The sequence below is a fragment of the Amblyraja radiata genome, chromosome 3, assembly GCF_010909765.2.
Source record: "Amblyraja radiata isolate CabotCenter1 chromosome 3, sAmbRad1.1.pri, whole genome shotgun sequence".
NCBI classification, from domain to species: domain Eukaryota; kingdom Metazoa; phylum Chordata; class Chondrichthyes; order Rajiformes; family Rajidae; genus Amblyraja; species Amblyraja radiata.
Window position 1 is genome coordinate 79,841,539 of NC_045958.1, and position 121,896 is coordinate 79,963,434.

General features: G+C 43.6%; 1 protein-coding gene across 9 annotated transcripts; it reads left to right on the forward strand.

Annotated features, from left to right (window-relative positions):
• The first annotated feature begins 41,309 nt into the window (after window positions 1-41,309).
• plppr1 (phospholipid phosphatase related 1) lies at window positions 41,310-120,736 on the forward strand. Of its 9 annotated transcripts, none has more exons than XM_033018199.1 (9): window positions 41,321-41,597; window positions 46,593-46,710; window positions 88,726-88,914; window positions 98,573-98,705; window positions 100,289-100,539; window positions 105,758-105,934; window positions 106,820-106,951; window positions 114,746-114,833; window positions 120,427-120,736. In XM_033018199.1, exons 2-9 carry the CDS (start codon window positions 46,645-46,647, stop codon window positions 120,513-120,515), a joined length of 1,125 nt encoding a protein of 374 aa, XP_032874090.1. In that variant the 5' UTR covers window positions 41,321-41,597; window positions 46,593-46,644; the 3' UTR covers window positions 120,516-120,736. The 9 variants fall into 9 exon arrangements, with proteins under 9 accessions (XP_032874099.1, XP_032874090.1, XP_032874094.1 ...); XM_033018203.1 differs by lacking the exon at window positions 120,427-120,736 and adding an exon at window positions 117,750-117,766 and having other exon boundaries at window positions 41,323-41,597; XM_033018200.1 differs by having other exon boundaries at window positions 41,324-41,597; window positions 114,742-114,833.
• The last annotated feature ends 1,160 nt before the right edge of the window (window positions 120,737-121,896 follow it).

Here is a 121,896-nt window from a genome sequence, read left to right on the forward strand (position 1 = left end):
CTTCTATACCTTTTGCCCAATGGGAGTGGGGAGAAGAGGGAGTGGCCAGGGTGTGACTCATCCTTGATTATGCTGCTGGCCTTGCCGAGGCAGCCTAAGGTGTAAATGGAGTAAATGGATGTTGGTATGTGTGTCGTTCTGAGCTACTTCCACAATTTGTTACAATTTATTGCAATCTTGTATGGAGCTGTTCCCAGACCAAGCTGTGATGCATCTGTAGAAGTTGGTGAGAGTTGCTGGGGACATGCCAAACTTCCTAAGCCTTGAAAGGAAGTAGTGTGCCTTCTTGGCCAATATGGGTGGTCCCAGACAAGTTGTTGGTGATATTTACTCTTAGGAATTTGAACCTTTCAACCTTTCCTACTTTGGCACCATCAATGCAAACCAGGGTATGTGTACAACTTTGACAACTGAAGTCGATAACTATCTCCTTTGCCTTGCTGACATTGGGAGAAAGGCTGTCATCTCAACACTAGGTCATGAGGTTCTCAATCTCCTTCCTGTACGCCGTCTCATCATTATTTGATATCTGGTCCACAATGGTGGTGTCACCTGCAACGAAGAGGATGTTGGTCTTGGAAAGGATGCTGAAGTTCATTTATGTGTCCGGCCAATTGATTAGTGTATGCTGTGGGGGGTGTGCTTGCGGTACCCCTCAACTACTTTGTGAGGTTAACATGTTACTCAGAAGTGTACAGGAGCTGGTAGTCATTGGTGTCCAGCAGATCATTTACCAAGTTTATGGTCCTCAAATACTAGTTCCCTCAAATTGGCAAAGGTTGTGCTGAGATATTAGAGGAAATGGTGAATGTCTGCCTTCATTGACGGGTGGTTTCTGAGTTATGGGGAAACTGTCCCCATTTTGCAGCCCTGTTGTGGATCATTAAAACAACTTCTGGCTCTAATAGTCAAGAGGAACTGCGGGCATCACTTCTCAAATTTGGCCGCCGGTGAAAATCTGACCATCGTATGTACAGACATCCTAATTAGAAGCAAGAGTAGGCGATACAGCCCCTTGATCATGCACCATCATTAGAACGGTCATGGCTCATGTCTGCATGACAGTCTATCTGAGATAAACTTTCACCCCCTATATATTCAAGAATCTATCTACATCCACCTTATAAATATTCAAAGATTATTTCCATTGATCCTCGAGGAAGAAAAAAGAAAGAAAAAAATTGCCCCATTCCTTGTTTAAATGAGCCTGAATTTTTAAACAACAACATATGTTCTAGATTTTTCCATAAGCAAACATCCTCTCGGTCACAATCCCCCAGGATCTTATATATTTAGTTAAGTTCCCCTTTAATCTTCTAAACTCCATCAGCTACAACCTTGTCTGTTTTGAATCCTTATTGTCACTGGATGATCAAAGCTTTTTTTACTATTGTGAAAACTATAGTAGATGGTATCATGGTCACACCTTGACCAGGCCTCCAACATTGATTCGGTTATATCATTGGTTGAGTAAGAAACATTGGCACAGGAAAGACAATGTTGAGAGTCTTGCAAAGACTACTCTGCTACAGCCACAGTCACTCAAGGCGTTCCCCAAGGCTCCGTACTCGGCCCCCTCCTCTTCATCATCTACATCCTCCCCCTTGGTCAGATACTCCGCCACTTCAACCTGGACTTCCACTGTTACGCCGATGGCACCCAGATCTACCTCAGCACCAAATCCCCCCACAACCCCCCCCTCTCCCATATCAACTCCTGTTTGTCAGCTATAAAAACCTGGATGCAACATAACTTCCTCAAACTCAACAGCGATAAGACAGAATTCCTCCTCATAGGCTCCAAAGCCACACTCAGCAAAATCAATAACCCCACTCTCACCATCGACGGCACCACTGTCTCCCCATCTCCCCAGGCCCGCAACCTTGGCGTGATCTTTGATTCCACCCTCTCCCTTGAGCCTCACATCCGCCATGTCATTAAAACCTCCTTCTTTCATCTCCGCAACATCGCCAAACTCAGACCCTCTCTCACACCTCCCGCTGCTGAAAGACTCATCCATGCCTTCATCTCCTCCCGACTGGACCATTGCAACTCACTTCTCCTTGGCATCAGCTCCACCTACATCAACCGACTCCAACTGGTCCAGAACGCAGCCGCCCGACTCATCACCCACACCAAATCCTGGCATCACATCACTCCAGTCCTAAAAAACTTCACTGGCTTCCCATCTCCCACCGTATCACCTACAAAATCCTTATCCTCACCTACAAAGCCCTCCACCATCTGGCCCCCCCATATCTCACTGACCTCCTCTCCCCCTACCAACCCTCACGGTCCCTCAGATCCACATCAGCCGGTCTCCTCTCCATCCACAAGTCCAACCTCCGCAGTTTTGCCTTCTCCAGGGCAGCTCCCAGGCTCTGGAACTCCCTCCCCCAACTGATCTGCAATTCCGTGTCCCTCACCATCTTCCAGTCCCGCCTCAAGACCCATCTCTTCACCTCTGCCTATCCTTAGCCCCACGTCCCCCTCCCTTTTCATCTGTGCATTAATTGCCTCATATTGTGTTTTGAATTGAATTCTGTCTTTACTTTGTGTACTAGTCATGTCTCTACTATTTATTTCATTCCCCTTACATGTTTTTCCTCTACCTGCTAAATTTTTGTAAGGTGTCCTTGAGACTCTTGAAAGGCGCCCATAAATAAAATGTATTATTATTATTATTACTCCTTTCAGGCTGTGTCTCAAAGGCAACCATACAATCTCCAATCAAATGCAATGCCTATGATGGCTGCACCACCATGAAACGCAAAAAGCACCTGTGAGGAGATTCTTGCCTTCTCTTCCACGACTGGCTTGATAAGAGTGACCAAAAGATTTAGGAGGTAATTATCCTCAAACAGGTGCTCTTGAATTGCAAATGCTACCACACCACAAGGAAAAGGAAACAGCTCAATAGACACCTAAAGACTCACAAAAAAACAGATAGCATGTGGGAAGAGCTGGGGAGCTCCAATAACAATGATGACCCGGGTATCACTGCCAAAGGCATCTACAGCACAATACCGAAGACCATTCCCCAGTGTCAAACGAGAATGGCCATGAAACATGACAAGAACAAAGATGTCGACAGAGGTGCTGGAAGGAACACCTTTCAAGACCTCCTCATCTGTGACTCTTAATGTGACTATTCTTTGTAATGATGGCGCAGCTCCAGGTAGAGCTGCTGCCTTACAGCGCCAGTCATCCGCGTTCGATCCTGTCTATGGATGCTGTCTGTATGGAGTTTGTTCCCGGTGCTCTGGGTTTCCTCTCACATCCCAAAGACTGGTTTGTAGGTTAATTAGCTTTGGTAAAGATTGGAAATGTCTCTAGTGTGTTGGATCGTGCTAGTGTAGGGGGATCACTGGTCGGCGCGGACTCGGGCGGCCAAAGGGCCTGTTTCCATGGTGTATCTCTAAACTAAACTAAAGTAAACTCCATTTCATAACAAACTATCTTGTCCAGGCTTGCTGCCATTCTTAGATAGACACAAACTGCTGGAGTCACTCAGGCAGCATCTCTGGAGAAAATGGATAGGTGGCATTTCATGTCGGGACTCTTCTTCAGACCATCCATTTTCTCCAGAGATGCTATCTGACCTGTTGAGTTACTACAACATTTTGTATCTATCTTTGAATAAACCAACATCAGCAGTTCCATTTTTATCACATATTGCTGCCGCTCTTGATTGTCAAGGAGCCAAAAAGATCAAAGAGGCCTTTAGTATCTGCTGAAGTACTAAAATGGTGGTAAGCTATTTCAGCACTGATTTGCAACCTCATATCTCATTTATGGAAAGAGGAGGGTGTGCCAGAGAACCTCAGGAATTGGGATCATCATCAAAAAAGATGATGGATCCCGTGACAGTAACTACACGGGGTTATCCTGCTGTTGGCCCCAGGGTAACTCAGCTCCAGGATCCTCCGCAACTTCCTCCTCTCAATGGCCAAAGAGCTGCTCCTCCAATTATATTGTGATTTGCACATCTACGGGCACAATGGGCATGTTCTTCATTGGTGAGAAATGCAAAGCAAAGCATCAATCACTAGAAAGAAAAAAAAAATATGCTGGAGTAACTCGGATCAGGCTGCATCTCTGCAGAATGCAGATAGGTGATGTTACAAATTGCAATCCATGTTCAAACTGAAGAAACATTGCCTATCTCTATCCTCCAGAGAATCGACCTGACCAGTTGAGTTACTCCAGTACTTTCTGTTTATTTTTGTAAACCACCAACTGCAGTTCCTTGTGTCTATCAATCACCAGTGATGGGCTTTTCAATTCTAAAAAAACTTCTGGTTCCAATAGTTGAAAAGAACTGCAGGCAACCGTTCTCAAATTTGGCTACCTGTGGAAATTTGTCACCATCATATGATCACGTAAATTAGGACCAGGGGTGGGTAACACAGCCCCTTGAAACTGACTTTAATAGGGTCATAGCTGATTCAAAATCTTCAAATCCATCTATCTGAGATAAACAGTCAGTATCTGAGATAAACAGTTAATAATCAGGAATTTTTCTAAATCTGCCTTATAAATCTTTAGACCCTGCTTCCACTGTTCCTCGAGAAGCAAACAATTGACCCATCCTCTGCTTAAATGAGCCTATATTTTTAATCATCAACCCCATGTTCTAGATTTTCCCACAAGAAGAAACATTCTCTCCACACCCACCCTGACCCAATCCCTCAGGATCCTACATATATCAGTTAATCTCATTACCCCGACTCGAGGTAAATCGCTTGGCGTGGGGAGCTGAGATCCCCCCCCCCCCCCCCGATGCAGAAGCTTGATCGCCCCGACGAGGAGGCCCGCAGCCAGCTACGGGAGTAAGATCGTCCCGTCAACGGAAGGTTAGAGGCCCCTGAACGCTGGAGGACAAAGAAGGGAAGAGATTTACCGTTTTTTGCCTTCCATCACAGTGAGGAATGCGGAGGAGTCACTGTGGTGGATGTTTATGTTAAAATGTATTTTGTGTGTTCTGTTGCTTTTTATTAGTATGATTGTATGGCAAATCAAATTCCTCGTATGTTGCAAAACATACTTGGCTAATAAAGTATTATCATTATGATTATAATGATTTAAAGACTAGTTTATTCAATCTTTCCTCAAAAGATAAACTGCCCAATTCAGGTATCACCCTGAGAGAAATGAGCTCTTTGGGAATCAATAGGGCAAGCACATCCATATCATCTCTCACCATTTAGACAAATGGTTTCTTTTGTATTTTCCAGACGAAATAGACAACTTCCCATTTTTGCATATTAAATTTTATTTGACAGTCACGTAATCACCTATATCATTTTGTGATCTCCTTGCATCTTATTTATAAATTATTTTCCTGCCTTTATGCACTTCATCAACTAACTTAGCAATCATGCCTTTGGTGTCTACATCCAAGTCATCCATATAAATTATAAAATGATGTGACCTCAGCAATAACCTTTGTGACACGTCTTGCCAACCAGAAAATAACCTGCCTGTACTTACCTATTGATTGCTGTTAGGTGACAAAACTGGTAGCTTAATCAATACATTACTCCCTGCACCAATGGCTTTTATTTTCTGTAATAGTCTGTGGAATTCTCTGCCTCAGAGGGTAGTGGAGGCCGGTTCTCTGGATACTTTCAAGAGAGAGCTAGATAGGGCTCTTAAAGATGGCGGTCAGGGGATATGGGGTGAAGGCAGGAACGGGATACTGATTGGGGATGATCAGCCATGATCACATTGAATGGATGTGCTGGCTCGAAGGGCTGAATAGCCTACTCCTGCATCTATTGTCTATTGTCTATCTGGAATTTTATCAAACGACTTGTAGAAATCTATATCTAGTACATTGGCTGGCTCCTCTTTATCCACAGTGCATGTTATTTCTTCAGAGATTGCCAATAAATTGATCTAATATAATTTCCCTTTCACAAAGCAGCACCACAATCTGGAGCTAATTACATTGATTTTTTCGAAGAGCCCTGTGCAAAAATGTCTTGAATAATAGTTTTCAACATTTCCCCTAAGCTATCATTCAGGTAACTGGCTAGCGGTTTCCTGCTTTCTGCCTCCTATGCTTTTTGAAGAAAGGAGTTGTACTAGCTATTTTCCCTAAAAATTGAATTTTCCCTGAATCTATCAAATTTTAAAAAATGAAAACCAATGCATCAACTATCTCACCAGCCATTTGTTTTGAGATCCTAGACTGAAGTTCATCAGGATCCTGAGACATGTCAGCCCACAGTTCCAACAATTTGTTCAATACCACTTCCCTGAGTTCTTCCTTCCCTTCTCATTCCCAATTGAAAGCTACATGGGATCTTATATTCCGCACGGTGAACACTAATACAAAATTATCTTTAATTGACCATCGCCTTATTTTCCATTATTAATTCCCCAGAATCACATTCTGTAGGATCAACACAAACTTGGTTAGTGCCTTTGTTTTTTGAATGTCTATAGAATTTTCATTTTTAATGTTTTAGTTGCACTAGTTTCGTTTTCTATTTGTATCTTCTAACCTGCAACCATTTGGTGTAATTATGTGCATGTCCTTTAACTTTTACAATTGACCACAGATGTTAGGTCTGCCTTTGGAATTCTTCTTTCTCTTTGGAAAGTATCTGTTCCATATGTTCTGAAATACTCCCTTAAATGCTTGCCTGTGTCATTTCACTTTAGTTAGCTTTGATTTCATGCCCTTTTAGTTATCCTTATTTAAGTTTGAAATAATAATCTTGGACCTGTTTCTTTCATCTTCAAAATAAAGATACATTTCATTCATATTATGATTGTTACTACCTGGGAGTGCCTTCATAATGAGGTCCTTAATTCATCCCATTGATTGCAGGGATTTGTTGGTTATTATCCTTCTTTCATTGTCCAGCAAGAAGGTTGTTTAATGCTGCATCCTCTTGAACAATATATTTTTGACAAAGCTAATGCAGACTATTATTTCAACAAATGCATTCAGGCCAGGCTGGAATAGATAAGCAAATCATTTGTTCCTACCTATCCTGACCATTTGTGAACCATAGCCATGTAGCTGATTCCTAACTGTCCATTAAAAATGTCCAACAAACCATTCTGGTCAATGGTTTTATTAGAGATGTCTAATAAATGGTTACCTTGCCGATCACACCTACATCATATAAATGAAATTAAAGTCTGGATTAAGTTCAGAAAAAAAAATCTGTCTTTTCATTTCTTAAATTTGTGACATTCAGTTCCATTGGGACTTTCCAGAAAAGCCTCCAGGTATAAGGTACATTGCACTTTGACAACAATGCAGAAGATTAATCAACCTTCATCCATCAAGTTTTAATCACCCTCAAGGGATCTCTTGCTACCTCAGCTATACCCAAATTATGTTTTCAGCACCATTGAAAAAAATTGATAAATTCGTTGTTTCTCAAAGAGAAGTTGGATGCAAAAACAAAGGGAACAATGTATAGCCATTTAAAGTATTTTGAGCACAGGTAAATGGTTTCAAAACTTCTGCACAAACCATTCTAATCGATGTCTGTAAGCAAATATTTCTTCCCGTATAATTTCTGTAGTTGAGATTTGGACGTATTCCTGGCAAAACTTTCAAGAATTTATTTCAATATGTTTTTTTGTGTGCTTGTTAACATGTAGGCAGCTGATTATTGCATGTGGAGTTAGTTATTGCCTTTAGCATAAGTTTGTATAATCAGTTTAGATAGTATGGCTTTGGGCTTGGGTTTCTTGGTTGAACTCTTACCCTGGTCTTACATCACAAGTACTTTGTGTTTTAATTGTAATTTATATGTGATAAAACATGTTCAAATCCTCTTCCATTGAGATTGTAACTAATCTGTATCATTCACAGACATCGATCCATGACTCTAACCTCCATCACTTCTGGAAACGCAGTTGGAGCCGATCCTGTCTGTCCTTGTAACTCAAGCTCTCCAGACCCAAGAAACATTCTTGCAAATCGTTTCTGCGCCCTCTCTAGATTAATCACACCTCTCCTTCATTGTATGGTCACCAGAATTCCACACAGATATGGTTTTATCAATGTCCTGTTCAGATCTAATGTCCCAACTCTTGCACAATTCCCATCAGATGAAGACAAGTATGCCATAAACCTTTTTCATCGCCTTATTTAGTTTAGTTTAGTTTACTTTAATTTAGAGATATCGCATGGAAACAGGCCCTTAGGCCAACTCAACCCACGGCAACTATCCATTACTCATTCACACTGGTTCTGTGTTATCCCACTTCCTAGTCACTGGTAACAATTTATAGAGGCCAATTAACCTACAAACCTGCATGTCTTTTGGATGTGGGATGATACCTAAGCACTTTGGGTCATCACTTTCAAGGAACTCTGTACTCTTAGTCCCTTAGTCTCTGAAGATAGGCACAAATAGCTGGAGTAGCTCAGCAGGTCAGGCAGTATCTCTGGAGAAAAGGTATAGGTAACGTTTCTGGTCGAGACCCTTTTTCAGACACACCTTAGTCTCTCTGTTCTACAACACTCTCCATAGTCCTGTCATTTACTGCATAAACCCTGCCCTGGTTTAATTTATCAAAATGCATCACTTCACACTTGTGTGAATAAAAAGCACCTGCCATTCCTTTGCCACTTTCCCAGATCATTAGACAACCTTCTTCACTGTCCACCACATCCTCACTCATAATCGTAATCGTACTTTATTAGCCAAGTATATTTTGCAATATTCGAGGAACTTCATTTGCCATACAGTCATACCAACAAAAAGCAACAGAACACACAAAATACATTTAAACATAAACATCCACCACAGCGACTCCTCCACATTCCTTACTGTGATGGAAGGCGAAAAGAAAGTTAAATTTCTTCCCTTCTTTGTTCTCGTGGGCCTCGAGCCTTCGTTCAAGGGACGATCTTGGCTTCCATAGCCGGCAGTCGGGCCCTCCACATCGGGGCGATCAAACTCCTGCATCTGGGGGGGAGGGGGGGGGGGAATCTCAACTCCCCCGCGTCGTTCGAACTGACCCCGGATCGCGACTGGTCAAAATCTTCTGCGTCATTTGGAGCTTCCCGACATCAGTCTCTACCCGAGGCTGCGAGCTCCTCGATGATGAAATCCACATGCAAGTCAATCCCAGGCTCCAAGGCAAGGGATCGGCTCTGATGGTAAGTCCACGCCCCGCGGTGGGGCTCAAAGTCAGTCCCGAGCAAGGCCTCCAGCTCCATGATGTTAGGCCGCAGAGCGACCGAAGATACGATCCGCAAAACAATCGCATCTCCGGCAAGTTAAGAGATTGAATAAAAGTTTTCCCCGACCCCCTCCCCCACCCCCCACATAAAACAAACCAGAGAACATTAACACAAACTTTAAAAAAAAACTAAAAATAACAAAAAAGATGAAAAGACTGTTGGCGAGGCTCTTGATGTAATCCTGATGTAATCTGCCAATTTACTAATCTCACCTCCTACATTATCATCCATTAAATATATAACAAAAAACAGGACCCAGCACAGTTCCCAGCACAGTTCCCTGCATCGCACCAATGGTTTCAGGCCTCCAGACTGCGAAACAATTCTCCACCACCAGCCTATGACACCTTCCACAGCTAATTTTGTCTCCGGTTAGCTATCTCACCCGATATTCTCACCTCCCAAACCAATCCACCTTACAGGATCTCATCAAAAGCCGTGATAAAGTCCATGTACCGAGGGTTGCGCGCGCGGGAGTGACGACCGATGAACGGAATGCGCCCGGTAGGCCTGACTCACTCCACAGACCTCCCAGGGAACTGCGGAGAAGCCAGGTGGCGAAGCCTATCTGAGCCGAAGGAGCCTCAGCAGCAGCAGTGATGGGAGCCTCGGCGGCGGCAGCGGGAGCCTCGACGGCGGCTTGTGCCTCGATGGCAACGGGATCCTCGGCAGTGGTGGGGCCTCGGCGGGAACAGGTGCAAAGGGGGCCTTGGCGGCAAAGGAGCCCAGGCGTCAACGGAGCATCGGTGCCGGCAGCGGGAACCTCGGTGGCAGTGGAGCATGAGGGGGGGGGAGGGAAAGACAATGAGGACCCGGCATAGGGGGACGGTGGGAGAACAAAGGGGGACCCGAGGGGGAGTGGTGGGGGTTGCACTCTAATTTTAGAAACCTCTGCCCATGGGATAAGTCTGTGTTCGTTTGTTTGTTCCGGTTTAGACGCTGTGCACACGGCAGACAGACAACAGTCGCTTGTCCTTTTCTTTTTTTTTACTATTAATTTCAAGTTTTTGAGTACCTTGTTGTGTGTTGTGACTGATGGCAGGCCAATTGGATTTATCCACCTCTGGGCCTCAAGACTTCTAACCCATCTCTTTCATAATATCGATATATTTTAGGACATCACTGCTCTCTTCCGAATGCTGAATTTTCTGGTTTCCATGAATTTCCCCATGGTAAATACTTACAGTAATGTGTTTGGACATGTTCAAGGGTTGTGAAAGGTGTAATAGAAATTGTTAACTTTCTTTTATCTTTACTCTTGACTTTTATTTCACTTAGATCAGTAGAGCAAAACTTATGTTTGAGATAAAACCAGTTATTGGTTTTCTACAAACCTACATTAGGGCAGATTACTATAATTTCCTTGCTTTCTGTTACTGTGGCAGCTCACCAGAACAATGACTCAATTATATTCCCTCGACTTTTTGACATTTGTTACTAATTATGTCAAAAGAGGGGCTTCAAACTATGTTGTGCCTTTGTGAACTTCCTAAGTGCAGTGCAGATAACTAAATACTCAGCTGTAGTCACTACTCATAAAGGACCTGTCCCACTTGGACAACCTAATCCACGAGTTTAGAAGACCCTAGACGTCTTTGAATATATTGGCACAAAGATACGTGGGTTGGTGGGTTAATTGGCTAATATAAATTTGCTCCTTATCTCTAGGTGAGTGGTAGAACTTGTGAGGGATTAAAGGGAATGATGGGAGAATGCAAAAAGAGAATAATGTTGGATTTGTGCAAATGGGGTTGGCACAGACTTAATGGGCCAAAAGGTTAGTCTATGCTAAATCTCTTTGATTCCATTTTTGAAAGCCATGGACAGTGGGAGGTTTCTCTCTTTCCCAGGTGAAGAGACATATTGCTCCACTGATTGAAAGTACTGGGATGCAGAGTGAGCAGGGCCACAGGGGGCCATGGCCTCAGGCCTTTGTTCAGAGGAAACACATGTGCATCACAAATAATTACATGCATTGGATTCTGCCCCTTGCCCAGCTCTATTACCCTGGTCTTTAACTTGGAAGAGATGCTCAATCTCAACTACTCAGTTCCTCACCAGTTAACCCCAAACCGACGATGGAGATGCAAGGAACTGCAGATGCTTGAATCTTGTGGCGCCGACCTGTAGGGGGTATGGCTGCCTAGCCTGCAGCTGTCTGTTTTTTCATCTTTTTTCTTATTTTTAGTTAGTTTAGTGTTTTGTTTTTGAGGAGTTCTAGCTTTTTTAGGTGTGGGGAGGGGGGGGGGAAGGGGGAAACTAATTTTCAGGGTCCCTACCTGGTCGGAGATGCAGCTTTTCTCCGGGCTGCACTTTCGACCCGTCCTCGCGGCCTACCAGCGGGCCTGGAGCGGTATTTCCTGAGGGGACCGCCCGGAGCATCGGCGGCGGCGGCTGCGGAGCTGCGGGTCCGAGGAGCGTGGGGACCGCCCTGAGCCTCGGCATCGGCATCGGCGGCACCGGCATCGGCGGCGGCGGAGCTGCGGGTGTGAGGACGGCGGTGCAGCGCTGGAGCGCCATTGCGGGGCGGGCGGTGCCTTGCCTGGGTCGCCGCGCTGGAACTCCGGTGAGCTGGGACCGGCGTTAAAAACATCGCGGAGCTGCGGGCGGCGGCGCTGAACTTTACATCGGGAGCCTGGGATCTCTCGACGAGATCGCCAGTTGAGCTCCATTCGGCGCGGCCTTGTCGGCTCCGGAAGCCACGGTCTCGAGTAGGGAGGCGGCCGTTCCAGGGTTCCCAAGCCGCTGAGAGGACTCTCCCGACGCCGGAACATCATCACCCGGCGAGAACGGCCTGGAACATCGGGCCTCTGTGAAGGCAACTGTGGAGGCCTCAATAGGCCCGACTATGGGTGAACATTGGGGATGGGACTGGACTTTGTGCCTTCCCCCATAATGGGAACCATTGTGGGGGGATGTTTTTATGTTGAAGCTATTTATTATTGCTATGTTTGTATTCTTTTTTATGTGCTGCATTGGCAAAAAGAATTTCACTACACCTAGGTGTATGTGACAATAAATGAACCTTTGAACCTTTGAACCTTTGTGCAGAGCACAAAGCACTGGAATGATTCAACAGGTCAGGCAGCATCTCTGGAGAACATGGATCGGTGACGCTTCAATTCAGGGCCCTTCAAAACTGATGATCCTGCATACAAATCAATAGTAAGACATTAGTTCTGGGATATATGTCATAGAATGGTAAAGCATGGAAGGAGGCTATTTAGCTCATCCTGTTTGTTGGAAGAGTTGCCCAATTAATCACACTGGCTTGCTTTATCTCATATCCTTGTAGCCTTCTCTTGAACAATCCATCCAATTCTAATTTGAAAGTTATTATAGAATCTGGTACTATTTCTAGATTTAGGACCATGTGTTCACAAGATTAATGTACAGGCAGAACAATGGTGCAGGTTGTACAAATGCTGCCTTACAGCGCCAGAGACGCAGGTTCGATCCTGACTACGGTTGTTGTCTGTATGAAGTTGGTACATCCTCCCTGCAACCACGTGGACTTTCTCTGAGTGCTTTGCTTTCCTCTAACATTCCAACGGCGTGCAGGTTTGTAGGTTAATTGGTTTCTGTAAATTGCCCCTTAGTGTGTAGGATGCAAAAGTGAGATAAAATAGACCCAGTGTATGGGTGATTGATGGTCGGTGCGGATTTGATGGGCGGAAAGACTTGTTTCCACACTGTATCTCTAAATTAAAGTGAAGATCAAGTCGGATACTCACCATACCACAGCAGGTTAATCACCTCTTGAGCATCCAAGCCTTTCCATTATGTAAAAGCCATGAATCAGGAACGTAATTTCATTTTCTCCACCTGCTTGGACATGTGTAGCACCAATAATACTCAAACAAGTTATCCACTCACGAGGAAGCAGCCCACTTGCAGTCAGTTAACCATTGGAGACATTCATACTTACAAATGGAGCACAGTGACTGAAAAGTGTGTCATCTACAAGACAAACCGTGGTATAAATCACCAAAACTATTTTAACTGTGTATTCCAACCTCATGACCTCCACCGCTAGGAAGGGGCGGGGTTTCAGACACAGGGGAACACTACCCCCTGTGGGTTCCTTTTCAAGTCGCATACCATTTTGTTTTGGAAATGTATAATAGGCAATGGAACAATATCATTGATCTCCATGCCAGTTGGGGGAACCACAAATTTGATGGTGAATCAAGAAGATAGCTCACCACTACCTCATGAATAAAAATTAGTGATGGGAACTGAATGTTGGCCATGCCAGTGATATTCAGATCCTCGTAAGTGAACAAAAAAAGATGGGATCAATGCTTGCATAGATAATGTTAGGTGTACAATTAAAAATAAACGAATTAAAAAGATAACAAGTAAAACTCATGTGAATCCTTCAAACAATTTTGGGAAAGAATATCTGGCTTGAACTCTGTAAGTATTCAAGAGGCTGAACATTGAAGCAAATAACAAACAGATGCTTTTGAAGATTGTTGAGCAGCAGATGGACCCCTTAGGATCCGTTAATCAAGAAGGACTGTTAAAAGCCATTGTTAATTAATATGATTGGCTTCATTTAAATGCATCCTTTGTTCAACCCCAGATGTTGATAAAAAAAACATCTCCCTGGGAATGGTTGCAACTGTGTCTTTTGTTCAAAAAAATGTTCACTGTTCAGAGCTCCAAAATAGCTCTGATAAAGAAAGACATTGTAATCTATGGTCACTGAGAATGGCGAGGAAATAAATTAGATATGAATGCATCCACATTAGCAGCAAGACTAGGCCTGTCAATCCTTCATTACTATTCATAAGATCATGGTTTGTCTATCACTTCAACTTTGCATTCTTGCCTATCCCTGATAACTTTTCACCCACCAGGTTATGAGGAATCTATCTATCTGTCTTAAGGGCCTGTCCCACTTTCACGACCTAATTCACGACCTCTGCCGAGTTTGCCTTTGACTCATCCTCGCAGCATGGCCGTCACAAGGTCGTAGGAGGTCGTAGGAGGTTGTAGGTAGATCGTAGGTAGGTCGTGATGCTAGTCGTAGGTACTCGTGACATCAAGTAGGTCGGGGTGTTTTTCTAACACGATGAAAAATGTCCACGAGTAAAAAAGGTCGTGAATTAGGTCGACAAAATGGTTGGCAGTGCGACTCACCCGTTGCAGCGGCCCCTACAGCCTGTCTGTCTTTTTTTTATTTTTTGTCTAGTTAAATGTAGTGTTTGGTGTTTTTTAATACTGGTTTTAAATGTGTATATGTGGGGGGCGGGGGGGGGGGGGGGACAGGGGGAAACTGTTTAAATCTCTTCCCTGTCTGGGCGACCCGACATTTTCCCTGTCGGGTCTCCGTTGTCGTTGGGGCCTAGCACCGTGGAGCGGCCTCCAACCTGAATGACCCGGGGGCTCAGGAGACTGCGGAGCTGCGGACTACTCACCATCGTGGGGCTGGCCGGCCTCGGAGCGTGGGAGCGGTGGTGACTCGCTGCTGCGACTCGACTCCTGGGGCTCGGAGGCTCCAGCAACGCAGCCGCAGGTCCGGTGGACTGGGACATCGGGAGCTCACGGGTCCGGGGGGAGAGAGAGACCGCTTCCCGGAGCTCCCGCAATGCGACTTCTCCATCCCGTGTCGCGGGGTTGGAACGACCTGGAGCGGGGTCATACATCGCCCGGCACAGCTTTATGGCTGGGGGACATTCAAGCACCCGCCGGGGGCTCCAACTTCGAGACTTCTAGACCGGGAGCGGGGCCGTAAATTGCCCGGCACGGCCTAAAATGGCCGTGGGACATCATCGCCCGCCTGGGGCTTCGACATCGGGAGAGACATGGAGAACAGGGGAGAGAAAAGACTTTGCCTTCCATCACAGTGGGTCCACTGTGATGGATGTTTGTGTGAACTAAATTGTGTGTATGTCTAGGAATTGTCTTTGTTTGTATGGCTGTGGAAACAGAATTTCGTTTGAGCCTCACTGAGGCTCAAATGACAATAAAAATTGTATTGTATGAAAGTGGGACAGGCCCTTTAGCCTTAAAAATACTCAAAGGCTATCCTCACACTGGTCTTTGAGGAGATGAGTTCCAATATTTCACAACCCTCAGAATGATACACTGTCACAATCATTATCTTAAATGGCCCACTACTTATTTTTAAACAGCAATCCCTAGTTCTAGATTCTCCAATAAAAGGATTATCTTTTCTACATCCGTCTTATCAAGACTTCTCAGGATCTTATTTGTTTCGATTGCCTCCCAGTGCTTTTTAAAATCCAGCAGGTACAAGCCCAGCCTGTCCAATCTCACCCCATAATAAGGCAACTTGACTATTCCAAGTATCGGGCTAACAAACTTCTCTGAACCATTCTCACACAACCAAGACTTCCCAGATAACTGTATATTTCCCCTTTTTATCATTGTGGTCTGGGTTAAGATTTAAAATTAAAACAAACATTGTCCCTGAAGCAACATATCTGTTGCACCTGTTAACATGGAGTTAAGAGATTGATTGATCAGACGACCATTGCCATGCAAATTGTAGTAATGTGCCCAGAACCATTGAAAGACATTGCAGGATGGACAATCATTTGTGATGATGAACATTTATTTTTTTAAATGTAATATACTAGCAATGACATATCCATCAACTAACCTGTGGCAGGAATCACGTTGCCTTGATGGAAAGCATCCTTGTCTCTGGGGCAGCTTGTTGTGTATTTACTGTAGATACTTGAGCATAAAATCTGGCTTTGTAGTGCTGCAGGAGGGTTGCACTGGAAAAGGTATTCCCCTTTCTGATTGGAGGTTGATTGGAGGCCTTATTGCTCTCAATAAATATAAAAATCTTACAGCATTATTTTGAAGGAGCCCATGAAACTTCTTTACAGATATCTCAACCAACATTAGTTAAGAAAATGATCTGGCCGTTGGTATATCACGATTTGTGAGCTTTGATAGGCTGCTGGTTTCCTGCACAGCACCCGAGGCTACACTTCAGAAGAGTTTTGTTGGTCATAATGCACTTGGGAGATTCTGAACTATTGAAGACTTCCACTTTCCGTTTTCAGAGCTTTCTCATTACCTGCTTTGCTGTTGCTGAAGGCAGTTCAGCATCAAAGGAAATCCTCTTGCAAAGCTGGGAGCAATTACAAAGCGTTTCCTCACAGATCACATGGTTGCTGAGGAGAAAGTAGCTCTGATACACGATGATTTAGTTTTTGAATCTACTGTGAGTGTGTTTTGAGATTCAGAATATAGCTATAATCAGCAAATTGTGGTGTTTCCAAGCAATCTGATACATCTTAATCATCTTAATGTGGGAATATGTAGGTGGATTCAAATGGTGAGCCCACTAGTTCAAGACAAGAGCTCACAATTCATCAGGACACCAGGAGAGGCTGAGAATAAAAACATTACTGGTGGCCACTAATATCCTTATAGGAGGGAATTCCATCTTCCTTATTCTGCTCTGTGCTTTATCATGCACTAAATGTTGTACCCTTTATCCTTTATCTGTGCACTGTGTTCAGCTTGATTCTAGTCATGTGTAGTCTTTCTTTTGGCTGGATAGCATTCAAACAGAAACTATTCACTGCATCTCAGTACACGTAACTATAATAAACTATTGGCCTTCATAACAAGAGGAGTTGAGTATTGGAGCAAAGAGGTCCTTTTGCAGTTGTACAGGGCCCTAGTGAGACCACACCTGGAATATTGTGCGCAGTTTTGGTCTCCAAATTTGAGAAAGGACATTCTTGCCATTGGGGGTGTGCAGCGTATGTTCACAAGGTTAATTCCCGGAATGGCGGGATTGTCATATGCTGAGGGAATGGAGCGGCTGGGCTTGTAAACTATAGAATTTAGAAGGATAAGAGGGGATCCTATTGAAACATATAAGATTATTGAGGGTTTGGACACACCAGAGGCAGGACACATGTTCCCGATGTTGGGGGTGTCCAGACCAGGGGCCACAGTTTAAGAATAAGGGGTAAGCCATTTAGAACGGAGATGAGGAAACACTTTTTCACACCGAGTTGTGAGTCTGTGGAATTCTCTGCCTCAGAGGGCGGGTGGAGGCCGGTTCTCTGGATACTTTCAAGAGAGAGCTAGATAGGGCTCTTAAAGATAGCCGAGTCAGGGGATATGGGGAGAAGGCAGGAACGGGGTAATGATTGTGGATGATCAACCATGATCACATTGAATGGCGGTGCTGGCTTGAAGGGCCGAATGGCACTGCTGCACCTATTGTCTATTGTCTACATTCCATTGCCTAAAATAAACTAAACTAAGCTAAACTCTCCAATGCAACCATAGCTGTCATCTAAAGTGATCTAGCAAGTCAATAGCTCCACACTCTGAGAGTCTTGCATCATCACTGGCTACAAATCCCAGGATACCACACCCAATTCCCCGTAGGAATGCTGTTACGAGGGACAGCCATGAATATGTTGCACTTACTGTACATACAACATTAGATCCCTTGAAAGAATAAAGCACTGAGAGGCAGAAGAGATACAATTCTGGCAGTCAAAATGTCTGCAAGTTTCCACTGATATTCAGGATTAATGCCCGAGGCAAAACATTTGTTGCAGTTTAATGATGTTGTTTCTATTAACCTGAAACATTCCCTCTACTGGTAAATCTGATTGCATGCTGTTAAATCAAGTAATTGAAATGTCCTCACATCCCTTTGTCAATATTTGGAATTTCTAACCAGAGGGTGAAGTGTGTTGAGAGAGCTTGCAAGATGCACATGGGGTGGAATGATAAGGTGGACATAAATGGAGACTATGAAATAATGTCTGCATATGACTATGAAATAAACCAAACCGATCTCTTCAAGACTTCTGCTTTTGCTGTGGGATCACGGCAGGATAGCCAGAGTTGGGCAGAGGTTAATTATACAAAGCACATGAAATGTGCCCTCAAACATACACCTGTTAACATTTTAATGGTGAGGTGTTCTGTCCACATAACATGTAGACAGAACATAACATGTGGACAGAACATAACCAACAGGTGGACACAAAATGCTGGAGTAACTCAGCGGGTGAGGCAGCATCTCTGGAGAGAAGGAATGGGGGACGTTTCGCGTTGAGACCCTTCTTCGGATCTACCTTTGATTTAAACCAGCATCTGCAGTTCTTTCTTACATAACCAACAGGCAAGTCACTTCATGACAGCAAGTGCACTGCAGCAATGGACGTGGGAGCCTGCCATGATTGGGCCATTTGTCAGGCCAGGTTTCCAGGACTTGGAAAATGCAGCAGCACTGTGGAGACAGGAATAGCCTGGTTTATTTGAGAAAGTAGTTGCAGCAGTGACTGTGGGCTGCCGAGAGCTGGAGAGCTCCCCAGCAACAACCTCCTACTGGTGGAAACATCTCATTGTGCCTATTGGTTAACCTTCCGCTTCCACAGCCCTAAAACAGGAAAAAAGGGCAAAACTTGTTCAAACCTCTCTGACCCACACCAATCATGGCTTAACTTTTACCACAGTGCCACTTTCCCACAATCCCCACAGCCCATTATTCTTTTTAGAGTCCCCAAAAATGAATAAAATCAATGACTGAACATCTCAATGTGTTTGGGGTAGAAGATTCCAAAGATATGCAACCTCCTCAGCTTAATCAAAAATGATTCCCCTCTTATATTGAATATATTCCCCTAGTTCTGGACTCATCAGACTGACGAAGCCGCTTTTCAATATCTGCTAGTCAATCTCTTTCAGAATTTTGCAAGCTGCAATCAGTTCCCCTCTCATTCTTCCAAGTGCTAATAAACAAACCCTCACTCTACACCTCTCAACCCTCTCATGGCAGAAATCAGTCTAACATGCGGAAGATTCGGAGGAGCATAGTGGCACAGCGATAGAGTTGCAGCCTCACAGTGCCAGAGACCCGGGTTCGATCCTGACCTCAGATCCTGAGCTCCTGTCTGTTTGTGGAGTTTGCACATTCTCCCTGTGAACATGTGGGTTTCATCTGGGTGCTAAGGTTTCCTCCCACACTCCAAAGACATGCAGGTTTGTTGGTTAATTGGTCTCTGTAAATTGCCCCTAATGTGTAGGATAGAACTAGTGTACAGGTAATCGGTGATTGGCGTGAATTCGGTGGGCCAAAGGGCCTGATTCTCTGTGGTTATCTCTAAATTCTAAACAAAGCTAAACTAAACTAACTGTGCTTTCTTTGCTCTCATTTAGGGAAGGAGAGGTATGGTGCTCTCAAAACTCCAGGCACAAACCCAACAGAAGCTCATGTACTGCAGCAAGCTGATTATACTCCAAACTCTTCAAACAACGGTGTCTCCTTTCCCAACATCTCAAGTTCAAGTTCAAGCTCAAGTCCACATTTATTGTCACATGCAACAATTGGTACAGTGGAAGATGAGTTACTATACAGCCATACGAATAAAAAGAACACAATACACAATAGAATTTAATATAAACATCCACCACAGTGGAATCAATGTTTCTCACTGTGATGGAAGGCAATAAAGTTCAGTCATCTTCCTCTTTGTTCACCAGTGGTTGGGGCGTAGAACCCTCCGCAGTCGCTGCTACAGATGTCCCGATGTTCAGGCCCTCTCGCCGGGATGATCAAATCTCTGACAGCAGCATTTGCCCATTAACTTTCTGTATTTCATGAATCAGTGCTTCCAGCACAGCAACTTTTGTTATCCCCTCACCTTTGAATAAATACCGCTTTTAAAAAATGATTCCCCCTGTTAGGAATAACCTGACCTATTTAATAGAGTAACCACGCTTCAGAGACTGTAAAGCATCATTTCACCATGAAAGATGCTACATCATATAAGGTGCTTTAGAACTGTTTCTAGTTATGAAGTTACGAAGGATCTCGACCCAAAACGTCACCTCTCCATGGAGTCCAGAGATGCTACCTGACCTGTTGAGTTACTCCAGAGGCTTCTGGCTTTTCTTTGTAGTTACAGTAAATATAAGTGCAATGTACAATACCATACTGTGCAAATGAATGTGGAAAACCAAGCTGGGATTTCTACACGATCACAATCCAGCTTCTAAGCATTGGATAATTGTGTTGCTAATGGGAGAGAATATTGGTGGCGTCTCTACTCAGATCTGATGACATGATGACTGGGCAATGAATCATGCTCTCTATTGTTCCACAGGTGGTAGCCATACCCTTGTTTTAAGCCAAGCAGGAATCTGTCATACTGTATCCTACACAGCGAATGCCTGCAGCTTATCTGACAAAAGAAGACATCTAAAGTGCAGCAAACCTGACTGTATTTCCTATGCTCTTTGATCATGTGCACTGCCCCAACAATATTACGATCATCTCAGAATGAGATGCGCTGACTCAGCACACTTCACAACCTCTTGACTTCTTTACCACCTGCCTGCAGGTTTGTATCCAAATCGCACACCATCTGCACTTGGAAATATGTCAGTGTGGCCACATAACCTCGCTGTCCGGAGCTTCCTCTCCAATGTCACAGTCACCAGGAGCTCCAGAGCCTATTATCAAGGCCTATTAGAGATGGTAACATAGCCATTGGTCTTCACATCCTGTAGAAGAAGAAATGAAAGGGCTGTTTAAACTCCAGAGAAAACCAGTGGTATATTCAGCCACTATCAGGAGAAGACACATAACTTACAATATTATTGACAAATATGACGAAAATTGGTCTTTAACTTCATTCAGTGTGCACGCTGTTTAACCCTGGTGCTTAACTGAAAAAAAAAACTAAATTGGTGAAAGTCCTGTAAGAAAGTTGTTTTTAATATTAATTCATTTATTGAAGTGCCACTTGCTCATTTCCCAAGAGGAGCTCTCTGCAGAGCTGATGATCGTCACGTCATAGACATAATTACTGTTGGGAAGTGAGAGAGATTGGGAAAGTGCAATCTCCTTGGCAGCTGCAGTGAGAGTAAATCGGGGAACGGTGAGCAAGGGCAGGAGGAGGAACAAGACAGGGGATACTTTGTGAAAAAACCAGTTCCTGTGCAAATGTCCAACTCGAGAACCTACGTGCGGTGCAGCGGTAGAGTTGCTGCCTTACAGCGCTTTCAGCACCAGAGACCAGGGTTAGATCCTATCAATGAGTGCTGGCTGTACAGAGTTGTATGTTCTCCTGTGACCATGTAGGTTTTGTCTCCAGGTTGATCAGTTTCCCCCCACAATCCAAAAACATACAAGTTAATTGACTTGGCATAAATGTAAATGGGTAGGATAGTATTATTGTGCGGGGATCACTGGGCCGAAGGGTCTGTTTCCGTGCTGTATCTTTAAACTAAATTAAGCTAAACTAAACCCTCATGCCTAGTGGCCCCAAGCCACAGTCAGAATTAGGGGACAATGAAACAGTGGTGTGGATGGGGAGGAGGCTAAAATATGCAATCGAAAGATACACCATGAACCCTTTCATTCACATGTTGATGCCTGCCCACTTTGGTGCTTGCTTCCATTTTATTTACTGGGAGTTAAAAACAAAGTCACATGTTGCATATTATTGCTCCAACCTCTGATCAAAAGGCAGAGATGAGTATCACATGTGTTAATAACAACATCACGTCATCAAACAAAATCAGGCATGCCGAGGAAAAACCAAGGTCAAGGATCTGGAAGTGCCCAAGATGATTGCCCGAGGGATTCTTGAACATCCATGAATTTAATTGCTGTGTCATGTCTTCAGCTGCCAAGTCCCTTTGCTCTGCTATTTATTTCTTAATTTCTGCAGTTTCTATATTCAGCTCTGAATAGAATTCCTTAAGACGATCTCCCTTAGCCAGTCAATGGGGCAGTAGCCCCAAAATCTAACGTCGCCCAATGTCAGTTTTCTTTGATAATGCACCCGTACTGTGCCTTGGGATAATTAATACATTGAAGCCACTCTAGATAAGAACGTCATTATTATTGAAATCTCAGGTTGTCGATCATTTGTAAGTCTCATAGGTCTCATTTCAAGTCAATTTAATGATTTGTTTGATTCAACATCCAGCAACATTGTGGTGCAGCAGTTTGTGCCGCTGCTCACAGCTCCAGCAACCTGGGTTCAATCCTGAACTCGGGCACTGTTTGGGTACGTTCTCCTTGTGACTGGGTGGGTTTCACCTGGTGCTCCAGTTTCATGCGACATCTAAAGATGTGCTGGTGGGATAATTGGCTACCATAATTGAGTGTTGGTAAGTGTAAAATGAATCAAGGGGGATTTGATGAGCTACAGTGAAATACAGGTGAAATTGATCTGCTGGGAGATGGCGTGAAGCTATTGGACAAAATGGCCTCTTTCTGTTAAGTACAGTAAGTAAGTAGGTAACAACTTGAATTGAAATACCATTCCAAACAAGTGAAGCATAACACACCCCTTCACAGAAGGAAAATCAAAAATAAGACTAATTCTGAGTCATATAAGAAGATAGTCCAAGGGTCAAGTGTGTTTAATTGTCATATGTACCAACAATGGAACAGTTACATTCTTACTTGCAGTACCATAACAGGCTGAGATGTGCAAAATCTTGGTGGAATAGGTTTTGTTAAAACTTTATTAAGCATCAGATGTATTTGTGAATTAAGAAGTGTTTGCCAACTGCAGGGGTATAAAGTAATTGTGCTGGAAATGTAACCATTGAACTGGTGATCGGTGACTATACCACACAGCCCATCTGCTCTCCATTAGTGTGATACATCTGTTGTAATTTGCACACTGGTGGCAAGCAAACAAAGGCATGTGGGTACTTTGTAATTGTAATACAGCAGATTTTACTCAAAACTTTCCTGCTCTCTGCTGCCTTCAATAAATGCCCATGATCTGGTGTAATTTAAGATCTGTGAAAGCTTAAGGTGTGGAAAATGCCCTTTGGCAACAATAGTAATTAGGTAGGTGTGGATCAGTCAAGAAGAAATAGAAATGAGAAGTTGTACTGGAGAAGTGTTACTGGAGGCAGCTCTGAGTGGGACCTTTGGATGACAATGTGTCTCCACTACGCACTGTAGATCAACACTGATATATAAAAAGCAAACCACAAAGGTTCTGTGATAACATTTAATTTTGAATTAATTTTTGTGCTCCAAATTGTACAACAAAAGATTTACGAGGTTATCCTGGTTGTAAACACTGAATAAGACAAAGGACACTGAGAAATCCATGATTCTGTGCACAAGCCTTTATTCAAACTAGGACAAAGTACTAAAATTGTTGCAGAAAAAATGATGGGGAACTTTTTAAAAATCTATTTCCCTACATTACCGAAGGCTGCTCCTTCCATCATTTTAATATGGCTGTAATAATGCAGACAGCTTATTAACAGAATATTGCTGGGTATCTGAGTCAGCTATCTCACCAGCATTTCACTTTGACTTTATGCTGCAGCTTTTAATGTAACCATTGGCAGAACAAACAGAAAGAAACATGGTAGTTCAATCAGTGGCGGACTGGGTCTAAAAATATCGGTTGCCAGGAAACAAAGGGGGCCCACTTCATCAGGGGCCCACTTGCCATCGGGCAAGCTGACACCCTGGCCAGTCCCCCACTGAGTTCAATAACCTACAGAGTACTGGGTTTTAAGCTTATGCCAGGATTGTGGATCTTTGCCACATGATCTATTCCCATTTGTACAAAAACTGTTGTGACCAAATAGGTAGAATTGTTGCCTCTGGTTCAAGAAACGATGAGCATACAACCTCGGTTGATGCCTCAGAGCAGCACTGACGTTTGCACACAACTGCAGATGCTGCTTTCCTCATGAGAATTTAACCCCAGATCTCATCTACCTTCCCAGGTGAACATTTAAGCCCCTGTCCCACTTATGTGTCCTTGGCACGCTAATTACGCGACCTCGTGGTCGCGTTGAGCCGCGACGGTTCCGCGAAGGTCGCGCACGACTTCATTTGACCGCACAGCCGTCTGGAGCACGTGACGTCATTTGAAGATGGACACAAAAAGCAGGAGTAACTCAGCGGGACCGGCAGCATCTCTGGAGAGAAGCAATGTTTCGTGTCGAGACTCTTCTTCAGTCTGAAAAGAAGGGTCTTGACCCGAAACGTCATCCATTCCTTCTCTTCAGAGATGCTGCTGGTTCCGCTGAGTTACTCCTGCATTTTGTGTCTGTCTTCAATTTTCTTGGCCCCGCTCTGGGAGTAGAAGTGGGGGCGGATCCGGACCGCAACGGCCGTGAGCCCCAGGCCGAGTTCGGCGATCGTTTGCCTGCTTCTGCTGCTGTTGGAGGTGAGACGTTGCGTCGCGCCAGGGTCTTGGGCCTGTCCCACTTTGGCCGTCAGTTCCGCGACAGGCCGTTGGTGCGCAAAGATTTAGTTCGCTAAAAAAATTTCGGAGCCCCGCGCGATGTCGTGCACAACTATATACCCCTCCGCGCTTCTGAGTGGGACCGGCCCCGCGCAGCCACACGATGCCCATGCGCCTCAACGCGATGACAAGGTCGCGTAATTTGCGTGTCAAGGACACGTAAGTGAGACAGGCCCTTTAGGATCCCACAGCAGTACTTTGCCATTATAAAATTTATTATCAGGTAAGTCCATGGTTTTTAAAGCCTACCATCTCTTGTCCCATCCTACCTCTGCAATATACTCATCATCCTGTGGACATCCATTTTGCCTGTCAGTCCCATACTGACTCCGAGCAGAGCAAGCCATTGAATACCTTCCATCTCTTATTTTCCTGCAATGTATTCTCTCCCATCAATTCCCCTTTGACTTTTTGTGCCATTCCCTAGTCTAAGAGGTATGTAACAGTATCCATTTAGCTACCACCATGACTTTGGAAACCCACACATTCACAGGGAGCATGTACAACCTCTGCACAGCTAGCACCAGAGGTCACAATTGAATCTCGTCCCCTACAACTGTAAGGCAGTGTCACCCCACACTGTGGCCTCAAACTGATTTGAACTTCCCCACATACAGCCCTGCACCAACTCTGCACTCCTCCTCCTCTGACACTTTGTTTCACTGTGAATCCCAGCACTCCATCACTGGGAGACTATGCTTTCAGCTTCAGTGCTTTGAAAGTTCTTCTCTTAACTCTCTGCCTGTCCACTTATCTTTCTGAGCTAATGGCTGAGAAAATTCCGCATGTCCATGGGGATTTTTTTCAAACTGCCACGATTGGGTGATGGAAAGTATTTGGATGGGATGCATCTGAACCTGCAGTGGTGAATAGAACACAATCCATCACAGGCTCATCACTTCCTTCCATCGAATTCATCTTTATCGTGCTCTGCCACAGGAAACTGGCAGTATCACTAAGTATGCCTGCCACCCTGGACTTTCCATTTTCTCTCTTCAGGTGCTTGAAAGCCTGGGTTCCCAATATAGTGCCCACTGCTATAAGACTCCTGAACCAATCACTTCTTTCACGCCTCCTCCCCAGAGATGCTGACGTACTCTCACTCTTAACTCCACGTAGCTGAGCCGATAGAGCCGCTGCCTCACAGTGCCAGAGACCTGGGTTTGACCCTGACTTCAAATCTGTCTGTGTGGAGTTTGCTTGTTCTCTCTATGAATGCATTAGTTTCCTTCAGGTGCTTTGTTTTCCCCCCACATCCCAAAGACGTGTGGTTTTTGTAGGTTAATTGGTTTTCAATAACTTGTTTCTAGAGTGTGGGGAGGGGATGAGGAAGTGGGATAACAAAAATACTGTGCGAATGGGTGATCAATGATCAGCATGAACTCGATGGGCCAAAGGGCCTATTTCCAAGCTGCATCTATAAACTAAACCTCATTTGGTTATTCTGTTATTGCACTTTAGAATTTTTTTTGTACTACAATCTTTGTACCTTCCTGCTGTTTTGTATTAATCGCTGTATATTTTGTCGCATTTATCATTATCATGTATACTGTGCATAAGCTTCATGCGAACAAGGAATTTCATTGCACCTTGGTGTGTGTGATAGCAGACGAATCTGAATCTGAATCTGAAACAATGTCTGATAACACCACTGTTCTGCGGTGGTGTCTCTCCATTTGTGGCACTGAGTGTGAACATTTTGTTTTACTGATGACTTTCCATGTTTGCTGATTTGGTCCCAATGCAATCCTGTGAACAGCACTCTGCTCAGAAATCCCCAATCCCAGAGAACAGCATTTCTGAACAGTTCCAAACCACTAACCCCCTTCAGCAGACGAAACATAAAATATTTGAATATTAGATCCCTCCTATAGAACGACATAGTAAGGAGTATTAGTGCTGCAGCTTCATACATCACAGAGGTCTTTTATCTCATAAATTGAAAATTAAAGGACAGATTTTGCTGCTATTATGTGGTGTTGGTTCTGAAATGTTTTGGTCTAATTTGATGCATATAATAACTCCCTATGCTGTTATTTCATATAACATAGAACAGTATTGCACAGTAACAGCCTCTTTGGCCCTGGATGTCCACACTGAACATGATGTCAAGTTACACTAATCTCCTCTGCCTGTTCATGATCCATTCCCCTCCATTCCCAGCATATCCTTGTGCCCATCCAAGAGCCTCTTAAATGCCACTATCATATCTGCCTCTGGCAGCGAGTTCCACGCATCCATCATCCTCTGTGTAAAAAAACCTTGCCCTGCGCATCTCCTTTAAACTTTGCCCCTCTCACCTTCAAGTTACGTCCTCAAGTCTTTGACACGCCAACCCTGGGAAAAAGGTTTTGACTGACATGAAGCTTCATTACCATATGAGAGTGACAACAATTTTGTTTATTTAAAAAAAAAGAAAATGCTGGAATTGCCCAGCAATTCTAACAGCATCTGTGGACGGAGAAACAGAATGAATGTTTTAGCTTGAAGACCCTCTGAGGGTGTCAATTCTGTTTCCCTTCCCACTGACCGTGTGGAGTGGTTCCCGCATTTCTGATTCATTTCAGATTTCCAGCATCCATGGCATTATTGATATTCATCAACTTTTAGTTTTCACTGGCACAGTTAAATGTGGAGCTACAATGTAAAGCAGTGCAGAACGAACAGGAGCTATTGAAAATGAAAGAGGAAAAGAAGGCACAGATGTAAGGTGTTTAAGAAGGAACTGCAGATGCTGGAAAATCGAAGGTACACAAAAAAGCTGGAGAAACTCAGCGGGTGCAGCAGCATCTATGGAGCGAAGGAAATAGGCAACGTTTTGGGCCGAAACGTTGCCTATTTCCTTTGCTCCATAGATGCTGCTGCACCCGCTGAGTTTCTCCAGCTTTTTTGTGCACAGATGTAAGGTGTCGTTTTGGCTGAAATTTGGTCCTAACAACTAATAACACTTTCCTTACATCTATCTGCCCAAGAGGCAACTGGGAAACTCAGTTAATGTCCTGTCAGAATAAATAGTAATTCTGGGAGTGCAGCGTTACCTCAGTTCATTCCTGACCTCAACAGCATTCACCTTAGTTCGCTCCAGACCTGCTGTGGAAAAGAACGCTGTACTTCACATTCGCTGACAGTTCTCTGTCAAACCAGTTGAACCCAGACTCATTTCCCCCATGACTCTCACCATTCAAAATCACAACACTTTAATCCAGTCAATCTTGGTTAGGTCTGAATCAGGCCACAAAGGTTAACTGCTAAATCAACTGATCCTCTGTGCACTCATTTAGTTTTACAAACATGTAATATTACTCATTTCCAGCATTATAATTACCAATCCATTGTGAAGCTCCTCAATCATGCTCATAAGTGGCCAGTAATGTAACTCGAACCCACCTATGAATTATAATGCCTGGGACGCAGAATAACGTGAAATTGGCTGATATTATCCCCAGGCTTCTTCCTTGACTAAACTTGTTAAAAAAAAATCCTTAGCTTTGAATGGTAGCTGCCTTTTAATTGACAATTTGTAATTAATAATTTGAATGATTTGCATAACCGAGATTGCCCTTCTGAAGTTGTTAATGCCACTTCTATCTTTGCGACTCTATATCGGCCCACTTCTGAGAAATGGCAGTATGGTGGGCAGTACAACTGGCCAAGTATCCTGGACATGTAAATCAGAAACCTGGACTAATGATTTTAAAAGAAGAATTCAAATTCAAGCTGGCGATATTAACTAATCCACACTAATAATAAAATAACAGTATCAGTAATGCTGACCACAGAATTATTGGATTGCTGCTTTAGGAGTGGACACCTCTGTTTTTAGATGGGCTGGCTTATGAGGAACTCCAGATATTTAGCAATAGATCTGTTTCTTAATTATCTTCTGAAATAGCCCAGCATGTGCCTCCATTCAAAGGGAATTAGGGAAGAGTATTCTACATTGCTCTTGGGGCAATGCTCCAATTCCATGAATTCCCTAAATTAATTTGATAAAGCAATTAGCTTGCAATAGTTTCAAGTTGGCATGTCAGCAGTTTGATATCATTTTTATCTTTATGGCTTTATAAACTGTAATCTGGAGAAATTTAACAAAAATTGGAATCGTTCTCCTCAAGAAAAAAATACATGAAGGCATGTGTTCTGTGGATAAGGCTTCAATTTCCTTCTCTGATAGGCATGAGTACTGCCATCCTTACCCAGTCAGCTCTATGACTTCAAACCCACCAATCTGATTGTCACTCTGGATTAGCACCGCAAGCCACTTGGTTCATGGGCCAGTTCGGGAACCAGGACAATTCCCTGAAAGTGGTGATCAGGAAAGCTTTTGGTATAGTGGCCTTCCTCAGCCGAGATATTGAGTGTAGACATTGAGACGTTATATTGCAGTTGTACAAGATGTTAGTGAGGCCACACTTGGAGTATTGTGTACAGTTTTGGTAACCCTGCTATAGTAAGGATGTCATTAGTGTGACATGGAAAGTGTGCAGAGAAAATTTACGTGGATGTTGCTGGGCCTTCAGGGGCTGAGCTATAGAGAGAGGTTGTGCAGGCTTGGACTTTATTCCTTGGAGTGCAAAAGGCTGGGGGTGATCTTATAGAGCTGTATAAAATCATGAGGGGAATAGACAGGGTGAATACAGAATCTTTTCACCAGGTTAGGGGAATCGAAAACAAGAGGACATTTGCTTACAGATTCAAATTGCAGGAGTAACTTAGCGAGTCAGGCAGCATCGCTGGTGAACATGGATAGTTGATGTTTCGGGTCGAGACCTTTCTTCAGATTGAATCATTCTGAACTACTGAGTTAATCCAGCAGTTTGTGTCTTTGTTTGTAAACCAGCATCTGCAGTTCCTTGTTTCTACATTTTGAAGTGAAAGGGACGAGATTTAATACAAACTTGAGGGGCAGTTTTTTCAGTTAGAGGGTGGTGGGTATGTGGAGCAAGCTGCTAGAGGAAGTAAATAAGGCAGATATGATAATAGCACTTAAAAGATACTTGGACAGGTACATGGGTGGGAAAGGTTTAAATGGATATACGAAGCCCAGATGCAGGCAAATGGGAGTAGCTCACATGGGGCATCTTGGTTGGCATGGACAAGTTGAGCCAAAGAGCCTGTATTTGTGCTATATGATTCTACAACACTAAAAAAGCATAGACCTTACACTGGCTGCTACATCCATGTGGGAACTAAATAAAAGAGGCATGAACCCTGATTGGGGATTGAACCCAAAACCCCAAACTCATTGCAATGAGCGTGACATTTTTGCAGTGATAGAGATAAACTATTTTTTTCACGTGATTCTGTGAAGTCAGAGAATGATAGGGTTGGATAAAGTAAAGGAGGAAGGGAGGAGGGAGGAAGCAGAGATTTTCAACACAGGGATGAAGAGTTTGCTGATGAAGGAGCTAAAGTAGGTCATTGAGCACAGGGGTGCTGTTATAGAACTGTCAGTTGTGACTAACAGTTATTTCTGCATAGCGTGCAGTCCTTTGTAACAGTTTATACTCCTCCACAACCGTCTTAGTTCAATGCAACATAAAACTAACGCACCAGGTAGTCTATATTTTGGCCTATTTTTGGATGAAGTATGGTTGGAAGCCACAGAGCCCAGATGTGAAACTCAAGCTTTGGTCCCAGTCCTCATTTAGTTGTGGTGATGACTCCTGATACCCTGTGTACCTCTGGAGCTGCTTTGCTCCACTTTAACATTCCGGAAGTGGCGGCGCTGGTAAACGGCTGCGGCTCGCCTGCAGTCCGTTTGTCTTTACTTTTTTATGTTGTTTTTTTTCGTTTTGTCTAGTTAGTTTTTATTTTTTAGGTTGTGTTTATGTGGGGGGGGGGGGGGGGGTGTGGGGGGTTTAAAAGGGGCTTGCTGTCTCTCTTCGGGGGAATACGACTTTTTTATCGTATCCCCCTTCTCTGCCTCCGTCTGCGCTGAGGCCTGATGGCGGAGCAGGCGGCCTTGAGACTCCGGAGGCAGAGCCAGTCAGGACTTGCACTGGGCTCGCTCCCGTGAGGGCGGCCCAGCCCGAGGGTGGAACGGCGCTTCCGTCGGAGTGGCCCAATCCGAGGGTGGAACGGCGCTCCCGTCGGAGTGGCCCTGCCCGAGGGTGGAACGGCGCTCCCGTCGGAGTGGCCCAGCCTGAGGGTGGAACGGCGCTCCCGTCGGAGTGGCCCTGGCCGAGGGTGGAACGGCGCTCCCGTCGGAGTGGCCCAGCCCGAGGGAGGAACGGAACTCCCGTCGGAGTGGCCCAGCCCGAGGGAGGAACGGCGCTCCCGTCGGAGTGGCCCAGCCCGAGGGAGGAACGGCGCTCACGTGAGGGCGATCCGGCTCGGGGCTGGAACGGTGCTCTGGCGGCTATGACCTGAGTCCGGGGTTGAGCCGCGGGCCAGCGGCTGCGTCCGTTGGACTGGAGGGCGGCAGCTTCGACCACCCCGGGCCGCGGTGTTTGAGCCGGCCCGTTGCGGGGTTCGGTGAGCCACGGGACTGTTTGTACCATCGCCCGGTGGGGTATCGCCTCAGCGCAGAGGGAGAAGAGGAGGGAAGAGACTGCAGCCCTAAGATTTTTGCCTCCACCACAGTGAGGAGGTGCTTGGAGGACTCACTGTGGTGGTGTTAATTTGTGTTTATTGTTGTTATTATTGTATGATTGTATGTATGACTGCAGGCACGAAATTTCGTTCAGACCGTAAGGTCTGAATGACAATAAAGGCATTCAATTCAATTCAATTCAACACAGGCATGGGCACCTTGTTGAGAACCAGTCCTGTCAACACTTCAAATCTCCTCCTGCAAAAGAGGCCCCTCCACTTGGTGACATCTCCACCAGGTGCCAGAGGAAATGCAAAAGGACTAAAAGATGAGCTGAGGGTGGTGTGCAGCAAGGTGTCATCCCCACAAGGTCAGAATACCAACTTAGCCATATAACCATATAACAATTACAGCACGGAAACAGGCCATCTCGGCCCTACAAGTCCGTGCCGGACAACTTTTTTCCCTTAGTCCCACCTGCCTGCACTCATACCATAACCCTCCATTCCCTTCTCATCCATATGCCTATCCAATTTATTTTTAAATGATACCAACGAACCTGCCGCCACCACTTCCACTGGAAGCTCATTCCACACCGCTACAACACTCTGAGTAAAGAAGTTCCCCCTCATGTTACCCCTAAACTTCTGTCCCTTAATTCTGAAGTCATGTCCTCTTGTTTGAATCTTCCCTATTCTCAAAGGGAAAAGCTTGATCACGTCAACTCTGTCTATCCCTCTCATCATTTTAAAGACCTCTATCAAGTCCCCCCTTAACCTTCTGCGCTCCAGAGAATAAAGACCTAACTTATTCAACCTATCTCTGTAACTTAGTTGTTGAAACCCAGGCAACATTCTAGTAAATCTCCTCTGTACTCTCTCTATTTTGTTGACATCCTTCCTATAATTGGGCGACCAAAATTGTACACCATACTCCAGATTTGGTCTCACCAATGCCTTGTACAATTTTAACATTACATCCCAGCTTCTATACTCAATGCTCTGATTTATAAAGGCTAGCATACCAAAAGCTTTCTTTACCACCCTATCTATATGAGATTCCACCTTCAAGGAACTATGCACGGTTATTCCCAGATCCCTCTGTTCAACTGTATTCTTCAATTCCCTACCATTTATCATGTATGTCCTATTTTGATTTGTCCTGCCAAGGTGTAACACCTCACATTTATCAGCATTAAACTCCATCTGCCATCTTTCAGCCCATTTTTCCAAATGGCCTAAATCACTCTGTAGACTTTGGAAATCCTCTTCATTATCCACAACACCCCCTATCTTGGTATCATCTGCATACTTACTAATCCAATTTATCACCCCTTCATCCAGATCATTGATGTACATGACAAACAACAAAGGACCCAACACAGATCCCTGAGGCACCCCACTAGTCACCTGCCTCCAACCCGACAAACAGCCATCCACCATTACCCTCTGGCTTCTCCCATTCAGCCACTGCTGAATCCATCTTGCTATTCCTGCATTTATACCCAACAGTTTAACCTTCTTAACCAACCTTCCATGAGGAACCTTGTCAAAGGCCTTACTAAAGTCCATATAGACAACATCCACTGCTTTACCCTCGTCAATTTCCCTAGTAACCTCTTCAAAAAATTCAAGAAGGTTAGTCAAACATGACCTTCCAGGCACAAATCCATGTTGACTGTTCCTAATCAGCCCCTGTTTATCCAAATGCTTATATATATTATCTCTAAGTATCTTTTCCATTAATTTGCCCACCACTGAAGTCAAACTAACAGGTCTATAATTGCTAGGTTTACTCTTAGAACCCTTTTTAAACAATGGAACAACATGCGCAGTACGCCAATCCTCGGGGACTATTCCTGTTTCTAATGACATTTGAAATATTTCTGTCATAGCCCCGGCTATTTCTACACTAACTTCCCTCAATGTCCTAGGGAATATCCTGTCAGGACCTGGAGACTTATCCACTTTTATATTTTTCAAAAGTGTCAGTACTTCTTTTACTTTGAAACTCATAGTATCCATAACTACTCTACTCGTTTCCCTTACCTCACATAATTCAATATCCTTCTCCTTGGTGAATACCGAAGAAAATAAATTGTTCAATATCTCCCCATCTCTTTTGGGTCTGCAGATAGCTGCCCACTCTGTTTCTCCAATGGACCAATTTTATCCCTCGTTATCCTTTTGCTATTAATATAGCTGTAGAAACCCTTTGGATTTACTTTCCCCTTACTTGCCAAAGCAACCTCATATCTTCTTTTAGCTTTTCTAATTTCTTTCTTAAGATTCTTTTTACATTCCTTATACTCCACAAGCACCTCATTTACTTCATGCTGCCTATAATTATTGTAGATCTCCCTCTTTTTCCGAACAAGATGTCCAATTTGCCTTGAAAACCAGGGCTCTTTCCAATTTTTACTGTTTCCTTTCAACTGAACAGGAACATAAAGATTCTGTACTCTTAAAATTTCCCCTTTAAATGTCCACCATTTCTCTTCTACATCTTTCCCATAAAACAAAATGTCCCAGTCCACTCCTTTTAAATCATCTCGCATCTCATCAAAGTTAGCCTTTCTCCAATCAAAAATCTCAACCCTAGGTCCAGTTCTGACCTTCTCCATAATTATATTGAAACTAATGGTATTGTGATCACTGGACCCGAAGTGCTCCCCAACGCATACCTCCGCCACCTGTCCCGTCTCATTTCCTAACAGGAGGTCCAGCACTGCCCCTCCTCTAGTAGGTACCTCTATGTATTGCTGCAAAAAACTATCCTGCACACATTTTACAAACTCCAAACCATCCAGCCCATTTACAGAATGTGTTTCCCTCTAATCAGTTTAGTTCAGAGATATAGCATGGAAATAGACCCTTCGGCCCACCAAGTGGGGTACCGCAAGGCTCAGTTCTGGGACCCCAGCTATTTACGATATATATTAATGATTTGGACGAGGGAATTGAATGCAACATCTCCAAGTTTGCGGATGACACGAAGCTGGGGGGCAGTGTTAGCTGTGAGGAGGATGCTAGGAAGCTGCAAGGTGACTTGGATAGGCTGAGTGAGTGGGCAAATGCATGGCAGATGCAGTATAATGTGGATAAATGTGAGGTTATCCACTTTGGTGGCAAAAACAGGAAAGTAGATTATTATCTGAATGGTGGCCGATTAGGAAAGGGGGAGATGCAACGAGACCTGGGTGTCTTGGTACACCAGTCATTAAAAGTAGGCATGCAGGTGCAGCAGGCAGTGAAGAAGGCGAATGGTATGTTAGCATTCATAGCAAAAGGATTTGAGTATAGGAGCAGGGAGGTTCTACTGCAGTTGTACAGGGTCTTGGTGAGACCACACCTGGAGTATTGCGTACAGTTTTGGTCTCCTAATCTGAGGAAAGACATTCTTGCCATAGAGGGAGTACAGAGAAGGTTCACCAGACTGATTCCTGGGATGTCAGGACTTTCATATGAAGAAAGACTGGATAGACTCGGTTTGTACTCGCTAGAATTTAGAAGATTGAGGGGGGATCCTATAGAAACTTACAAAATTCTTAAGGGGTTGGACAGGCTAGATGCAGGAAGATTGTTCCCGATGTTGGGGAAGTCCAGGACAAGGGGTCACAGTTTAAGGATAAGGGGGAAATCTTTTAGGACCGAGATGAGGAAAACTTTTTCACACAGAGAGTGGTGAATCTCTGGAATTCTCTGCCGCAGAAGGTAGTTGAGGCCAGTTCATTGGCTATATTTAAGAGGGAGTTAGATGTGGCCCCTGTGGCTAAAGGGATCAGGGGGTATGGAGAGAAGGCAGGTACAGGATACTGAGTTGGATGATCAGCCATGATCATATTGAATGGCGGTGCAGGCTCGAGGGGCCGAATGGCCTACTCCTGCACCTAATTTCTATGTTTTCTATGTTTCTAAGTCCACACTGACTATCGATCACCCGTTCACATTAGTTCAATGTTATCGCACTTTCACATCGACAAGGTTAATTTGTGGCGATGACAACGAGGGTTATGGTTGATGGGGGTGGATGTGTGGTTGGAGATATAAGGCCTACAGTAGGGCAACATTAAAGGTCAGACTAGCCCAGTGGCACCGTTGGAAAAGTGCCAGACCTAGGTTCAATCCTGACCTTGCGGGCTGAACCCGTGTTGCATTTTCACATTCTTCCTGTGTGGGCTTCCTTCGAATGCTGCGGTTTCCTCCCACATCCCAAAGACATATGGGTTGGTAGGTTAATCGGCCACCGTACGTTGCCACGAGTGTCCAGGTGAGTGGTAACATTTAGGTGGGGGCGGGAAGTAGTAGAGAATGTGGGAAAAATAAAAATGGATTAATGGAGGATTAGTGCAAATGAGTTATTGGTGGTTAGCATGGGTTTGGTGGGACAAAGGGCGTGGCTTTGAGTGGCCGCGGACTTGCTAGCGCCCGCCGGGGGCTTTGAACCTCGACTTCGGGAGGGGGATGGAGAGCAGGGGAGAGACAAGTTTTGCCTTCCATCACAGTGAGGAGGAGACTCACTGTGATGGATGTTTATGTGAATTGAATTGTGTTGGTGTGTGTCTTGGTTCTTTTTTTTTTTTTTTTTTTTTTTTTTTTTTTTTTGGCTGCATAAACCAAATTTCGTTTGAACCTCATGTGAGGTTCAAATGATAAATAAAAGGTATTGTATTGTATTATTGTATTGTATTATTGTATTGTATTGTATTGTTTCCTTGCACTATCTATCCATGACTTTATGTTCTATTGTTACAATGGTGTGGACAGGTGGTAACATCCTGCATCCTTTATTTGTTTTGTGAGCAACCTGTCACAATGCAGGTAACTTACTAGGCATCATTCATTCAGATTCAAAGATTCAGATTCAGATTCAAACGTTATTGTCATTGTGCAGTGTACAGTACAGAGACAACAAAATGCAGTTAGCATCTCCCTAGAAGAGCGACATAGAATATGAGCAATAAATAAATAGAATAAAAGAACGCCAGCGGAGCCGCGGAGCGGCAGAACACCAGCGCGCACCAAGCCAGCTCGGCCGACTGGAAGCACCAATAGACGGCAACGCGAACGAAAGCACCGCCGAGGACGCAGAGGTCATTGTGCAGTGTACAAGTACAGAGACAACAAAATGCAGTTAGCATCTCACCAAAAGTGTGAACACAGAATAATGGAACAGTAATATATATATATGTACATACAGTAGCAGTAGTGCAATTTTCGGTGGGGGGAGATCAGTCACTGGGGAAGGAGTGTCCGGGGGGGGGGGGGGGGGGGGGGGGGGATGACTGGCAATCGCTAAGGTGCAGAGTTAAGTAGGGTAACAGCCGCAGGGAAGAAGCTGTTCCTGAACCTGCTACTCCGGGAATGGAGAGACCTGTAGCGCCTCCCAGATGGGAGGAGGGTAAACAGTCTATGGTTGGGGTGAGAGCAGTCCTTGACGATGCGGCGCGCCCTTCACAGACATCGTTTGCTTTGGACAGACTCAATGGAGGGGAGTGAGGAACCGGTGATGCGTTGGGCAGTTTTCACCACCCTCTGCAATGCTTTCCGGTCGGAGACAGAGCAGTTGCCATACCATACTGTGATACAGTTGGTAAGGATGCTCTCGATGGTGCAGCGGTAGAAGTTCACCAGAATCTGAGGAGACAGATGGACCTTCTTCAGTCTCCTCAGGAAGAAGAGACGCTGGTGAGCCTTCATGATCAGTGTTGAGGTATTGTGGGTCCAAGAGAGGTCATCAGAGATGTTGACCCCCAGAAACCTGAAGCTGGAAACAGGCTCCACCTCCGTCCTGTTAATATGGATGGGGGTGTGTGTGCCACCCCTAGACCTTCTGTAATCCACAATGAGCTCCTTGGTCTTCTTGGTGTTAAGGGCCAGGTTGTTGTCAGCGCACCATGCTGCTAGGAGCTGGACCTCCTCCCTATAGGTCGACTCATCGTTGTCGCTGATGAGGCCAATCACCGTTGTATCATCTGCATACTTGATGATGGTGTTAGTACCATGTACAGGTGTGCAGTCATAGGTGAAGAGGGAGTAGTGGGACACAGAATAACGTTACAGGCTTGACTTTGTTTGCTTGCTGAAGCTGCCTTAAACATGAGGAAAGACTAAGATATAAACAAAGCTAAACAAAGCTGTATTTCTACAATTGCTTCCTGTTTATTATTACTGAAAGAGTTCCATTATAGCAGCAGTCCACTGTACTCGACTCTGAAATTCGATTCCATCGGGTCCAATGAAATTAATTTCAGAGGCAGTCTATACAGCCGTGCCAATACAACACAGCACTTCCAAAAGGGAATAAATTTTACAATGTACTATGTTTTCTAATTATGGCACAAGTTCTTCGCCATCACATCATGCACCTACAGTAATGTTCCCTCCCCAGAGACACATGCTGCAAATCCATTCTCGACCATTAGATGGAGCTTCATGAATTCCAATGTCTATGGATCCACCTGGCCCACCCCCCAAAATACAATGAGGTGTGTTAACGATGAGAGGCAGCGTACATCTGTCTATACTCCAGGCTGGTAGAAAGTGGAACCTCACACCAACCATTGTTTGGGTGGCACAGTGGCGCTGTTGGTAGAGTTGCTGCCTCACAGTGCCAGAGATCCAGGTTCAATCCTGACCTCGGGCACTCTCAGTGTGGAGTGCGCACGTTGTCCCTGTGATCACATGGGTTTCCTCTATCGCTTCGGTTTCCACCCACATCTCAAAGACGTACGTTCTGGACTCCCCCAACATCGGGAACATGTTTCCTGCCTCTAGCGTGACCAAACCCTTAATAATCTATATGTTTCAATAACCTCTCATCCTTTAAAATTACAGAGTATACAAGCACAGCCGCTCCATTTTTTCAACGTATGACAGTCCCGCCATCCCGGGAATTAACCTCGTGAACCTATGCCACACCCCATCAATTGCAAGAATATCCTTCCTCAAATTTGGAGACCACAACTGCACACAATACTCCAGGTGTGGTCTCACTAGGCCCCTGTACAACTGCAGAAGGGCCTATTGGCTCCTATACTTAACTCCTCTTGTTATGAAGGCCAACATGGCATTAGTTTTCTTCACTGACTGCTGTACCTGCATGCTTACTTTTAGTGACTGATGAACAAGGACCCCTAGGTCTCATTGTGCTTCCCCTTTTCCCAACTTGACACCATACAGATAATAATCTGCCTTCCTGTTTTTGCCACCAAAGTGGATAACCTTACATTTATCCACATTAAACTGCATCTGCCATGCATCTGCCCATTCATCCAACCTGTCCAAGTCACCCTGCATCCTCATAGCATCCTCCTCACAGTTCACACTGCCACCCAGTGTCATCTGCATATTTGCTAATATTACTTTTAATCCCTTCATCTAAATCATTCATGTACATTGTAAATAGCTGCAGTCCCAGCACCGAGTCTTGTGGTACTCCACTAGTCATTGCCTGCCATTCTGAAAGGGACCCGTTAATCCCTACTCTTTGTTTCCTGTCTGCCAACCAATTTTCTATCCATGTCAGTACCCTACCCCCAATATCATGTGCATTCTGATGACTGTTGGAGATAAACACCATTAGGGGAATCATACATTATAAGGGAATTTGTGACTGTGCTCTCTACTTATCTGGACTGAAAATCTACTATGTCTTTCTAACTTTAGAAAGACATAGTAGATCGGCCAACATTTCTAAAAAGACACAAATTTCCATCGTGTCTTTCAAATCCTCAACTAGCGTAAAGTGTTCCACAATTCAGCTCTTTGTAAAGTGTAGGCATTCTTGAAACACAACAGCCTGCAAAGTTGAAATGAGCAGTAATGAGATAAGGGAAATGGACAATACCGCAGATGATGGAAATCTGAAATTAAGGAAACAGTGCTGGGTTAGCCAGCAGGTCGGGCAGCATTTGTGGAGAGAGGTGCAGAGTCAACATTTCACGTTGATGGCCTTTCAGTGGTAACTAGGCAATGATCAAGTTATTTGTTTTAGCTTTGTTCATTAAAGGGTGATTGTTGGCCAGGACACAGGAGAGAGAGAACAGGAGAGCAAACAGGGCCTCACTTGAACATGTCCTGTAAAAGGCTGCACCTTAGATTGTTGCGCACCTCCTCTGTATTGTCTTGCAATGCTCTCAAACCCACGGCCTCCTAGTCACTGGCCTGCAATGCCATGCAGTGAGTTGAAAGTTAATGCCGGATAAACTGTTGTACTTTAACAGTGAGATCACAGCACCTGCTGTTACTACTGGCTAAAGGTCAGGGGGAAGTGATGTCTTGTGAATTGCAACTATTGCTCTGTCTTGGCCTCACAAAAACAAAGTTACTCCAGCATACACACAAAATGCTGGAGTAACTCAGTGGATTAGGCAGCATCTCTGCTGAATAGGAATAGGTACCGTAGCGGGTCGAGTCAACTTCTTCAAGTCAAGTCGTCAAGTGAGTTTATTGTCATGTGTCCCTGATAGGACAATTACATTCTTGCTTTGCTTCAGCACACAGAACATAGTAGGCATTTACTACAAAACAGATCAGTGTGTCCATATACCATAATATAAATATATACACACATGAATAAATTCCTTCAGACTATATTGGGTCTGAAGAAGGGTCTCGACCCGAACCGCCACCTATTCCTTTTCCACAGAGATGCTGCCTGACCCACTGAGTTACTCCAGCATTTTTGTGCTTATCTTCAGTGTAAACCAGCACCTGCAGTTCCTTCCTACACAAAGTTTAACGAGCGTTTGAAGGTGAAAGGTGTTGAATTGAATTGAATTGATTTTATTAGGGACAGTGCATATTAATAAACATTTACATGTAATACGCAAGATTGTAGCTTAGGGTTATATAATAATTGATGAAAGAGGGCTCAGATAGACAATGGGCTATTTGGGTTTATTATTCTGACCATGTGCGGATCATTCTACATATAAAGTGTTTCGCCCTCACTCTTCATAGGAATGGCATGAATTTGCCAGATTCGGATTGTAATCATGGATTAAACTCAGTGCCAACAATTCTGGTTGGACTTCGATGAGGGAAGAAGCCTATCGATGCCAAGGTTGCTCCATCGCTGAAACGTTCAGCTTTGCGAAGGAAACAGTAGCAGAATCTCCATCCTAAATGTGGAGGAAATTTTCATTTCAACGTTTATATTAAAAAAAAACAAGGGAGGAGAAAAGGGGAGCGAGGCAGCGGAAACAAAGGAGGGAGAAGAGAGAGAGGAGAGAGAGAGAGAGAGAGGAGAGAGAGAGGAGAAGAGAGAAGAGAGAGCGAGCAGAGAGAAGAGAGAGAGTAGAGAGAGAACAGACGAGAGCGAAGCTAGAGATAGAGACTCTCCTATCTCTCTCTCGCTATCTCTCTATCTCTCTCTCTCTCTCTACTCTCTCTCTCTCTCTCTCTCTCTCTCTCTCTCTCTCTCTCTCTCTCTCTCTCTCTCTCTCTCTCTCTCTCTAAAGTGTCTCATGGATTCACCCCGCTCCCAATCATGTTTCATCCAGTAAGTCCTCACATCTCAGTGGTTGACTGGTGGCAACTCTCTCCAGGTCCAGCTGTCCCAGAGCTCGGACCCTGCTGTCTCCAGCCCCCACTCCTTGCTATTTACAACACAAGGACAGTACGACTTATACGAGGGGCACGATAACTCCAACGCGCGGTGAGATTAACAAAACCTAGCGAAATTCTTCCCTTACTTTGACAGTATATTTTCCCATTGGTAAAGTCTGCACAATGGATCCAACTTCTCCAGTATAATACGAGATACTGTATATGACCGCAGTGTGGAGGATAACGTTGAGACATAGATGGCATGGATATTATTAGAAGGGCAGAATGGCATATGCTGTTCTAAGCAACTGTGTCTAAATTGAGTTAAGTCGCAGATCAGTCAGGATTTAATTAAACCGCAGAACTGATCGAGAAGTCTATGTCCATTTTTTCTCCAACCTACATGAATTACTCACCATCCAGATGAATGCATTTTTCATGTGGTTGTGTGACCATAATTCTTCTGAATAGATTGCAGAAAAATCAGAGCCACCAACATGATTGATTTCCCCAAAGCGTTGAGGAAGAAATATCAAGGTCCTTTTTCAAAGGAAAGGGATAGATACAATTTCCAGCTGACGCCACGGGAGCAATGAGTACAGCACTCTGCTAATTGACTACAGGGATGAGCAAGGGCCATTTCATGGACCAGACTCCCGACTGTCTCCGAACTCGTGTTTGTAAGCGTAGGAGAGAGAGGGAGGGAGAGAGAGATATAGGGAGAGAGCAGGTTCTGTTTTAAGCAACTTCTTTGAGTTGGCTGCTGATCCCGCCTCCTTCAAGCCTCCCCACAGGAAGTGAGACGTGAATGGCAAGGAGGGGCAGTGAGAGGGGCAGTTCTGTCGGATGGTGCCTTTGCTGAGAGGGAGGGTGATGAGAAAGCGAGGATGTGTTACTGAGGGGCAGTAAACAGCGACCTCCTCCCCGCTCCTGCCGTCGCTGTGGCTCCGGGTATTCTCTTTGCCCCGATGGTACTCTTGGTAGCGCTGGGCACGGCACCAGCTTGGCGGAGTGTGGCACAGGTAAGAAATAAGCTGAGCGCAGCTCGCTGCCTCTCTCCGCCCGTCGCTCCTTTTGTTTAGAAACGACCGGGGATTCTAAAAACGCGACCAGATTTCCCAACAGAAACACTCTCCGCTCCCCGAACCTCAAGTGTCTGATGTGATGTGATGAGCGGTCAAAACGTTTGCAGCTTTGCTTTGACTAATCCAAGAATGTGCTGTCAGCATGTTTAATATTTGCACCGGGTTTGTCACTACTATTGTTCTGGATCGCAACAGCGAGAGCGTGTACCTTCTGTTCTGCCTTTTAACATCGTTTTAACATACAAAAAAAACACCACAAATTTTGAGATATACCATTTTATTTCCTCGATTAAGGACAGCTTGGTGATGTTGATGATATTGTATGGGTTTCAGGCGATATTGAGAATGGTTGTGATTTGTGCAGACATCTATCTAGCTACAACCCCCCTCCCCCCCCCCCACCCCACACACACACTCTCGCCCCTGGCCGATGCATTGTTTGCCATGGACCATTCCCGTAAAACGCCGAGCTTTAGTTCAATGTCAAGCTATGGTTTGCAAGGCACACTACACCCCCCCCCCCCTTCAAGGGTCGCATTGGAAAAGCTGTGAGGGAAACTTAATTTATTTTTTATTTGAAATGTATCTGAATGCGTTATTTATCGCCCGATCACACAGCAGTAGAAGGGGAATGCTGAGCAGATCGGATCTGCAGTGGAATAGTAGGTAGCTAACAACTCTCTTGTGCAGCAACGTGCGCGCACGTTGGGATAACCTCGGCACTACCCACTCCTTCTGAATGAGAATAGGAATGGACAAGGGCGATATCACAAGGGTCTCGACCCGAAACGTCACCCATTCCTTCGCTCCAGAAATGCTGCCTGTCCCACTGAATTATTCCAGTTTGTTTGTGTCTATCTTCGGTTTAAACCAGCATCTGCAGTTCCTTCCTACACATATCACAACTGTGTGCAGTTTGACTTGGCCGAAGACATCAAACTCTGAACTCTACACGCAGATGTAGTTACCAAGAACAGAGCTAACCCTTCCATGCATTGACTCATCCTTAAGTGAGCCGGGTTCCTTTAATTCAAAGATGCTGTGTGTGCCACCAGAGAGGTTTTATATTCAATTCCCCCCTTAGGCTATATTAAGGGAAAATGAAACTCTCTCCATTAAATACTTACCTCTCTGTGACCCCTCCGTTGAAAGAAGAAATGTAAGGATTAATTAATGTATTCATCATGGAATTGTATGTGAGTTACTCCAGCACTTTGTGTCTGGATGTGATCGATTTGCTTTGCCATCACCTTTGTTAGTTCCATGCACGTTAATAAGACCCCCCCCCCCCCCCCCACCCCCCGCTCATGTGGGCGTTCCGGTGACTTTCTCAACCGGTATATAAGGGGGCCGTTAGACAGCAAGTAAAATGTCACAAAAGGACACGAAATGCTGGAGTAACTCGGCAGGTCAGGCCGCATCTCTGGAGAACAAGGATAGGTGAAGTTTGGTCTCCATCCGAGACATTACCTACCCATGTTCTTCAGGGATGCCGCCTGACCTGCTGAGTTACTCTAGCAATTTGTGTCCTTTTGTATATTAACCAGCATCTGCAGTTCTTTGTTTCGAAATAAAAACGTGCATTTTAGAGAAACTAATTTTTAAACTTTACAACATATGCGACGGTTTATTTACTGAAGCTATGATATCCAGAAGTTTGTTCTATTAAAGGGCACGCTGCTGTCTGGTTGGAGCCTGTAGTTTTAACACCAGTATTAGTATCAGGAAACAATAGTTGAGCCACCATTGTCTGCCGAGAGTCCGCTCAAATGTATCACGTGTTGTGAAATCCCATCTCACGCTAAATCATGTTTTATTTTGTTCTAACTGTTTGCGATTTACTTTGTCGATGCTCGCTGGGCTCACGGTGTCTGTATCAGCGGAGCACAACATTTGAAGAAAGACACAAAAAGCTGGAGTAAGTCAGCGGGCCAGGCAGCATCTCTGGAGAGAAAGAGTGGGTGGCGTTTCGAGTCGAGACCCTTCTTCAGACTGGTTAGGGATAAGGGAAACGAGAAAAATAGACGATGATGTGGAGAGATAGAGAACAATGAATAAAATACATGCAAAAAAGTAACGATGATAACGGAAACAGGCTATCGTTAGCTGTTTGTAGGGTGAAAACGAGAAGCTAATTCATTCCCCGTTGTGCAAATTCAGTTGACTCGCAGACCTGATTACAAAATAGCTGATTTTATGATCTTTAATCCAACGTTAATTTTAAGCTTTGTGAGGTTTCTGGAAATGTGTGGGATAATTCGCATTGCCGGAGTAACTGAGAGAATGTCTGTGTTTCCTATAATAAATGCATTGCTAATGGAAAGTCAAGGACACAGCTTGTAAAACATATGCGAGCTGTCTATGAGCTTTCATTAGAGGATCGCATTTATGGGGAAAAATATAGTCAATCACCTGCTTTTCATTAATGAAGCAATCTTGCTCTCCCATTTGATGCATAATGCATTAAAAAGCAGCACACTGATAATATACCTTCTTCACTCCAGTCCCTTTTTTCTCTAAAAGAACAAAAAAAATATGGTATTTATTCATGTACTGGGATTTCCAATTAGATCCTGACACCGTAAAAAGCTGGAAACAAAGAGGTGCAGATGCTGGTTAATACACAGGACACAGAGTGCTCGAGTAATTCAGCAGGACAGTCAGCCATCATCTCCGGAGAACATGGACAGGTGACTTTTCAGTTTTGTGACCCTTCTGATTCTGAAGAAGGGTCTCGACCTGAAACATAGCCTATCCATGTTCTCCAGAGATTCTGCCTGACCTGCTGAGTTACTCCAAACACTTTGTCTTTTTTTCACCTAAAAAATGAATGCCCTGGTATTATTCCCATACAAGTATGTAACAGCCGATTCATGAGCAACTTTTAAAAATCTTATTTTATAGATTAATTCTTATCAAAGACAACTATTTGCAAATATGCCTATTAGGTTTTAATTTCAAAGATATTTCTATTATGCTCAAGAGGTATTTAGACAGGTACTTGATGTGGCAAACCATAGAAAAATATGTGTAATGCAGGCAAATGGGATTTGTGTAGATGGGCTTAAAGGCTGGACATTGTAGGCAGAAATACCCAATTATGTGCTGTACAGGATCTCACAGTTCTTTTGCAGTTTTAAACTATTTGCAAGAAGTGAAAACCAAAGTAACATTAAATAAAACATATTTGCTTATAAATGAAGTCCCTGCTTGCAATCTTGGTTCTATTTGACCTCATGACTAAATTTTGACCATCTGTTGGCACCATTTGCACCTCTGCAACATCCCAAACTATGGTCCTGTATCAGCTCAGCTCCTGCTGGAAACCTTTTTCCTTCTAGACTTGGTGATTCCAGAGCTCCCCTGACTGCCCCCTTACCTCTATACTTGGACCATTCAAAACTCTCTGGCCTTCACCCTGACTTACACTAAATCCCGTCAGTCCATGTACTTGGTCTGGCTTCTTATTCAGAAAATCCTTGACTTAAAAATTTTCACCAACATTTTGAAATCCTTTCATGGTTTCCCATTCTCTGTCTCCGTAAAACATTTCATGATCAGTCTGAAGAAGGGTCTCGACCCGAAACGTCACCTGTTTCTTCGCTCCATAGACGCTGCCTCACCTGCTGAGTTTCTCCAGCATTTTTGTCTACCTTTATGACCCTTTAAGATCTGTGCACTTCTCCAGCTCTGAGCTCTTACACCTCTCTGTTTAGGAAGGAACTGCTGATGCTGGTTTATACCGAAGAAAGACCCAAAATACTGGAGTAACTCACCAGGTAGACAAAAATGCTGGAGAAACTCAGCAGGCGAGGCAGCATCTATGGAGCGAAGAAATGAGCATGGATGACCAAAAACTTGGCACCCGAAGGCAGAGATACCAAGGATAGAATGATTAAAATCAGAGAGGCATAGACACAAAATACTGGAGTAACTCACCAGGTCAGGCAGCATCTCTGGAGAAAGGGAAGAGGTGATGTTTCAGATTGGAACCCTTCATCAGACAAGGATTCTGACCCGAACCATCACCTATTCCTTTTCTCCTGAGATGCTACCTGACCCTCAGAGTTACTCCAGTATTTAGTGTCTATCTTTATGCCTCTCTGATTTTAATCATTCTATCCTTGGTATCTCTGCCTTCAGGTGCCAAGTTTTTGGTCATCCACGCTCATTGATTAATTGTAACCCTTGTTCCTCAGCTCATTTGCTCCAATAATAACTTTGTTATTTGTCAAAGCGGTATCCTAATGCAAGACCAGTAAACATTTGAGAGAGAATGGATTTGAAACTTATGTTAATGAGATTAGATGATAAGAGATAGTGTGTGTGTGTGTGTGAGGGGGGGGGGCGGGGGCGGTGTGTACATGGAGTATAAGCGTGGGATAGAATAGCAGAGGGATGTGGCTGGTTTCTGTCCTGGAGACTTGATGTCAAAGAAAGTTGCAGGTTCCTTACACTGCATGGCATGGATTTTTCATGAAGGGAAGAGGCTGAGGATAAAATATGAACGAGACATAGAAATTGTAACAGGCATAGAAAGGGTAGATAGTAAGAAGCATTTCCCCCTAAAGTTAGAGGACATAGAGCAGGACGATGAGAGGATTTAAGGAATAACTCTTTTACTCAGATGGTTGGAACCTGAATTGCACTCACTGGGCAAACGGTAAAGACAGAGGCTCCCACAACATTGAAGAAACACCTTCATGAGCACTTGAACTGCTAAACCACATAAGCCAAAGGATCAAGAGATTATCACAGACGGGGCTTGGTGATGGGCATGGGCATGGTGGCCCATTCTCATACTGTATGACTCAATGTCTCCGCAACAGCAGAATATTTTCTCTTTGGTTTACTACAGGGAGCACTAACCTGGAGTAAACTTAGTAAAATTGAAGGATGTCTGTGATTAAAGTGGAATTATTTCATTTCCAGGTGTGAAACACTGAACTTTATTCCTCTTCTAAAAACGACCCGATGCATCAGAATGGCTACGGAAGTGAGCAATATTCAGAGGAGTTACTCTATCATTCCTTGCTTCATATTTGTGGAGGTAAGTGGTTGAAACTGTGCAGGCTGAATCATATTTAAACTATTGCTTCTTGATTGATACAACAACAGAAAGCACGGAGAAGAAAGTCTCACATTTATAGGGCCACCTCACTCAAAGTGTGTTATTCCTCAAGGGGTATTTTTTGATGAGTAGGCAATGGAAACAGGGCACTAATTTGGATGGAGGAAGCGCACTTTGACAGCAAAATGTTAGCGAACATAAAATCTTGTGTTTTGATGCTGAGTGTAAGGTAAATAATGACAAGGGTCCTTGGGGATAACTCCAGTCTTCTTCAAAACATTGCCATACAATGTGTAACAGTGACACGTGGTATCAATCAGTCTCAGCTTAACACCTCACCTTGAAAGGCAGCACTTCCATGCAACTAAAAAAGACAAAGAGCTGCTCAGCGGGTCAGGCAACATATCTGGAGAACATGGATCGGTGACACGACCCTTTTCCAGACTGATTATGACTGATCAGACTGAGGTAGAATGCTGGAAGAGAGGAAGGGCAGGGCAAAGCCTGGCGAGTAATAGGTAGATACAGGTGATGGAAGATTTTGATACGCAGATGGTTAGGCAAATGTCAAAGATTAAAAGAAAACAAAGGATGAGATAAGGATAGAAGTGCAAATTGTGAATCCAAATGTAATTGGAAGAGGAAGGGGAGCAATGGATAAAAGTCCAGGTGGGCACAGGGAGGGGGGGGGGGGGGTCGAGGTGGGGGCAGCTGGTGGTGGATTGGAGGGTGGGGGGGGGGGGGGGGGGGGGGGGGGGGGGAGGCAGTTTTAGGTTAGTTACCTAATTGGATAATTTTATGTTCATACCATTAGGTTGTAAGCTACACAAGCAGAATATGAGGTGCTGTTCATCCAATTTGCATGTGGCATTACTCTTGCAATAAAATGTATTAGGACAGAAAGGAATGGGAATAGAAGTTAAAATGGGTCACAGCCAGGAGATCCACTAGGCCTTGGTGGAACGAATATGAGTGCTTGGCGATGGAGGCTAAGCAATTGTTCATTGCTATTGGACCGGTCTTCATACCTTGTGTCATGAAGGCAGGAATACCCCCACACTAAAACACAACCTCCCCTCAACAGTAATCTCTTAAAAGAGCACTTCAAGCAAAATATGTATAATGGAGTGTGGGTGGTTTAAGAGCAAACAGTTCATGTGATTTTGATAATGGAATTTTTTTATTGAGACATTGATGAAACTTGTAGGATAGCAGCAAGGTGATAACTGTTGGTAGGATAAATCGAGTGTCTTCCAAGTCCGAAGCCCATCTGAGTCAGGCTAGCACAGGGTTAAATAGACATAAGTGAAGTGTGTGAAGTGCGTCTGTATACAATAGAGTGGGGCTGTGTGTATATTATAGTGGGAGTAAAGTATAAAACTGTTCAAGCATGTTGCCATCCACCATTAGATGCCAACTTTATACAGGAGCACTAGTTAACCCCGTACCTGTACACTGTGAATTGTAATCATGTGTTGTCTTTCCGCTGACTGGTTAGCAGCAAGAAAAGCTTTTCACTGTACCTCGGTGCACATGACAATAAAGTAAACTGAACTATTTTATCGTTGTTTTAACAGACGGGTGAATATGGGGAAAATAAATTAGGGTTAGTGGTGCCAGTGCCTGATATGGTCAGGGGGTTGAACCATGCTATAAGGTACAATGACTTTAGACTTTAGAGATACAGCACAGAAACAAGCACTTCAGCCGACTGAGTCCGCAGCGATCAGCGATCACCATGTCCACTAACCTACACACACTAGGGACAATTTTACAACTTACCGAAGACAATTAACATACATTAACATTAACACTATGTCTTTGGAGTGTGGGAGGAAACCGGAGCACCCGGAGAAAACCTACTCAGTCACAAGGAGAATGTACAAACTCTGCACAGATGGCACCTGTGGACAGGATCGAAACTGGGTCTCTGGCGCTGTGAGGCAGCAACTCTACCGCTGCACCACTGTGCTGACCTTTCGTAGCTTGGCTGCTTCTGAACAAAATATAACAATAGGGAACAATTCTGTGGGTCTTTGACTTGGGTGGTATGGGTGCGAACAGAGATAGCAATGCTGATTTATATTTGCTGATGTAACAGTCATAAATCATATTAACGCTGCATGGTCATTCTTCCACCTTAGAACATTCCACAAAACGTCATACAGCACAGAAGCAGGCTCTTTGGCCCAACTTGTCCATGCCGAGCAAGATTCTTTATCTAACCTAGTCCCATTTGTCCGTGCTTGGCCCATATCCCTCTAAACTTTTCCAACCCATATAACTGTCCACATGATACAGAAATCTAGAGAGAAAGAGAGACCAGGATGATATTGAGAGTCCATGGGTAAAGGTTGAGCAAAAGGATTACATTATCAGGAAGTTTGCACAGATTTGGTTTATGGAACTGTTGCAGCCGGCAAACATACCTCTGGCAGCTTTTTTGAGGCTCCTCCCCAGAATGTATTGGCAGCCTTCGAACGCTCGCTCCGCCAAAGGCTTTTTGCCAACTTCTAAATATCTTTGATAGAAACATTTAATATCTATTCAAGTAGATTTAATTAACTTTTACAAATAAAACAAATAACACTCCTAAGTGCCCCAAAACTTCAACAAGGTATTAAGAGCATTAAAGTAATTTTAAATAATGAAAGCATTTTATCCGCACTCATCTTTTGCCATAAGTTAGTTGTTCCCAATCAAATGCTCATTGAACACCAGACCTGGCACCTTCTGTAATGCTGAGAGCTGTCCATGAGATGAATCTGATCCCTCTCCTTAGCGCATCAGTCTCCCTGAAAGCTGTGTGGTGATGTAGTGGATGGCGCTGACTCTCAGATGCATTAGCATCTGATCTTTAGGATGCCTCCCAACTTCCGAGAATGACTGCAAATGCATGAAAGTCACCCAAGAGATTTCCCTGAGTTGTGCAGCTGACAGTTCGATCAATGCGACCCATTGCTCTAAGGAGATCAGGCTCAACGTACCAAGTTGTTCCGAATGCAGGAATTGTGTGAGAAGGTCTTCTTGCCAAATTGCATTCATTTCTCATTCTTTTTGAAAAGTCACAAGTTGTTCCCAGTTGTCAGAAGCATAGACTTTATTTTTACAGTGGACAATAATGGGTAAAAGCAATGTATTGTGCAAAGCATGGCCGACGCATTGAAAATAATAAGCTCTAACAAGCAGTGCCAAGCCAGTCCGGTGGTCGGCTTCGATATTGGTTGAAGGCTAAGTATTGCCAGCGATCTGTAGATCATTGAAATAGTGTCGCAGAACCATTTCCCTCTATACAGGATAGTCCAAGTCTCAGTTTTATGCTCAACCACAGACAGTACCCAAGGTCACGATTGAACCTGGGTCTCAGACACTGAGGCAGCAGCTTTACCAGCTGCGTCATTGTGCCACCTCTTAGCAATATCGAGGGGATGAGCCTACATTATTGGCACCAGGGGATGCTTGGTGACTCCAATGGAAGAGGTTTTAAGAGCAAGTGTCCGTGGGTTGAGGGATTACAGAGCAACACAGTGGTGTAGCTGTTTCACAGTCATGATGACCTGGATTCAATCCCAATCTCCAGTGTTGTCTGTGTGGAGTTTGCATATTTTCCCTGCGAAAAATAGGTGAGAAGTAGATTTTTAAGGGGTTGTGAACATGGGATGGATAGATCATAGGGAAATTAGTGGGGAAAGTGGACTATCTGAAAATCAACAAAGACAGAATGGACTGAACAGCCTCCTTTATTGTCGCAGGCCCGCAAAGGTAGACCAGGTTAGGCTTCCACCCCATTCTTGCACGATATTGTCCCAGGTTTTCCTACCAGCACGAGTATGGCTCGATGATTTCCCCATGCTCCCTACAATATTTAGCTCCTCTGTTTTGTTTCCGAGAGTTAGAAATAACACCTTCGTCCCCGCCTCCAAATGTTACTGAGAGTTTGTGAATGTCTGGCACTCAGGGTCTTGATAACATTAGCAGCTTTGACAGCTCATGAGACTGGAAGTGGTGAGTCAGCTGTTGCCAGAGCTGTCTTGTGAGTGCATCCAGCTGCCTGCACTGTGATAGCCCCTGTGTGCTGCCATGGTATTTCACTCAGACTCCCAACAGCAGACTAAGACTGGGGATCACACTGCAGTTGCCGTCTGGCAGTGTGGGTTAAAGAAGGCAGGTGGGCAGTTATTTCAGGAGAACGATAGATCCTCATCACATTTGTTGAATAAAGATGCCCTTGTTTCTGCTCTGGACCTGTTGCCAGTTGTCATAACCTTGTCATGTGGAGTTCTCCATTCCTGACAGTGGAGGTAACAGCTCCCTGCTTCTCAATAAGAGCTCGTGGTTTTGAATCTCCTCTACTCCAACGATGGAAAGGAAGAAGCAGAGTACAACAAACCACTGCTGTTTTGCGAGTTTATCACCTATGATTACAGGCTGTATTTCCCAACTAATCAACAACCAGAAAGGAAAGAATTCTTGACCAGAAATAAAGTTAAGGCAAACTTTATTTGTTTTGCGGGTGTGTGTATATCTGTGGTTGTGTGCATGTGTGCGTTGGCATGTGCGTGCACATGTGTGTGCATGTTGCATGTGCGTGCGTGTTTGCATGTGTGCAAATGTGTGCATGTGAAATGTATAGGTGCTTGGTCGGTTTATTTGCTTCCAGCCATTGCAATGAGAGTTTGTCAGATCCATGCCTTTCTAGGGCAGACAGGGTCATTACTAGGCTTTGATTTGATATTTATCCACCCTCCACCTGGGATCCTCCAGCAGTGGCTCCAATGTTGGTCTGTCCCTGCTGCGTAACCTGCCTTAAACATGGAACAGTTTACTGAGCCCTGCCCAAGATGTAGTAACATGCCTGGCCAAGCTGGCCATCGCAAGTCATGGCGCCAGAGGGAAGAGGGCTCTGCCCGAGCCGGCTGCCTGCCCCTTTTCCGGGGTTAGAGCGTGACTACGCGCTGTCCACGGGCATCCTGGTGGATTTCCGGGACCGCTGGGCACTGCGGGGGGTTGAATGCATCCTTGACAAGGAGTGTAAGATAGTTGTATAATAGTTTATCGTTTGTCGTGTATTATGGTGGTGGGTTCTGTTTTGTTTTTGACTGTACTGTATATATTATTTTACTATATGAATAAATATTTTTGATTAACATAAAAGCTGTAGTATCATGGTGTGGGTGCATTGCCCCACGCATCCTACACGTACTGCCCTGGAAAGGTCACTTTCTGGTGACAACCAGCTCATTTGGTCTCCGCCTGTACTGAGTAGCTTCATGGAAGAGCCTGCAAGGAGGAGAGGTGTCACCATCGATTACACGGCCTCTTGTGCATCTGTCTCGGAGGCATGAAGTTGTCGGATCAAGTCCCACTCGAGCTGTAACAACATCAACAGCGCAGACTGACATTTTGTGCTGAAAAGAGGGAGGGCATCACTGTCAGAACCCGCTATCACTTCAGATGAAATCTCGATTTAGAACGCATCCAGACAGATTATGCAGATATGATTTCCAGTGGCTTTGATTTCTTCCATCCACAAAGAAAATACCCAGAATTAGGCTGCTTACTTTTGTTGATTTTGGCTCAATACAGTTGGAGGTTTATTGATGAAATGGGATAATGACCATTTCAGGGAAGCATCATCCTGATGTACATCTGTCATGACACTACTTTAAAGAAAGGTAGACACAAAATGCTGGAGTAACTCAGCGGGGCAGGCAACATCTCTGGGGAGAAGGAACAGGAAACTCCAGCATTTTGTGCCTACCTTCTATTTAAACCAGCATCTGCAGTTCTTTCCTACACATGACTCTACTTTAGTTGCTCAACATATTACAGAATTCCTGGAGCAATGTGAGGGAGATAAGACCTGGCTGGTCCAGGAGGTAGCATGTTGGATTAACCCAGTAGTGGCCATCGCAACCAGGGTAGGCTGGTGCCAACTATTTGACAGTGGATGAGATGGTACCATGCACTGATCTCATCCTACAATGCTGTTCTCCCCTCACCTTCTGATCTCCACCCAAACTCTCTGATATGCTCCATTGGCCACCTATGGTAGACTCCTATTTAATGATTATAGATTGGTGTTCAATGCCATATTTCCAACCAAACTCATCTCCAAACTCCTGAACATAGGACTCAGCAGCCCCTTTGCAACTGGATCCCTGACTTCGTGACTCATTGATGGAATCAGTAAGATTAGTTGACAAAACATTGCCTATGGTAATTCTCAACCCAAGTGCCGCCGCATTCTCAGCCCTTTACTACCCATACATTCATGACTTTGCCGTTGACACCACTGTAGTGGGCTGCATATCAAACAATAATGAGACAGAGGGAGTTTTGTACTATGGTGTCAAGACAACAAGCTCTCCCACAATGTCAGCAAAATGAAGAAGTTGGTCAAAATGAGGAAGTGGGTGGAGTACATGTCCCAGTCTAAACCAATGGTGCTGCAGTGGAGATGGTCGAGTGTTCCCAGGTGTAAATATCACCAACAATTTATCCTGGTTTAACCGCATGAATGCTGTGGCCAGCAAATGACATCAACACCTATACCTCCTGAAGGCTGAGGAAATTGGACAAGTCTCTATGACTCTTACCAATTTCTACATAAGCAGCATAGAAAGCATTCAATTGGAATCTACCTCAGCATGATACCTCATCAGCTCTGTCACGACCGAAAGAAATGGCAGAGAGTCATGGATACAGCCTAGTCCATCGTGCAAGTCAACTCCACCTCTACTTCACACCACCTTGGGAAAGCAGCCAACACAATCAAGGATCACTCACACTCTGGTCATTCACTCTTCTCCCCTCTCCCATCAGGCAGATCCAATAACAGCTTCTTCCCCGCTGATATCAGACTCTTTAGTGGACCTCAAATGCTAAATGTGTATTCTTGATCTTTTAATTACCTTGTTTTTGCACATTTTTATATCTGCAATATGTTGTAACGCTATGTATTGTGTACTGCCTATTTTCTCTTTTGCACTGCCTGATATACCCATGTATGGCCTGGATAATATGCAAGACAACGTTTTTTTTACTTTATTTCGGTGAAATGATAAACCAACACCAATTACCTTCTAACCTCTGCCCATTCCCCTAATTGGTCTATCCAAGCTTGGGGCCAGCACCAGCACTCCCTCACCTTCTCAGCTCTGCTTCCTCAAAGCCCTGCAATGCCTTTTCAGGAGCACCCTATGCCAGCACAGCTGGATGTGCGAATGGGCTCATTACAAAAACCACCATTGACCATCTTACCACCTCACTGAGGCACGTTAGAATCTCCAAGCCTCTGTGGCATCTGTAGCTTTGACTGTGCCTAGAGTAGAATAATACATTCAATCCTAAGTATCAAAGCATTTGATCAACAAGTCAGGCACCATTGATTGAGAGTCAACACCTGGACACCCAGTGGACCAGCTCTCTCCCAGAGCACCTCATGGCAGAGCCTTCGGGGGCTTTTTTGTTCACCTTCTTCAGTCTCCTCCTTGTTCTCTGCTCTTTCAGAGTTTGGCCACATCACTGGAGCTGCACAGAGGACTCTTTGACAACACGGCCTCTGAGCTTCCAAAAGTCCGATGATGTCAGCCAAGCGCTGTGGAAATGTTATGACTTGTGCAGAGGCTCGGCTCGGCTCACATAGTACAGTAAACCCTCGCTGTAATGGACCAAGAAGGGGGGGGGGGGGGGTGGGGTGCGTCCGTTAATGCCGATTGTCTGCTATAACCGAGTTAGGGGGCAAAGTTTAACCCACGGCCGGGAGGGAAGTAACGCAGCGTTAGGGTAGGGGTGGTTCAACAAGTGGGAACTCACAGGCCGGGCGGGGAGCCACAGAGTCTCCGGTCCCACACGCGGTCTGGTACTCACGCCGACTTCATGCTGCTCACTCTTCCCGCTCCCGTAATCGGTGGGAGCGGGGTGGGGTGGTGTAACGGGAGTCTCAGTCTGCTACAACCACAATCCATAATAAAGAGGTCTGTTAATGCGAAGGGTTACTGTACATGGAATCAGTTCTGGTTTGTATCATTTACCATTATTTGTATGTGCTGACATATAAAGCTTTTCAATACAATGTACCTTTGTTGAATTTTGCAGGTTGGTATCTGGTAGTTAATATTTACCAAGGGCGTAAACCAAAGATAGGCACAAAATACTGGAGTAACTCAGTGGGTCAGGCAACATCTCTGGAGAAAATGGATAGCTGTTGTTTTGAGTCTGGACCCTTCTTCAGACTTACATTACATTTCACCAATGGTGTGTTTTTTTAACATGACACTATCTACTTATATTTTCAATTCCAGGTTGATGATGTTTGATCATAGTTTGTTGATTTTAGACTGTTGTTATGTTGCTACAAGGCTGACATATCAGCAAAGCCACGTATCAAACATGTTTACATTAAAGTATTCCTTATGTTCAAAAAATCATGCATTATGGAGAAGATAATATCAGGCTCTCAGCCTTTTGCTGTAGCAGGAGATAAAAGCCTGGAGGTACCTTGACGCTCAGAGTGACAGTAGTTCAAATATTCCACTGTTTATGTGTGAAAGCGGAAAAGTTCGGGTAATGTTTGAGGACAAATATAATTTGCAGCAAATCCTATACAAATATTGACCAGGGTGGGAAAAGTGGGGTTCTGCTGCCATCTGCCGGTAGCACACTGGTAGTACGTGAAGAAGCAAAAGGTAGATCGATGAAGAATTGGATGTTTACTTTAGTTTAGTTTAGAGATACAGCACGGAAGCAGGCCCTTCGGCCCACTGAGTCCACACTGATCTCCGCTCATTAACACTTTCCCACACACACTAGGGACAATTTTACATTTACACCAAGCCAATTAACCTACAAACCTGTATGTCATTGGAGTGTGGTAGGAAAACCGAAGATCTCGACAAAAACCTACGCAAGTCACGGAGAGAACGTACAAACTCCATAAAGACAAGCACCCGTAGTCAGGATCAAACCCGGGTCTCTGGCGCTGTAAGGCAGTAGCTCTACCGCTACGCCACCGTGCCGCCCTATGGAGTGAGGTGAGTTGATTTTAGCATGTAGATTTAATTTTGAAGAAGTTTCTTGATACGAAATATCAGCTTACCATGTCTTCCAGAGATGCTGCATGACCCACTGAGTTTCTCCAGCACTTTGTGTCTTTATTTTTAACCCAGCATTCGCAGTTCATTGTGCCTTTATGTAGATGTAATCACAGCTTCTGATTAGAAAGCCTATTTAACATAGGAAAGCACAGTGTTAGCAAACAAAACAAATCACATGTAATCAAAGGATTTGTCAGTGAAGTAGCTTTAATGGAAGGATTGATAGCTGGAGAGTTTGAGGCATTTAAGAGGGAATCACAGTATTGGGTCTTTTTAGCTGCAAGCTATAGGCAATGTTGCCAACAGTGTGGTAAGTACATCCAGAGATGCTTAGGATGCCTCAATTGGAAGGGAGCCTAGAAGCTGGAAATTTATACGGGTGAGAATAGGGAGGGAAAGAAGGATGGGATATTACAAAGCAAGAGATGAAGATCTAAAATCAAGGTATTTCTTTGATGGGAGAAAGAGTGGTCAAGATTAAACATCACTTGGTGCATGTAGGATTATGGACAGCGGAGTAGTGGGTGAGTTGACCACAAGAGGTTGTCAGAATAGCCAAGCCTGGAAGTAACCAAAGAGTTCTTGAAGAGGGATGAATAGTTAATCTCTTCCTTGGAAAAGTGTGATATTCCAAACGTCTGGAGAATGTGCTCTTGGAACCTTTTCTCTCCATTGCCTCGTTGCTAAAGCATGAGAACTGAGATCTTACTGTCTCTGTAATCACCTCCACCCACAGGCCTCCAGGATCTTGGATCTCTTTCTTTTGGGCCTCTTGAATTTAATCATCACAACATTAGCATCTATACCTACAAGCTGTGAAGTCCCTAAACTCTGGGATTTCTTCCCTAAACCTCTCTGACTCCCCAGCTCCTTCTTCCTCTTGAAAGTATGCCTCTGACCAGACTTTCAGTCAAAGGTTGTTATTTAATTGATAAAGCTTGGCACATTTTGCCAGGGAAGGAAGCAACATCACAGTTAAGATTATGTCTGGCTTTTGAGGACAATCGGCTGTGCAGATCTTTTCTGGATACAAAACACAAAGTGTTGTGGTTAGGCTAATGCCAACCTAACTACAGAAGGGTTGAGGGGTGGTCTATTTGAGGTGGTTAAGAAGCGTGAACTATTTCATGAGAGCTGATCTGTTCCAGTTGAGTCGAGTTTATTGTCATATAAGCAAGTAAACTGAGATACAGGTACAATTAAAATCCTGCTTGCAGCAGCAGCACAGGTACATAGACTCAAGCAAACATATGAAAACAAATTATATGTGATTTGTGTACAACTTACACATTAATTCTGCAAGACAGTAGAAAGAAAAAAGACTGCAAAAAAACAAGACATTCAGGCAAAGCACAAATGGAACTATAACCATGTTCACGGTAGTGCAAGAGGTGGTCCATGGAGTTCCATTGTCGAGGTAGGATTTGGGTTATGTGAGTTGGTTCAAGAACCTGACAGATGTTGGAAATTGTCTTAGTTTAGTTTAGAGATACAGCGCGGAAACAGGCCCTTCGGCCCACCGAGTCTGGGCTGACCCGTGATCCCCATACACTAACACTATCCTACAAACTAGGGACAATTTACAATGTTTACCGAAGCCAATCAACCTATGAACTTGTATGTCTATGGAGTGTGGGAGAAAACGGAGCACCCAGGAAAACCTGCGTGGTCACGGGGAGAATGTACAAACTCCGTACAGATAGCACCCGTAGTCAGGATCGAACCCAAGTCTCTGACACTGTAAGATAGCAACTCTACCACTACACCCCAAACGCAATGGTAATTGATTGATGTATTTTAGGAAAAAGGCTTTTAAGGCTGAGAGTGGCTGGATGGATGGACTGAATGCAGATACAAATCAGCCGATTAAATGGGAAAGCAGGCATGAAGGGCTGAATGGCACCTAGCTCATCCTATCCCACTCGAACCTGAAAAGCTGCAATCCCTTTGAATAAGCTCACTAAGCTGGAGATCCTTACGGTATTTATAGGAAATGGAAAGGGTGTGTTGCAGTCACTGGAGTGGAAATTTCATTTATTTGCCGGATTTGGACTAAATAAAACTTGAGTGGAATACATGGATTAGCACGTGTGTGTGTGAGAAATAGAGTTCAATAATTTTCCAAGCAATTGAATCCCAGAAGCTGCATTGAATGGAGATGTTATTACATTGTGCATTTAGTTTAGACTGAATTTTGAAGTTTTGTCAAATACTCAACATTCAGGCTCCGGTTAGCAAGTGAATCAGTGAGGCAGTCTCACTGCGGAGAGTCCTTAGTTACTCAGGGTGGGTCCTGGGTAAGGGTAGCTGAAGTGGTTTAATCAAAGCTCAGGCTGTGTGAAACATGAGGACAAGACCCACCATCCATGGATAGACACAAAATGCTGGAGTAACTCAGCAGGACAGGCAGCATCTCTGGAGAGAAGGAATTAGTGCCCTTCGTCCGTCTCCCACCTCATTCTGAAGATGAAGGGTCTCAACCCGAAACATCATCCATTCCTTCTCTCTAGATCTGCTGCCTGTCCCGCTGAGTTACTCCAGCATTTTGTGTCTATCTATGGTTTAAACCAGCATCTGCAGTTCCTTCCTACACATTCCATGGGACAGCTGGAACATTTGCTTGTGTTGGCCCTGTCTTCCCCTTCCCCCACTAAGATAAATAAATCCCTCCTTTGTGAACGCCACCTGCCAACGAGCTTTCCTGCCTAGTTTCAGTCTGTGGATGGCCACTGCCTTTTGTCATTATGTCTGAAGTGACAAGAGGTGTAAAAGCTGGGAAAACCCTCAGACCGACCGATCTAATTAGATTCTCCCGCCCCCTCTTCCCCCTCATCGCAGGGAGGGGTAATACTTGCGCACTGGACTGCAGTAGACCCTTCCCCCAACTCATTCTCCCTTCCCAGCACAATCTGGCACTCCCTCCTGCTCTGTCGAACCGTGGTGCTTAAGACGATTAAAAGGAATTGATGGGGTGGATTTAGGCCAACATGAGCATCAGCACAATCCGATACATCGTAGCACAGAAAGTGGTCGATGCAGTCAGTGCCAATGGGTTAAATCAAGAGTGTTAGCAGCATGACGGCTTCAGAAAGCAAATGACGTCCCAAATGAGGGAAACTGTTGGGGAGACTTGCAGACAAAGGGGCAGCGCTTTAACAACAGAGGCAGGCCTGAGGGTTGATGTTAGGAAGCTCTTGCTCGCATGGAAATCTGGAAGCCTCATCCCCTAATCTTGGGAAATCTGGGAGCAAATTGCTCAGAAGGTGGTGAGTCAGAGGGTGGTGAATCTGTGGAATTCTTTTCCACAGAAGGCTGTAAAGTGCCATGTCAGTGGATATTTTAAAGCAGAGATAGATAGATTCTTGATTAGTACAGGTGTCAGAGGATATGGGGAAAAGGCAGGAGAATGGGCTTAGGATGGAGAGATAGATCAACCATGATTGAATGGTGGAGTAGACTTGATGGGCCGAAGGCCTAATTCGACTCCTATCACTTATGACCTTATAACTGAGATTGTTCTATTTCTATTGGCATGGGATATGGAGCTGAGTGAGGAATTAAGTTGCAGAAAAATAGCATGACCAGTGGAGCAACTAATTGTAGATTTTATGTCGAAGTCACGTGAGTGACTACGTGAAGAGCCCGCCAGTCCGCATGCGCATCAATACACGGACGCATGGCGCGTGAGTCGGAGCAGTTCGAAACTGCTCTGGCAGGTAAGTCAATTTTATTTCCAGCGGGCCCGGAGTAGCTGATGGAGGCGGCCGGTTTTGGGCAGCCGTGGAGGCTCCATAAGGAGCTGGGATGAGATATTGCGGCTGCCGGCATTAGCGCTCCGAACGGGAGCAGGCAGCCAGATTTGGAGGCCGCCGTGGGGCTCCGTAAGGAGCTAGGATTTCATAACTGCGGCTGCCGGCGCAGCCAGGTCAACGATTGCTGCAGGAGGTTTAGCAGCAGCCGGTGAGTTAAAAATAGCCACGGCCAGGAGCTACTGCACAGGTAAGCTCAGCTGCCGTAGCACCGAGCAATTTTAAACATAGTTACTGCTAGCTGAGGGGCTCAGCTATGCTGCAGCAGCATATAGTGTATGTTTATTTTTGGGCGGCTATAAATAGAGTTGGCAGGTTTTTTAATAGCGGTTGCCACTCGGTCACGTTTGTGACTATCGTAGTAGATATGATTCAAAGGTCATGTTTAATTCTTTGGCAATATAACGATGTATCTTATCATGCCAATAAAGTTTATATTGAAAATGATAATTACATTTATTATCACATACACCAAATGGTGTAGTGAAATTGGATTTGCCATTGCAATCCAGAGCTCCTGGCTTTGGAAGCCTTTTTTGAGCTGTGTCTATCAGACACCTGTGGGAGCTACACCTGGTGGCGTCATGGTAATTTCCGCTCACTAGAGGGGACTGTTGGAGATTCTTTTATAAGAGACTCCAACTATGTGGATATCGATAGAGCAGTCGAATCTCTGATTTAATGGGGATATGCTTCTTTTAATCATATGTTCACAAGGTAGCAATTCCTTGTGCAGGAATACTCCGTTGAGGCTCCAGAAGGGAGCAGGGACTCAGAGTCACTAGCAGGTGCAACCTGTCTGGTAAGTATAATCAATAATGATTTAAACCGACAGAGCGCAGATCTGCACAGCTAGTTCCAATTCAGCTCCTAGAGGGAGCAGCTTGGCACCCCGAGTCAGGGCAAAGTCAAAGCCAAGTCTGTGAGACAAGTCCTGTCGGACGATTTGGGTCAAGAGGATTCTGTCCCCACATCTATGGCAGATGAGATTGGCTGTTTGTCTCAATTGGAACATCTGATGAATCAGATGGTGGCACGAAATATGCTCCGTGTTACGGAGGCATGCACAGGCAGTTCAAGTCATACGCCTGTGGCAACTCCTGGTTCAGGGTTGCAATATTCCTCCCACTCAGAAGAATATCGGAGATGGTGCCAAATAATATGCTCCATGTTACGGAGGCATGCACAAGCAGTTCAAGTCATACGCCTGTGGCAACGCCTGGTTCAGGGTTGCATTTTTTCTCCCACTCTATGGGAGTGTCAGGGATCAGTATGGAGCTGACTCCGAACATGAGTATGTGCCTGAATCCCATGCTTTATTGCGTGATGTACGAGAGTCACATAAGGAAGAGCTGCCTGCTCTTGCCTTTAAATTTGCTGTTCCCTCGGGGACGAGCAAGCCACTACAAGAGGAGTTGGCCAGCGGCATCAGCTATCTAACATCACACCAGCTGAAGAAATGGCAAGCATGACAGACAGGGTCCGCAAATGGAACTTCGCTGATGCTCCAACAAGCAGATGGACCCGGGTTCAGAGACGCTGGCAGGTAAGGTCTCTTTATTAATCTATGTAAAACTCCGAGATGGAGCAGTCTGTCGGCCCAGGTTTGGGTTTACTGGCAGCATGGGCTGTCTAGTATTTTTTCACTGTCTCTGGGATAGATCAGGTTGATGCGGAGACATTGGCAGGGTGCCTTGCATAGTAACCTCTGTAAGTTCCAAGTAGGAACAGTTTGGTTACCCTGGTTCAGGGTAGACCATCATGGAACTGGCTGGCTATATGGGTCATATTGACCAGGGACGCACTGCCTCATCATCTGTGATTGAGGTTATCAGGCTGCTCAGTAGAATAAAGTAGTTGAAGTCTCCCTCAACACATGTTTACATTTCTGCTCAGTTAGTAGAGTTGCCGGTTCATTGGAAACATCTTTGCCATCCTCTCTTCCTACCAGCAGGAAGCTGGTCTGGCATATAATATTTTTTATCTGACCTACACGTTCATGTTGTGAATCAACAATGTATTTATAATAATCCGTAGGCTCTCAATACCAGTATTCCTGATTGAGTGGCGGGTCGAAGAGATTGTGTTGTGCACTCTGGCGACTCAGACAAGTGGTTTCAGTCAGAGGACTGCGAAGCATTTCCTGATTCAGGTTTGCATTATGCTAAATTGGCAGGGAACTCGTATTCCCACATCAAGGGGAGATTGTGTTTTCAGCTCTAGTCATAAGGTTCCGTCCGTATGGTCAATAGAGGAACGGTGGTTCTGAGTGGAATCAGTGACATCTCATCGGAGGATGAGAGGTCTGGCCAAGAACGAGAGGGGTATATTTCTGATACTTCTCAAGATTACAGAAACAAGGAGCATGCTGAATCAGGTTAGGATTTGGCTAATCTGACCATGTTTTTAGTTACCCAGTTTAAGATGGATGATTGGCTTTCAGCAACAACTGATTCAGAGAATCGATCTTGAAAATGCATACTTTGCCATATGAGGCACAGTTTATCTGGTGTTTTGATAACATAGCCAGTGTTGAAAGTGAATGCTGCCCTACACAGATCAAAGGGCATTGTGTCATTGAGTTTTAGATAATATGCAAAATTTGCAGCTGATAATTCTTGGGGGTTATCAGCAGATACCTCTTGCGATATTAAGGATGAGGCAACATGAAATTTAATAGTGCCAATTTTGCCTATTCATTTAGGCCATGGTAAGGCGGCTGAAGCAACTCCTATTTACTCGGTCACGAGTGATGGCTGGGGCAGCCTGTCTTCTCGGGCAGCTAGCTCTGCACGATTGTATGGGAAGTTTGTGAACAAAATATGTGAGTTACTTTTAAATGGAAGTAACAGAGGTTGTGTGTGGCTTTCAGTTTGAGCCTAGAGAAGCATTTATTGACACTGCTTGTGCTGTTTAGTCATTCTCGATAGTACCATAAGTGGGACAATAAATGATTGGTTATTCACCCGCTGTTCACTTTTATATGACCACTCTAATAGCCTACACTCATTGTAGTGTGCGATCTATATCAGTAAATTGTTATGCAAATATTCTTCTACTGTATTCCTAATGGGACCAGTATTTTTAAGATGATTATGCATTCAGCAACTGATCTCAGCACAAAGAACACAGTCTTTACTCAATCTCTGGCTCGTTCTCTGGGTCATAACTGACATTAGGGTAGTTGGTTATGGGAATGATCTCATAAGCAAACTGGGCATGATTGCGTACATTTGAAGTTGACAGCATACCCACCAGAGCAGAGATTGGGGGTGTCATTAGGTATACAAGTGCACTGAGCTTGCTAGTACCTATGAGATGAAAGATAGTTTCTTTATTGTTATTCAATAGTCTCAAGATATTGCGGATGGCTCATTAGCAGCCAATAGAATGGATAGTTCCCTTTCATCATACAGCAAGAGGCTTACATAGTGCGTGTTAATAAATTATAAAATTTGGTTGAATATGTCTGGATATTTGCAGATAGAATTCTGCATAGTGTTGCATGAGTTATTGTCTAACTCAAAGTCTTTGGGACTATGTGTCCGGTTAAGAACAATGGCCATGTATGCAAGTTAGCATCATGGTATTAATAACCCATGTTTTTTCTACCATTAATGGTTTATCTGTTTAAGTGTTTCACACACAGATTGGCTTACTGCATGAAACCACAGAGCTTTGTAGACTTCACGTAGTCACTCATGTGACTTCGATATAAAATAGAAAGATTAAACGAGAACTTACCGTTTGAAGTTTGATCTTTATTTTATGAGAAGTTGAAGTGAGGGTATACGTGCCCTCCACTCCCAACCCTACTTCTCATAAAGTTCATTCGGTAGTTCTAAGGTCGTAAATCTTTCTATAGCTTAGGTCAGCAACTATTCTGTGGTTTCATACAGCTGCTCTAAAGATTGATGCGCATGCGGACTGGCGGGCTCTTCACGTATTCCCTCACTTCAACTTCTCATAAAATAAAGATCAAACCTCAAATGGTAAGTTCTCGTTTAATCTTTCTGTTAACCTGGAATTTCTTCCTTCATCTGCTTTTCCTTTCCATCTGCCTTCAAGACAATCCTTAAAACTAATTTCTTTAAACTCCTTAAAACTGACTTCCAAAATACGTGATCGAAGATGAAAATGTAAACAAAATGTTGCAGATACTAGAAATCCAAAATAAAAACAGAAAATGTTGAAATATTAACACTATATATTGGCACGGTGGCGCAGTGGTAGAATTGCTGCCTTACAAGGCTTGCAGCGCCAAAGACACGGGTTCGATCCCGACTATGGGTGCTGTCTGTACGGATTTTGTATGTTCTCCCCATGACCTGTGTGGGTTTTCTCCGAGATGTTTGGTTTTGTCCCACACTCCAAAGACGTACAGGTTTGTAGGTTTGTGTGAATCGTCCCTAGTGTGTGTAGAGTATTGTTAATGTGCGGGGATCGCAGGTCGGTGTGGACTCTGTGGGCCGAAGAGCCTGTTTCCGCGCAGTATCTCTAAACTAAACTATACCTCTTCATAGATGCTACCTTGCCTGCTAAGTGTTTCTGGCATCATCCATTTTTATTCCATGCCACAAAGATTCACCAGACTAGTTTCTGGGATGGCAGCTCTAACTTACGAGGAAAGATTGAGTAAAATAGGGGTTTGCTCATAATGTTTAGATGAACGAGAGGGGATCTCATTGACTTGTGTAGGTTAGATGCAAGGGAAACGTTTTCCCTGGCTGAGAATACGAGAACTAGGGGTCACAGTCACAAAATATGTAGTAAGCAATTTAGGGTTAAAATGATGAAAAATGTCTGCACTGAGGGTGATGAATCTTTGGAGTTCTGTACCTAGACGTCTGTAGAGGCTCAGGCATTGAATGAAGTTGGAACTGAATCAAAGGATAGGACTGGCCTTGTTCTATGTTCAATGTTGTAGGACATGAAAGTGGTGTTGAGCCTTGAATTCATTGAATAGGAGAGCAGTCTTGAGAAGCTGGAAACATAGAAAATAGGTGCAGGAGTAGGCCATTCGGCCCTTCGAGCCTGCACCGCCAGTCAATATGATCATGGCTGATCATCCAACTCAGTATCCTGTACCTGCTTTCTCTCCATACCCCCTGATCCTTTTAGCCACAAGGGCCACATCTAACTCCCTCTTAAACATAGCCAATGAACTGGTCTCAACTACATGCTGTGGCGGAGAATTCCAGAGATTCACCACTCTCTGTGTAAAAAATGTTTTTCTCATCTCAGTCCTAAAAGATTTCCCCTTTATCCTTAAACTGTGACCCCTTGTTCTGGACTTCCCCAACATCGGGAACAATCTTCCTGCATCTAGCCTGTCCAACCCCTTAAGAATTTTGTAAGTTTCTATAAGATCCCCCCTCAATCTTCTAAATTCTAGCCTTCTCCTGTTCCTATTCTTTATGTTTTTACATGACTGCTTTTGATTTTTTCCTCTGCTTCATTTACACATTTTGTCTTTGAGCCATCTCATTACTCCAAGGCGCTATACAAATGGAGGTTGCCGTTGCTCTATTTCATTCTCTATGGTTTATTCCTCAGTTTGTAGATTTTAGTGACCAGAGGGGCAGGGCAGACACTCGGCCTTGACTGAGATACGCCTTTGGCCTCATCCTTACCATTTCACCAGTCCAGTAAATTGATAGGAGCTGCCTCTGCCTCTGACCCTGGAACCTTGCCGGTATCTCCTGGAGCTCATATGATCAGGCCACGTGTTATTTGCCGGTCAGAATCACGATTCACCCACTGGAGCCCCAGTTGTTTTCCATCACCAGAGACCTGAAGCGTTTTCTGCCACATGCCTTTCACTTGTGCAGCAGGGATCGCAGTTGGGACACGCTTGCTGCCTGGTGGGCTAAATCTCTTGACATGTTAGGAGTTTGGGGTACAGCTTCCTCATGTCATCCAAATTGCCTTGGAGCCCCTTAGAAATGAAAGTTGCACACTGGCAAATGTTGAACCTTAGGAAAATTCAAAGGGCCATTTAATGATAAAGAGAGATTAGTATTAGATTGTTTTCCAGTTAAAGCCACAGGAATGCATGTTCGTTTGGCCCACCATACCTATGGTCTTTTAGCCCATCTATACTTATCCTGTTTGACTGAGTTAGGACCATTTCCTTCTATGCCTTGCCTATTTAGATGTCCTGTATAAAACCATCTTAAATGCAGTAATTGTATCTGATCCCGCCACCTCCTCTGGCAGCACGTTCTGTATAAAAATCAACTACCCCTCAATAAGCCATTAAAAACTTCTTCCTTTCACTTTAAAGCTGTGCCATCTTGCATTTTCATAAGAGAGTGCACTGGAGGACTGGGCAATCAATCAACCAACGGTGGATATATAGAGGCAGAGCTACAGAAAGGGGGACCACGATGGTGAAGGGGTTTGCCCATGCAGTACGGCTGGGCTGACTTTGGCTGAACATTTCAGCCATCACTTAGGCCTCTGGCCTTCATGCCCAATAAGCCTGCCAGAAGCCATGAACCTACTGAAGGAAATAGATTGTTACCGCCAGGATAGGTAGCATAAAATGTGGTAACTTGCAATATTGTTGCTAATATAGATTGTTTTTGCCTAGAAAAAGATAGGAACTAAGTTTGGAAAACCTCAGATTTACTTACGGTTCATTCTTTGGACATGTGAGGCGCTGGCAGGGACATTATAGTCGGGCCCCATCTCTCGTTCCTCCTGAACCGATGGCTTGCTGGATCAATGCAGGAGGCAGTTCAGAAACAACCACATAACTGTGGGTCTGGGTAAGAGTGAGTGACAGATTTTCCTTTCTAAAATATATCAGTGAAATAGCTAGACATGCAGCAACAAGCCAGAATTTTATGGACCGCATAATTATTTTAAAGATTCAAAGCTATACCTATCCTTAATTGTTAATGAATGTCCATAAATTTTGGTTTGTATCTGTTTTGCCATTTCTGTAATGCAGAGGTTGGAATTGAGCCATCCACAGTGTATTGATACATGATAAAGGGAATAACATGAATAATGTTTACTGCAAGATAAAGTCCAGTAAAGTCCGATCACAAATAGTCCAAGGATCTCCAATGAGGTAGATAATAGCTCAGCATTGCTCTCTAGTTGTTGGTAGGATGGTTCAGTTGCCTAATAACAGCTGGGAAGCAACTGTCCCTAAATCTGCATTTTTACACTTCTATACCTTTTGACTGATAGGAAAGGGGAGAAGAGGGAGTGGCTCTGGTGCAACTCGTCCTTGACTATGCTGCTGGCATTGCTGAGGCAGCATGAGATATAAATGGAGTCAATAGAAGGGAGGATGGTTTGTGTGATGGTCTGGGCTGCTTCCACAATTCTGTGCAATTACTTGTGGTCTTGGGTGGAGCTGTTCCCAAACCATGCTGTGATGAATCCCGATAAAACGCTTTTTACTGCGCATCTGTAGAAGTTGGTGAGAGTTGTTGGGTTAGAGATTAGAATTGTGTATTGTGTTTGCTCCCAGTTGTAAATTCCATATGAAACAGAGCTGATGTCTCCCTGCTTTTTTAATGACTTTCACCTATTAACCCCGGAGGAAGCCTGCATTCAATTTAGGAGTCCAGCCACAAGTCTTGAACTACCTACCTCTTACATGTACTTCTGGCTCCTGCTCAGTCACAAAGATAAGATACCTCAGTTGTTTATGTGAAATATGTGCTTTCAAGGATCATTAAAAAATAGATAGAAACACTTGTTCATGTTACTGTAAACACAGTCATCAATTACCATCAGTTCAGTGATAGTAAACAAATCATGGCCTATGTCTCTCTACAGCGTACATCAGTAAACATATACAGCACAAAGTACAGATTCATACACTTTTTAACTTTTAAAGATCCATTATATAAAATTTCAATTTAGCTTTTTTTAACTAATCATGTCCAAGGCCTCAGCATCTATTTTCTAATTAGATAACTTTGCTCGCCTTTGCTAAGATCACACTTGTCTTGGTTTCGTAAATAAAGCATGTTTTCATTCCCAGTTTGAGTGCACAAGATTAATATTTTGCGAAAGCACAAAGTTTAAATTAACATTGGGACAATGTCCTTAGGTATATTTTTTTGTGCAAATTGGGCAGCCATATCGCAGTCTGTGCAAACCGCCAAGAAAATGCTGTTGTCTTATACAAAGCCGCAAACTGTGAAGAAGCTCCATCATTCTTCACAAGCTACACAAAGTTACTTGAGTAGTTAATGAGGTGTTACTTCAGGCAAAGGTTTTGGATCAAGCTGTTGTAACAGCATGATCATGCCGGAACCCAGCAGAGTTACAAAGCCCCTTTAATCCAGCCAGTGAAGAGGTTCCTAAGTTCAGGAACTTGCTTGTCGCAATAATGTTAATAAGGCATTCTTCCCGTGACTTTTGGCAGCTGGTACATCCATCATCCTTCCGTCCTTTGGTTTGAAAACTGAATTCAGAGGCATGAGACAAGAACAGAGAAATTGCACAATGGTCTGGCCTGACCTTCCAGCCCCTGACCTCCCATCCCATTCTGGATGGGGGCTGGTTGAGATAGACCTGAACTACGCGACTGAGAAAGGAAACCGTTCTTGTGTGAAAGCCAGCTATTGTTCAGGCCGCTTCAAAGTCCAGCACGTGGTCTGGGAGTGCTTACAGACAGCTGCGTAACAGCTTCCATTGTTCATCCGCAGGGCCTTCTGAACTAACTGTGTGCCCCTCTTCTGAGGTCTCATATGTCGACTGTTGCTGCTGGTTCACTGATGACCTTTCCCACAGGGATGCCAAGGGCAAGAATTGTTTTAGAAATACAGCGTGGAAACAGGCCCATTGGCCCACCGAGTCCATGCTGACCAGCGATCACCCATACACTGGTTTTATCCTACACATTAGGGATAATTTTACAGAAGCCAATTAACCTACGAACTTGCACATCTTTGGAATGTGGGAGGAAACCGGAGAACCCGGAGGAAACCCATGCGGTCACAGGGGGGATATGCAAATCGGTAATGACAGCACTCGTCGACACGATTGAATCAGGGTCTCTGGCGCTATAAGGCAGAAAATCAACTGCTGCACCATTGTGTCGCCCCAGGACTTAGCTTCAAGCAGAAAATATAGGAAACACTCAGTAGGTCAGGCAGTATCCATTCAAAGAGAAACAGAGTTAACATTCCGGGTCAGAGAACTTTCTTCAGAACTGAGAAAGAATTAAGGATTTTTATTGAATATAGTCATAAAGACATGGGAACAGGTATTTCGGCCCACCAAATCCATGCTGCCATCAACCACCAATTTATAACAATTCTATGTTAATCTTGTTTTATTGCCCAAGATTCAAATCCCTCCTGATTCTATCACTCACCTACACACTAGGGGCGATTTACATGGCCAATTAACAGAGCAATTCACATGTCTTTGGGATGTGGGAATAAACCAGAGCAGCTCTGAGGCAAACTCCACAAAGACAGCACAAATGATCAGAATTGAACCGAGGTGTCTGGCGCTGTAAGGTGACAATCTATCGCTGCACCACTGTGCCCCTATTCTAACAGAGGAGGGTGAGCAGCCAGAGGTCATGGTACCTCCATATTGGTACAAATGACATAGGTAGGAAGGGAGACAAGGGCATGCAGAAGGTTTTAGCGAGTTACGTAGTATCTTAAAAAACAGGACTTCCAGAGCCATAATCTCAGGGTTACTCCCTGTGCCACAATGCAGTGAGGCAAGAAGTAGAAACATAGCACAATTCAATATGTAGCTAAGGAACTGGTGCAGTCTACAGATATATGGATCACTGTGCTCACTTCCAGTGCAGGTGGGACCTGTACAAAAGGGGTGGGTTGCACTTGAAATGACGGGGAACTAATATCCTCGCAGGGAGATTTGCGTGTTTTTTACTCAGGAGGGTGTGTGAACGGTAACATGCATGGCATTTGCATGTTCCTTCTGTGACCGTGTGGATTTCCTTCCACATCCCAGGGAAGTGTGTGTTGCAGGACTGATTGGACACTGTTGGCTGTGGGTGAGGAGTGGAATCTAGGGGGAGTTGATGGGAATGTAAAGGGAATAAAAAGTTGATGGGCTTCGTGGGCTGAAGGGCCTGTTTCTGTACTTTATCTCTCCAGGACTCCATGAGCTGGAGATCAATTGGAGACGCATCTGACGTCCCACTTCAGTGGAATCATCATTGTACCTGTCAGTGGGAACTAGGAGAAAGATTAGGTGAACTTTAGACCCTCAGGCCCTCAATTTCACACCAGGCAGGCCTGAGCTACAGGCAGTGACCCATCTTTTGGATCCTGCTGATAAAATTAAATGCAAGTTAGTCTTCCTTTATTTTAAGTTTAGTTTAGTTTAGAGATACAGCATGAAAACAGGCCCTTCGGCCCACTGAATCTGTGCTAACCAACCATCACCCGTACACTAGGTCAAACCTATACTCTATGGACAATTTACAGACCCCAATTAACCTACAAATGTCTCTTGAATGTGGGAGAAAACCAGAGCACCTGGAGAAAACCCACATGGTCACAGACAGAATGTGCAAAATCCACCAGACAGTACCCATGGTCAGGGTCAAACCTGGGTCTCTGGCACCGTAAGGCAGCAACTCTACTGATGTGTCATTGTGCCACCCTGCTTTTGATCTTTGAAAATTTGATCTTTTTTGCATTTTGATCTACTTCTAATTAAATTCATTTAAAAAATATTTTAATCATGTTTATTTTTTAATTAGTTAAAAAAAATCTGCTCTTGGAGATATTTAAAAGAGTTCACTGGGCTTTGCTGTACAGTGAGGTGCCAAAGGCTATGAGAGTTTCCTAGGGATGAGTATTGTCACTATATGATGCCAAAGGTTAGTGTTTGATCGTAGATATAGAGGGGCATTACAGTCCACTTAAATGTTGGGGTGCAGGCATTGCAGGCAGTGAGTCTGGGTACTGAGGTAAGTCTAGCTGGATCTAGATGAATAGTTCCTTCAAAATATGTTCAAGATATAAGGTGCAGGGAAATCTTATGGAAGGTTAGGGTGGACCAAATTTTTCATCAGATCTACTGTGCAATAGGCCATTGAAACAATCCTTTCCATCTGCACGTGAAGCTTCTCTCACCCCCATTATATTTATGCCAATAGACATGTGCTTGCATTCATTCTTCCACTATCTATGGTTGTACCTTGCTCCTAAATGCAGCAATGATAATTTCATGAAATGTCAGCAATGGATTTGTGCCTGGTAATCACATATGCGATAGAAAGTTGTGGATTCAAGTCCTACTTCAGAGTTCAAAGGACAGAAATCCAAACTGCCACTTCAATGCCATGTGCTCAGCTGTCGGAAATGACATCTCGTATATAAGATGTCAAACCTCATCCTTGTTTATCTTGTGTGGTGAATGCAATCGATATCCCAATGTTATGCTGGAGAAGAATGAGGAAGTAATCTCACCTCTCTCCCTGGTGCCTTTCCCAAAATGTATGCCTCAATCAATATTGCTTGAAGATAATGTAGATTACCTGTGCATATACTGTCCAAGAGAGCTACTGTGCACAAACTGCGAGCCAAGTTTCCAACAATGACCAAAGAGCATCTTGCACTTCCATTGCAGGATGTCCCAAGACAAATTGCAGTTCATAAAGTGTTTTGTCACACTTATACTTATCAAGTAGAAACTGGTTAAAACCTTGTGGTGGAAATATTGTGTGTGGAGAAAGAACATGTGGAATGAAAGTTATTTCAATAAAGCAGCACACTCAATATTAACCTCATGTGCCACTTCCTCATTGAGTGATTCCATAACCTATTATTACTTCTTATGACTTCATGGCATTGTAGCTAGATCAGAGATTGAACAGCATGCCTTCACCGTAGAGACAGGTAATTGGAATACACCTATTTCATTCAATTAGGATTCAGTCAGACTGCTCCCTGTTGGACTTATCTCAAACTTTAATAGAAACTTGCATAAACTGCAGAACGCAAGAAGTAACCCCTTGGGTTAATTATCTTATGATGTGAGGCTTTCATCATAAATGGGTCAATGATTGAGGCTCAGCGCTCTTGGAAACACAGCTGGAGAGTAATTTTAATGCAGTTGTGGATATCAGTTCATTAATGGATGATGCAATATCCAAATTCTAGTAATGGTGCCGGTAGGCTGATGGGATGACAACCCCGATCCGGACAGTGAAGCCCAGACACAGAAGGTGCGCGGCCATGCCGGTGGCTTTGTGCAGGATGCGGTATAGCCAGAACTCGGTGCTCAGCCACACTCAGCGCTCGCCGGCTCCGCCATTTCGACAGCCAGCACATGCGTTCTTGCGTCACCGTGCCTGGGCGCTGCGGCCTCCATCCCGGGAGGTACCGGAGATGAAGGAGGTCTGCGGGCCGGACGATTAAAAAAAAAAACCCCGTCTGCGGGCCGGATGATTTCGGGTTGCCAGCCCGGGTAGGTTGCCGACAACTGGTCAATCTCTCTAATGCTGCTTTAGGCAGCACTTGAGGGAAATACGGGCATGAAATAAAAGCTGCATATAGTGGCAATGATACAGATGGCCAGGTTGGAGATGGTGGTGTACATTTCCTATCATTTAGCTGAAGACTGAGACACAAGGAACTGCAGAAGCTGGTTTGCAAAAACAGGTGTAACTGACTGGGATTAAATTAATCCTCCACCCGCTCTTGAAACCACATTTGATAGCTATAAATTCCCATTTATTGCATTGCTGCTCTTCACAGTGGATAAACTGCCATCCCCACCTGCTATGGCCCATACATGACATCAGAAGCACTGATATGATCCGTTCTTAACTATCATTTGGTTCCTCCCAACCTGAGATATTCCCTTTGTCCCACCCATCCCTCACCCACTTTCTCTGCTGCTGAAAACAAATATATTTTCATCCCCATCTCTGATGAAGGGTCCCAGAACTAAAACCTTAACCCTCTTTCTCTTTTTACACAAACTGCTCCAGCTGCTGAGTGTTTGCAGCACTTACTGTTTTTGTTTCTGATTTTCATCTTCGGTAGTTTCTTGATTTACTTTTACTGGAGCCAATTTGCTCACAGCTGACTCCCACAATCCGATGCAGAGCAGATAATTTATTTTTAGAGTTTGTTGGGGCATTAATGTTGAGCAGGATATTGGGAGTGACACCCATCATCCATTTCTATAAAATGTTCTGCAGGTACCCCAGTTCAAAATCACATCCAAGGGACCGAATGTAGCAATCCATCTAACCGTAGACTATTTTCTAAATGGGGAGAGGATTCAGAAGGTGGAGGTGCAAAGTGTTGGTGCAGGATTCCCGAAAGTAAGTTTGCAGGTTGAGTCAGTAATAAGGATGGCAAAGGCTATGTTAGCATTCATTTTGAGAAGTCTAGAATATAAAAGCACAAATGTATTGCTGAGACTTTATAAGGTGCTAGTCAGACCACATTTATAATACTGTGAGTAGTTTTGAGCCCCATATCAGAGGAAGGATGTGCTGGCCTTGGAGAGGATCCAGGCGAGGTCTATGAGAATGATCCCAGGGATGATTGGGTTAATGTGAAAGGATGTGTGTGTGTGTGTGTGGGAAGGGCGGTCTCATTGAAACCTATTGAATAATGAAAGGTCTAGATAGATTTGGCATGGAGAGGATATTTCCAGTAGTGGTAGTGTCTAGGACCAAAGGGCACAGCCACAGAATAAAAAGGCTTACTTTAGAATGGAGATGAGGAGGAATTTATTTAGCCAGAGGGTGGTGAAATTGTGTAATTAATTGTGACAGATGGCTGTGGCGGCCAGGTCATTGGGTATTTTTAAAGCAGAGATTGAGAGGTTTTTGATTAGTAAGTGTCAGAGGTTACGGGGAGATGGCAGGAGAATGGGATTGAGAGGGAAAAGTAGATCAGCCATGATTGAATGGCAGAGCAGACTCGATGGGTGGAATGGCCTAATTCTACTCATATGTCTCTTGGTCTTATGATCTTATAAATACCATACTTTGACAGTCAGCCCAGATTACTACATTCAGGTTTTCAGAGTGGAACTTGAATTTGAAAAGCGAGAGCAGTACTATCTATATGAGCCACAAGCTGACACATACTCTGTAGAACAGAGGCAGCAAGTCACGGAATTGACCAAATGTTAATCTATTTTGATGAAATTTGGACAGGCTTTTGTGAACCTGGATGAACATGTGTTACAATGGTAATCTTTCTTAGAACTACTGACCCTCACCTTGCAAATGTAATGTTGCAGTGGTCACTTTAGCTTCACCCATTCACCTCTTTGCCGTTTCCTGAGCAATATGATTGGATGGCAGAGTGCCACAGCTTGTGGAATTATTGCCTCACAGCTCCCCCGTCCCGTGTTCAAACCTCATCCCTGGTCCTGACTGTGCTTTCAGAAGGCCGAGCATTGAAAGACATTGGTCGCTGTAGTCAGGGGGAGTTCCACAAAACTGATGATTGAAGCGGGAAAGTTGTAATAAACGTAAGGGAATAATTAGTTCCTACCTGCTGGTATTAAATGTGCAATGCAATAGCTGCTGGCTGTTAACTCCTGCCGTTCATAAGGTCAAAAGCTCATAAGTGATAGGAGCAGAATTAGGCCATCAAATCTACTTCGCCATTCACTCATGGCTGATCTATCTCTCCATCCTAACCCCATTCTCCTGCATTCTCCCCATAACCTCTGACACCTGTACTAATCAAGAATCTATCTATCTCTGTTTAAAAATATTCATTGACTTGGCCTCTGCAGCCTTCTGTGGCAAAGAATTCCACAGATTCACCACCACTGTTGAAGTTCAGTTCCATGGAACTTCATTTTCAGCACCCAATGCATGACAGCCACCATTCTGTGAGTCCAGCTTGGCCAACCAAGGGCAGCTTGGCCAAATTTTCAGCTTGGCCAACAAAGGTTGAACTTCCAGCCCCAGCTCCTTGCTGGCTTGGTGATTTAGTCATAGAGTCATAGAGTGATCCTTCGGCCCAACTTGCCCACACCAGCCAACATGTCCCAGCTACACTAGTCCCACCTGCCCGCGTATGGTCCATCTCCCTCCAAACCTGTCCTATCCATCTACCTGTCTAACTGTTTCTTAAACGTTGGGATAGTCCCTGCCTCAACTACCTCCACTGGCAGCTTGTTGCATACACCCACCACCCTTTGTGTGAAAATGTTAGCCTTCGGACTTCTTTTAAATCTTTTCAGCTTTACCTTAAACCCATGTCCTCTAGTCGGCATCTCAACAGAATTATTGAAACAGATTTTAACGCCTGAATAAAGTGAGGCTGCAATTCTTCCGCAGAAACATGCTGGGAGCTTCCTGCAATTCTGCGTCAGATGAAAGACTTACTGCGGAGAATGGCTGTCAGAGTGAAGGCACAGATTTGCTTTGACACAGATTTGCCTTGACACAACAAAGGGAGATGAGCTTTGCCTCGTCTGTGAGGCAGAGGAACTGACAAATCTAGCACTCTGTCTATCAGCCTAGATTTCTGCATTCAAGTCTTGCAGTGGGATTTGAACCCACAACCTTCAGACAGGGAGGTAAATGCACAATTTAGTAAGCCATCGCTGACCCTGAACTAGCTGTTAACCATGTCAAATTAACAAGGCCTTCGCCTGAAGCTTGCTTTTGACCACCAGAAGAATGTAGGTAACACGTGAATTGACTTATTACAAAGGGATCTTTCTCTTATCAATCTGTAGCTGACTAAAGTGATCATTCTCTTATCAATCTGTAGCAGTATTGATTTCATCTGAAGCAGATCATGTAGGAAAGGGCAAAGTAATAACAGCAGGCATGAGAATATTGTTGGGACAGGAAACGGTCAAAGGGTCCTATCCTGATTTTCAACATCACTAGCGTCATCCTTGCTCAATCCTTTAGCACTCTTACTCAGTCTATCTGTTTATCTGCCTCCTTCTCGCTGTTACACACGCGCACTGCACAATCTCTGCCATTTGCCATCTCACACTCTGGCCCACAGACAGACTCACCCGCATACTCCCTCTTTTTTCTTTCGGTTTCTTTCACTTTCTCTCTTTTTTGCCCACATAGACATGTTCTTCTCTAGTTCTCTCTCCCTCTCATTATTGTTTCCAGTCTTATTTCCTCTCCCTTTCTCTTGCACTATTACTTTCACTCTCTCTGCCACTCCCTTGTCTTTTTAGCTTCTCCTTGCTTCCTCCCCCATTGCACTCTCTTTCCATTTATCTCTCTGTCTCCCCTGTTCTCTTTTTCATTCTTCTGTTTTCTCTCTCTAACTTTCTGCAGAAACTCATCGATTGCCTCTGAAATCCAATTAATCTGTTCACCTCGTCTGCCTCCCTTGTAAGTTATTTAAAAGCTTTATTAAATTTTGGAAGAAGAAAGGTTATGCTTGACACCACTCTTTCCTCCCTAACTCTCTCATTAGCAACAACCTTTGAAAATGTTTCTCAGACTTGGACAAACAAGGTATTAAAGCCCGATTTATGCTATGACCATCTGCAGCCAATTGCCTTAAAATATGCCACTGGAGAGAAGCCTAAACTCCCTGAGCTGTCTGTCTAGCTTTTATCCTGTGTTCGAAACTAATAACCACACTAGGTTCGTTTAAGTGACAATGCTGCTGTGTGCTCCAGACATCCCCTGTTATTCATTTCAGTACTAATTCTTGGAAAGGAGAGTAACAGTGTGTATTGGGTGTCACATAAGTGCAACAAGCTGCACCTGTAGGGGTTGCATTCATGTACAGGTGCAGTGAAAGGTTTGACTTAAATTAATTTTGGCAAGTCAGTGGTTTTAAGAGCAAACAGCCAATAGAGGAAATAATACTTTGAAAAGGAACATAATTGCCATGTCTCTCATTATTTTAATAATCACTAGACCAAGGGGGGGCCGTTGGTGGGAGGGGTGAGAGGGGTGAGAGGGTGAGAAAGTATGCATGCAGGTGCAGCAGGCAGTGAAGAAAGCTAAAGGCATGTTGGCCTTCACAGCAAGATGATTTGAGTTTAGGAGCAAGGAGGACCTACTGCAGTTGCCTGGTGAGACCACACCTGGAGTATTGTGTGCAGTTTTGGTCTCCTAATTTGAGGAAGGACATTCTTGCTATTGAGTGTGTGCAGCGTAGATTCACCAGGTTAATTCCCGGGATGGCAGGACTGACATATAATGAAAGAATGGGTTGACTGGACTTGTATTCACTGGAATTTAGACTGAGAGGGGATCTTATAGTGACATATAAAATTCTTAAAGGATTGGACAGGCTAGACGCAGGAAAAATGTTCCCGATGCTGGGGGAGTCCAGAACCAGGGGTCAGTTTAAGAATAATGGGTAAGCCATTTTGGACTGAGATGAGGAAAAACTTTTCCACCTGAGAGTTGTGAATCTGTGGAATTCTCTGCCAAAGAAGGCAGTGGAGGCCAATTCACTGGATGTTTTCAAGAGAGAGTTAGCTCTTAGGGCTAAAGGAATCAAGAGATATGGGGGGAAAGCAAGAACGGGGTACTGATTTTAGATGATCAACCATGATCATATTGAATGGCGGTGCTGGCTTGAAGGGCCGACTGGCCTACCCCGCACGTATTTTCCATGTTTTCAATGTTTCTATCTAGCTAGTTGGAGCTGGCATAGCATAAAGTCTGAGTGCTGTAAGGACACTATCATCATGGCACCATTTTAGAGGTTGAAAACAAATTTAATTTTTCTGGGCTAATGTGATGCAGCCAAGCCTCATTTGTTAAGCTAAAAGAAATCCCCTTAACTATTTTTTCTCAAGTGGTTTTTAAACAGCCGGCTTTCACATTGAGAATTAAAAATTTTGCTTCCTCTGCATAATTATTGCTGTCACTTCAATATTTATTTAGAGTCAATGAAATTACATTTACTCAATTGCCTTTGTGGTAAACTTACATGAAAGTATGTATTCTTCCTCAAAAGCTTAGCATCCATGACAATACTATGGATTGTTCAGTGGTGGTACAGCTGGTGTTGTCTGTTCATTCTTATCCCTGAGAGAGGGATCTAAGCATTTAGCTGGAGTCTTGATCAAATATGATCAAGCCTGATGATTCAGTACAGTGCTTAAGAAAGCTTTTGGAGGTGATATTAATCCGAGGCACTGTTTTTGTTCTCACTTGTACATGTGCAATCCTGTGGCATTATTTTGAAGAAGAGTCGAATTCTCCCAGGCATTCTGACAAATATGTGTCTGTCCTCAACTGTATTCAATCATATTTACTGGCTTTCAGTGTACTACGTCTTCTGAGACCTTGCTATGCATTCCTCCACAACCACTTTTCTCTACTTTACAATAATGACTGCACTTCAAAGGTGCTTCATTGCCTTTGGCCATCCTGAGGTCATGGAATCTGCTTTAGAAAATGTTCAATCTTTTCATTTGTGTTTCGGCTTTAGGATTTTAGACAGTATGTATTTATTTATTTATCCATTGTTCATTGCCCTTGTCAGTGGTAGGAATGTTGACAGACAGTCCTTGACAACCATTACCGATTTATCATTTAATAATGGAATAATCATTAATACTTCAGTGAAGAAATCATCATGCATTAACCAGGTGAACTTTTCAAATCAATTAAACTTGACATGTAACATTCCATGCAGAATAATGCATAAGCATTTGTTCTTGGTTACTTGTGCCAATATACTATGGCTGCTTATTGTGTAGGAAAGAACAGCCGATGCTTGTTTAAATCAAAGATAGACACAAAATGCTGGAGTAACTCAGTGGGACGAGCAGCATCTCTGGAGAGAAGAAATGGGTGACGTTTCGGATCGAGACCCTTCTTCAAACTGATCTGCTTACTGTTATTCACTTCCGAATTAAATTACTGTATCTTTAGTGGGACTGAATTTTGAAACGTTGGCAACCAGCAATGTTATAATACACACAGGGCATGATGCTTGCACCCAGGATGAAGTTAGTATTTTTTTGACTTATTTTGCAACCACTGTACCTTCCATTGAAATACTCCTGAATTGTACTGTTGTAGTGTTTGAAACACAGCTGCCAATTTGCACACACGAACACCATACATCTGGAATGACTTCATGACCTGGTAATCTGCTTTAGAGATGTTGCCTGAATAATCATATTAACCAGGGCACCAGACCACTTTAAGGGCACCAGACCACTTCTCCTACTCCTCACCGGCATCGGCTGAACAGTTCATCTGAACGGCACTCCTCGGGGAGAGTGACTGAGTTCTGTCCTTCCATCTCTGGGATGGGATCCCACGGTCCACATGTCTCCGGATGTAAGAGTGCTATTACTGAGTCATGACTCTCTAAATACTGGAACTACCACTGAACAATGTTTTGATATAAAACGGGACCATCGTGAACAAACTTAAAGATTAATTAAACTGCAGGGCTGCTGCCTCTGCATGTCAGTTAGATAAGGATGCATAGGACAGTCATGGACCACTGTTCTTTTGGTTTAGCGTGCCATCTGTGTTTCCTGGAAGATCGCAATTAGTCTGGTGCGATCATTATTCTCATCAAATGCATTCCTTGGCAAACAGCTGCCTCCCTGTTGCTGATCAATGAGTGTACTTGCAGGAACAGCCCTGGGTGAGTAGCATATGGGGATGGTTCTCCAACCTCCATTTTGTGGATCGTGCACTTGGTCAAAGAAATGTGGACATCCTCAGAGACTGACGCCTACTTAGTTTTGTGCTTTCAACCCCCTCCAACCCCAGGCACTTACCTTATACCCATTCCATTCTTACAGTGCATTCCAAATGCAATCCAAATGATACAAGAGCAAAGAGCTATATTCACTCATTGCCATCAACCTTGTAACGGTCTCCTGGTCTTAGAGATGGGAGCATTGTCACCATGTTTGATACCAGGGCACTAAAGGACAACCTGAACGAGAAGACCATGGAGGTAGAGAGGCTTAGAGTTATAAAATCGTACAATCATACCACATGGAAATAGGCCCTTCAGCCCAACTTGTCCATGTTCACCAAGATGCCCCATTAACATTGGCCTATATCCTTCTAAATCTTTCCTATACATGTATTATCCAAATATATATAATAGATATAAAGAAATAAACAAGAAGGTTAATGAGGGAAGGGTCATAGATGTAATCTAGATGGATTTCAGCAAGACATTTGATAAAGTTCTGCATGATAAGGAGGTTTTGGAAGGTTAGATTGCATGGGAACATTTGACGGTGATGTTCTGAGAGTTGGCATAGACAAGACCTGGCCTCCCAAATTCTGATGAAATATTAGAAAGTGGAAGCAATGAGGTGAAGAATAAAGTGAGGGATAAATAGATGGGGACAGATGTCTACAATGATAGGAAAATTCACAAGGCTGTATGATGAAAAATTCTTGATGCCGCCAGGGATTATATTCTGGAGCTAATTGCTGTTAATAGTGGTGGAAATTGAATTTTTCAAGGTTTCCAAAAAGATTTGGATAGGTGCTTGAGGAAAAATCATTTGCAGAACCATGGAAAATAAACCGAGGAATGGGTATGATGGGATTGCACCATCAGGGGCAACCATTTGCAGAAAGAGTAACAAGAAGAAATGTTCAAAGAGCATTTCACTGGGTAAAAGGTGAATAGAATGTTACTGTCAACTCAAGAGGTGCAATGAATGGAAGTGGAAGTGCCTTGGTGTCAGGGATGTTGGCAGGGCTTGGTTGTTCACTAATAAAAGTAGCTTGAAGTAGGTCATGACCTCTGAAGAGGGAGCCCTTCAGTTTTTGCAAAGTAACGTGGATTCACTGCTGAGATAACTATTGGTGTAATGTTGTGAGAGTGGTCGGTTAGAAAGCCTAAATATTACTTTGTGCTGTTTAATTTTTAAAAAATGCATCAAACATGAAATCTGAGGATGATATTAAATGCACTCCTTTTCATGTAAAAACCCATACATTTCTCTGCAATATTTGGCCTGAGGTCTTTGTGAAAGGGGACTGGAAAATAACACAGATGGAACGTGAGGTGTCAGTGTTCGGAGGCAACATTTTGATGAAGTGCATTCAGTGAATTGGAAAGATCCTCCCATTGGATTTCATTCCCAAGATTAGGTTCAAGTTCATTTGCATAGCTAGAAGGCATTTTTTTTCAACAATTACAATTAATTACTTATTTATTCTCCTAATAAGAATCTATATGCAATCCCTGGGAGAAGATGAAAGATTTAAGGAATGAAGAAGTGGAACCGATTCTCAATTGCAAGACAGAAACTAGTTTAAATTACTTTATAATTTGGTGATCTTGGGCCAAATTTTTCACTAATTTTTCATTGCTGGAAAATGCACTAAATAATTCAAAAAACCCATGTGACATCCAAGTTGCTTGTAAATGGTTCCATTCTATTCTTACAAATAGTCTATTTTTTCCACAGGAATTCCTGATTTATGGCCCATTTTTTCCAAAGAAGTGTGAGTGAATTATGAACCTCTGGGCTTTTTTTTTAATAGGTTACGGGTTTTAGTTGGAACTTTATTTGGCTTTGTTGGTCAGCTTGTGATAAGTCTTCTGTGTTGTGATATCTTTGGGTTAGTAAATGGATGTACAGATTAATGAACATAAATTAGGAGCATGAGTAGGCCATTCAACCCTCAATGTTGCTCTGCTATTTAATAAGATCATGGCTGATCTGATGTAGACAAAAATGCTGGAGAAACTCAGCGGGTGAGGCAGCATCTATGGACAGAAGGAGTAGGTGACATTTTGGGTCGAGACCCTTCTTCAGACTGATGTCGGGAGGGGGCGGAAAAAAGAAAGGTAGAGCCGGTGACAGTAGGCTTTGGGAGAGCTGGGAAGGGGAAGGGAAGGAGGGAGAAAGGAAGAACTATCTGAAATTGGAGTAATCAATGTTCATTCCACTGGGGTATAAACTACCCAAGCGAAATATGAGGTGCTGAACCTCCAATTTAGGTTGAGGCCTTGGCATTGTTCTCTGTGACACACAACGCATTACATCTTGCCAACCTGGAAAAAACTCATCTATCCTTATTCTCAGTTTTCTGCCAGTCCACCAGCTTCCTATCGATGTCAACATATTACCACCTACATGTGATTGGTGACATGACAGTGTTCGAAAGGATGAGCAATGATTAGATGAAGTACGTTCAATGAATTGGAAAGATCCTTCCATGAATAAGATTAGGTTCAAGTACATTTGCATACAGTAGCTAGAGGGTACTTTTGTCCAACGATTACTATTAATTACTTCTCTATTCTCCTAATAAGAAAATATCTGCAATCACTGGGAGAAGATGAAAGATTTAAGGAATGAAGAAGTCGAACTGATTCTCAATTGCAAGACAGAAACTAGTTTAAATTACAAGTGTCCCTTATAATTTTAGTGATCTCGGTTCAAGTTTTCCACTGATTTAATCGCAAACAAATTTACCAAGTAATTTTAAAAATCCATGCGACATCCATTTTGCTTTTAAATGGTTCCATGTGATTAATTTTACTTTCTGCAATGGCACCTCATCAAAAGCCTGCATATAAATGCACTCCATCGACTTCATGTCAATTCTGGCCTTTTCTTACCTCCAGTTCCCTCCCCTATACTTTCAGTCTAAAGAAGGGGTGTGACCTGAAACGTCACCCATCGTTTTTCTCCAGAGATGCTGACTGACCCACTGAGTTACTGTAGTACTTTGTGTCTATCTTCGACTTCATGTCACATGTCACATCTTCAAAGAACTATTATTTGGTCGGATATGTTTTCCTTTCACAAACCATGTTGAATTTGCCTATTTAACATTATTTGTTTTCAACATCCCCTACTACAACGCCTTGTGATAGCATCCAACATTTTCCTTCTGACAGATGTTAGGCCAATTGCTTTAAGTCTCTCTCCCTTTTTGAATAAAAGAGTTACATCTGCTATTTTTCACTCTAACTGAATTATATGAAACTCAAAAACAATGCATCCACTATCTCATAGAATCATAGAGTGATACAGTGTGGAAACAGGCCCTTCGGCCCAACTTGCCCACACCGGCCAACATGTCCCAGCTACACTAGTCCCACCTGCCCGCATTTGGTCCATATCCCTTCAAACCTGTCCTATCCATGTACCTGTCTAACTGTTTCTTAAATCTTGGGATAGTTCCAGCCTCAACAACCTCCCCTGGCAGCTTGTTCCATACACACACCACCCTTTGTGTGAAGGGTGTGTAATGATGTCAATTGTCATTTATTTTAACACCATTGGATAAAGTCCAGCAGGACCTAAAACTATATCACCCTACAGCTCCTTTACTTTGCTTGGCGCTACTGCCTTCAATATTTCAATTTTCCTGATTCTTTTCCCCTTCCGATTACAGATTTTCAACGATTTCTGGGTGGTTATTTGTATCCTCTGTAGTGAAGGCTGATGCAAAAAACATCTTTAATTCATCAACCATCTCCTTGTTTTCAATTATTAATTTCCTAAACTTGGTGAATAACTATCAAAACTCCTGCCATCTGCTTTGATATTTCAGCCAAGCTTTATCACGTAATCCAATCTTTCCTTCTTTTTTAATCTATTAGTCATGTTTAGCTGTTTCTGTTATTTTTCTGGTCTATCTTCTAACCTGCTCCCAGGATTTGCACAATTATGTTTTTTTTCTTATGTCCACGTTATCTTTATCTTATCCAGTACAATGGAAGGCTCACCCCTTGTAAAATATTATTTCTTGCTGGATGCATTCATTCTCTGTTTTCTAAAAAAAAATACCCTTAAAAGTCTGCCTCTCATCTTGACTGACTGATCCCTTAAACTAATCTGCCAGTTCATTTTAGCGAGCTCCACTTACATTCCTTCATGGCCACCCTTATATGAATTAAATCATTTTATGATGCTGCTATCGAGGGTACCTTCACAATGAGGTTGTTAATCCTATCACTGTGCACGATACTAGAGGATTTTATATCGAAGTCACGTGAGTGACTACGTGAAGAGCCCACCAGCCCGCATGCGCGTCTATACGTCTAACGCATGGCGCACGGACAGGCTGGGAGGAGCGTCGGCTCCTCCAGCGGTAAGTTTAAAAAGCCTCACAGGTAAGTGTAAACTTGCTCTGAGGTATTTTGGTGTATGGTATTTTTCAACAGGGGTCTCTAGGTGTAATTATGGAGAAACCTAGGACCAAACCTAGACGGGCCGTGGTAAAACCGGCTGCAGAAGACCACGGGAGTGCGGGAAGCCGGTGGCCGTCTAGTTCATCCTCAGAGTCGCTGGCAGTTTGCTCAGCCACCTCGGAATTAGTTCCTGCAAGAAGCAGCTTGGCAAGTCCTCTCAGATGATTCAGGCCAGGAGGATACTGCTCCCACATCAATGACTGATGTGTTAGGCCGTTTCTCACAAATGGAGCATCTTATGGAGAGGATGCTGGCACACAATATGCTCCGTGCTACGGAGGCATATTCAGGCAGTTCTATGCTAACGCCTGCTACAGCTCCTGGTACAGGGCTGCTTATTTCCTCCCACTCGGATGAGGGGAGTTTCCGAGATCGGCATACGGCTGACTCCGAATATGGATGTGTGCTGGAGGCTCATGCTATAATGCATGATATGCGTGAGTCACATATACAAGAGTTGCCTGCTCTTGCCTCCAAACTTCTAGGGGAGTTGGCCTCAAGCATCAGCTACCTTCCCACCAACTAAAGGAGGAAACTATAGTGGAAACGACTGCAAAATACCCCACTCCAGAAAATTGTGCAACTTTAAATGTGCCCTTAGTCAACGCTTCTATTTGGGGTTATATTTGGCCCAACATCAAAGCCAAAGAAATGAAGCTTCAATGCATCCTGAGGTTATTGTCTGCAGGCATCACACCTTTTGTCAGGTCGATCGATGGTGGTCCATTATGTGATGTTCAGCAAGATGTTATGGCACTGATGTGCAACGCCCATTTTGAAATAAACTGTTTCCGGAAAGACGCCATCAGGCCAGTACTGAGCCCAAAGTTCACACATCTGTGCAGGGCCAGTAATATTCAGCCTCCAAATATCCTTTTCGAGATTTGGAGGCTGAATATTACTGGCCCTGCACAGATGAGAAAACTGGTCAAGGACTTGCACGAGGAATCTAAAGCAGCAGGCATGATTAAAGCATTTCCTATGAGCAAGTCTCCGCTCTTCCGGCGTCAGCACCCCTATGCCTCTACTAGCAAGAAGCGGTTTTCTGAAGGCTGTGGGAACTCCAGATTTGTCCTACCCGGTCACAGGTGTTTTTTAGGCCTAGGCCCGTCCCGCCCATCATGGAAGATGCGGCAGCCTCACATCCCAGCAGCTCAACCTCTCAGAGCGAGGGTGAAAAAACAAAACCAGAATTAGGGTCTGCTGGGCCTGCTATCAAACCACCTGTAACCTTTGAGGTAGGTGGGTCTGGTTCCATCAGTCACACGGGGTGTGAGGAGCAATTACAAGTTGGTGGTAGGTTAAGTTTGTTTTTGCATGAATATAAGATAACCTCAGATCCATTTATATTGCACAGTATAAAGGGTTTCAAAATTGAGTTTTTGCCTAACTTATTTCCACCCACACAAGATACGCCAAGTCGGTCGTATACTTGCGGCAAACAAGAGACTTTGGATATGCAAGCGGAAATACACGCATTGTACAAAAAAGGAGTAATTGAAAAAGATCAATACATCTCTAATATATTCTCCAGGGAATATATTATCATCCTGTATCATCCTGGATTTGGCAAAATTCAACTCACATGTGCTGTATAGACATTTCAAAATGGAGAATTTCTTTACTGTTAAGCAACTGATTTCTGAGGGCTGCTTTATGGCATGCATCGATCTCAAGGATGCATATTATTTGGTTCCGATTCACAAGGATCACCGGAGATATCTGAAGTTTAGCTGGATGGGGCAGCTGTGGCAATTTAAAGTGTTACCTAATGGTTTAAGATCAGCTCCTCGGTTATTTACCAAACTGCTTTGGCCAGTGCTCGGCCTGCTCAGAGCTAAAAAGCATATTGTTATGGGCTATATAGAAGATATTCTGATCATCGGGAGAACACTACATTTGGCAAAACTAGCTGTTTCGGCTACAAAGCTCATTTTTGAGTAATTGGGGTTTATCATCCATCCAGGTTTATTTAGGGTTTACTATTAACTCAGTGGAAATGTCTGTGACCCTGCCCGGGGGGGAAAGACTAGATTTGATGGAAGCCTGTAATAACCTTCTGATTGCAGAAGAGCCATCTATTCGCCAGGTGGCTAGAGTAATTGGCAAAATAGTGGCTGTCTTTCCAGACACTCGATTTGGGCCTTAGCATTATCGAAATCTGAAGCATGCAAAGGATCAGGCACTTAAATTCCACTTAGGTCATTTCGACAGACTTATGCAGTTGTCGTCTAACTCTAAAGCGGAGTTACAATGGTGGACGACCAATATTCAACATTGCTCCGGCGGCATTTTGTCTAGTAAACCTTTAATTACACTGCAGAGTGATGCAAATGCACTGGGATGGGGAGCTACTAACACCATCTCTAGTTGCGGCGGCAGATGGAACATGCACGAGTTACCATTTATCTGTTAATATGGTATCAATTATCTGGAAATGCTGGGGGCATTCTATGGTTTAAAGGCTTACTGTGGGAAGCTACATGATGTGCATGTTAGACTTCAAATCGATAACACGACGGCAGTGGCATATATTAATCACATGGGTGGAAACAAATCAGTATCCTGTGATACTTTAGCTAATCTCATTTGGAATTGGTGTATAGACAGGAGGATTTGGATCTCAGCTGCTTACTTGCCGGGTAGATTTAACATCTCGTAGATCTCGTAAATTTAATGATCACATGGAGTGGATATTAGATCACAAAGTGTTTAATGACATTATTGCTCATTATGGAACACCTGATATTGATTTGTTTGCTTCCAGGCTTAATCACCAATTACCAAGATATGTAGTATGGGAGCCAGACCCAGGGGCGGAGGCTATAGATGCATTCTCTTTAGACTGGGGGGGGGGGGGGCCTTCCCTCCATTTTGCCTCATTGGTTGATGCTTGCAAAAAATCATGCAAGACTCCGCTTCGGGTATTATAGTAGTGCCTAACTGGCCTACACAACCATGGTTTCCTTTACTGTTAGGAATGCTAACGGAACCACCTATGGTCATGGAAGTTCCGCTGGACCACATCCTAGCGCCAGCGGGATGGGCGAATGAGCGAACCTTTCAAACGTTTTATAATCAGCCTATTACCAGGCCTGGTTTGTTTGCTAGTAAAATTTTAAGTTCTGTTAATTAATCTATTGTTTATCCCTGATGTAAGGGACCATTATTATTATTTCCATTAAAAGCATGGACGTGTTTAAGTCAATATCATGTTTTAATGCAGTATGTTTCTTCAGCCATGTCTGATCAACTGGAGCAGTATGTTTGCATGGACTCTGGTTCACTGCATGAAACCACAGTGCTTTGAAGTCTACACGTAGTCACTCACGTGACTTTGATATAAAATAGAAAGATTAAACGAGAACTTACCATTTGAAGTTTGATCTTTATTTTATGAGGTTGAAGTGAGGGATTACGTGCCCTCCGCTCCCAACCCTATTCTCATAAAAATTAATCGGTAGTTCTTGCTCGTTAATCTTCCTATAACTTAGGTCAGCAACTATTCTGTGGTTTCCCATACTACATATCTTGGTAATTGGTGATTAAGCCTGGAAGCAAACAAATCAATATCAGGTGTTCCATAATGAGCAATAATGACCTATAACTTAGGTCAGCAACTATTCTGTGGTTTCATATAGCTGCTTTAAAGTTTGACGCGCATGCGGGCTGGCAGGCTCTTCACGTAATCCCTCCCTCAGCATTGAGGGACTGGAGGATGGAAGATGAGAGGGCAAAGAAGCAGGGTGACTGGGAGTGTTGGGAGACAGTGGAATAAATGGAGGCGCATTGCAATTCAACACAAATCTGTGCAATATTGTTCTATTTTTGTGTAAATAATTCTCATAGAAGTTGTAAAATTAGGGATAACCCTCAGAAAATGCTGGAAACAGCACGCAAACACCATTGATCAAAGAGAAGCCGAATTCAGTTCTTCAGTCTGAAGAAGGGTCTCGACCCGAAACGTCACCCATTCCTTCTCTCCAGAGATGCTGCCTGTCCAGCTGAGTTACTCCAGCTTTTAGTGTCTATCTTTAGCAGAATTAACATTTTGACTCTTTGCTGGAACTGACCTGGAACATTACCTCTGTTTCTCCTTCCACAGATGCTGCCTGACCTGCTGACTATCTCCAGCATTTATCTATTTTTATTTCAGATTTCCACTAATCCAAAAGTATTTTTCTGATTTTCATTTGCAAAATTAGGTTGGGTATTGCCCCTTTAAACCTCCTAAGAAGCTAGTGAAATTTTACTCAGCCATGAAATTTTACTCAGCCATTCTCGATTTGTTTTGACGATAATTATTGCAGTGTACTTCTTTAATATTCAGGAGCCTCCTCCCCGTGACTCCCAAGACTCCACCAGGCTCACGGGATAGATCAAGTTGCCTGTTTGTATGTTCAGTCTGAAGAAGGGTCTCAATCCAAAACGTCACCCATTCCTTCTCTCCAGAGATGCTGCCTGTCCCGCTGAGTTACTCCAGCATTTTATCTGTAACAGGGGTTGATTTCCCTCCTGCAGCTTTGGGAGTGTGATACAGCTGGTCAACAATACAGCACGTTTTAATTACCCCAGAAATGTGGAGAACTCAAAACTGCAGCATTTGCCAAAAGCTAATGTCTCTGGAAACAGATGGGTTGATAAAAATAGAGCCTATTTTGATGTTTAACTCGAGCACACATTGCTTTTGTAGTCAACTTTGATCACTTAATGATTAGTGACGCTCCTGTGCCTTTTGATAAAGTTGTGACTGAAATCATCGGTCCCCTTGCCTGGCCGCCAGATCCCCATATGAAGCACTCATTTGTGTCATCTGTCAGAGGGTTTATGCAAGGGGTGGATCAAAGGGGAGAGCATGTCGCTCAGATGTGGAAGCATCGCTGAGATGCTGCAGGGAGCTTGCACTATGGGACCACAGCATCTGAGGCAGCAGGACAGCTGCAGCAGTGACGACAGCTCCGCTCTATGTTAACTATGCTGTACTTTCAGCTCGTCATAATGGCTGGGACCGTACTGCTCGCCTATTACTTTGAGTGCACGGACACCTTCGAGGTGCACGTCCAGGGGTTCTTCTGCCAGGATGCTGACTTATTGAAGCCCTACCCGGGACCAGAAGAAGACAGCTTCATCCCCCCAATCGTCCTGTACTGTGTGCTGGCAGCAGCTCCTACCATTATTGTAAGTAAGACAAACTATACTGCACGGTGTTCTATAATTCCTGTCAAAACTCTCCCCACTTCTCAGTTTCTCTCCCGCCCTCAAATATCTCCTCCTACAGAACCATACCATTCATTCATCTTTGCTCACCCCTCTTTCTCATTCCTCTCTCACTCTCTTGAGTTTATTCATAAGGTTGTTATATATTTTGGAAATTATTTCAGTTCAGAACACAGTACATAATCTGGATGTATCAACATACTAATTTTTTTTTACATTTCCTGGAGAATTTCATAGATTGTAAGTAATCATGGTAATGCATTGAGCTGTTTGCTGAAATTCACTTAAAAATGAAAAATCATGCTACCCTCCTTGTGAAGCTGTTTGTGTGTGCAGCCGATTCTTTGTTTGCATGTCAGAGTTTTTACATCAGCCTCTGATAAGTGAACTATTACTGTCATACTGGAACAAAACGTTGAGGGTTTCATTTAAAGCCTGAAGTAACAATCCATTCACTGTTTCTGTCATTGCCACATATTCTCACACCCATTCACCCGTTACTATCTGTGAACAGTAGTAGTTGATGCCATTGAGAGAGAGAAGTGAATTCACTTAAAGATCTTGCAATCCAGAAATTCATCACATTTTAATTTGAGTGAGCAGCAACTTTAATAATTGATTTTGTACTTTACTCTCATTTACTTTTCTACAATTTTAATTGTCTTCTCAATTGTCATCTACCTGTTAATCCAATCAATCACAATAATAAAGAATCCAGCTAAGTATTGTAACGCTGTAATATCAGTCGTCTCTTGCCCATGCAAGACTTTCATTCGCTTCTCTTCACAATGGATCAATTAATGCTGAACTAATTAGTATCTGATGAAATGGTGCAGAAATTGTTTTCAATTCCAGAACAATTACATCTTCCAGAAGATTTATTCCTTTAATTTTTAGTAATATTTTCAAAGAATTCAGCGTAGAAACTGTATAGCTTAACTCCTGTTAAGTCACACAAATGCTATTTGCAAATCAGGCAGAAACACACATACCCCAGAGTAGATTATGCTCGCCATCATTTCTGGATGAAATAGCACCCGTCTTGAAATTGAACCAGATATTTCCATGCATGTCGCACATCAGGAATATTGGTATTACTCCCAGTACAACACCCTTTTTCGGCTCTGACCAACACAAACTGGATCTTCAGGCTGCAATCTGCGGCTATTGTAGATCAGGTTCAGTAGAACTGGAAGCACCTCTCATTGTGTTGGTGCTCTTAATATTATTTAATAATAATAATAATACATTTTATTTAAGGGGCGCCTTTCAGACATCTCAAGGACACCTTACATAGTAATCGGAATAAAAACATATAATCGGAATAGAACAAGTAAAAAAGACATCACAGACACAAATTAAAAACAGAATTCAATCCAAAAACAGAAAATCAAAAACACAGTGTGAAGAGAGAGCAGCGGCAGCCAAAGCGCGCCAGCGTCCACTCTCTCTTCACGGCAGCCATCTTGGACACAGACCTACAGGACTACAATTAGACAAAAAAATCATCCCCCCACAGTGGGTAGCACTGTGGAGGAAGGCACAATGTCCAGTCCCCACCCCATGTTCACCCCAAAGTCAGGCCTATTGAGGCCACCGCAATTGCCTCTACGGAGGCCCGATGTCCCTGGCCGTTCTCACCAGGTGGTCTTGCCCCGGCGTCGGGAGAGTCCTTTCGGCGGCTGGGCCACCTGGAACGGCCGCTTCCTGGTTGGAGCCCGCGGCTGCCGAAGCCGACAAGGCCGCGCCGGTTTGGAGCTCCCTGGCTCCCGATGATAAAGTCGGCGCCGCCTCTCCGCACCGCCGCCTCTCCGCTCCGCAGACCCGCAGCCCGGAGATGTTGCTCTTGGCGGTCCAGCTCGCCAGAGCTCCAGCGCGTCGCACCAGCGCGGCGACCCAGGCAAGGCGTCGCCCGCTCCACTCCGCTCCGCTCCAGCACTCCAGCGCTGTGCCGCCGCCGAGGCCGAGGTGCTGGGCGGTCCCCGCCAAGAAACGGCGCTCCAAGCCCGCAGGTAGGCCACGAGGACGGGTCGACGGGCAGCCCGGAGAAAAGGCTGCCACACCGACCAGGTAGGGACCTAGAAATAAAGTTACACCTACCCCCCCACATTAAAAGACCATATCCCCTACAAACAAACAAAAAAATTTAACCTGATGCTATGCTGGTGCTGGTCCACAGAACTAACTGGGAGTGTTGCCTCTGATATTTGGCTGTCGAGATGCTCATTCAGTAGCTGCCTCAGTGGTGAGATATCCGGCAGCACTTCCACTGCAGGAGGCATTGCTATTACGATGACTGGCAACTCAGGGTGGGTCGGGAAACTTGAGGCAGGAGGTAAAGATGTGCCCATCTGCACAGAGCCTGCTCTGACTGCTGCAGGGTGCCCTCTTTGTGCCTAATAAGTAGGTGTAGAGACTCCATTCATTGTGTCTGACACATCCCATCGCACTTGGACCTCCGTCTCTGATGAACAATGTGTTTGCTGGCTCATGTTTTCCAAGGTTGGCATCACTGATACATGCAGGAGATTCTTTGACCATGCTGTCACACTTCAAGATAACATTGGCTCTAAACTTCTTTACCGCAGTCAGCTGCAGCTTGTCTCCATCATACTATACAATTTGCTGCTCTGCATTGCTTCAGAGATGCCAGCCGGACACACTATTCCCAGAGAAATAATTTCATCCATTTCAGTTTTATTGACAACCAGGTAACGTCTAGAGCACTGTGATCTGTCAGCGATCTTGGCTTCTTGTGAGTACAGGCAGCCATTGTCTGCACTCACATGCCCATATGGAGCCAATCTTAAAAATACCAACATTTTCCTCAACAAGGAAAGGTTTCCACTTCTTCATCTGTAGTTATGTATCTCCAGAGGTTTCCTCATTGGAAATGCCTTGTTTGCAGAAATGACGCATAATGCCTTCATTATCAGGGAGACCAAGCTGCCGAAAATGTTTGGGGGCCAAACATGTCCAAAGGGGTCCATGCTGTATGTCCTTAGATCCTCACAAGAGGTTTCTCTCCAACCATGATAGCTGAGCATAGATAAAGCGAGAGCCATGCAAGTACTGGAGCCGCAGTGAACTATGTATGTTTTTCCTGGAACACTCACATGCCCACACCTCCCCAGGGACATCCCGCAGTACACACCAGTTGTGGCAGGTTCTCCACCATGGTGTCTGCTGTAAGCCCAGCCACTGCCGGAGGTAGAGCAGCAAGGACTCACGGAGCCGAATGACAAGAAGCACAACGTTACAAGTTCCATGAGCAAGAGGATTAGAAGCAGAAGGAAGGATACCAGGAAAAGTCCCAGCTGACCATCGACTACCTCGTCTCCTGGCAGAGCAGAGAATCGTTGGCTGCATTGGCATAAAGGTCTCATGATGATAGATCACGATAAATGCTTCTTATCATTGAGCTGCACATCCACTGTTCCCAGTGCAAACCAAGCGACCGTACCCACAATGCCATGCTTACCAATGGTTCACATAATTAGATAGGGGAGCCCAGAGGACATGTAGAAATGCCACACATCCCCCTTTGCAGGTCAGCCGGCACGGATTATAAAATGTCGATGAGTGAATCTCTGATCCAATTCCTGGACAGAGGAGAAGTACTTGCATCTGAAAAGATGCAGCTAATTTTTTAATCAAATTATTGGTTTGGATCAAGCAGTGAAAGATGTGTTGTTCCCCGTGTCCTGGCCAATAGTTCGCCCTTATCCAACATCATAAATATCCGATGACCTGACCATTTGTGTGAACTTATTATGCATTGATTGACAGCCATATGGCAGTAATTACTACTCGCAGGTGCAAAAGGCTTTGAAAATATCCTTAGTTTGTGAAGTATGCTACATAAATCCAAGACAATTTGTCTTGTTAATAAATATATAATCCTCTTATCATGATGCAGCTCAATGCTCTGGCCTAAATATTCTCTCACATTCAAACATGTGAATTAGTAACAAGAACAGGCCACTCACCTCTTCAGAAAGATCTGTTCCTGAACTGTGACTCTGCATTCCTGTTTACTCCTCTTAACTTTTCACATCCTTTGTTATCAAGAAGCTTTCAAGCTCTCACATGAAAGAGTTTCGAAAGTTCAACGTAAGGGAGGGTATTTGATATATAACACTACTTTATTTCCCCTCAGGGCACCCAAAGGGCTTTATAGCCATTGGAATATTTTTGGAATGCAGGATGTTCTCTCTGTGACCATGCAGGCTTCCTCAGGTGCTCCGGATTCCTTTCATATCCCAGAAACATATGGTTTTGTAGGTTAATTGGCCTCTGTAAATTTCCCCAAATGAGCAGGGAGGTGATGAGAAAGAGAGGTAACGCAGAATACTGTGATTGATGCTTGTAGTGAGTTCAGTGTGCCAAAGCGCCTGTTTCCATGCTGTATCTCTAAACAAAACTCTCTAAACTAAACATGGCAAGTTTGCACGCAGCAAGCTCCCACAGGCAGCAGGATAATAATAAGTACTGAGAATGAGTGAAGTATAAATATTTATCTCTCACACTGGGAAAACTCAATGTCTCTGAAATATGCCATGGATGTCTGAGTGAAGGGACAAAGCCACATTGTCAGTAAAACGCAGGGTAGATCTCCCTCAGTACTGCACTGAAGCAGTTGACTTTTATACTCAAGTTCAGACAGAGGGATGGAAACGCACACCTATCCGACTAAGAATCAAGAGTGTTACGTAGTGAGCCACTGATCCACCGATCTGAAGGCGATAAAACTTGACTGCACCTTTTTAGTTGCAAGTGCCGATCCCTTATCATCTTCAGTTGCTGTCAAGTCCTGTTGCAACAGTTCTGTGACTGACCTAGATTAGCTTTTGTTGCAAAGTCTCCTATGATCTCTGCTCTTTGTGTACCCTGGGGGGAAAGGAACAAGCTCGATGATTAGCATTTTTATCAAATAGACTTTGCATCACTTCATGTATAATTTTGCATAATATATTATTTTGATTCCTATCCAAAGACGTGGCATATGTGTTTATATCTGATTAAGACTCCAGAGCATATTATTACAGGAGGACAACATTCAACGTGCATACATCCAGCATTGCCTGAGTATTCAAGGCATCTGTGCTGTTTTGTATTCTGTATATCACCTCTTCTTTCTAAGAAAGCCCTTCCAGATTGAGTTTCACTGTTTGTATCCCTTCATTATCACCTCATCCACAACCAACAATGGACCATTGTGGGCTCCAGTGTTCCTTGGTCATCAGTGCCGGCTCTGACTTGTTCATATCTTGTCTCCCTCTCCTGTAACTCAGTCTGAAGAAGGGTCTCGACCTGAAATGTCACCTATTCCTTTTCTCCATAGATGCTGCCTGACCGGCTGAGTTACTCTGACATTTTGTGTCTACGTTCCGGATCGAGGATGTCATGTTTCCACTAAAGTGTTATGGGTTCTGAGGGGGCTGATGAGCACAATGGGAACAGCAGTCTCTGGCAGGAGGTGTTTGATTAGGCGGATGGGAGGGTTCATTGTGAGGCCATGCACTCTTTCCCATCTACATGCATGAACCCAGGGTTCTCAATGGTTCCAAAAAGCATTTTTTCCATTGTGAACAATACTATGGTTCCCAGGAGTTGGTGAGAATATCACACTTCATCAAGGACGCTTTGAGAACATTTCAGAATCATTTCCTCTTCCCATTTGGTTGTTTCTTGGTATGATGGAACTCCGAGCAGGGTTTCTGTGTTGGAAGTCTGGTGTCAGGCTCAGGAATGATGTGGCCTGCTCATCAGAGCTGCCTGAACAGAATTGGACCCTCAATGCTGGTGGATGTTGGTCTGGACAAGATGCTGGCCTCAGTTCATTTATCCTGCCAGTTGTTTTGGAGATAGCGTTCATGGCATCTGTTCAGTGAAGTGCCTGTGGTGGCAATCAATGAGAGAATGAAGATTACTATTGCCTGAGAGGCCATGGATTTTTTGCCAGGTTTGAGGTTTTGATCTTCAAACACACTTATCCTCAGCTGGCCAAAGGCTATATTGCTGAAGGCAATTGTGAATTCCATTAGCAATGTCTGCCTTTGCTGTGAGGTGGCTCCCAGGATATAGCATGGTCATATTTTTCTAGTGCCTTGTTGTGGACCTATACTATTGGAAGGCAGTGCTGGAAACTGGGAGTCAATTGACAGAAGGTCTTAGTTTTGTCTGTGTTCTGCACGCAATGACAGTGGACAGAGTGCTGGATAGGTGATGTTTTGAGTTGGGACCCTTCTTCTGAAGAAGTCTGAAGAAGGCTCCTGACCCGAAACATCACTTATTCCTTTTCTCCAGAGATGCTGACTAACCTGCTGAGTTACTAGAGCACTATGTGTTCTTTTGAGTAAACCCGCATCTGCAGTTCCTTGTCTCCTTCCGAAATACAGGTGTCATAATTTAGTTTAGTTTAGAGATACAGTGCCCTTCGGCCCACAGAGTCTGCGCCGACCAGCGATCCCTGTACACCAATACTATTCTACACACTAGGGACAATTTACAATTTTTACCAAAGCGAATTAACCTAAAAATCTCTACATCTTTTGAGTATGGGAGGAAACCGGAGCACCCAGAGGAAACCCACACAGTCGCATAAAAACATACAAACTCCATACAGACAGTATCCGTAGTTAGGATCGAACCCAGGTCTCTGGCGCAGAAACTTTACCGTTGTGCCACCGTGCACAACGGTAAACGTTGACTGGTTTTTCTCTCACCCTAGGTGTTAGCTTTACTTCAGAGGGAAGTTTCTTGAGGTGAGCTGTGGGACTGCATCAAAGGTTGAGACCTGTAAGAGTAAACAAACAGCCATGCTTGATATCAGTCCGCATGGTGATTAGGGCAGCCACAAAGTGGACTGAAATTGTCACCTTTCACTAAATCCAACAGCATCCCTATTGTCAGCACTGGTTGTTCTACAATCGCTTTTGTGTGAGACAAGTGGTTAATGATCATCCTGACATAATCATGGAAGGAACAATATAAACACAGTTTTATTTTGGTAAGCATGACTGCTTATTTTTAATATGGTTTCTTATAGTTCATATTAACTGATTATTTAGAATTGAGACTTTAGTGATATAGCGCATTAACACGCCCTTCGGCCCACCGAGTCTGCTCCACCCCAACGATCAGTCCATACATTAGCACTATCCTACACACTGGGGACAATTTACAATTTTACTGAATCCAATTAACCTACAAACCTCTTTGGAGTGTGAGAGGAAACCGGAGCACCCGGAGGAAATCGATACTTTTTTTACTCCTGGGTTTAGTCGTAGTAGGTCGTAGTAGTTCGGCATGTTAGTCATAGGTAATCGAGGGTAGTCGAAGGTATTCCTAGATAGTCTTCATCATAGTCAAAGGGAGGTCGAAGGAGATCGAAGGAGGTCGTCTTCACTCTACTTTATTCGGTGTCCAATTTTCCCGAAGTTAGTCGTAGCTAGTCGAAGCTGGTCTTCAACATAATCGAAGGAGGACGAAGGAGGTCTTCTACATAGTTGAAGGAGGTCTTCAACATGTCATTTTTTCAAATTCTTCTGAACTCGCCAATTAGGTCGCCCAAGTGGGACAGCCCCTTAACGGGCTGGCAGTCAGTAACTAATACTATGCCATATGAACCAGTGCTGGAATCTTAACAACTTACAAGCTTTATTTAGGAAATGTAATGTGGGGAAATGTGGGGTTTTCCATTTTGGTACGAATATTAGAATATTATTTAAATAGAGAGACTATAAAACATAGCAAAGGAATCTGAAATTCAGAGTGTATGAAGCACTAAAAATTAGCATGCAGGTGCTGCTTGTCATTTGGTAGTTAAATGGAATGGTAACCTAAGCAGATAGGATAATAGCAAATTGATTTTAATTCAGATCAGTATGCGATGCCAAACCAGAGCTGGGAAGTCAAACCAAGGTGTGACTTTCACAGTGAATGGTCAGGCCCTCTGTTGTAGAACAAAGGGGCATAGGAGTACAAGTACATAGTTCCCTGAAAGTGGTATCACAGGAGGACAGGATAGCGAAGAAGGCATTTGGTGTGCAGTAATCTCAACTTGGGTATGGAAAGTAAAATGTTATATTACACTTTAGACTTTAGAGATACAGCGCAGAAACAGGCCCTTTGTCCCTTAGAGTCCTCACTGACCAGCAATATCCTACACACTAGGGAAATGTTGCAATTTACCAAAGGCAATTAACCTATAAACCTGTAGGTTTTTGGAGTGTGGGAGAAAACCGGGGCACCCGGAGAAAACCAACATGGTCAAGGGGAGAACGTAAAAACCTCATACAGACAGCACCCATAGTCAGGATCGAACCGGCACCTCTAACAATGTAAAGCAGCAACTTTATCGCTGCACCATTGTGCCGCCTCTGCACTGTGCCACAACAGTTGTATAAAACGTTGGTGATGCCACATTTGGAGTATTGTGTTCAGTTTTAGCAATTTAGCTGTAGGAAAGATGCCATTAAGTTGAAAAGAGCGCAGAGATATACGAGGAACCTGCAGGATTTTTGGGGCTGAGTTATGGGGAGACATTAGACAGGCTGGGACTTTATTCCTGGCCTGTAGAATGAGGAGTGAACTTATAGACGTATATACAACTATGAGGGACACAGATAGAGTAAATGTGTTCAGTCTTTCCCAGGGAAGGGGAATTAAAATCAACATTTAATGTTACAATGGAAAAAAATGATCGGAACCTGGGGGGGTCTACTTTTTCAGTTGGATGGTATGTATATGGAAGAGGTTGCCAGAGACAATATTACCATAACAATATTCAAAAGACATTTGGACAGATACATGGATAGGAAAGGTTGAGAGAATATGGGTCAAGCAGGCCTGCGGGACTAATGTACAGTAGATGGGCATCTTGGTCGGCAAGGATGAGTTGAGCCGAAGGGCCTTTTTCTGTGCTATGTAACTCTGTGACTGAGGTATCAGAATGAATAAGCCTTATCAACCCCCCCCCCCCCCCACTCCTCCACCCCCAGCAAAGTGGCTGATCATGTGCTTCAAGTGCATTTTAACACTGTCCCCCCATTTCTTCAAAAGTTGTTTGGAATATACTTAGAATTAGAATTGACTGCCTCTGGTGTAAATTATTTCAAACATATACGATTCTGTTTTTTTATATGTGTGCGTGTGTGTATATGTATTAACTCTGTATATGTGTATTTGTGAGTATGTGTATGTATATACACTGAACTTTTTTTTTCTCTTTTTAATATATTGTTTACAGTGTACTATATTTACATATTCTGTTGTGCTGCCGCAAGTAAGAATTTCATTGTTCTATCTGGGACATATGACAATAAAACACTCTTGACTCTCTTGTCCTCTGCATTTGTCTGAATGAAGTAGGTGAACTCTTACTTTCAATATGTTCCCTTATTCTTGACCACAGCTTGAGGAGACACTTGCTGCCAGTCCTTTTCAGAATCTAGTGTGACTGAATGAGATCATCAATCAATTTGCTAAATCCCTTGTGCAGTGGCTAATCACATCCCGTGCCTCCTTACCTTGCCAATGTTAACTGTTTAATCTTCTTCACCTTCCCTGCACTGTTAATACATTGCCTTATCCTGTGCATGTTGTTCTGTTGCAGATTTTCATTGGTGAGATTTCAATGTATTTTATAAAATCGACAAGAGAAAATCTGCTCCGCCAGGAGAAGACCATCGTAACTGGAGAATGTTGTTATTTGAGTCCTCTGTTCCGAAGAATAATAAGGTTTATAGGTGAGTCATTGAAATTAACTCTTCTTTAATGTATGGGAAGAACATGAGTTCCATCAACAAACTTCATGGAGTTACCACAGAAACCCAGTTAACTTGGACTTTATATGGAGCAGAGAAGGTTCGATAGAGTACTTAAAATTCCATAGCTTATGAAAGAAAACTCAATTGACAGGACCGTTAACCAGAAGATGGGGATTGACGTGGGTGGAGGGGGAGGATAGAAGGGTTTATAGGTGGGAATTTGGCTTATTTTACTTATGTGCAATGTTCAGATTAGCGATCACCTCATGATGATCAATCATTCCGTAGTACCTTCACCAGTCCATGGCTAACTTAAACTTTGATTCTATCTTCCTGTCTTGGTTAGTGATTATCATTAATTTTGGTCTAGCGTGAATCATAATCGCAGTTTGAAAACTCCAATAGACCACCAGCCTGGAAAACTTGCTGAGTTTGTAGGAGGCAGGGGTTTGAGAGAGGGAGGGGAGGGTCTGGTAGGCCACCAATGTTGTTCATGAATGCTTGCTGTGAATCATTTACTTGCTGTTTCTTGTGAAAACAGCGATCGTGATCCAAACTTTATCCTCATGTACAGAATGCTTTGGGCTGTCTTATTTCATCATGAAAAGATGTTCTGGAAATGCAAGATATTTTTTCTTTCATTTAAATAGACATTGAAACTCAAAGATCCGGGCCTCATTGATATCACGCATACTGATTAAGAGGCCCATGTACATTTGAAGTTATCAGCCAAAGGTGGCATAAACCTACGTGATGGGAATTTGCAACCATAATGTTACATATTTAATGGGATTTTGGCGTATATGTCTGTTGTGGTTGGGATGAGCTGCAGTCACATTTTTGTACCTTGGCCAGAACATTTGGTTTCTGATAAATGGACGTTTAATTGGTTTACAAACTTGCCATCAACGTTTCTTTGATTCATCGTACCTGGAAACCCACACATTTGCACCCAGCCTTTGTGTGAATTCACACGGCCCCCTCACTTGTAATGCCAGTGGACCCCAGCTCTGACTCACAGCCTGTGCTGCTGTCGGCACTTGTCCTCAAACTCAAAACACCTGCAAGCAAATTAAGTAGCTACCAATTAGTTGAGTAAGATGACACAGATTGATTTTTTTGTTATTAATTTATTCATTTTCTGAGGCTTTGATTTCCCTCCAAGATTCCATCATTGGCAGCCTTTGTGTTCCTGTTTATCACCCTAATAGCTTCACCCTCTCCACCCCTCACCCGACTACATCTGTCTCCTTTCTTTGCTTCTATTTTTTTCTCTTATTTCCCCTTTTTCTTCTTCTGCCTTTCTCCATCTATCCTGCGTGTGTTTGGAGTGTGGGAGGAAACCTGGAGCACCCGGAGAAAACTCACACGGTCAAGGGGAGAATGTACAAACTCCATACAAACAGCACCTGTAGTCAGGATCGAACCTGGATCTTTGGCGCTGTACAGCATCAGCTCTACCACTGTTCCGCCCTGAAATCTCTGTAAACGTGTAGCTTAATCTCAAAATGCGGGAAGGAATATTACCTATTCACGAATCCCTGTTTCTTTCTCCCCCACAGGTGTGTTTGCCTTCGGACTGTTTGCCACGGATATATTCGTAAACGCGGGTCAAGTGGTCACAGGGAGCCTGACTCCATTCTTTATAACAGTTTGCAAACCTAATTACACAGGAACTGACTGCCGTTCCCGCTCACGCTTCATAACCAGTGAACGCGTCTGCACTGGCAACCCAGACATCATCGCAAATGCACGGAGGTCCTTTCCATCGAAGGATGCATCTTTGAGCATCTACTGTGCCTTGTACGCCACGGTAAGGCTGTGATTCCTCGCACAGTTGACGGATTCCCATTGTAGGGAGCGGGCTTCACATCTCACACATGTTCCACCCAAACTTCGATCTTGGGAATGTACACTGCTGATCCATATTGGTTTGATCACTTGTTCTCAAGTATCAGAAGTCTTTAATGAAAGCCCAAAATACTGGAAATACCCTGTGATCAGGCAGGATTGGTGGAGAATGATACAGGGTCAATGCTCCAGGTGGTTGATCTTTCATCGGCACTGAGAAAAATAAATAAAATAAGTTTTTTGATGCAGTGAACGATGAAGAAAGACATAAGGAAAATTGTGGAGGTCAGGAATGGTTCATATTCGACCCTATCACAGAAATTCTGCTTTAATTTTCTCTCTGTCCATTCCCCTTACTTACTTTTCACATTTATTTCACTTCTTACTTCTTTCAGTTTTGTGCAAAAAGGTATCAAACTGAAAAATTCTCTCTCCACTGAACATGCCTGACCCGTTGATTATTCCCCTTTTGTCTTGTTTTCTTTAAAGATTTTCAGCATATGGAGTATTTGGTTATAGAAGTATTTCACCTTTGTTTAAATGCCTGTGGGCTAGATCTCAGATAAAAGCACACCCCATCATGAACAATTCATTGGCTTGCTAATTCTCACCTGAACACTGAGAGAAAAAAATCTAGCTGTGGTCATGTTACTGAGTAATACAATGGAGTTTGTGATTGAAGTGCACTTTTGAAGTGAATTGAAGTGAATAAATGTTATTTTGAATTGAATTGAATACATTCTATTAGCCAAGTATGTATACATACAAGGAATTTGCTTTGGTGCTTTGCTCGCAAGTAACAACACGATATACAGTAGACAATTAAAAATAAAACATTATAATCTAAACATGTGAAGAATGAAATAAAATACCAGAGCAAAAGGAGGCTACAGACTTTTGGCTATTGAGTAGAGCTACTGCTCGTGGATAAAAGCTGTTTTTATGTCTGGCTGTGGCTGCTTTGACAAACCGGAGTCGCCTTCCAGAGGGAAGTGCTTCAAAGAAGGTTATAGCCAACAACCTCCTCGGCTGATCGAACGATACGCTGCAGCCTCCGGATGTCATGTTTGGTGGCTGAGTCAAACCAGATCATGATGGAGAAGGCGAGGACAGACTCTTTGATGGCAGTATAAAACTGGACCATCATTGCCTCTGGCAGATTGTGGTTCCTCAGCTGCTGCAGGAAGTACATCCTCTGTTGGGCCTTTTTGACTGTGGAGTCGATGGTGGCCTCCAATTTTAGGTCCCTGGAGATGATGGTTCCAAGGAACTTAAATGACTCCACAGATGTGACTGTGGTGTTGTTGATGGTGAGTGGGGGGAGGGGAGAGGGAGCTCTCCTAAAGTCTACAATCAATTCCACCATCTTAAGAGCATTGAGCTCAAAGTTGTTGCAATGACACGAGGACGCCAGCTGTGCCACTTCCTGTCTGTTAGCAATTTCTTCCCCATCCTGGATCAGTCCAATCAGGGTTGTACCGTCTGCAAACTTGAGAAGCTTGACAGTGGAGTCTGTGGAGGGCCAGTCATTGGTGTAGAGAAAGTAGAGGAGACGGGAGAGTACGCAGTCTTGTGGTTCTCCTATGCTGAGGGTCTGTGGGTCTGCGATGTGCCTTCCCAGCCTCACATGCTGCTTCCTGTCTGTCAGGAAGTTGGTGATCCACTGACAGAGGGGTTCAGGCACAATCAACTGGAAGAGTTTGGAGTGTAGTAGCTCTGACACAATGGTGTTGAATGCAGAGCTAAAATCCACAAACAAAATTCTTGCATAGGTCCCCTGGCAGTCTAGGAGCTGGAGGATGAAGTGCAGGCCTAGGTTGACTGCGTCAACCACTGATCTATTGGCCCTTTATGCAAACTGCAGGGGGTCCAGCAGGGGGTTTGTGATATTTTTCAGGTGGGCCAGCACGTCTTTCAAGGGTCTTCATGATTACAGAGGTCAGTGCGACAGGCCTGTAGTCCTTAAGGCCAGTAATCCTTGACTTTTTGGGTACAGGATCAATAGTGGAGACTTTGCAGCAGGCAGGAACATTACAGGTTTGCAGGGACCGATTGAAAATGTCTGTGTAGACTGATGCCAGTTGTTCGGGTAGAGGGGGAAATGTTGTCCGGTCCTGGAGATTTCTGGCTTTTCTGTCTCCTGAATAGTTTTTCCACCTCCTCAATTTCTATTGTTAGTGATGGAGAAGTGGCCAGACTGATGTTGGGGAGCAAGGAGGGGATGGGTAGTGGATGAGGACCCAGTCTTTGCAGACTGGGGTCAGGCTGTAAGTAGGTGTGAAGTGGTGATTGGGGACGAGTGGTGGAGTGATCATGGAGTCTGGGAAGTCACTCTTTACTCTCATTACCTGAATAGCGGGTTATGTTTGCGCCTCACGTTTGCAGGCTTGGAGGGGGGATGTAAAATCCAGCAAGAATAAAAGAGGTAAATTCCCTTGGAGATTCAAAGGGTTTGCAATTTATAAAAAAAGATTCCAGATTTGGGGAACAGGAGCTAGACAGTACCGTGATGTAGCTGCACCGGTTCAGGTTAGTATAGAAGCATATTCCACTGTCTCTTGATTTCCCCGCTGCCTCTACTTTGTGGTCCGCTCTATGCAGTTGCAGCGCATTGTCCCGGGTCAACTCACACGGAGAGGTCTCGGTGAAGCACAGGGCAGCGGCTCGAGAGAATACCTTGTTTGTTTGGCACAGGATTTGCAGTTCGGCCACTTTGTTGTTGAGAGAACGTAGATTTGCACGGAATATACTCAGGAGCGGTGTGCGTGATCCTCGGCGCCGGAGTCGGGCGGGTGCTCCAGAGCGCTTCCCACGGGTCCTCCTCCGTCTCAAGACCTTGAACGCAGCCACAGCCCCGCCGATGACTATGTACAAATAATCCAGCAAGTGAGAGAAATCCAGAACAATGTTTGGAGGTACCAAATATTTGATGTTAATGAGTACCTCTCTCATGAAAGTGATCTTAGTGGGATATTCACAGACGACATAAACGAACAAACACAGATAAAACAGCAAGGAGCAGTACACCATGGCAGACATCATCGGTGCCACAGGAAGTGAAGTGTTTTTGCCAAAACACTACTGTTATTTATCCCATCATATCACTCAAAATCTTGGCTGGTTATGTATTCTTATTTTGTAACATTCAATGGGAATGCATATGGTTTTGGAAAATCTGAACTGCTGGTAAATCTTTTAGGAAAGAAGTCGGTTGAGGTAGTCTTGAAAGGAGCCTTCAATATGTTTAGTGGTTTTGATCGGGTCGATGTAAGAAATTGATTTTTCCATGTGTTTGAAGTTCAAAACTAGAGATTAATAATAAATCTATTAAAATCTATGAAACATTCAAGAGGGCTTGGAAGCTGTTTGTGAGTTCTACTGTGTGGGCAAGATATCTTCTGGGTAGCTTCACGATTGTCCCCTTAGATTGTCCCCTTAGATTGTCCCCTTAAAGTCATAGAGTGATACAGTGTGGAAACAGGCCCTTCGGCCCAACCGCCCACACCGGCCAACAATGCCCCAGCTACAGTCCCACTTACTTGCACTTGGTCCATATCCCTCCAAACCTGTCCTATCCATGTACTTGTCTAATTGTTTCTTAAACGATGGGATAGTCCCAGCCTCAACTACAATATTATAGGTACGGTACACCAGGCTGCATATAATGTCAATAAGGCAAATATAATTTCAATAAACCCAAATTATCTTGAGATATAGGCTAAATATGATTATTTTTTTCCTATTGTTTGCTGCTTCAGCAGGTTAACTTCCAGTGATTCATGGACAAGTTCTCCCAGGTCTCAGCATAAATCCTCACCATTTGAAAAATACTGTTTCTCTATTTCTTCAATTAAAGTGATTATCTCACCTTTTTGTTCCCATAGTACATTCTATCTACAACATGACCCATTCTGTTTATATTCCATGAGAGCCTCTCTGCATCCTACCCATAATCCACACTTCCACCCAGCTTTGTATCACAAGATATATTACTCTTGGTCCTCTCATTCTAGTTATTGGTGTTGGTTATAACAACAGGGGCCCGACTGATCGCTTTGGTAACCAATAATCACAAGCTCCAATTAAAAAATAAAAATCCTTTTCCTACATGTTTCTTTACCTTAATCCTCTCCGGTTTAATTCATTCAAATAAAATTTGATCCAATTCAATGTAATAACCTTTGTTGTGGACCTTGTAGAAGGCCTCTTGAAAGTCTTAAGTACGCCATATCCATTGGATCCCTCTTAGCTACTCCTTAGTTGAAAGTAAAAAAAAATAATGGACTTATCAATTTTGATTTTCATTAACTTCATGTTCACTCCGCCCAATTTTATTATTATTTTTGGAATTACCTATTAACATTTCCTTAATAAAGATTCCAGCATTTTACTTCTCACTGATGTCAGGTTAATTAGCCAATGGCTCCCAGTTTTAGTCATTGAGTTGCATAGCATGGAAACCAGCCATTCACCGAGTCCACACTGACCAGTGGGGACCCATTTGTTGTTTATTCCATTTTCCAGTGCTTGGGCCATGGCCTTCTAGGCCTAGGCGATCGCAGTGTGCATCTAGACCATTCTTAAATGCTGTCAGTCCTCTGCTTCCACCATTCTGTCTGGCAGTGGCAGATCTAAAGGGAGATGAATCAAGATTGGAAGATAGGATTAGGTTGGGCAAAAAAAAAAAGAACTGGAGGAACTCAAGCAGTTAAGGCAGCATCTGTGGAAGGAAATGAAGATAGATACAAAATGCTGGACTAACTCAGCAGGATAGGCAGCATATCTGGAGAGAGGGAATGGGTGATGTTTCGGGTCGAGACTCTTCTTCAGGGGAGAGGGCGATACAGAGATAAGGAAGTGTAAGGTGTAAAAATAGGACAAAGGGAATGGAGATCAAGGAAAATGTAGAATAGATCATTGTTGGCCGGGAGAAGTTAACAACAAAGCAAACAGAGAAAAAAAACAGATGCATTTTGGGTCAGCACCCTTCATCAGATTGAGCGGTCACTCCAGTTTAGCGTTATAGCCTCCTCTGTGTCATGCATTGTCATAAATGATTTGATGAAAAATAGTTTTAAATGAATGTACCACAAATCATCCTGTACACTTTGCATTGTTGCGACATCTAGCTGTGTGCCCACACCGTTAAACTGTGTGTGTGTGACCGTGCTCTTTTCCAGATGTACATCACCAGCACAATAAAGACCAAGAGCAGCAGGCTGGCCAAACCTGTCTTGTGCTTGGGTGCTCTCTGTGCCGCTTTCCTAACGGGACTGAACCGGGTGTCCGAATATCGCAATCACTGCTCTGATGTGATCGCAGGTTTTGTACTGGGCAGCACGGTAGCTTTGTTTTTGGTAAGTCCACCTTACACTACTGAAGCTATCAAATGTGTCAAATTAAAGATGCCATTGAGAGTTGACAGAACCAACTTCTTCTTGCGTTTGAGGCAGCAGAAGTCTGCAGCAGGGTGATGCCATCCGGTTCAACATCCGTAGGTGCCCGCCCTAAAAAGGGCGCATGCTCCGGGTTGGCGCCAAGCTGCGGCGTTGCTGCTGTCTCTGTTTGTTGTCGTTCACCTGACTGAGGTCAGTTGACAAGGGCTCACCACGGGGAGGTGGACAACATGAGCCCCACAGAACCAACTCAGTGAGGATATCTCTCTCTAACTTTATCCATGCAGGTATTAGTTTATATTTAAGTCTTCTCTCTATGTGGATCTTTTTCTAGTTAACCCTCTCTATATATCTAACTATATTAAACCGATATATACTATAAACTGATAAACTATATTAAACAGATATTCATGTAAATATCTGTGTGCATTCAGTTCTCTCTCTACATAGGTCTGTTTTCTCTGTTTCAAGATGCAGTACAGAACAGCACAGAAGATCCTTTTTCCCTGTGGCTATCAAACTGTACAACTCCCCCCACCCCCCTCTTCTGTCGTGGGGTAGACTGACCCCCCCCCCTCCCCACCCCAATCTGCACATCCCCAATCCTATCCACTCGTCACTTTAATTTCATGTTTCATGCATCTTGTGTTTTTTATGACGGTTGGCAGATCAACTTCCCTCGTGGGATAAATAAACTTCTATCGTATCATATCGTATACAATTTTCACAATTTCACCCTAACCATCCCTATATAGGGATATGTTTGTGTATAGTAGACTCATTGCTGCAAAGGGCCTGTTTCCATGCTGCATTACTGATGACATATTTCTCCATTGTTATTGCCAGGGTATATGTGTTGTTCACAACTTCAAAGGGACACAGACCACAACTGTCAAGCAGAAGCCCAAGGATCCACATGGGGTGCCATTGATGACATTCCCTCGGGTGGAGAGCCCACTCGAAACCTTGAGCGCACAGGTAAGCCACACTGATCATCTTACACTGAAGCTAAAAGACACAGTGAATTGTACTGAGCTACCTTGCCCACCAAGATTTGCCCTTCTTACCTCATAGTTTAGTCAGTCAATGATAAATAATGGGGATAACGCAAAACCTCCCTCTTTTGGAATTGGCAAATCCAACAGGAAATCCAATCAAACGCTCACTCCAACTTCTCAGGGTGTTGCTCATTTCCTCCATTATCCTGTGCTTTAACGGTAACTCGAACCACACTCTCCCAAAGCCGACTGTTGTCTTGGATGAAAGCTATACTTTTGATTTGCAGCCTGCTATTTTTCACTGGGCATGGACAGCAAATCGAGGGCGAGATTTGTTGCCCACTTCTAGCTATCTTCAGGAAGGTGGTGGCAAAAGAGCTTTGTGAACTCTGCTAATGCCTCCATTGCACATTGGTAGAACTGAACAGCTTGCTATGCCATTTAAGTTAAGTGTCAGCCACACAGCCTTGAATCTAAAATAAGGTACAGTCCTGACTGGGGAAAGTTGACCGATTTCCTTTTCCTATTAATGAACTGATTTTATCACAATCCTGAAGCTTTCAGGTCACTTTTACTGGCATCAGCTCTCTATTCCAGGCTTATCCCAGAATCATAGCTCATGTCAGTGGATCCCTAGTTCTGTAACTTAATATAATTGTTTCCCAAGGTAAGTGGCAAAAAGGCAAATGTGCGAGTGGTGAATTCTGCTTCCGATGTTAAGATGCATTGAAGCTAGACAAAAGACTGAAGAAGGGTTTTCGACCCAAAACGTTACCTATTCCTTCGCTCCATAGATGCTGACACACCTGCTGAGTTTCTCCAGCATTTTGTCTACCTTCACTGTGCTACAGTATATTTTTGGATCCTTTTTTAAAGTTTATTCCCCTTGACGCTAATGTTTAAACATCTATCAATAGCGTTTAGTTCAAAGTTTGACACTTAAAATATTTAAGCCCTATTAATAAGACCTTTTGGCTTCTGAATTTGATTAAAAATGAAACGCCTGTACTTTCTGTTTGACTCTACATGTTTTATCAAGCTAAGCATTCCTTTTCAGTCTACTGAAAAACTGATCAATTGAAAGCATAGATAGAAATCAATAATCAGTTCCACAGACTGGTAAAGAAAGGGATGGGGAGAATTTATTAATGCAGCAAATTGTTATGACCTGGTATATGCTGCTCTAAGGCTGAAGGAAGCAAATTTACAACTACGTTTTGAAAGGAATTGAAATATTTTTGAAGGGGAATTGATTGTAGGCATAGGAAGGGATAAATAGGATTACAGTCAAAACAAAACAGGACAGACACACAGACTGCATTACCTTATGAGTCAATGTGTTTCCAATTAAAAGTTTAAAAAAGTGCTTGAATTAATTTGCAAAGTTACAAAACTCAAATAATCTTCGTCTGAAGTACCTGTAAAAAGTATTGTGCATTTGCAAGGATTATGATTAGTTTAGCAATTTGTGAGATGGCTAAACCCGAGTTTGGTCTTTTGGAATTCACCACTGAAATGTTACTCCAGCCTTTTCATTTGTATAGTGCTGTGAGTGTTATTTATCATAATTATATCTTGCAAATTAAATCAGTCAGCATCTTGTGTGCCATCGTAAGGCTGCATATAATGATAATATTATGGCCAAATATTATGGGAATCACTGGGTAATTCCTCTAACAATCAAGCCTAATGAGACTGGGAATAAATTAGTGCCCATAATTTCTGTGTAATTATCCAACCGCTCAATGCAATTGCTGAACTCCTATCTACCTCTGATGTCCCTCGGACTATCCTTGCTGGCGTTACCTTGCACTAAGCGTTATTCCCTTATCATGTATCTATACACTGTAAATGGATTGATTGTAATCATGTATTGTCTTTCTGCTGACTGGTTAGCACGCAACAAAAGCTTTTCACTGTACCTCGGTACATGTGACAATAAATTATACTGAACTGACTTTTATTGGGGGGGGAACCTGCTGTACTAAGGGGGAAACTACTAAAGGCCTGTCCCACTGTACGAGGTAATGTAAGTTCTCCCTTGATTCGAGCTTGTGTCATGTACGTAGCGGGTATGTAGGAGCTCGTGGATGTCACGTAGCGGCTCGTATGAATAATGGTAGGTACTCGGGAAATCCGGTAAACTCATGACATTTTTGCACCACTGTGAAAAATGTCCACGAGTATAAAAATACTTGTGATGAAAACAATTGTTACTTTTTACTCGTACGAGCCCCTATGTTCCCGCTAAGTACATTACACGAGCTTGAATCAGAGGAGAACTCGGGAGAACTCTTGAATTACCACGTACAGTGGGACAGGCCCTTTAGGCAGTACCTTCCAACATTTTTCTTCCAATCCTTTCTAAACCTCCTGACCCTCACTTTAAACCTGCGTCCCTTGGTTTTATATGCCTCAGTTATGGGGATAGGTTTCTTACAATCTACCCTATCTATGTCCTTCTTTTTGTATATCTCTATCAGTATCCAAAGATATACACAAAATGCTGGAGTAACTAAGCAGGACAGGCAGCATCTCAGACCCCCGAAACGTCATCCATTCTGTCCCGCTGAGTTAATCCAGTGTTTTGTGTCTATCTCTGGTGTAAACCAGCATCTGCAGTTCTATCAGTCTCTTCTCTGCCTCCTCTGCTCATGGAAAACAAACACAGCCTATCCATTTTCTCCCCTTGACTGAATACGGAATACTGAATACTGAAATACTGAATACTGACGGCAACCATCCATCCCAGGCAGATCGTGTTAAATCTTCTCCGTGCCTTTACTACCTGCGTAATGTGTGTGCTTCTTCATCCCTGGTTGATAATGCTAAATGTGCACAACATATTTAACATTAGCCAAGGATGAATAAGCACACACAGTATCTAGAAAATGAATCCAAATGTGCTGGAAAATCAAATAGATCTGCAAGTACTGTTGCAGAAACCACAAAATACTCAATGTAGAGCATAGGTTAGTAAGGGCCTAAGAAAATAAAGCAATGTTGCATTCCTTGAGGAGCAAGATTAGAAACTTGGGAAGTTATGTTAAACTTGCATTGAAGTTTGGACATTGAGTACTGTGCTCAATACTGATCACTGATTTATCGAAAGACTGTGATGCTAGAAAGAGGACAAAACAGATTTAATTGATTTCTGCTGTTATGGATGAATCCCTCACCCATGTCTACTCTATGTCCTGCAGTTCTGCTCCCGCTCCTCCCCCCCCACAAACACCCTGAAAGAACAAGGATGAAGTTCTCACCTTTTACCCCACCAGACTTTGCATCCAATAGTTCATCCAATAGGTCATTTCCACCACCTTCAACGTGATCCCACCACCAGTCACATCCTCACATCCCTATCCCTTTACAGCGTACAGAGGCAAATACATAAATGATTAATCTTTGTCCCAAACATTGTGGAGGGCACTGTAAAGGGATGGGGATATGAGGATGTGATTGGTGATGGGATGCAAAGTCTGGTGGGGTGAAAGGTGAGAACATGGAGAACTTCATCCTTGTTCTTTCAGGGCGTTTGTGGGGGGGAGGAGCGGGAGCAGAACTGCAGGACACAGAGTAGATATGGGTGAGGGTTTCGTCCACAACAGCAGAAATCAATGAAATGGGGGGACTATGTATAAATACAGCTGTAATTTCCACACGGTGAAACCAAAATGTATAAAAATGGCCTTTATTAAAATCTGACAATGTGCACTTTAACCACATGATTTTTTCTATTACAAATCTCAAATTGTGGAGTGCAGAGGCAAATAAATAAATGATGGTCTTTGGCCCAAACATTATGGTGGGCACTGTATGCTTTCTATAGAGACTGCCCTCTACACAACTTCTCGGTTCATTTATCTCTTCCCATCCAACCCACCCTCTTCCCAGGCACTTCTCCCTCAACTACAACAGTTATAACACTTATCCCTACAACTTCTCATCAATTCCATTCAGAGACCCTAGCAGGCCTTCCAGATAAGACAGGTGAATAACAGAGATGTTTAAATACACGAGGAACTGCAGATGTTGGAATCTTGAGTATAACGCAAAATGCTGGAGGAACTCAGCAGGTCAGGCAATATCTTTGGAAGAAATGGACAGGCAATGTTTCGGGTCGGGACCCTTCTTCAAACTGACAGTAGTTGGCGAGGGAAAGTTGGAAAAGAGAGCTATGGGTAGGCCATGCCTGGCAAGTGCTGGGTGGATACGGGGGAGGAGGGTTAAATCGGAAGATGTTGCCTGACTCACGGAATTCCTCCAGCACCTTTTGTGTTTTGCTCAGAGATATTTAAGTGGAGCCCCAAATCTCATGAGGGAGAAGGGTTATGATCATGGATTTAAATGCAGGTTGATAGGAAGAGACTAAAGTGGAGCGTAATTGCAGGCACAGATGAGATGTTTATTGTTTCCGTGGTGTACCGTCAATGTGTTTGAATGAAACTATGTGGCATACAATCAAAAAACACTGATGATTAATGATCTAGATTTTTACAAAGCAGAATGACCACCCACATGTCACTAGGATGGTGACCTGTGCATATCATGGGTGTTTCCAGTGAGAAGAACCTGCTGGACCAAGACTTGTTCTAGCTAATTGGTGAGGCTCCTTTGGTGCCAGGGCATTATGCTAACATCTTGGGTCACATGGATGGGGCAGAAGAAGTCCCATCTACAAAGCCGGTGAGACAACGCCTGATGGGCAACAATAACACATCGACAAAACCACCAATTTCTATCCCAGGTCCTGACATTCAGCTGCCTTTTATATCTAGTAAAAATAAAATCGATGACTAACAAGTTAGAAAGAATTAACCTTAATTTTTTTAATGCTTTTAAGTACTTTATAGCATTACAGCAAACTCATGTAATTTAAAAGCATGACCAAAAAACAAAGAAAGATCTCAATGGGCCAGGCAACATCTATGGAGGGAATGCACAGATTATGACTTGGGTCTTCTTCAGACTAATTTAAAAACATGTAAATGTAATTACTTTTCTTCCTCATTGTGGTAAGACCTGATTGGAAATGAATGGGTGCATGAATCCTGCAGTACATTTAGCCTGCCACGGGATCTGCGAGCAGATTACACAGTAATTGTAGTAAATACATCCTCTGTTGCTGGGCTCCATCTGTAGTCCACCAGTGAAGAATGGTAAATAACAGCCAGCTAGTTTGGAATTTCAGTCCATTTAGGCCCATATGCAGTGACGTTCAGAACAAACCTGAGTAAATTTAATTTGTTTGCTGCAGAACTACTGGCAGAACTCAGAAATGATGAATAACTGCTTGTTACTCTCTTTGGACTCTTGTTGCTACATGCCCTATTTCCCATCCTTTAGCGGAAGTGCATGCATCCAGCCAAGTATTTTTAAAAAAAAATCTTTTTTTTTTTTCTTCTTTTTTTTTCCTTTTTTTAAAAATTTATTAGTAGACATATTATAAAATGTAGTTACATATTATAGTAAAAATTTTTTTTCATATAGGAGAGACTCGCGCCAACTAGCTCCGTGAAAAAACCGAAAAAACGGGGGGAAACGACAGATCCTACCTGCAAAAAAAACTTTCTGACTGATTATATTTACAGGACATTTTTAAGGGCATGGCATTCCCTTTGTCAGCATTCTGATCCAATTTGCTGGAGTCTTGATAACTTTTCAATATGGGCTCAATTATTATATTGCTCAGGAATACCAGACATTAATCTCCACAATGAAACTGGAAATAAAGAAATTAGTTTCCCTTGCACAAACTCTTACTTCAGAATTACAGTCTCTGACTTCTGTAAATGATTCTCAAGAAGTGAGAGTACCATGTAGCATTAGGGTTGATTGCACAAAGGGAGGTGGAAGCAGAGGGGCTATGTAACTAGAGGTCTTTATTAACTATCCATAGGGATGTGAATTTAAATCCTTCATGGCAGCTAGATTTGCTAAATGATCAGTAATTAAAAAGCTAGGATGAGTATTAGTAACCATGAAACCACTGGATGATAATAACTCATCAGGCTCACTCCTGTTCTTATCTCCCCAGGCCACATGTCACTTCTGGCCCACGACAATGTAATTGATGCTCACCTGAATGGTTGCAGATAATGACACTACTGCAGCTAGAATGACGATGATTGAGTCATTCCCTTATCATGGAGCCATGTAGCACAAAATCAAGCCCTTCCAATCACCAACCAGCAAGCAACATTATATTGCATTACATTGTAATGTAATTACAGGATGGCATGATGGCGCAGCGGTAGAATTGCTGCCTTACAGCGTCAGAGATCTGGGTTCAATCCTGACAATGGATGCTGTCTATTTGGAGTTTGCACGTTCTCCTCGTGACCTACATGGATTTTCTCCGGGTGCTCCGGTTTCCTCCCACACTCCTAAGACGTACAGGTTTGTTGGCTAATTGGCTTGGTAAAATTGTAAATTGTCCCTAGTGTGTTCAGGATAGTGTTAGCATGCGGGGATAGCTGGTCGGTGCGGACTCGGTGGGCCGAAGGGTCTGTTTCCGTGCTGTATCTCTAAACTAAACTAAACTAAATTGATATGTTATCCTCTCCTCATGGCTATTAACGTCACTCCCAGATTCAAACTTAACTACGCACTATGTAGACTATTTTCAGTAGCAATCAATCAACCAACCCACTTGGCTTTGGGATGTCGAAGAAAACTGGTTCACCCTGAGGAATTTTATATGGACGCCACTGGACTTTGGGGTTGAACCTACAGTCTGTCAGTGGAGCTGTGAGGCAGCAGTTGCACTAGCTACGTCATGTTTGCTGCCCAGCATGGATTATGTGCAGGGGATTTATATGCAATATCCTCCACCAACTGCATTTGCCTGGAAAAATGATGCAATTGTGATCAGAACTTGCTATAGTTTATCTTTTTATTCCTTTCTTTGAAAAGTGTTTCAGAATTGCAAGCTTGCAGTGAATCATCCTCACCTCTATCTCAGTGGCCGAGACTGTTCTGTCAGTAATCAGCAATTGCAATGGCATAGCAATGCACTCCAGGGCAATTGCAGATGAGCAATAGGCACTGCCTTTTCGGTGCCTCATCTTAAAATTGAATGTTTAAAAAAAATATTGATCTTATATGAAAGCAAAAGTAATGCCAGAAATACTAGTTAGTTCACACATCAATGAAGTATGAAACAAACTTAACATCTGTCATTTTTTTATTAAACTGGAAGAAGTTAGATTAAAGTAGGCTTTTAAGATGCGAAAAATGCTGGAGGATGAACGGGGGGTGTAAGGCAAGGAAAGAGTAAAAGGGACCGTTTGAGAGGAAGGAAAGCAGTAGAGGTTAAATAATAGAAGGTGAAGGGTCAAAGGCAGTGACATTGGAATCATTAAAGAATCAAAAGAAGGGACAAGAAGTACAAATGGAAAACCACAATCATCACCTGAAACTTCTGAACTCGGGTTTGAGTCTGGAAGGCTGCAATATGTCTCATTGTTAAATGAGATGTTGTTCTTTGTGCTTATGTTGAGCTTTGTTGGAAAAGTATAGGAGGGCCAAGGCAAGGAGGTCAGAATGGCAGAGACAATTAAGGTGACAAGTAATGGTTAGATCACACTCGTGCACTCAACAGAGGCATTCCAGAAAGTGTTCACCCTGCTTCTGGAAGTAGGGAAGACAACATGGACCAGGGTAAACAAAATTGAACAAAGTGTGAATAAGTCACTGTTTCACGGTATTTTGTTCTTGTAACACTGATCTTACAACGTGGCTCTTCTTCCCTTAATGCCGGCATGACAGCAAGGTGGGAGACATCGACAGCCCCCCCGAGAGGGGGTGTTTCGTCCCAGGGTCATTTTCCAGGACCAGCCAGATACCCAAGTCAACAGGAGGTATATACCCAAGGACAGGGCTCCACTGTGAGCTCCAGAGTTTAGACGTCTGGTGTTGTACGAGATTATGCTCTGCGTGTCTGCCTCTGGTGCTTCTCAGCTGATGGGCTTCCTCTTGTGTTCCACGTGAATCTGGCACTGTGTAACCTATGTTTGCTTCCTCTAGCTAGATTTTACTGTGCTTTCAGCCATGTTGCCTTGGTTGTTCACACTTGGCTTGGTCTTCTCTATGAACCTTGGTGCTGAACTGTTTGCCTGTTCTTGTCGTAGTTTCAGTGCAATCACCCAAGCGGGCAAAACAAAGACCTAATCCTAGTGATGGCCACAGGCAATTGGCATTTTTCTGCTTCAGAATTGCAATGTTTTGTTAAATGTTGACCTATTTATTTCTGCTATGTTACCGTTGCCCTGGTTCATTTTACCGAACAGAATGATTTAAGGACGGAAGTTGTCTTATCATGTCAACTGTGGTTTAAATGGTTAGTATTCCCTCACATATGTCTGAAGACCGTTAGTTCGTCCACCTCCTCAGGTTTGAGCACCAACATCTCAGTTGACATACAGTGCAATAATGAGAAAAGGTGCGGTTCTTGGGTGTGATATTAAATTATGCCCTCTCAAAGGAGATAAAATCCAATAGCATTCAGCGTTACTGACGATCTTTGTCCATTGTCGGGGATTCCTGTGTCTATATTGGTTGCCCGCTTTATACAGAACAGTGTCCACTCTTCAAAAGTACTTAATTGAGTGCAAATCCTTTGGAATATCCAGAAAGAGACATGGATGGGACGATAGCAGTGCAAGCAATGTTATTATATTATAAAGCCATTCTCTTAAGTATTTGAAAGAGTGATATGACTACAGTGTTTCAGATGATTTAAGGAGCAGATGGGTAGATGGACCCTATGGGTAGTTCAGTTTGAAGAAGGGTCTCAACACAAAACGTCATCCATTCCTTCTCTCCAGAGATGCTGCCTATCCCGCTGAGTTACTACACCATTTTGTGTCTATCTTGGGTAGATAGACAATTAACTATTTTTGTAGGTAGCAGAATATAGAGCAAGGGAGTGTCAGATTAAAATCAGAGCCAAGCCATTCAGTTGAGAACCAGGAAATGTGTAGGAAGGAACTGCAGATGCTGGTTTACACTGAAGATAGATACAAAATGTCACCTTCCCCTGGCTAACAATGATCTATTCTACATTTTCCTTGATCTTTGTCCCCATTACTCTCTCGTTTTTCACGCCTTACCCTTCCATATCTCTCGTTTCCCTCTTCCCTGAGTGAAGATAGGATCTCGACCGAAAATGTCACCCATTCCTTTTATCCAGAGATGCTGCCTGCCCCGCTGAGTTACTCCAGCATTTTGTGTCTATTGTCGGTGAGAACCAGGAAATGCTTCTCCACACAAATGATACTGGAGATGTAACTCTTTCTCCCCCCAGTAAGCTGCTAAGGGTGGTACTCTTTCAAGCTGATAGACTGGACATTTGGATGTATGGATATTCAGCAGAACTGATGCTCTTCAACTATTTATCACAATACTAGTGAATCAGGGGTCATTTAGACTGTGTTTATAATTGGGCATTTGCGGAACAAAATGTGAAAAAATTAGCTTCACAAAATAAAACCATCTCACCACACCCCAGCTCCCTCTCTTCCCACAAACTTGTGCTTATGTCACAGTGCTGCAGCTATGTACAGTCCGGTTAAACTGCATTAAGACTGAGCTCACATGAGGGATCTTTAAGCCCAAAGCAGGTGACACAGTGATAGGTTATAATACAGTAGGATACAAATATGCAGTGTTCAAGAAGGAACTGCAGATGCTGGAAGATCGAAGGTACACAAAAATGCTGGAGAAACTCAGCGGGTGCAGCAGCATCTATGGAGCGAAGGAAATAGGCGACGTTTCGGGCCAAAACCCTTCTTCAGACTGATGGGGGGTGGGGGGGAGAAGGAAGGAAAAAGGGAGGAGGAGGAGCCCGAGGGCGGGGGGATGGGAGGAGACAGCTCGAGGGTTAAGGAAGGGGAGGAGACAGCCAGGGCTAGCAAAATTGGGAGAATTCAATGTTCATGCCAACCGGACGCAAGCAACCCAGGCGGAATATGAGGTGCTGTTCCTCCAATTTCCGGTGTTGCTCACTCTGGCAATGGAGGAGACCCAGGACAGAGAGGTCGGATTGGGAATGGGAGGGGGAGTTGAAGTGCTGAGCCACCGGGAGTTCAGGTAGGTTATTGCGGACTGAGTGGAGGTGTTTTCGCGAAACGATCGCCCAACCTCCGCTTAGTCTCACCGAGCATACAAATATGCAGTGTCAGTCCTAGTAATGACCAGCAGGGCTGAATGGTCTGCTTCTGTGCTTTAGTCTGGAGCTTCTAAAACTCCATTTATTGATGAACGAGGTTTTAATTGATGAATTATTTTGAAATTAATAAGAACATCTTTAGTTTGCACAGACAGTGCGATGATAAGTTTGGCTAAAAAACTATTCTCCTCTTGGAGAATCCAGAATTTAATGACAATCAAAATTAAGAAGTGAAAATATTTTCCACCTAAAGTCCAAACCTGGTGATCTTGGGTAATCCCAATCAAAGTGGATACAAAGTATGGTACAAGACTGTGCAACTTGTGCAATGAGGAGGGAGATATCCCTCCCGATGCTGAGTTAAAGATTAATGTTGTTGCTTAGAATAGGGGACCTTCACTCCATGTCAAGCCATGCTAAACATTATCGCCACGTGTTTGAAATTAACACTGGGGCTCTGAAAGATTTTCCCATTATTGGCATAAATACACCAAAGTTGATATCAAAACCTGAGCAAGGGGTTTAAAGCAGGTAAGTCACTTGTCTGCTCACAATTAGAAAAAAAATACTTTCCTCTGTTTGAGGCAGGGCTTTCTTTCTGTTTCAGGTGATTAGGTCGCAAAGGTGATTCGCATGGGTGCTTTCATCTCCCAGTGAAAACAGGGGGCGCGTGAGTGTGCATGCAAATGCCATCTTGCCAAGGGCCTGATGACATTTCACCCTGCCCTCCATTCTGTTATGTCCGTCCCCAGGAGCATGTGGCAGGGAGTGCTACCAGTTGAAAATCCAGGGCAAATTTTTGTTGGAAGTTCTCCTGATTCCCGGACCAAGCTGGTGTGGTCCCTGAGCAGTATGATTTCTAAACTGCTTATAGTGACCCACTCTGTAGCAACATTTGGGGAAACACAAAAGCAAACCAAAAATATCTACATCCCTCATGGTGACTATATGCTGGAGGTATCAATTAATGCACACTGGCTAAGTAAACATATCTTAGATCACAATGAAATGCACAGCTTTTGTCTTTTCTACTCACAATTGCTCCGTTTATGGTTCACACATTTGGCCTAGTCTGTGCTAAGAGAAATGAGGATGGATGCAATGACTAAGAATCAGGTAGCATCTAAAGTCATCTAACTAGCCCCAGCAAAGCTTTCCTCACAGCCTCTCTTCCCTACATCTAACAACACTGGAGTGAACTTCAACCTTGGAGGACGTGCCCATCTTTGGTACATGTCAGAGCAATGAAGTTAGGATGCCCATGAATTTCCTATACATATTTCCTGTACTAGGCTGGGGCATCACTGACAACCTGGACTGGATTTCAGCTTGATTATATTCTTATACTATGTCAAGCCACAAAGGTTAATACAAGTCTTGAATCGCTTCTGTAAAGGCCAATGGGGAAATCAATTTGGAAACAATGTAAAATCAGCGACCGATTTAATGGTGCGCCGCTGTTCAATTCCAGTTTCACGCCGTAGGAGCCTTGTGATCTTAGCTTTTTGTCACAGTCATTGTCCCTCTTTCTCACCTCAATCTGTAGCTGTGGGAATGGCACAGGACAATTGGCAATTCACAATGGTCTTGTCAAAATTCTCCAACTGCTCTCCTTCCTGCTCCTCCAAATGGCCAATGAATGTAAGATCCAGGCCCTGGGTCATTAAAGGCACACAAAAATGCTGGAGAAACTCAGCGGGTGCAGCAGCATCTATGGAGCGAAGGAAATAGGCAACGTTTTGGGCCAAAACCCTAAGAAGGGTTTCGGCCCGAAACGTTGCCTGTTTCCTTCGCTCCATAGATGCTGCTGCACCCGCTGAGTTTCTCCAGCATTTTTGTGTACCTTCGATTTTCCAGTATCTGCAGTTCCTTCTTAAAAACCCTGGGTCATTAAGGTTGAAGTTAGCACTGTAAGGCCCCTCCAGCCTCCTCCTGTCTGCCACACTATTAGTTCTTCAAGCACCAGAAACAACTTGACAGGCTGAATGGCCTCCTCCTGTGCTGTAAGAATAACATTCCTTAACTCAAACACCCAGCATCATTCAGGCATATGGATTAGTCATTTTTGGGGGCAAAAAAACATCTTCTGAATTTGCTGCTGAAAATGGATCTACTTTTGAATAACTCCTGTGCTTGACCAGTGACCAAATACTCAAAACAGTTCATTATGCAATCAACATTACAATCTGTTCATGACTAAATTGATAGTTTAAGGGATTGTTTAAGGCATCATCTGAGGCTTTTGTCTCCCAGCTTGTATGTGTCTTGGGGAGACGTTTGTCTTGCCTGCATGAGCTGGAATCACCTGCTGGTTGTTTCCACCTCCTCTGCCATTGTTTCCACTGAAGTCCATGCACAGGGTTGAATACAACCTTGTCTAATAAAAGTCATCATGATCAAAATAATGTTCTCCCCTGTTGTTTATGCAGCTGGAGATATTGTATACTCATCCCTAAAACACTTTGTTTGTGATTAAGTGTGACAAACTTGTTCGAAAGTATCTTTGAAAACTTTGGACCTTATTTCAGTCTGTTCTAACACATGAAATGTCTGTCATACTGTTTTTTGTGTATAACCCTTTTACACCAACAATTCTCTCCCCCTTCACAGGCCTGTGCCGCAGTGTTGTTTGTCCACTATGAGTGAATTTCTTTAATACATGCACATTACAAATATTTTGCCAGTGGTTAAGGTTTCTCACCAAGTGTTTTGTACTGTGATAAAATAGATTGCACAGCAATTTTGCTTTGGTTAACTTTCCAAAATAATACACCCTTTTTAATCTACGATGATGGCTCTGTAGATAGCAGCCTTTCCTCTTGACTCCGAAGATGTTAGTTTGTACCACATCAAAGGCTTGAGCTAAACCACTTTTATTGAAGTGCAGTGCTTTGGATGAAGCAACTGCCAGATGCATGGAAATGGTCACTTACACTCTTCTGAAGATTCGCTGTGGATGTTTTCTCAATTTTCTCGTCAATACTTATCCCACAACTATTATCACTGAAAAGAGGTAGTCTTCTCCTTAGCACATTGCTTGTTGTGTCAGCTTGCTGTGCAAAAATTACCTTTGCGACCAGTTTCAATCCACTTCAAATGCACTTCCTTAACTGCAACATGCAGCCTGAGCTTTTGAAAGACTGTCCAAATGCAAGTTTTATTTTCAAATGGAAACCCCACTGGACAAAAGTGTTTGCAGTGTGCATATAGCTATTTGACCTGAATTCCATTACTGCAGCTGCCGAAACATTTACTAAACCTTTTTCCTTTGTGTCCTCTTACAGAACCACTCTGCTTCAATAACAGAAGTGACCTGAAGAGAAATCCTTCTTCGCTTCTTAACAAAAACACACAAATTGGTACTTTTTTATAATGAGTGTTAAGCTGTGGAAAGTGCAACTCAAGAACCTGTCTAGTTAGTATGGGATGTTTTGTACATTTTGTATGACAAAGTGTTGTAGCATACCTTGATCTTATAGCCTGTTTCAGAATTAAATCCTTTGATGTAAACATTTCTAATTTCTTATGTAAATTCAAGTTGTGTTATGTGGTCTTTGTACAATAAAGTGTGTGGTCTGGTTTATATACACTTTACCTTGTGAAGTGATGGGTGCATTTTGTTAACAAGAAATGTCCTTCTATCTCATTTCCAACACGATAGTTCCATGTGATCGCTCCCCTTAGTAATTCTCACTGGGCTGTTCAATGGGATTGTCATTACTTTTACATTGCAGGTAATAGATCCGGGTTAAGAGAGCATGTGATTTAGAAGGGCATTGGGAAGTTGTGGTGTTCTTCTGTCCCTTCAATCCTCCTCACATTGTTGTGAGAAGCCTGATTGAAGAGATGTTAGAGTCATAGGTTCATACAGCATGGAAACAGGCATTTTGTCCTAACTTGCCTCTGTTGACCAAAATGTCCCATCTACACTGGTTTGGCCCATAATCGTCTAGACCTTATGTTTCCATATATCTGTCCAAATCTCTTTAAATATCATTGTAGTACGTGCCTCAATACGTCTTCGGGCAGCTTGTTCCACCCACCCTCTATGTGAAAAAGTTGCCCCCCAGTTTCCTATTAAATCTTCCCCTTTCCCCTAAAACCTATGTCCTCTGGTTCTTGATGCCCCTACTCTGGATAAAAGACTCTTGTGCATTCACCCTATCTATTCCCATCACGATGTTATACACCTCCATAAGATCACCACTCATCCTCCTACTCTCCAAGGAATAAAGTCCTTGCCTGCCCAACCTCTCCCTATAGCTCAACCCCTCAGGTCCTGGTAACATTCTTGTAAATCTTTCTGCACTTTTTCTAGCTTAACAACATCTTTCCTACAGCAGGGTGACCAAAACTGAACACATTGCTCCAAATACCTATATGGCCTCATCAATGTCTTGTACAACATAACATCCCAACTTCTATACTTAATACCCTGACTGATGAAGGACAATGTGCCAAAAGCCTTCTTAACCAACTTATGTATCTGTGAAGGTACACAAAAATGCTGGAGAAACTCAGCGGGTGCAGCAGCATCTATGGAGTGAAGGAAATAGGCAAAGTTTCGGGCCGAAACCCTTCTTCAGACTGATGGGGGGAGGCAGGGAGAAGAAAGAATAAAGGAGGAGGAGGAGCCCGAGGGCTGAGGGATGGGAGGAGACAGCCCGAGGGCTGGGGAAGGGGAGGAGACAGCAAGGGCTAACAAAATTGGGAGAATTCAATGTTCATGCCCGCAGGATGCAGACTCCCCAAGC

Coding starts and splice junctions, on each gene's coding strand:
- plppr1 (XM_033018199.1), top strand. CDS start 46,645: ATGGCTACGGAAGTGAGCAATATTCAGAGGAGTTACTCTATCATTCCT. Junction 88,915..98,572: donor CAGCAGCTCCTACCATTATT/GTAAGTAAGACA, acceptor GTTCTGTTGCAG/ATTTTCATTGGTGAGATTTC. Junction 114,834..120,426: donor GATACCCAAGTCAACAGGAG/GTATATACCCAA, acceptor GTCCTCTTACAG/AACCACTCTGCTTCAATAAC.